The sequence below is a fragment of the Cetorhinus maximus genome, chromosome 2 (genome assembly GCF_964194155.1).
Source record: "Cetorhinus maximus chromosome 2, sCetMax3.hap1.1, whole genome shotgun sequence".
NCBI classification, from domain to species: Eukaryota; Metazoa; Chordata; class Chondrichthyes; order Lamniformes; family Cetorhinidae; genus Cetorhinus; species Cetorhinus maximus.
This window is the reverse complement of record NC_135880.1, coordinates 116,066,078-116,202,606: the sequence shown is the minus strand read 5'-3', so window position 1 is coordinate 116,202,606 and position 136,529 is coordinate 116,066,078. Positions and strand designations below refer to the sequence as shown.

The 136,529-nt window shown below is 43.6% G+C and overlaps 1 protein-coding gene across 1 annotated transcript; it reads left to right on the top strand.

The window, feature by feature from the left end:
- Positions 1-33,344: 33,344 nt before the first annotated feature.
- On the top strand, positions 33,345-126,469 carry LOC144696976 (methylglutaconyl-CoA hydratase, mitochondrial-like). Its single transcript, XM_078568711.1, has 4 exons — positions 33,345-33,841; positions 71,627-71,694; positions 73,191-73,278; positions 125,492-126,469. The coding sequence occupies exons 1-4, from the start codon at positions 33,601-33,603 to the stop codon at positions 125,584-125,586; spliced, it is 492 nt and encodes a 163-aa protein (XP_078424837.1). The 5' UTR covers positions 33,345-33,600; the 3' UTR covers positions 125,587-126,469.
- Positions 126,470-136,529: the final 10,060 nt, after the last annotated feature.

The window sequence follows — 136,529 nt, the reverse complement described above, 5'->3', positions numbered from 1 at the left end:
TGGTAACTCGAAAGAGTTTCCTGTCAACTGAAGGCATTGTGATTTTGTATTTTGGAATCCTCTTATTTGTAGGTTTAGCCACCCTCCCACTCAGTGATAGTGTTCCACTGTGAGATTCATTTTCCTGTGATGTCAACCTCAGTTGAACTAGTCTCCACACTCCTTGTGTGATGTCAGGGAGATGTATTTAAATTTTTAAAAATATTTTAGTTTCTAACCCTCTTTCCTCAAGGAACACCATTTCATGAGGGCAGCTCCTCAGTGGTAGTGGCAGGAAAAAAGACATGCAAGGGAGGAGGAGATCCCTGGGGATGTCCACATCTCAGCTGCAGCAGTGTTTGCTTCATTAGATGGCGGTGAGGGTTTCAAGTCTTCTCTCATATTGCTCTTGTTTCTAAGTGGACTCTCAGTTCCCAGAGTGAGCTCACTCACAGGGCCCCATGGACCAAAGCAAAGGTCAAGGCCTGGCAATTTATGAGGCAAGTGTGAATGCGGGACTCGTTTCTTGCCACAAGTGGGTGGACATCCCCTGAGTTGAAAGAAAATGACATTGAGGGCTAGGAGAGATGTGGCCATATTCCCTCACTAGACTTTATTCTTCCTGGAACCTGTCAGTGATTAATGTGTCATGGGCACGTCTCCTATGTCTTCCTTACTCCATGGCGTGATTACGCTCATACTGACCCTTTGCAGCCTCCTGAGGTTCTTGGGCCTCTGGGTCTTCAGCCTCCAATGAGCTCTCATCCTCCTCCAGTTCATCCACTGGCAGGGGCTCACCTCTTTGCATAGCCAGATTGTGAAGGGTGCAGAACACTGTGATGATGCGGGAAACCCTGTCGGGAGTGTATTGGAGTGAGCCACCTGAGTGATCCGAGCATTTGAAATGCATCTTCAGAAGCCCTATGGTCTTCTCTATAAGGGAGTGTGTGGAGCTTTGAGCAGCGTTGTACCTCTCCTCAGAACGACTCTGAGGGCAATGCACTGGTGTCATCAGCCAGCGTTTCAGTGGGTACCCCTTATCCCCAAGCAGCCATCCCTGCAGATGTAATGGCCCCATGAAAATCTCAGGCACCTGGGAGTGACTCAGGATGTAGGAGTCAGGGCAACTCCCAGGGTACCATGCACAAACATGCAGTATGTGCTTCTGGTGGATCACACACCAGTTGCACATTGATGGAATGATAGCCCTTATGGTTTATAAACATTAGGGCCTGCTGTCTTGGAGCCTGTATAGCCACATGGGTGCAGTCTATTGCACCCTGCACTCCTGGGAAGCCTGAGATGGCAGTGAAGCCAGTGAATCTCACAGCTTGGCTATCTTCATCCAGAACAAACCTGACATAATAATGGGCCTTCCTATAAAGGGCATCTGTGACCTCCTTTATGATTCGATGTGCTGCGGACTGAGAGATGCCACACAGGTCACCTGTTGATCCTTTGAAAGAACCAGAAGCCAAGAAATTGAGTGCAGCAGTCACCTTCAAAGCCACTGGCAGGGGATACCCGCTAACTCCACATGGCACCAGGTCTTCATAAAGTGTGCAGCATATGTGATGTACCGAACTCGGGACAAGCGCAGATGTGCATGGCATTGTCTCTCACTCATTTGTAAATAGGAGACTTTTGGACGATAAACCCTAGGTCTGATAAGCTTCCCCCCACCCCCCAGTTGTCTGGGTCTCTCCTCCTGACCCTCCTGTTCTTGCTGTAGCTCCACTTGACCATGTCCCTCCTGCTGGAGCAGCACGCGAAGTCGCCTCTCCCTCCTTCGCCTCCTCCATTGCATTAAGACCCAGACAAAGGCAGCATTGAGCCCCTGGATCCATATCTGGTTTTGCCTTCTTTCTGAAAGGAAACATTAAAGACATTCAATATTCAATTGGCAAGAAAGTGAAGCTCAGAAGATGACACGTTTGGAGACTGTAAGGGTCCATAGCTTTTCCTGCCCTACTTGCCTGGTGGCTGATGCCACCTTGTCCCTGAGACACTAGCACACACATCGAGGTGACCAAGATGGCATCGCAGATGTAACATCTTGAACCCTGCGCAGGATGCTAAAGTTTCAGTGAGATGAGTGACCCAACCTAGCTCTGTGCTCCAATCTCTGATGTGGCATATTAATGACCAATCAGTTGCTCATGGTCAATGAATAGATGCCCTTTGGTCCATTAGGAGTGTCACATCTGGTGAACACGTGACAGGCCTTCATTGATGGAATGTCATAGCTGTGCCTCCTTCACTATTGCTTGCATTCCCAAATTCTACATTCCTATGTGTTACTCTTGAGGTGAAGTGACTGTGATGTGAAGCCACTGAGTTCTGAATAGCCCTTTAACAGCGCTAATGAAGCCACTGGCTTTAAGTGGCTTTCATCGCAAGGAGCTCTTCCTCCTTTCTTTCTAAGCAGACTTCTGCTCACTCCTGAAGCAATAAGAGGTTAGCGAGCAACCCCAGAAAGGCCCCCATTGTGTTCCCTCTCACTGCCATTCCACTGCCTTCCTTCCCTGTTGCCCCCATAGTGTTCGCCCTTCCCTCTCATTGGTGTTTGTTATTATGAGTACTTATTATAATCCTAAAATTAGAACATAAACATGTGGAATTCTGGTTAAAAATATTTCTATAAATATAAGCTTTAACTAAACACTGAAGCATTTCTGCAACAAATATGGAATTGCTCAGAATGCTCCAGTACTGACTCTACAAAGTACCATGATTCCAAGGAATAATTTGAAAGCAATATGCTTTAGTGACTTGTGGGGAATTTGCAATACTATATTTTGATGGCTGAATTTGACATTCTTGAATATTACAATGTTCACACATATTTGTGTATATCACTTATTTAAAAAGAATCTAAATGTAATTAGTACATACTTCAAAAATAAGTAACTTATTTTTAATATACATTCAGATCAATCAAATGCTTTGTTGGAATTAAGATATGTTTAATAGCAGAAATAGTGATTAATTATCTGAAGAATATAGTTTGATAAAATTAGAAGTCACATAGCATTGAAAGAAACCATTCGATCACAAGTAGACCATTCAAGAAGTTATTTGTAAACAGATTAGAACAATATGCATGAACATCTTGAAGTATTTTATTTTGTAGTTTTGGTTAGGATTATTTCTTATCTTGTGCTGCATAAGCCAGCATTTTACTCACAGAAATGTAATTTGAAATATCAATGAAAAGTTCCATTATGTTTGATAAAAAAAACTTTTTTACTACTGGTACAGTAGATTGATTTAGATAATAACTGCTGTGTATTAGACCTGCAGACAAAACAAGCTACAACACAAAATAAAATTTGGAATTTCTCTGTAATCAACTGCAGGAATCACAAATACTTTGTAATTGTTAATTCTTTCGTGATCAAGACTGTTATTGTGGGTAAAGGAAATGGAGGGCACCTGCAGTTGACCATACTGAATGGGTAATCTCCCTGCAGCCAAATTCCTCTTTCATGATATAACTTGAACAAAGCTTAATAACATATTAACAGAGTGGTTATGCAACATAATTGGCTATCATCCAACAGGGTGCTTACTCTATAATATGGGCTATCCTCCAAAGAAAAATACTACTTTGTAAAAATAAATTCTATATTGTGTCCCATGTTAAGTAGTAGAGGTCTGTTTTTAATAACAAACACAAATACAATTGGCTGCCTTCAGTTTTTGACAGATTCAATCCAACTAAAAAAAGACCTGCTGAACATTAATTATGCAATGTCTATTCCATGCTGCACTTACTAAGCAGAATAAAACAAGTGCCAAGGACCAAGTATGACTGGTAGACACCAGTAGGTGCTCAAATCAATCTATTTATCACTTTGTAATCACATGTAAGTACTGTGGAGTAATTCCCTGGTGAAACACTTTTAAAATTAATTTAATTCATAATTCATTTTAATGAGGTACAGTACTTTGAAAGATACTCATACTCCCCATGAGTGTGTATCAACTTGTACAGCTCTCCAGAGGTTATTGGCAGCCTTCTTGAAACTCCACTAAATAGGGATACAACAAATATTATGTATGCGAGAATCTCAGCCCAAATATACTGCAGAAGTAGGCTAGTGATGGTGTTAATAGTTATAGAATTCATTTGATTGTTTTATGTTTAGGTTGTAATATAAATTAACCTCAAACATAGAGGGTAACTTAAAACTTCAAATTTGATCATTCTGCATGTTGACTGTGATTATTGATTCCTGATTTTCATGGCTAGAAGGCACTTAAATCTGCAATTGTAAAAGGGCATCTTTCCTAACTCTGCTAAAAAAAATCCCAGCATTGCACGCTTATCTATATCAAAGAGAGATTGATAAAATGGAGGATAAAAATGTTAACCTTAAATTAGAGGCTGCTTTGTACACCATTGTCTAGGCTGTGATATCAGATGATCTGTTTTTCTTCGCTGTACTTGAAGTAGATATGTAAGGTCAGCAACTCTGATTTAAAAATCAAAACTAGCTCCAAGTGCTGCATTTGTTATTGTTCAAGTGACACCTCTGAATTATGTTAAAGAATTGCTGTGTTAGTTTAAAATGGTTGTACACCAATTCAACTAAAACAACTTGCATTGATTTGAATTTCCAGTATGGATAAGTTCCCTCTAAGGAAATTAATATGCTCAACCTTAACATTTCAGATAATTTCACAGTATTTTTCTGAATGGCTGCTCTTGTTGAGGCTCCCAGCCATGTTTCCCCATTTGTCTCAGCTAGACAATTGTTTGATTTTTGTGATAATGATTTTTTTTAACAATTATTAGGCAAGATTATACTCTGGCCCTTTGTTTTTGACTGTTATGTGTGCATCAATTTATTATGAAAAAAATCATTAGCTGAAAACTATAAAATAGCCACAAAAGTATTCCACATATTAAGACTGTTGTTGTTCCTAGTACAGTACTATCCATGTGATTGCACACAAAACACGATTGATAATGAATGGGACCTCTATAGATTTATAAAGTTAGAAATGCAGATCGTTAGGTCTTTTTGCTTGTGAGTATAAGTTTGCCAAAAATGCATGCTGTTAACTGAATTATTTTTTATTATTAATAAGACCTCCACTTGACATGGAATTCAGAGTTGAATGCTATTTACCAAATAAAGCTCTTAGTCATTTGATAGTACAGAACTTCAATATTGCTGAAAAATGAGACATGTCAAAGCTTTTCATCTTGCACTAATCAGGACACTTCACAAGAAAACCAATATAATTTTTACTTTATAGGAAGAGAGTGCTGATTGGTTGGCAAGTGGCGTTGCCATGGAGAATGCACCACTGATGGTGACTGACAGTTAACTGCCAAGCATTATTTGAAATTTAAACCAGACAGCTTGACCCTGATTGGTCAAGGCATTGCCCCAAGGAATGAGTCAGCGAATGGCTGTCACTTATTTTGTTTAGCAGCAACAGGCTCAGTGTGTGTACATGTTCTTTCTGTCTGCAAATAATAGGGCCCTGTGTATTAATATATGTAGCTTCCAGAACATGCAAATGTACCACACTGCAAGGCTGACTGACAATCTTAAATTGGGTGTCAGCGTAATTCTTAGCACACTGAGGATTATTTAGCAAATGTTGTCCGATCACGGAATCACACCTAATGTTGGACGCTGTTCTGGGCCAATCAGCATTCTCTTCACAAACAGTATAAATGGTTGTTTTCCCCTTATATTGGTATTCTTACAAGTGTCCTGATGAGTGCAAGACAAAAAGCTTAGACATGTCTGTTTTTTCAGCAATAAATAAAATTCTTTTATTTGAAGATGACACATTAGTTAATGAGGAGGAGTAACTATTTGAGTGATGTATCTAGATGATTTACAATTTGGATCCTTCAAATTATAACACAAAATGAGTATTGTGCTGATGAGCAAAACTTCTACTATGTTCTTAAGATAAAAGCAAAAAACTGCGGGTGCTGGAAATCCAAAAAAATTAATAAATAAAAATACCTGGAAAAACTCTGCAGGTCTGACAGCATCTGCGGAGAGGAATACAGTTAATGTTTCGAGTCCGTATGACTCTTTGACAGAACTATGTTCTTGTTTGACTAACCTGATATATAACCACTCCATATTAGATGGAAAATTTTAAGAAAGCAGCCAAGAATCAAAATTATATATGACCATGACTGTTTTATTACTAGGGATCTGATTTTTAAAAAGTCCTTTTCACTCGGTCACCAAACCTCTTTTCACTGGATCATCACGATTCCAGTGAGTAAATCATTAATATTGTAATAGTAAAAAATGTACTAGATCCTTGAGAGAATCTGGTTTGTTTTATGCTGCCTAATAATCTGTCTATAAATTTCTTTCCCAAACAAAACATTAACTGAATTTTGAAAGCATTTCAAGTAAGCACATTAGCTTTGGTTACCATCACCTTTCTATTGTTACCATTTAGAAAATAGAAGTATTTTAATGTAGGGCTATGGTGATAGAGCAGTTATGTTACTGGATAAGTAATCCAGCAGGCTTGGAGTCTTCTGGACTTTGGACAATTTCAGTGTTGGGATCATTTTTGGATCCAGACCCTGTTTGCTGTAATAGTGGGACTTTAGGCGTGATCTAACAGGAGTCTGAGAATTAAGGACTGCCTCTGGGATTGTCATCCAGCTAGGGACAATGGGTAGAGGAGTCAGGAGTGCCAATCTACACTGGTACATGTTCGGGCAGCCGCCAGCCTTCACCCTTTGGCTGAAAGGAAATGCAGCTATAGTAACTGTGATACATTAGGGCCAATGCGAGGAAGGGGGGATGAGGCTAAAGGTGCTGGAAGGCTTTACTTTAACTCAAACACTCTTGTGGCACCATGAGAGACTGCTGCAAGGCAGGCCTGTGCCTGCAGAAGACTGTGGGCTTTCCATTTTCAGCAAGTAAAGGTCAGATTACATGTAAATGTTAAGTGCTGTGATTTCCTGCTGTGCACTCACCTCCTGTGAGCTGCTGAATTATGCACACTGCAGGGTCCTGGCCGCTTCTGGGAAGATTGGAAAGCCCGAGAACATCCCTATTAATTATCTCCTCAACTATGTTAATTGGCTTCCCACTGCCGCCACTCTGAAGCTGCCTCCCATAAAAGTGTGAGGAGGCGAGAACACATCGGGGAGCGTATTTTGCCATTCCCCTGTCCCTCCCTGCTCCAAACCCACTTCCAAAGTACTTGAATTCAAATCCCACTGCAGCAGCTGGGGCATTTAGATTAAATTAATTAAATAAATCTGAAATAAATTGCTATCACCAGTAACAATGACCATTAAACTACCAGATTGACATAAAAACCCATTAATGTCATTCAGGAAAGGAATTCTCCTGTCCTTACCTGGCCTGGCCTGCATGTGATGCCAGATTGACAACAATGGCCGGAATTTTCCATCCCTGTTGGCGTCTGGGGTCATGGCGGGCGTGAGCAGACAACATGGCGAGAAGGCCAAATATTGTCTGTGATCATCCGTTCCACCTGTCAATCGCGGGCTGTGTTTCCTGCCACTGCACGTCAGGAATGTCATATAAATACTGCAAATAATTATATGCCCTGCTTGCTGGAATCATCCCCTGATGGTGAATCATCCGGGCATGTCGGCGTGTTTCACAACAGCATGTATAAGGCGTGCACCAGGCGAACTGAACATCAAGGGGAACTCGGAGGTGAGTTGACACTAACCTTGCGCAGCACTATTGAGGGTCACCCATTTAACTTCAAGCATTCAGGCGAGGGCACAGGCAAGTCACTTTTTCCCAGCTAGCTGACTGTGCGGTACCGGAGCAAGGGCTGCAGTGCGGTTGGGGCAAGTTGTGGGGGGTAAGGCAGCATGGTCTGATGGTACTGCACAAGCACATGCTGGGTGGTGCTGCAGGGAGGGAAGTGGCCACGCATTAGGGAAACCTTGTATAAAGTGACCATTTCTCCGCAGCTGAGACAGTTCAGGTGCAGCCACATTGACATGCTTAGAGTCGGGCCACTAGCTTATCTGCCCACTCAAGCAACACAAAGGCCTGAAAGAGCCACCAAATGTTCCTGAACTTTTTAACCCCTCAAGCACAGACTGCAAACTAATGAGCATTTTCGTGGACTACAGAACAATTGGTCAGTTGGGAACGTTATACAATCTCCTTGCAAAAGCTTGTCATGGAGCAGTCACTGGTGGAGGGGCTCACAGACCCTTGCAATATCATCATTCAGTTTTGGATCAGTCTCCCCCGTGGTTCAAGCTAACAGTGCAGCCTTGCAGTGCGGGTTAGGAGAATGCCCGTGACTGAGCTGAGGGCACAGCATGCAGTCCAGTGGGTGAAACTGCTGCCAATCAGTCAGGTGGAGCGGGGCGGAGGTGTGTGGGGTTTCAGGCAGTCAGTGCACTAAACTCTGGCCATCCAAGTGGTGGCCAACACTCTCCAGCAAGCTTTAAAGGGCCTTCAGACTTAACCAAGAGAGGCTCTTAGTACACTCATGATAACCCATGCATTTCTCTCTTTCACCCTGCAGGAGGAATACATCAGGGGCATGGAGCCTGGTGAATTAGCTGTATGCCCTATGGCTTGCAGGGAGCGATGGAAGTTCCTGGCTGGGCAGAGGGAGGAGCAGGACACTCAAGAACAAGAGGTGGCTGGGGCTCCTGCACACAGCACTGAAGAGCCACCGTGAGCCATCACTGGTCAGCCCCTACTAGACCAGGGTCTACAGACGGTGCATGTCATTCCTTCAGGTGACTGAGGACAAGTGTTGCCATAGGCTGCACATGTTCAGGGAACTGGTTGGTCACATCTGACATTTGCTGCAGGATTTGACACCACGGGGACATGGAGGGCATCCATTTCCAGTGGCAGTGAAAGCAACCGTGGCGCTCAATATTTATGTCAGAGGCTCCTTTCAGGGCTCCACAAATGACCTTTGTGGGATCTCACAAACCTCCACACACAAATGCATCCAGGAGGTCATGGACAGCATATTCACAAAGACGCACAACTTTGTGCATTTCGCCCGGGATCAGGAAAGCCAAGAAGAAAGAGCACTGGGGTTTGCCCAGATCTCAGATTTCCCACAAGAGCAGGGTGCCATCAACTGCCCTCACACGGCGCTCAGATCTCCGTGGCAACAAGTGGTCAACTATGTCAACAGCAAGGGCTTCCACTCGCTGAATGTTCAGCAGGACCATCACAAACACATCCTACAGATCCGCGTACAATTCCAAGGGAGTGTCCACGACTCATACATTCTCAGTCGGTCACAGATCCCTGCAGTCTTCCTGTGTCCACAGAGGCTGCAGGATTGACTCCCTGGGAACAAGGGCTACCCCCAGAGAACATGGCTGATGACGGCCATGCGGCGGCCTCAGAGTGAACCATCGAGAAGATGCAATGAGGCTCATGCTGCAACTCACACTTTGGTGGAGCAAACCGTCAGGATGTTGAAAATGAGGTTCTGGTGCCTGAACTGGTATGGTGGAACCCTTCAATACAGTCCACAGAGGGTGGCATGCATCTTCGTCACCTACTGCGCCTTTCAAAACCTGGCATTGCAACCGGGTGAGGAGTTGGCGGAGATGGAGAAGATGCACGTCTCCTCCAATGAGGAGGACATCGACAGGGATGGGGCTGATGAGGTTCTCAAAGGCGAGGTGATGGCGATGACGCCATCGTGTTGTCCACTTGAGGCAGGTGCTTTTGGGAGACCCTCATAGCTGCTAGATTCATGGAGTATGATGACAACATACAGTGAGGAGACTCCATAGATCCTCTGTGAATGTTTGATTCCTGTCCGGCTGATGGCAGTGCGCATACCCTCTGTGATATGCAGCGGATGCCCATAGTCCCTACATTCCAGAAGGATGATGACGACGTGCAATGGGAACACTCCATAGGTCCTCATATAGCTTATATGAATGTCTGACCCCTGTCTGGCTGATGGCAGGTCACTTGTGCTCTGTGAACAGGGTCATATCATGGAGATGCAGTGGGGAAAATTTAACTTCTCCTGATCCTACGGCATCCTTCGTGAGTGGAACCCTTCATGACTACACTGTCACTGGACACAGATGCTGATGAGATGGGGGGTCAGCTGCACCTCAAAGATGCTGGAAGCAACAGAGAGTATGACGGAACTCTGTGCTGCCGGCCCAAGAAATCCTGGCAGCAATGATAAGTCCCATTGGGGTGCAGCATGTCTGATGTGTCTAGTGACTGTGAAAGTGTAGTAATTATAGTTTTCTTTAGTGTAAAATGTACCTTTATTGTTAGGGGAGATAACACGATCTGTACTAACCAATAGGAGAGTAGGAAGGGCTATCTCAGAGTCAGTGTAGAGCTAGAGTTGGAGTTGAAAGCACACGTTTAGTTGTTGCTAAGTATATTGTAAATAAACTTAATGTTTCCACCCAAGAAGTGTCTATCATTAATAGTACAACCTGGACACCCTACAACAAACTGGCGATAAGGATAAAACAGGATTGAACAGAAGAAATCAAGTTAAAAGGAAATTAGCACTGTACCTCACCCAGTGATTGTAAGCAGCAAGCTCCGTTAGTATTGAAGAAGTTGTCCCCTCCCAAAATTTGGGAGAATTGGTCCTTTTGAACCAGCCACAGACGATTGGCCTCAATACATAGAATACCTCATGTTCTTTTTTTCAATTGAACAAGGTTACCGGGGAAGAGAAGAGGTGAGTGATCCTCTTGAGTACTTGTGGGAGCAAAACTAACAGTCTGATTCGAAGTTTGACAGGACCCAATGCCACAGTTTCAAAGAATTTTGATGAATTGGTGAGCCTCGTGAAGGGTCACTTTCAACCCAAGCCCTCAGTCACAATGCAGAGGTTCAGGTTTAATTTGCGAAATAGAACCCGGGGTGAGACAATTGCTTGCTACCTAGCAAATTTGAAGCAGCCAATGGAACATTGTGTGTTTGATATGACTCTGAATGACATGCTCAGAGACCGTTTAGCATGTGGTGTGAAAGAGGACACTATTCAGAAAACACTATTGTCCGAAGTGAATCTGGATTTTAAGAAGGTGCTAGAGGTAGTGCTGGCCATGGAACAGACCATGGAAAGTGCAGTAAGAGATTCAAAAGCAATACAGGGTGCACAAAATGGCGCCCTCCTTCACATTTGGTGGGAAACCTCAGACAAAAGTGGCGCGAAAAAGCGAGAAGTGGGAAACAGCCCCCACTAGCTGTAGAATAAAGAAAAATAACTTTTAGCAGCAAAATCGAAGAATAATTTTAATTGAGTTGGAAACAATCAGTTTTTTAGGGATTGGCAATTTAAAAAAATCGAATGCTACTATTATCATAGAAATGGACATATGATAAGACAATGCACGGCAAGATTCAAGCAGGCTTGTCAGCAAAAGAAGAAGCCCAATGAAATCTACAATGTAGAAGAGTCTGAAACAACAAATTCAGGTAGTTACTCACTGTTCAATCTGAAAGCTGGAAAGGCAGAACCAATATTTGTCGCAATGAAAGTAAATGGCAAACCTGTTAGAATAGAAGTGGACATGGGAGATTCCACTACAGTAATTGGGAAACATACCTTCAGATATTTGAATAATGGTAAACATCAATTATGTTTAGGAAAAACAGCCGCCAAGCTAAAAACATACATGGGTGAAGCCATTCAAGTAAAATGCATAAGCAGAGTAACTGTCCATTATGGAAGCCAATCGGCAAAGCTGCCCTTGATGGTGGTAGCAGGTGGAGGGCCAAGCCTCCTGGGGCAAAATTGGTTAAAGGGGGTTGAGTTAGAATGGGCTGAAATTTTCCAGTTGAGAGCAAATGGGCTGACAGAGCTACTTAGAAAGTACACCACTGTCTTCAAGGACGAACTGGAGAAAATCCAGGGCCTGCAGGCCAAGATTCATGTGGATCTGAAAGCAACCCCTCACTTCATGAAGGCAAGACTGGTGCCATATGCCCTGCGAGAAAAAGTCAACATTGAACTGAACAGACTAGAGAAACTGGGCGTTATACTACCTGTCCAGTTCTCACAATGGGCAGCACCCATAGCCCCTGTCCTTAAACCTGACCAAAGCGTCCGAATTTGTGGAGACTACAAATAAAGTTTGTTAATAAAAGTAGCTAAGCTAGACAGGCACCCCAATCCAAAATTCGAAGACCTGTATGCCAAGCTGGCAGGAGGGACAATGAGTCATGCTTATCAATGAGGGTTGGATAATGCCTCCTGGGAATTTGTCACAATTAATACCCACAAAGTTGTACCAATATGCACGATTGCCTTTTGGTGTCTCCTCCACTTGTGCCATCTTTCAGAGAACAATGGAAACCTTACTGCAGGGACTGCCCCAAGTTTGTAGTCTATTTAGACGATATATTGGTGACAGAATGCACTGAAAAAGAGCATTTGGCATACTTAAAAGAAGTCTTAAAACATTTTTTGCAAGCTGGAGTGCGTTTAACAAAAGAAAAGTGCACGTTCCAAGCGAGGGAGGTAATCTATTTGGGTCGCTGGGTAGATTCACAGGGCCTCCACCTGGTTGAGGAGAAAGTGAGAGCCATAAGAGAAGCACCTGCGCCAAAGAATGCCTCAGAGCTCAAATCATTCATAGGAATGTTCCACAGGAACTTGTTTTACTGTTAAATTTCTTATATTCCTCACTGGTATGTGGTAGACAGATCAGAGACTGGACAAGTTGAGACCCACTCCTACCTCAGGTACGAGAACAAGTGGTTGGTCAGAGGAGCCCGTATCTGACAAAATAAAACTGAACTTCAACAGAAGACATGAAATAACCAGCCAGGATGGCATCTTATTGTGGGGAGCACAAGTGATAGTTCCTCCAAAGGGAAAGGAGCCACATTTAATTGGACTACACAATGCCCATCCAGGAATTTCCCTAATGAAGACCATAGCACGCAGCTATGTAAGGTGGCAAATAGAGTTTAGTAAAGCACTATGTGCAATGTCAGCAACTGCAAAAGTTGCCAGTGACAACTCCATTACACCCATGGGAGTGGCCAGGTAGACCATGACTATGTTGGACCTTTCCTGGGAACAATGTTTCTGCTCATTGTCAAATGCCCATTCAAAATGGTTGGACGTATATGAGGTGAAGTCACCAATGTCAGGCGCTACAATTGAGAAACTACGTCAAAGTTTTGCCTTTCATAGACTACCAGAAGTAGTCATGTCCAATAGTGGCACGGCATTTACAAGTGCTAACTTTCAATGGTTGATCATCCACAACAGTATCACTCATGTGAAAACTGCACCATGCCACCCTTCCTCAAATGGACTGGCTGAAAGGACGGTTCAAATGTTCAAGGCAGGCATAAAAAAGCTAACTGGCAATTCCTTAGCAACTAACCTAGTTTTCTTTTTCATTACAGGACTACCCCTCATACAACAACAGGTGTCCCACACCTGCGGAGTTATTGTTGAGATGCCATCTCAGGATGAGATTGAGTTTCACAATGCCAAATTTAGAGGGGAAGTTGGAAAGGAATCAGGGAAGCCAGAAAACTAGACACGACTGGCATAGTCCTGAGAGGAAATTTACTGTGGGAGAGCTGGTATATGTGAAAAACTTCGAGGAAGGACCAAAGTGGTTACCACGTGAAATAAGTGTGGTGACTGGACCTCTATCTTATCACGTGGAGGCGGAAGGCCAGATCATTCGTAAACATGTGGACCATCTAAGGAAGAGAGAGACAAATCACCAAGATTTGGTTCCATCAGTGACCATGACCGGGTCTGCTGTTGAGGATACTCAGCTCAGGACTGACATGTCTGATGTTCCTGTAAGAGTTGAGGGTACAGAACTGCAAGTGCTCACCAAAGCACCTGATGTTCAGGCAATTCCTGAAAAGGAGGTTTCTGACAAAGAATCTGAATTTGTGGAGCTGCAACGTTCCACACAGACCAGGAAACCACCTGAAAGACTGAACTTGTAAATTCCTCACCCAGTGTAAATATCATGTTGCCTTGAAAAATACGTACTTGTAAATATAATATGCATAGCCGAGTTAAAGGGAGAGAAATTTAGTAATTATTGTTTTATTTAGTGTGAAATGTACGTTTAAGAATAATACTTGTTAGGCAAGATCACATGACCTGTAGTAACCAATAAGAGAGTAGCGCAGGCTATTTCAGCAGTCAGTGTAGAGATAGAGTTGGAGTTGAAAGTACACGTGTAGTTGCTGCTGAGTATATTGTAAATAAACTGAATGTTTCCACCCCAGAAGTGTCTACAGATCATCTCTATCACTAATAGTACAACATGGCCACCCTACAACAGAAGGCATACCATCAGTTTGCTGGGAAGGTTACACAAAGCACAGGGAAGAGGCCCTGGGCTGTGCAGGAACCAAGGTTTCACATCTGAGTGACACAAACACTGCTCATCAGAACAAAAGCCACAGGCAAGGAGACATTCTTGGGAGTTTATTTACAATAGGGAACATTATGTACAAGTCATTAACACCCGTTCCGAGGCTGTGCAACTATATCTTCTTTACCTTCCTAACCCTGCCACTATATCTTGTTGCTCCCCAGACATCCACAGCAGAGTTGGAGGCAGCTGTCTGACTGCTACGCCCTGTCTGTGATGACCTTGACGGGCGTCCTCTGGAGGGCCAAGACCTGGAGGGCCCCGGCCTGCTTTCTGGGTCCTGCTGTGTGGCAGTGGCACTCTCCTGGACCTGTGGAGCTGGAGCTGCTGAGGTCACATGAAGAGGGAATTCGGGTGGGCTGGACACTCCTGGATGGCCTTGGGGTGTGCACCTGCTGATCCTCCTCCCTGTGGGTGCCCAAGTGCCCCTGGCTGACTCCTTGAGGAGAAAGGGAATCTGGATTGAGATTGAGCTGCCCCACACCGCTCTCGAATTGACACTGTTGGAGGCCAACTATGTCCTCAGCGATGGAGTTCAGCCTGTGCAGCAGTGCAGGACAAATGTCCTGGACCAAGGTCTCCATGGCGGCTGACATCTGACCAGTGTTGACCTTGGTGCGTTGGTATGCTGGCGCTATCACCTCAGCCTGAAGACAGACAGACTCCTCCACCATGCCTTGCAATCTCAGGAATGCAGCAGACATCCCTTCCTGATGTTCCCGAGTTTGCCTTTGCAGCTCCAGCAACTGAGGTATGACCAAGTCCAGATGCTTGTCATCTGACCCGGACTCAGCAGATTTCCGGCCTCCAGCAGTCCTCCAAGTGCCAGAAACCTGGTAAGTCCCTGCCGCTACCTGCTGTGGATCAGACAGTGCAATGTGCTCACCAGATTGTGACCCCAGGGCTACTCTAGAACTAGGTCCCACTCAGCTGTGTGTCTCTGCACTGGTGGAAGGTGTGGGTGAGCTCTTTGACGGGTCTTCAATGAGTGTGCCTTCAGATTCTTCTTCTGAGGTGTCTTTGGAGCTTGACTCGAGGACCTGGGTCATGGACCCCCTCGGCTGCTTCCCAGATTTTTAAAAAATATATTTGTTCATGGGATGTGGGCGTTGCAGGCTAGGCTAACATTTATTGCCCATCGCTAATTGCTCTTGTTCAGAGGGCATTTTTAAGAGTCAACCCATTGCTGTGGGCCTGGAGTCACATGTAGACCAGACAAGGTAGGGACAGCAGATTTCCTTCCCTAAAGGGTATTAGTGAACCAGGTTTTTTTTGCAACAATCGGCAGTGGTTACGTGGTCATCATCGGACTTCTGATTCCAGGTTTTCATGGGATTCAAATCTCACTATCTGTTAATGTTGGGATTCGAATCCCAGAGAATTACCTTAGGTCCCTGGAATACTAGTCCAGTGACAATACCACTGTGCCACCAACAACACCACCCCCCCCGACACCCGCCACAAGATGTGCCTGTGTGCCTGTGAAAGCAGGGAGAGGTAACTAGTGCATGGTAGGGGACTGCAGAACTGCAGAACAGGGGAAACTCACTCACAGCATGGCTTTCTGATGAACGTTGGATCCTCACTTGGTTGAGCGCCGCTAACTTCACTGTCAGCACTGGAACAGTCCTTTAAATATGGTGCCCGGATTACTGAAGGCCTGAGGTGACGGTGGGGTGGATGAATCAGAGGCTGCCCCACCAGTGACCCAGCATGTTTCCTGGGAATTATTAATGAGGTGGGACCCGCCAGAATGGGACAATATAGCATGAAGTCGCCATTTCAGCCGGCGGGAAAAAAGTTTGCTACCGCACTTGGTGCAAATCTGGGATGATTCTGCCCAATGTGGTTGACTGCCCTCTGAAATGGCCTAGCAAACCTCTTAGTTATATTCAAGAAGCAGCTCACCACCATCTTCTCAAGGACAATTAGGGATGAACTAAATATGCTGGCCTTGTCAGTGGCTCCTACTTCCCATGAATGAATAAAAGAAAAATAATTACAACGGTGTTTGTGAAAGAGAGATTGACAAAAGGCCCACCTAGATTTTCTGATATGAAATTATTCTTTTAAATATTGTTTTCACATTGTGGATGATGCTGACAAGGCCACACCTATTACAAATTCATAGGTGTCTTGAGAAGGTAGTGCTAGGCCTTCTCCTTGAACAGCTGCATGGTGCTGATGGTGCTCTCACAATGGTATTAGGTAGGGAACTCTAGGATATTGACTCAGTGACAGTGAAGGAACCACAATCTGTTCAAGATTCCACGTGACTTGCAAATAGTACTGCTCATAGGATCTGACTGCTCTTGTCCTGTTTAGGTGTGAGAGCTTGCAGTGGTGGAAGTGCTGTTGAGTTGAGACAGTACATTTTTTAGAGGATAGATACTGTAGCTACATTGCTCCAGGAATCAAAATTCAATTTAGTGGCAGGAGGAACAATCATGTGGACTGCCTTGTGCCAGACGGTTTTAAGCATCTTGAGTGCTGTTGTGGCTACACACTTCCAGGTGAGTGGTCAGTATTCCAGAGAGTCAGTGTTTTTGAAGTCATCCTGCTTTGCTCTTGTAGCTTTGAAGTATATGGCTGGTCCAGTTAAACTTCTGATGAATAATGACTCCTTGAGACATTGCTTCCTTGTCTTTAAATCCTGGCATGGTCTTACCCCTCCCTAATCTCCTCTTGCCTAACAACCCTCCAAGATATCTGTGCTCTTTCAAATCAGGCTTCTTGAGCATCTCTGGTTTTAATTGCTCCACTATTAGCAGCCATGTCTTCAGATACGAAGGCCCTAATCTCTGGAACTCTCCTCACTAAACCTCTCCACCTCTCTACATTTTTAAGACACTCCTAAAAATCTATTTCCTTGATCAAACTTTTGGCCATCTGCCCTAATATCATCTTATGCGGCTCATTGTCAAATTTTGTTTGATAATGCCCCTGTGAAATGCCCTGGTATGTTTTACTATGTTAAAGGTGCAATACAAGTTGTTATTATTGTTGATGGTGGTGCCTTTGAAGGCAATGGGAGGATAATTAGGCCTGTTCTTGTTGGAGATGATGAAAGCTTAACACCTATGTGGTATAAATGTTATCTGATACTTGGCAGTCCAAGCCTGGATACTGTCCACATTTAGCAGAAGAATGGCATAGACTGTTTCAATATTAGAGGTGTACAGCAGCCTCACTTTTGACCTCATGATAGATGGGAGGTCATTAGGGTTGTCAATTCTGGTTGGCTGTAACACTGGAGGCTTCAGCACATGACCTCACACCCCAAACTGTCCCGACCCATTCACTCCCACCATTGGCCCATCCTCCAGTCACGCTGCCTTCCCATGGAAATTGTAAAGGGAAAAGGTTCTTTTTTACCCAATTTGATTAATCTTGACAGTTAGTGAAACAGCCTTTTTTCATCGTCTCCAATATTTTTTACAACTAATATATGAAAATGTTTGAATAAAATGAAAAAAAAAAGGTAATTATTTCTTAATGTTCATCTAATTTTTTTTCTTGGCTGATGATTTACAACAGTGCGTTGGAGATTAATTTTCAATTCCTGTTGACTTCAGGCTAACATTCCCTCTAATTTCTCGTGGCTGTGCGTAGCCTGTTTGTTGCAATGCATGGTCCCTTTAAGACTGCTGCATGATGTATCTTAAAGCGAATCTTAAAGGCCCAGACTATTTATTCCTTGCACAATAAGTTGCAGACTGTTGTGTGGCCGCACATCCACTCAACTTAAAGAGAACATTGCTCCAGGTCAATTTTGGAAGGTTGGCAATCCTATCTTTGATGAAAAAGCTGAAGATGTTTAGCTTCAGAGTTCTGTCCTGAAGAACTCCTGCAGCAATGCCCCATGCAATAACGCTTGGCCTCTAACAACTACAAACATCTTCCTGTGTTTCGAGTATGATTTCAGTCACTAGAGGGTTTACTCTTTGATTCCATTGTCCTTTTTTTGAGCTTCTTGGCACCATATTCAGTCAAATGTTCATTTAATTTCTAGGATAGGTTACCTTGCCTTTCTATGGCATTCAATGATTGTGTCTATTTTTAGATTAAGGCTGTTAATGGGTCTATGGTTGAATAATTTTGGCAGGACTCAAAGTATTGGAGGACAGGCTATTGGTGATGAAATGTCACTTCATGACACTATTGATGACTTCTTCCATCACTATGCTGATGATTGAGAGGGCACTGTTAGGGACAATTTCACAATTATATTTATTCTGCTTTTATGAGTGGGACATACCTAGGCAAATTTCCACACCTAGGCAAATTTCCACACTTAGGCCGGCATTTTCTGGCACTGTTGGTGTTGGGCATCATGGCGGTTGGGGGAGTGGGGACCATATGGGGAGAAGGCTAAAAATTGGTTTTACGCCGTTGTGAAATCAGTTTGTGACCATCCGCTCCACCTGTCAAAGGTGAGCCACCTTTCCCGCTGCCGCATGTCAGGAGTGTCGTTTTAATGCATTTGTATCTAATTGTAAGCCCTGCTCACCAGAATCATCCCCCAACATCAAATTTGCTGTCCACATGGCTTCAGAACGGCGTACTTCACGACTGCCCTTAAAAGGCGTGTACCTGGTGAGCTGAACTTCCAGGGGAACTCGGAGGTGAGTGCACCTTGCACAGCGCTCGCAAGCATCGCCTGTAGGACATCAAGGAAGAGGCACCGCACATTCAGGGGGTGGGCAGGGGCGGTGATGCACTGGCAAGTCACTGTTTCCCAGCTGGCTTTCAGTGCAGGTTTGCAGGTCAGGCCAGGGAGGGTGGGGGGTGGGGGCGCGGAGGTGGGGAGGGAGGGAGGTGGGGTGGGGGTGCGGTTGGGGGCAAGGCAACACAGACTGAAGGAAATACTCAAGCACATGCTGGGGGGGTTGCAGGGGAGTGATGGAAGCGGCCACGGACTTGGAAAAGCTTGTCAAAAGTGAGCACTCTTCTGCAACTGAGACTGTTCAGCTGCAGCTCCAATGATATGCTTGGAGTCGGGCCTCTGAAGCTTTTCTGCCTACTCAAGCAATGCAAAAGCATGAAAATGTCACCAAATGCTCCAGAACTTTCACCTCTAGGGTACAGGCTGCAAAATAATGTGTGTTTTAGGTTGCAGCAGAGCAATCGGCCGACTGGGCAAGTTGTACAATCCCCTTGCAAAGGGTGGCCATGGCGCAGTCACTGGTGGAGGCGCTCACAGCTCCTTGAAATATCTTTAGTAAGATTTGGACAGATCCATTATGGTACAAGCTAACAGTGCAGCCTTGCAGTGCGGGTTACGAGAATGCCTGCGCCTGAGCTCAAAGCACATCATGCTGTCCAATGGCCGAAGCTGCCACTGAGGAGTGGAGTGAGGCAGAAGTGGGTAGGGTTTCGGACAGCCAATGAGCACACCACATACTGGCCATCCAAGTGGTAGCCAGCACACTCCTGCGTGTGTGAAGGGGCCTTCAGATTTAACCAAGAGAAGTTCTTAGTACACCGATGTTAACCTACGCATCTCTCTCTTTGATTAACAGGTGGAGACCATCAGGATTATGGAGCCTGGTGATTTAATGGTATGCCTCATGGCTTACAGAGACCAGGGAAGAAGAAGAAGAGTGCGGTGGAAGCGCCTGGCTCGGCAAAAGGAGGAGCACCTCCCTCAAGATGAAGGGGTGGCAGGGTCTGCTGTACACGCAGCTGAAGATCCACAGTGAGCCATCGCTCGTAGGCACCTCGCTAGATCCAGGGTCTATAGATGGAGCCTGTCGTTCATGCAGATGACCAAGAAGCAGTGTCGTTGAAGATTGCGCATGTCTAAGGAACTGGTCAGTCACACATGCCACCTGCTGCAGGATTTGGCACCACGGTGATGTGAAGAGCATCCACTATCAGTGGCCGCGGCACTCAATTTGTACACCATTGGCTCCTTCCAGGGCTCCACAGGTGACCTGTGTGGGATCTCGCAAGCCTCCAAGTGTATCCAGGAGATCACAGACACCACCTTCTTGAAGGCACAGAATTTTGTGCATTTCGCCTGGTTTCAGGGAAGCCAGGAAGCAAGAGTGCTGGGGTTTGAGCAGATCTCATGTTTTTCACAGATGCAGGGTGCCATCGACTGCACCCACGTGTCTCTTGATCTCCACGGCAACCAGCAGTTAACTACATCAACCACAAATGCATCCACTCACTGAATGTTCAGCTGGTGTGCGACCACCACAAATGCACCCTACAGGTCTGCGCACAATTCCCAGGGAGCACCTACACCTTACATCCTTAGAAGGTCTCAGATCCCTGACATCTTCCAAGGTTCACAGAGGCTGCAGGGTTGGCTCCTCGGGGACAAGGGCTACCCACAGAGGACATTGCTGATGATGCCTGTGTGGTAGCCTCACACTGCAGCAGACCGACAGTGTAACGAGGCTTATGCCACGATTGGGACTTTGGTGGAGCAAATGATAGGCATTTTGAAAATGAGGTTGTGGTGACTTGACAGGTCTGGTGGAGCACTCCATTACAGTCCCCAGAAGGTGTCATGCATCATCATCATTTGCTGTGTGCGATGTAACTGGGGGAGGATCTGGTTGAGGAGGAGATAGAAGAGCTGTACGTATCCTCCAATGAGGAGGACATCGAAGGGGATGATGATGATGAGGTTCTTGAAGGCAAAGATACCTGTGATGAGGCAAACGCACTGGCCATAGGAGTCGGGCGTGCTCAGAAGACCCTCATAGCTGCAAGATTCATGGAGGATGATGACGAGATGCAGTGAGGACAGTCCTGACATCCACACCTTGCACCTGTGAATGTTGGACTCCTGTGTGGCTAATGACAGCGCACATACCCTCAGTGCCAGCCTCACCTCAAAGGTGCTGAGAGCACACAGAGAGAATGACGGAACTCTATGATGTCTGCCCACGACCTTCTGGCAGTAATAACAAACACCATTGAGGTGCAGGCATCAGTAATGTGTCCAGTAAGTGTGAAGCCGGACTATCACTTTGGTCTGAAGGTTACACACTGCACAGGGAAGAGACCCTGGACTGAGACACCTGCCTTTATCTTGTGCAGGAATCAAGGTTTCACATCTGAGTGACACAAACACTGCTCATTATAATAAGGAGCTATAGACAAGGAGACATTCTTGGGAATTTATTTACAAGAGTGAACATTGAGTACAAGTGATTAATACCCATTAATACCCAGGCTATGCAACTACATCTTCTTAACCTTCCTAACCCTGCTGTTACATCTTGGTGCTCCTCGACATCCACAGCAGAGGTAACATAGCTGACTGCTACGCACTGTCTGTGATAAACTTGGCAGGTGTCCTCTGGAGGGCCAAGGCCTGGAGGGCTCGGCCTACTTTCAGGGTCCGGCTGTGTGGCAGTGGCTCCCTTATGGGCCTGTGGAGCTGGAGCTGCTGGGGTCACAGGAAGAGGGGATTTCAATGGGCCGGACATTCCTGGAGTCACCTGGCTGGATGGCCCTGGGGTGTGCACCTACTGTTCCTCCTCCCTATGGGTGCTCAAGGGCCCCTGGCTGACTCCTTGGGGAGAAGGGGGAGCTGGAGTGTGAGAGAGCTGCTCCACACCCCTCTCACATTGAGACTGTTGGAGGCCAACTATGACGACAGTGATGGAATTCAGCCCGCACAGCAGTGCAAGACCAATGTCCTGGACCAAGGTATCCAGGGAGTTGCTATCCTACCAGTACTGACCTCGATGCGTTGGCATGCTGGCGCTATCACCACAGCCTGAAGGCAGATGGATTTCTCCATTGTGCCTTGTAATCTGAGGAGTGCAGCAGACATCTCTTCCTGATATTCCCAAGTTTGCCTTTACAGCTTCAGCAACTGAGGCAGGACAGAATCCAGCTGCTCATCATCTGACTCAGACTGTGCAGATTTCTGGCCTCCAGCATCCCTCCCAGTGCCGGAAACCTAGGAAGTCCCTGCCCCCACCTGCTGTGGATCCGTCAGTGCGATGTGCTTGTAAGATTGTGACCCCCAGGCTACTCTAGAACTAGGCCCCACTGACCTGTGTGTCTCTGCACTGGTGGAAGGTATGGGTGAGCGTTATGATGGGTCTTCAATGAGGGTGGCATCAGATTCTTCTTCTGAGGTTTCTTTGGGGCTTGACTCGAGGACCTGGGTCATGGACTCCCTCAACTGCTTTTCAGACGTGCCTGCAAGAGATAACTCTGTTTTCAAAGTCTGTGAGGACCCTGATCTCAGGCATTCCTCCACAAGTCTACGACCTCTCCCTTTTGTCGTGTATCAGTTTGTCCTGCATGAGGACAGATGGGGAGAGTTCAAGCAGGATGCCTGCCAGGCCAGATGAGATAGTGCTTGGCATGTGTGGGTGGTGAGTGGTGCCATGGACAGGATGAGGACATGATCCACAGGGCAGATGAAGGTGTGTGTGAGAGAGTCAATGGTGATGTACCTTGAACTGGCAATGAGTAAGATCCCTGTGGATGTGTGATGGGGTGTGAGTATGTGACTTGAGAATGATGAGAAGAGTGACTTACTCTGGTAGAATGGAGGAGATCATTTATTTTCTTTCGGCATTGGGTGCCTGTCCTCTACTGAAGAGCGTTGACCATTGCTGCTATCCATGCTGGTTTTGTCACCTTGCTTGCTGGTCTTCGTCCAGAGTGGCGCTACAGGACTTCACGGTGTGCCTCCACTGCAACCAGTAGGTGCCTAAGGAAGACGTCGCTAAATTTGGGGCCAGGATGTTTCCCCCCTTTGGCAACTGTAAGGAACATATCTTTTTATTTCTGTCGGACTGTTGTAAAGAACATATCTTTTTTATTTTCTGTTGGACTATGGATTAGAATTACAATGGCTGCAGGTTGAAAGACATGTCCACTGGAACAGGATGAGAGATATATACAATGTTGCAGTCCTGGAACAGGGTGGTGCTGGAAAGGAGTCCTGGACCAAGGGAGCTGCCTGACAGCAGCATTTTAATTGGCTCCTGATCAGGTGACCAGGTTTTGTGCAAAGTTAGTGCAGCTGAATAGCTCCTAACCTGAAAGGAACAAGACCTAAAACCTCTTTCTCCTGTGTGTGGAAGATTCCAGTAATTCCACAATAAGCTAGCTGGCTTTTTCTCCTCATAGCTCTATAACCTGCTCTCTTTGAAAGCCCCTGTCAAGAGGCAAAGGGGAAAATCACTGTTAGATTAGTGCTCATCCAGTGAACTAAATACTGAAAGTGCTGGAAGACCACCTCGTGTCATCAATTAGAACTGGAAGGAATTTGGAAGACATTGATCAAAATCAACCCATCGCATCCTGTACCCCAGATTGCTGCTATTGAACTACTTCACCCCACCCTTAAAATCCATGTTTTGTGTGTCTTATGTGTGTGTCTGTGTGTGTGTGTGTGTGTATAGAAATTTAAGAAGGGGATAGAGTTTAAGTTATAGAGTTAGAAATTAGCAGTTCATATTTCTTTCTTTAGCCACTGGTTAACGCCAGTTTTTTCAATAAACAGTTATTTATTTATTAAGTTTACAAACCTGGTGCTCATATTCTGTTAACCTAAATTAAACAGTTAGGTGGAATTGGGGCAATCTGGTGGTTTGATCAAACTATTTCACATTTGTCGTGGCTTGGGGGAACAGTGGGGCTTGATATTACAACGCGCTACGCCTAGTAAGTCGTGACAAAGTTTGGGGGCTTGGGTCTGGGATATTTTGGAACAAAAGACAATGATGATTTGGTGTAAATTTAGTAAGTAATAAAAGCTGAAAGGAAACACTAGACTTGTGCTCTCAAAAATAAGATAGCCCTGGAAACTGCAAAAGCTTTCCTGCAAATGGAAGAAATGTCCCTGATGATTTTACAAGAGATCCCAAAAGCCAGGTTAATCAAATTGACAAGTAAATTAAGAGTAGGATAGCCAGCCAAAGCTACAAAGGCAGAGATAATCGAAGAGATGGCACAGCATTTTAAATTGGAAGGAATTCCCAAGAGACTGAGTTCTCAAAGAAGTGGTTCATTGGAATGGGCTCAAATTCAGTTGCAAATAAAAAATTTGGAACGAGAGGCAGCAGAAAAGGAAAGACAAATGGAAGTGTGAAAACTTGATCTCCAAAGGGAGTTAGAAATGGCAAAGTTAGAAAAGGAGGAAAGGGAAAAAGAGAGAGAATTCCAGCTTAGAATGCTGGCAGTTAAAAAAGAGACACCAGTCGGTGAGGCAGGACTTATTTCCAGATCAGAACCCAGTGGGGAGATGTTTAAATTTGTACAAACTCTTCCAAAATTTGAGGAAAGGGATGTTGAAGCATCCTTTATTTCATTTGAGAGGTTAGCTAAACAGATGAGCTGCTCAAAGGAAAACTGGACATTGCCCGTGCAGAGCAAGTTGACAGGTAAGGCACAAGAAATTTATGCTTCATTGTCAGATGAGGTTTCTAGGGATTGTAATCTGGCGAAAAAGGCTATTTTGAATGCTTATGAGTTGGTCCCTGAAGCATACAGACAAAAGTTTTGAAATTTAAGGAAACTGCCTGGCCAAACTTACATTGAATTTTAAAGGATTAAACAAAGTAGTTTTGACAGGTGTATATGAGCATTAGGAGTTGAAACTACATATGAAGTTCTCAGAAGGACCATTTTCTTGGAAGAATTTAAAAACTCCCTACCTTCATAATAAGAATCCATGTTGAAGACCAAAGGGTTGCAAAAGCTAGACAGGCAGCAGTAATGGCTGACGACTATGAGCTGATCCATAAAACTAAACATTTTTTCCATCATCCCCATAAATTTGAAAAGGGTAGAAAGTGGGAGAGTGAAAGGAAGGCAAGGAGCCAGGGTAAAGAATGGATGGTAATACCTTGAGATCTCCTCTCCAGATCAGGAAGGGAGGTACTGGAGGCAGAGGTGAAGCTCAAAAGGCCTAAGTGTTTCCATTGTAATAAAGTGGGACTCATTTGTTCAGAATGCTGGAAGTTGCGAGGGAAGCCCACGGGACTTATTGGAGTTCGTAAGAGTAAGTCCGAAAAGGAAACTTAAAAAGAAAATGCCACAGATCAAATTGTAGCTACAAATAAACGTCTGGAGGTAAACACTGCTGTGAATGCAGGTGAAGTGAATAAGGAAGTTGAAAGATATAAAGGGTTTTTGTCTAAAGGAAAGATAACCCTTTATTCATCAAATGATGCAGCTAAAGCCGTAACTATATTAAGGGACACAGGAGCTACTCAAACTCTTTTGCTGGAGAAGGACCTGGTTTTCCCGCCAGAGAGTTAAATGAAAGCTAAGGTATTGGTAAACGGGATAAGTGGAGAGTATATCCCAGTTCCATTGTACAAAGTGCAATTGGAGTGTGATTTGTTGTCTGGATAGGTAGTTGTAGGAGTGGTTAAGAAATTACCTGTGGATGGAGTTGATTTACTCCTGGGGAATGATTTGGCAGGAGTGAAAGGTTATAGCTTTGCTCATAATTACGGAAAGTCCGAGAGAGTTTAAAGAGATGGAGCAGTTACAAGAACAAATTCCTGGTATTTTTCTATTGTGTGTGGTGACCAGAGCAATGGCTAAACAAAGTCCATCACCAGAGGTCAAAGTAAGAGCCTGAAAGGGTGGTAGAGGCAGAAACACTCATAACATTTAAGAAGTATCTGGATGTGCTCTTGTGATGCCATGGCATACAAGGCTATGGGCCTAGTGCTGAAAAATGGGATTAGAATAGTTAGCTACTTGTTTGACTGGTGCAGACTTGATGGGCCAAAGGGCCTTTTTCTGTGCTGTAGACCTCTGTGACTCTATGACTCTAATATTACAAGCAGATGTTAGAGTAACCAAAACTTTCTTTAAGGGTGAGGATAATTCAAAGGAAATGTTTGGCAATTCATTAATTGAGGCTCAGAAAGCAGAACCAGAATTAAACAAGTTAGCACAGTCGGCTCACACTGAAGCTGAGGATGAAGGAGTTCCTGAGTGTTATTACATTAAAAATGGAGTTCTGATGAAGAAGTGGAGACATTCTAACAGACCTGTGGATGAGGAATGATGGTTGTTCATCAGGTAGTGGTACCGCCCAACTATCATAAGGAGATACTGCGAGTAGCACATGAAATCCCTAAGGCAGGACTTGTAGGAATACGGAAAGCCCATGCATCGAAAACAGGCATTTTACCTGGCCAAGACTTCATAAGGATGTAGAGCAATATTGTAAAACCTGTCATACATGTCAGGTAGTAGGTAAACCTCAACATGTAATCAAACCAGCACCTTTAATACCCATATCGGTTTTTGAAAAATTATCCTGTCAGGTATTAGTAGATTGTGTAGGACCATTACCCAAAACAAAGGCAGGACATCAGTATATCCTTACAATCATTAATATGACAACGCAATTTCCAGAAGCTATTCCTTTAAGGACAATTACAGCTAAGGGTGGTAGTGGAAAAGTTAACTGTTTTTCACTCATTATGGTCTACCAATTGAAATGCAATATGACCTAGATTCTAACTTCATGTCTAAAATTTTCCTGGACATAATCAGCAGTTTGGGTATCAAATAAATAAAGTCTACTGCCTATCACCCACAGACACAGGGAGCTTTAGAGAGATACCATCAGACTCTCAAAACCATGATTAGGACCTATTGTCATGAATACCCAAAGGATTGGGATAAAGGATTAGATTTCTTACTATTTGCTACCTGAGATTCTCCGAATGAATCTACTGGATTTAGTCCATTCGAATTGATCTATGGTCATGAAATAAGAGGTCCATTAAAAGTGATTAAGGAAAAGTTTCTAAAGCAGTAAGATGCATCCTCCATGATGGATTACGTGTCCATGTTTCTAGGAAGACTCATAGGAGCTTGTAAAGTAGCATGCGAGCACTTAAAAATTTCCCAAGCTAAAATCAAAGAATGGGCAGACAAACATGTTACAATTAGAACGTTCCAAGCAGGAGATGAAGTGTTGGTATTATTACCTTTGCAACCTGAACCCCTGAAAGCGAAATTCAATGGCCCCTACAAGTAGTTAGGAGAGTTGGTAAAGTGACTTATCTGATAGATATTCCTGAGTGTAGGAAGAAGAAACAGTTATGTCACATAAACATGTTGAAGCAATATCATGACAGGGAAGATGATGGGAAAAAAGCAAATATGCCAGGTGGTGGGAGTAGTGGAGGACGACAGAGACAATAAGGGCAAGGTAGAAGGGGGAGTAGACAGTGCCCAAAGCGAACCTCCTACAAGTCGACTAGCCAATATGACAACACTGGAACAGTTAGACACTGTGTTCTCAAATCAGAGGAAGTACTCTATAGCAAAAAAAGAAACTCGAGCATTGTTGTTGTCTCTTCAACAGTTTGAAGTTTATGTTCAACACGATAACAAAAGAAACACTAATCTACACTGACCACAATCTGCTAATGTTCATTGAAAAGTTTAAAACTTGAAATGTGAAACTGGTTAGATGGAGCCTATTGTTTCAACCTTTCAATGTAAAGATTTTTCACATTGCTGGTAAAGATAACGTGATCGCGGATGCATTGTCCTGGGTGTAAAATAATAAAATAAGTTAAAGGGGTAAGAAATGCTGAAGATTGTATAAGGGGGAGGAAGGATGAATGAAAGTTAGTCTCGTGTTTTGTTGTCCATGTGTCACATACCTTGTGATGAAATGCATTTTTGAAATGGTGTTTCATCTTTTTTAAGGGTGGAGGCATGTAAGGAACATATCTTTTTATTTCTGTTGGACTGTCGTAAAACACATTTTTTTATTTTCTGTTGGACTGTGGATTTGAATTACAATGGCTGCAGGGTGAAAGACATGTCCACTAGAACAGGATAAGAGATGTATACAATGTTGCACTCCTAGAACAGAAAGTGCCTTAAAAGACAGGAGGTTGCCAGAAAGGAGTCTTGGACCAAGGAGCTGCCCGACAACAGCATTTTAATTGGCTCCTGATCAGGAGACCAGGTTTTCTATGAAGTTAGTGCAGCTGAATAGCTCCTAACCTGAAAGGAACAAGACCTAAAACCTCTTTCTCCTGTGTGTGGAAGATTCCAGTAACTCCACAATAAGCTAGCTGACTTTTACTCCTCATATCTCTATAACCTGCTCTCTTTGAAAGCCCTTGTCAAGAGGCAAAGGGGAAAATCACTGTTCGAGACATTGAAAGACAAGTGCTCAGCCAGTGAACTAAATACTGAAAGTGCTGGAAGACCACCTTGTGTCATCAACAAGAACTGGAAGGGATTTAGAAGACATTGATCAAAATCAACCATACAAATCCTGTACTCCGGATTGGTGCTATTGAACTATTTTATCCCACCCTTTAAGTCCATGTTTTGTTTATCTTATGTGCCTTGTGTATGTGTGTGTGTATAGGGATTTAAGAAAGGGGTAGAGTTTAAGTTATAGAGTTAGAAATCAGCAGCTCATATTTCTCTCTTTAGCCACTGGTTAACGACAGTTTGTTCAATAAACAGTTATTTAGCTATTAAGTTTACAGACTTGGTGCTCATATTCTGTTAACCTAAATTAAACAGTTAGGTAGAATTGGGTCAATCTGGTGGTTTGATCAAACGTTTTCACATTTGTTGCGGTTCGAAGAACAGTGGGGCTTTATATTACAACAGACTATCTCCAGTGAGTCATGACACAGCTATGACTTTGCAGCAGCTTCCAATCTCTTAGATAGTGCTAGCTCTGTGCAGGGTCGCCCTTTGAATATGGCGCCCGGATTACTGATAGTGTGAGGTGATGGCGGGGCAGGTGAATCAGAGGCTGCCCTGCTAGTGATCTGGCATGTTTCCTGAGAATGCACTATTAATGAGGTGGGACACACTGGGAATGGGACGATATGGCGCGAAAACCCGCCATTGTGGCCGATGGGTAAAACGTCCTTTTCCCTGTCTGTTATCGCACTTAGTGCATATCTGGGATGATTCTGTCCTGAGTTGTCAGTGTCATAACTGCACTGGAATAGCTTACGTGGTGCCTAGTTGCTGTCTAGTGAAGTTAGTTGGTGTCTAGATCTTCAAAACTACAGCTAGGATCTTGTGAAGGCCACAGCTTTATGGCCATTTAATATCACCTGAAGTAAACCAATGTGATGGAACTTTGGTACCTATGATGATGGTGTTTTTGTGAGGAGGCCAAGTGGGATTATCTACTTAATACTTTTGTCTTAGATGCATGCAAACACTTAGTTTGTCACTTGTATCCACATGCTGGCTTTGCCATACTTGAGATGGAGTTGTTTGTGGTGTTTCCTCATTCTGTTAGTTGCTTGATTATTTAACAGCATTGCCATATTGCTGAGGTAGGCCTACCAAACTCTGTTCTGATCTGTTGATTGTGAGATTGCTTAGTTTTGTCCTTAGCTTACTGTTTTTGGTGTGTAGGTATCACTGTATTGCAGTTTCACTAAGCTGATGTTTCATTTAAGGGTATATCTGGTGCTGCTCCTGATGCTTCTTTTGACACTCTGAACCAAGGCTATTCTTCTAGTTTGCTGGTGTTTGATATGTGAAGATGTGGAGCCATGAAATTATAGATTTTGGTAGTATACACATCCATGGCTGCCAATAGCCTAGAGCAACCTCCTGAATGTCCAATTTAGGCTACTAGATTTGTCCTTGGTCTGTTTCACAAGGCACAGTGGTAGTGACAGACTACACAATGAAGGATACAAAGATGAGACTTGTCTTTTGAAGGTGGTTACTCCTACTAATGCTATTGTAGAAAGATACATCTGTGAGAGGTACAATGGTAAGGACAAGTAGGTTATTCCCTAATGTTAATTCCTTCTGTACTTGATGCAGACCCAGTCTGACAGCTGCACTCTTCAGGTCAGTTTACTTTGTCAGTTTAACCAGCTTGTGTCGGTGGTGGCACTATCAAGGAACACCTGGTGATGGGTATTGCAGTCTTTTGGGCAGAGTACATTCTATACTTTTGCTTTCATCAATGCTTCCTTCAACTGGTGTTCAATGTGAAAGAGTATGGATGTCAATCGAAAGATTTTATTGAGAGGATATGAAAACAATGATAGCACAAATGAGTGACAGATGCAAGACAAAAGCCAGGAATTTCCTCTGGGCTTCTCCTGCTCCATCACACTACTTCTCACAGAAAATCTGCCTACACGTGTAATGGACTTCCACCAAGGCTAGAGTGGCAGAGCGTGAGAAGTCCTGAAGAAATTGCTGGTGAAGGAGATCAGAGGGGGGAATGTACAAATGAGTGGAACAAGACATAACAGAGGAGGAAGAGATAAGGGAGGATATGTAGGGGTCATGTAAAGGCGATATGATTGGGAAGATGATGGGAGTAAAGGTTAGAAGATGAAGATGTCCTAGGCAAGAGATGCCGAAAATGGGAAAGGATGGACAATATCTCTGTGTCCCAGGGCCTTAATTGGGTAATATCCCAGACACTAAGGCCCAAATTGGACAATCTAGAGGCCCAAAGGCCTCAAGTGACTCTGAAATGAAAGAGTGAGTTGAATTCCTTCAGGGAGTCACATTCAGCTTCCTCCTGGTATCTGACTTCATTTACACTGCAGCTGCAGCATTGATGAAAAGCCAAGCTACTTCTCACTGATCCTATAGTTGAAGTGTGAATAGGCCCCTGGAGACACATTGTGCTTGATTTTTTGCCCATGCTGAGGCAGGGTCAGAGGATTCTAAAAATAGTGCCCCTGGACTGCGTGCTGATTCCCTGGCCTCAGCCAGCCAAGGCTATTGTCAAGGAGGCAGAATGTGACAGGGGGCTGGGTACACAGTGGGTAGCCAAATATATAGGGCCACTTAAGGCCAATTAAAGGTGACCAACTGGGATTTTCTAGTTAGCCTCCAGGTTCTTGCAGGCAGAATTGGGGCCAGTGCTCCTGGCAGTCCTAGGGGCCCTCCCTGCCCATGATGTTGCTGAGGACAGCTAATGGAAGGGGTCGGACATCAGAGGTAATGGTGCAGGAGTGGGGAGAAAAGCCATTGCAAGTGATCCTCTGGTTGGATAGAATGAACCAGGCAAGTGCAGTCCCACCTGGATGACAGTGGAGAGGACTTGGAGGATGGTGTGACAACCATGTGAAAGGCTGCAGATAGTCGAGAAGAACAAAGACAGATAGTTTATCATTATCACAGTTGCATAGGATGTCATTTGTTACTTTGATGAGTGCTGTTTTGACAATGTGGCGGAGCAGGAGTCTGATTGGAGGGGATCAAACATGAAGTTGTGTGAAAGGTGGACACGGATTTCGGAAGTGTCAACACTTTCAAGGACTTTGAGAAGGAAAGGGAAGTTGAAGGTGGAGTTTGCACAAAAGGCAATTAGTTTTTTTGAGGATGACAGATATATGATGCACATAGTTTGTTGATCTCAGTTGTCCCAATAATAGTTGGTTAGAAAGGGATCCATTGGATACTTCATAAAAGTGACTTGTTTGTTAAGTCTTCATGAGCTGCTCTACACCTTGTAGCATAATTAATGTTACCTCCCAAACAGATACATTTTCTGATATTTTTTTAAACCAGATTTTGATATATTTACAACATATACTTCTGGGGGAGCTGAAAACTAAGGGCCCTAAATATAAGTTATGAATAAATCCATTAAGGAATTTAGGTGAAACCTTGGGCAGAATTTAATGCAGCCAGCTGGAGTGGGCATGATGGTGAGGGAGGGAGGGGCTGGGAGAATCGGGCAGAAGTACCCACATCAGGAAAACTGTCCCTAATTTAAGGAGGACCCAATATGGGAATCCCGCCCGCTGACAGTGGGATATCAATTAGGCTCATTAATAAGCCACTTAAAGCCAATTATCCATGAGCCTGCTGGGATTTAATGGCGGCTCAGGGATTTTATGGGAGTCACACAGTTCTCCAATGTCTCCCAAAAGTTGCCTAGAAAACTGTTGGGTTTGCAGTGGCCTGCTCAGTGCCCGATCAAGGAATGACATTGCGAAGGGGTGGGGGGCTGCTGAAATTCACCACCCTAGCCTTGCATCCAGCCCCTCTTGCCAGCAACCTCCTCCCCGATTCCCATCCTGCCCACTCACCTATCTTCAGTGTTCCAGAAGTGATCCAGTGATGATATTACTGGCAGCAGCCACTGCTCCTGGTGGCGCTGCCGGCAATGTCAAAGATGCTGGCCTTAGCTGACAGCTTTCGGTGGTGGGATGTCTGCCTTCTAGGGCCTTGATTGTGTGGGAGGCCCAACACTAGCCAGCTAAGTGGCTGCATTGGGCCTCCCAGACAGAAACGACATGGGGCCCCCATTAGTTCTCCAACTGTTGGGCGAGAACTCCTGTCTTTTTTACTGGGCGAGTGGTGAGAACTTGCTACCACACACATTGGTTGAGCCCATTAGCATAAATACATTAAAGGGGAGATTAGATAAGTAGATGAGGGCTGTTTTATTATGTTAATGGCGCCATATAAATAAAGTTGTGAGATAATCGACTGGGACAACAACATAGACCTGTTGGGCCGGACAGCTGTATCTGTGCTGTAAGCTCCATGTAACGTTGGTTTTATCAAAATGACATTTCCTCCATAAGTAACATCGAAATATCCAGCATGCACCAAATAACTGGTGGAGAGACCGAAATACCCTGAAGTTGCTAATAAATAAAGCAAATCACCAGGGTCTACTGAAAAATTTCATGAAGCTGTTTCCATTGCATATCTAATAAGTGCTGGTAGTTAATGAATTAAAATATCTGGTATTCGAAATACTTTTTTTTCAGTTTTCATGCGTGGTGTACGTGTTTCCCGTAAAGAAGTGTATCATGAATTATTTGTTTTCAGCGATCATCATAGTCAGGATCACTGCAAAAGGATGAGCAGATTTTGTAACAAAATCAGAGGTGCTCAGTTACTTTTTAACAGTGCATTCTGTAAAATAAATGATCCCATTAAGGTGTATTACATAACAATAATGAATTAATACACATGTACACATATATATATATGACAAAGCATCAGTGAAATATGAGACGGCTGACATTTAATGTAACAATGTACCAGTAAATTGTACTATACCAATCCTGAAACAACTAAAAGCAAATGCTATGATGTGTGTCAGCACTGATTTCCTGGACATTGTTGCACTGTAATCATCGCCAAATTCCACCTGCCCTTCTCTCCGCGCGAGACAGAACACCGGGGATTCTGGGCAGTGTGGCAGGGTCTCTCTCTCTCTCTCTCTCTTCCCCCGCCCCTGCATGACGCAGCGAGGTCAGAGTTGACGGCTGGTTACTATGGCGGCGCTGACAGTTTTTTCCAGGCCGTGTTTCCTGTGCCCCGGAGCCGCAGCTCTGTTGACTCCTTGTTCGGCGATCCGCTACTTTGGAGCTGGGCTACGGTCCGCCTCATTTTGGAGCCGCACTGTGAATGTTGGAGTGCCGTCTGGAGCGAAAGGCTTTAGTGAAAGAGCTTCGGGGTCGGCAGCTGGGCCCGGGGCGGAGTTGCGGGTGCGTTATTTGGAGGCGGAGTCTGCAGGTAACACACGGGGTCACCTTGCTCCTGGGCCTGGGCGACATTCTCAAAAGGGTTTGGATATCATGTTCACAGTTAGAGAGATAAACCCATGTGTGCAGGCTTCACAAAAAACATTTATATCTGCAGGGAAAGTTTGCCGCCGTTTCTACTTTGGTTCAGTCTGTAATTTTCTACTTTAATTATTCACCAATCTTAATTGAGCAATTTTTTTTCTCCCAAATTTACATTTTCTCTTCACACACATTTCACTGAAAAATGATGCTTAATCACAGTGGAACAGGCACCTTACAGTACGTGACTTTAAAGTAAGATTCTGAAAATCGGGCCATGGAAGTAATTAAAATGTTTTAACGTAAACAAAAATTAACAATGAAGTAAGTGAGGAATGCTCCAATTTCTTGTTTTCAGCGAGTGTTTAAGTATCATATTTAAGATAAAAGCAAAATACTGCGGATGCTGGAAATCTTAAACAAAAACAGAAATAGCTGGAAAAACTCAGCAGGTCTGACAGCATCAGCGGAGAGGAATGCAGTTAACGTTTCGAGTCCGAATGACTCTTCATCAGTATCATATTTAGTTCCTTTATTGAAAGAAATCATAGGGATAGCGATCTTTTTTGTGACCCAGGAAGGTTTAGAATAAGCACATCTTCTGGAGATAATCCAGTTGCTGTAGTGAAAGGATTGTTTGTAGAATGTTGCATGTTTGATTAAATAAATATTAAATATTGTCAGATCAAAGTGCAAAATTTGTATTTTGTAATAATTTTTATTTGTAAACTGCCTTTAATGTGTCATAAACTTCAAGTAAATGTGTCACAAAGGTGGAAAACACCAGGGCCAGATAGGTTGTACCCCTGGTTGTTAAAAGAAGCTAGGGAGGATGTTCTGAGGATCATTTTCCAATCTTCACTAGGTACAGGCAAGGTACCAGAGGATTGGAGGTCTGAATATTGTACCCCTATTTAAAAAGGGTGCAAGGGATAGGCCAGAAAATTATAGGCTGGTCAGTCTGACTTAGGTGGTGGAAAAATTATTGGAATCAGTCCTGAGAGACAGGATAAACTCACTTAGAAAGGCACGGATTGATCAGGGATGGTCAGCATGATTTTGTTAGGGGAAGATCATGTCTTATTCACTTATGAGAATTTTTTGAGGAAGTAACAAGGATGATTGATGAGGATAGTGCAGTGGATGTTGTCTACATGGATTTTAGTAAGGCAATTGATAAGGTCCCACATGACAGACTGGTCAGAAAAGTGAGATCCCATGGGATACATGGGAAGATGGCGAGTTGGATCCAAAATTGGCTCAGTGACAGGAAAAACGGGTAATGGTTGGTGGATATTTTTGTGAGTGGAAAGCAGTTTCCAGTGGTGTTCCACAGGGCTGTGTTGAGGCCCTTGCTGTTGGTTGTATATATTAATGATTTGGACTTCAATGTGGGAGGCATGTAGTTAATAGTGAAGAGGATGGCTGTTGTCTCCAGAATGATATCAATGGTTTGGCTGAGTGGGTGGAAAAGTGGCAAATGGAATTCAATCCAGACACGTGTGAGGTAATGCATTTGGGGAGGGCAAACAAAGCAAGGGAATACAGAATAAATGGGAGGATATTGAGAGGGATTAAGCAAGTGAGAGACGTTGGAGTGCATGTCCACAGGTCCCTTAAGGTGACAGGACAGGTGGATAAGGTGGTAAAGAAAGCATATGGAATGCTTTCTTATATTGGATGAGGTATTGAATACAAAAGCAGGGATGTAATGCTGGAACTGTACAAAGTGCTGGTTAGGCCACAGCTGGAATTTTGTGTAGACTTCTGGTCACCATTTTACAGGAAGGACGTAATTTATCTGGAGAAAGTACAGAAGCAATATGCAACAATGTTGCCAGGGCTTGAAAATTGCAGCTATGCAGAAAAATTGGAAAGACTGGGACTGTTTTCCTTGGTACAGAGGAGGCTGAGGGGTGACCTAATCGAGGTGTACAAAATTATGAGGGGCCTAGATAGGGTAGACAGAAAAGATCTGTTTCCTCTAGCTGAGGGGTCAATTACCAGGGGACATAGTTGTAAGGTAGAAGTATTAGAGGGAACATGAAAAATATTTTCACCTAGGGGGTGGTGGGCATCTGGAATTCACTGCCTAAATTGGTGGTGGAGGCTGAAATGCTCAACTCATTTAAAAGGTACCTGGATATGCACCTGAAGTGCTGTAACCTGCAAGGCTACGGATCAGATGCTGGAAAGTGGGATTAAAATGAGGGGCTAGATTCTTTCTCTTTATGGCCGGCGCAGACACGATGGGCTGAATTGTCTCTTTCTGCGCCGTACTTTTTCTATATTTCTATGGTTCTTTTTCTGTTGAGAAATTTAAAAACAATTGTTGCTGACATAAACAGGTAGTAGTTATTGGAAGGAGTGTACTATTCAGGTTTGGAAGAATATTCTAAATAAATGCCCCAAATGATTGACCAATAGGTTTTGCTTAAATACGCTTTCCTTTACTTGCTTCTGTTAGGCAGTTCCTAGGGATTGAGGATGGCTTGTTTCCACTCTGGTTTTTTGAGGAACTAGAGATAGTTTAAGTAAGCTATATTTGTATTTATAGGTGTTAAGAATGAGTTTTAGCTTAAAGTTTAATTTGTGTTTCTGTATTTGTGTATCAATAAAGGAGGAACTTGAGTTTTAGTTTCACTTTAAAAGATGCCTGTATTTTAATAAGGTTTTACGACTCTTGAAGGGGAGTTAAAACAATCACGAGATAGAAAAAACTGTACTATTGCCTAGCAATGGGAGGCCCACACAGGGACAGAGAAACCAAAAGCAGTTTGAGTTCAGTTGGTGATTATGCTCTAAGGTTGAAAGGAGTTGCCAGCATAAGCAGCATAGGAGAGGGACAAATAACAATTCTCAAACTAAAGTTGTAAACAGGTGCTAGAAGAAGCTGGACAGGAGGAAGCTGCAGGAAGCAGGTTTCTGGGGGTCCTAAGAAGACCTCCTAGTCAAGGGAAAGAACAGGAATCTGGAAAAAGTCCTGTTAAGTGAAGTTAAGAGTGAGGAGAAGAGAAAAACTCCAAGCTTAAAGAGATAAAGCTGCAGGACGCAGACTTAAAGCAAACTAAGCTTGCGAGAAGCCAGAAGATCCAAGGAGACAGCCAAAGTTCTGTAATACTTTACTATGGGCATGTGAAGCAGTGGTGTTCTGTTGGCACAGCTGAGTCTGAGAGACAAGTATGTGGAAAGAAGCTTGAATGCATGTGGTGATCCAGGGGAGAAGAACACCAATAGGAGAGTTCGAAACCCTGGAGGTGGACCCTTGTGGAAGGTGTCCGAGCGAAAGTGTCAATTGGGAGAAGACTCCATAGTGGATTCTTTGAGAGTGGGGATTGGAAACCCTCGTGTGAAAGACGGAGTTCAGTGAGACTGGTTGGCTCACGTCGTGACAAACGTCTGTGGGGAGTTGATGAGAGATCCGTAGCATCTGTTTGGGGTGATGTTTGTCACTTGGTTTCAGAGTGTGGTGTGCCTGACCACAGTTCGCCTATTGGTTTATATGGACTGTGTACTTACTGTGAACATTAGAGTATTAAATAGCTTTTGTAACGTGTGTTAACCTTATGAATCTATATACATCAGTATAGTTGTGGGTGAAGGAGTATTGTAATATAGCTCATCATTTCTTGTTTAATAAATGTTTTATTCTTTTGTTAAAAGTTCATTAGCTGATTTCTGCCACTCTGTTCAGTAACCATCCTCCACGTTTCTAAACAAAAAATAAAAATTAGGATCTATCAAGCCGGGTTCCACCCTGGGATGGACTTGTCCAGTAGTAATATCAGCTGGGATCATAAAGTGGGGCTCATCCAGGACCGTCATTATAAGGTGGGATCTCTTGTGGGATTGGAAATCCTTGACTTTCGGTGGGATCTGTGAATCCTTTTAACTAGTACTTGGAGGTACTGAGGTACTAGACGTAAGAATTGGAGTTGTTGTGAGGTATATTATATAGGTTGGGATTCAAAATGGCTTTGGAAGTTGCTAAGACTTTTTTACAGGTGGAAGATGTAACTGGAACTGGTTTACAAAAATTAACCAAGAGTCAGCTAATGGAATTGGTGGATAAGCTGGAGGTAGAATTACCCATTGGTGTGAGGAAAGCAGACAAGGCGGAGGTAATAGTGCAGCATGTGGAACTGGAAGGGATACCAGAGAGACCACGTTCTCAGGGACTGAGTCAATTGAATTGGCTAAGATTCAGTTGCAACAGAAGAAACTTGAATTGGAGGTGAAAGAAAAATAAAAAGAAAGAATTGGAATTAAAAAGGTTAGAGCCAGGAGAAAGAGCATTTAAGAAGCTAGAACTGGAATTTCAGGCAAGGGAGAAGGATGAAGAGAGAGAGAAGGAACGAGAAAGAGAATAGCGGTTTAAAATGCTGGACTTTAAATAAGAGGCCTCAGATGCTGAAGAAGGTTTTGATGATGGAAAAAACCACCTCCAACCCAAAGCCTAGTAGGGAGATGTTTAAATTTGTGCAAGCTCTTCCAAGTTTGAGGAATGGGATGTAGAGGTATTCTTTATGACATTCAAAAAAGTGGCTAAGCAAATGAAGTGGCCAAAAGAAATCTGGACATTGCTCCTACAGAGTAGGTTGGTGGGTAGAGCGCATGAGGTTTATGTATCGCTGTCAGAAGAGGTTTCTGTGGATTATGATGCAGTAAAAAAGGCTATTCTTAGTACATATGAATTGGCCCCTGAGGCATACAGGCAGAAATTTCGGAATATAAGAAAACAGCCTGGGCAGACATATATTGAGTTTGAGAGGGTAAAACAAAGTAATCTTGACCGTTCGATATGGGCATTAAAGGTAGAGACAATGTGTGAGGCGCTTAGAGAATAATTCCCTTGGAAGAATTTAAAGATTCACTTCCTCCAATAGTTAGAACTCATGTCGAAGACCAGGGGGTTAGACAGGCAGCGGAGGTGGCTGATGATTAAACATTGGTCCATTAATCCAAACCCTTTTTCCGTCACCCCTACAAACTCGAGAAGGATAGAAGGTGGGAAGGTGAAAAAAAGGCAAGTAGCTAGGGAAGAGAAGGGACAGCTGGAAATTCCTCCTCAGACAAGAACAGAAGGTGCTGAGGATGGCAGTGATTTTCATAGGCCTAAGTATTTCCATTGTAACAAGGTGGGACACGCTCAGGCAGATTGCAGGAAATTAAATGGTAGACCTATTGCAGCAGTAGGAACGCTTAAAGAACCCTCAGGAAAGGTTGCATCAGAAAAGGAAATGGTTGTTAAAACTGTAGCAGTAGTACATGTAAAATGTGTTCCCTCAGAATATACAGGAAAAGGGTTCTAGATGTTTTGTCTCTAGGGAAGAAGTGTTCTCTTACTCCTCCAACAAAATAAGTAAATAGATTACATTTTTGAGAGATAATGGGGCAGATGATTGGGGTAGTGTATTGAGATGGATAGAAAACTGGTTGGCAGACAGGAAGCAAAGAGTAAGAATAAACAGGTCTTTTTCCGAATGGCAGGCAGCAACTAGTGGGGTACCTCAGGGATCGGTGCTGGGACCCCAGCTATTCACAATATATATTAATGATTTAGATGAGGGAACTAAATGTAATATCTCCAAATTTGCACATGACACAAAGCTGGATGGGAGTGTGAGCTGTGAGGAGGATGCAGAGATGCTTCCGTGTGATTTAGACAAGCTGAGTGAGTGGGCAAATGCATGGCAGATGCAGTATAATGTGGATAAATGTGAGGTTATCCACTTTGGTAGCAAAAACAGGAAGGCAGATTATTATCTGAATGGCTATAAATTGAGAGAGGGGAATGTGCAACGAGACCTGGGTGTCCTTGTACACCAGTCGCTGAAGGTAAGCATGCAGGTGTAGCAGGCGGTAAAGAAGGCAAATGGTATTTTGGCCTTTATAGCAAGAGAATTCGAGTACAAGAGCAGGGATGTCTTGCTGCAATTATACAGGGCCATGGTGAGACCACACCTGGAATATTGTGTGCAGTTTTGGTCTCCTTATCTGAGGAAGGATGTTCTTGCTATAGAGGGAGTGCAGTGAAGATTTACCAGACTGATCCCTGGGATGGCGGGACTGACATATGAGGAGAGATTGAGTTGGTTAGGATTATATTCGCTGGAGTTCAGAAGAATGAGGGGGGAATCTCAGAGAAACCTATAAAATTCTAACAGGACTAGACAGGGTAGATGCAGGAAGGATGTTCCCGACGGTGGGGGAGTCCAGAACCAGGGGTCACAGTCTGGGGATACGGGGTGGACCATTTAGGACTGGGATGAGGAGAAATTTCTTCACCCAGAAAGTGGTGAGCCTGTGGAATTCGCTACTACAGAAAGTAGTTGAGGCCAAAACATTGTATGTTTTCAGGAAGGAGTTAGATATAGCTCTTGGGGCGAAAGGGATCAAAGGATATGGGGAGAAAGCAGGAGCAGGCTATTGAGTTGGATGATCAGCCATGATAATAATGAATGGCGGAGCAGGCTCGAATGGCCTACTCCTGCTCCTGTTATTCTATGTTTCTATCAGTCAATGATGGTGGCTAATGATGCAATTTGTGTTTCGGATAGTATTATAAAGTATAAAGTATTAATAAGAGGTATTAATGGAGCTTATGAGCCTGTTTCTTTGTGTAAAACTAACTTACTTTGTAAAGTCAATGCACTTTGTAAATGGAATTGTTACGGTGGGAATTATTCCTAAATCACCTATTGAAAAGGTAGATTTTATCCTGGTAATGATTTGGCTAGTGGAGAGATTAATGTGGCAACAACGGTATTGCAGCAGACAGTTGATAATGCTGATCTTAACTAACTCCTGAAGACTACTGTGGCCAACAATGAGATGCTTATTGCTGATGATAAGCAATTGAATGAAAACCTGATTAATGTAGAAAACCAACTTTCACATATGAAAGATGAGTTTGCTAATGAAAGAAGAGAATTTGTGAGAATGATTGAGAATCAGACACAGAAAGTAGAACACTTGGCCGAGGACTTGAAATGTCTAAATGATAAACTTGTAAAAGCAAACTAAACAAGGGTCAATCTTCAGTTAAAACTTGATGAGCTTCAAACATCAGTAGTCTTTATGAAATATTGTGGAAAATGCCTGAACAAGAAAAGGACTTGTTGGTAACTCAGAATAATTGGTTGAATGTAGAATTATAAACCAAAACTAGCGAACTGTTAGAACTTTGTTGGAAAAAGAGTAATGAGATTCTTGAACTTCAATGGAAACTGGAGAAAATGAAAGAGGAGATGTGTGGGATGGAGTGTCACAGCTCTAAAGTTGCTTCTGTAAATAAAAAATTTTCACTGAATTGTGGTCTAATTGAGCGAAGAACTGATCCAAGGAACAGTGCTGATGTGTCAATTTCAGTAATGGACAGTGTGAAAACAACTAAAGTGCCTGCAGAATTGGAAATTAAGAATTGTCAACAAAAAGGACTGAAATTGGAAAATGATCTGGAAAGGTCAATGACTAGAGATACTGATTTACAAATGCTTGCTGGTGCTAATATACAAAAGGCAGCAGTTGGAATCCAGGCAAGTGGACAGTTTGCAAAAGACCATTCAAAACCTGTAGAGGAGAGGCAAGATATAGTTCGTGGATTATGCAAAAGAGTTGAAGGGCTGGAACAAACTATGAAACTCCACAGGGAGAAAATAATTGACATTGCTCAAAAAGAAGTGAAAAAGACCTGATTGAAATCGGATCGGGAGAAACAACAAGATCAATAAAAGTTTAAAGATCAAACCAAGCTTTACAAATGTACACAGATTTTATTTTATGTCGCAGATTTTATGCTGTACTGCTGCCTTCAGCCATCTATGGGACTGCTGCTTTTCTCTTGAGCAGTGGTGAAATTTCCAGTCAATTAAAGCTTTGCATTTACATTCAACCTCTTGGTTGTTTTTGTCAAACCAGTTACAATGCTTCCTGGTTGAGGGACCAAGGACTTCTTCACAGGTACTTGTTTTGGTGGACTTTAGGTTCATCCAGGCACTATGGGCACACTGTAGCTCCAGGTGGCTGCAGGTTGAGAGGTTGGCAGCGAGGTGCTGACTGAGAAAGGCCACTTCAGTGGGATTTTTGAGGCCTTTGACGTAAATTTTCTTGCATTGCTTTTGCTGCCTCTGCCTCAGGCTGATGGAGATGGTAGATCGGATAAGGTGGTGATCGATCCAGCTGTTGTCAGTACCAATCATAGCATGGGTGATATGCACATCTCTGCAATCCCTTGCTCGAACAATGACGTGGTGGAGCAGGTGCCAGTGTTTGGACTGGTGTTGCCATGAGGTCTTGTGCTTGTCTCACTGGCAGAACAAGGTGCTAGTTATGGCAAGATCATGTTCTAGACATTTCGTCAGGAGGACTTTGGAGTTTGCTTTCTCTACTCCTTCATTGCCTATCACACCCTTCCAGAGATTCATGTACTTCCCAAATCTGGCGTTAAAATCTCCGAGAAGAATCAGTTTCTTGCCTGCTGGGACTCGGGCTAAGGAATACTCAAGGTTAGTGTGGAATTCCTCCTTGTTCTCATCTGTTCCTTCAAGCGTAGGAGCGAATGCACAGATGGCAGTGACATGCTGATTCCTCATTAGGGTGAGCTGGGCGTCATGAGACAGTCACTTATCTCATAGGGGGAGTCACTGAGGTGCCAGACAAACTCATTTTTGATGATGCAGCCCACCTTGTGGAGACTTTTGTTCCTCTTTTGGAAGGCCATTCAGAAAAAGGTGTACCCGCAGTCTTGCTCCTTCAGTTGGTCTTCTCTCGCAGGTTGTGTCTCACTTAGAGTGGCAATGTCGATGTCTAGGTGCTTGATTTCCCGAGCTATGCTGGTGATGTGGCATTCGGGCTGTCACTGTTCACTTACCATCCTGTCATTGTTTACTGTCTCCAATGCCCACTGATTAGCTACTAATTATTCACATTCCCACTGCCCACTACTGATTCTCCTCAGTACTCTCATGCCCACTGTTTTCCTCTGATGCCAAATACTCCAACCTCAAATATTCATTGGTCCTGGCCACCACTCTGAATTGTCACCATCCCGTGCCCCTTTTCCAAGTGCTGTCTACTCCAGTAGTCACAAAGTTTCTCCATCTGCCAACATATTGCTTTTCCATAACATTTGTGACTCATTACATTCTTATATACCTACTAACTCAACACTTAAACCTGAGTTACTGTTCTTAGCTTCAGAAACTGCTTAACAAATGCCCACTTTCCCAGCTGCCTTCAGTGCTCCCACGCTTTCTCCTACATTTTTAGAAACTAATACCTTTCTCCCAAATAACATATTGGTTCCTTTGTTCTGAATAATGCCATAATGGTTTCATTTCTTTATGAAACATGGTGTCCTCAGAGCAATGCTACTGGAGATCAATTAGTAATGTTTAAAAACAGTACCTCTGGTACACATTTTCTGCCCGTCACACTTATGTCACACTTTGTGCCATTCAAATTTATGTGTCACATATCAAAGAAAAGCACAAAAGTCTCTCCAGGAACGCAGAATGTTGGAGCCAAAGGGCGGAACTTTCCGTGCCCGTTGGCATGGTTGTGTTTGGCGGCATGAGCGAACAATATGCTGAGAAGGCCAAAAATTGGTTTGATGATCTCGTGAAACCAGTTTGCAATTGTCCACTCCAGGCAGGTCTCTACCGACCAAACCAGCCATAAGGCTTTTCAACAGCTGCAGGGCTAGGGCTTGCTTGGGGAAGGGGGAGGCTGCAGGGTAAGGGCTGTACTGGGGATGGGGATATCCTAGGGTGTGTATGGGGGCAGAAGTTGATCTGTGCAAGTGGCCTCAAGATGGTGAAGGTTGAGAAGGCAGTCTCCAGAGGAGATGAAGACAGATGGAGATGTGAGTGCGTGTGTTAGAGAGTGAGTGGTGATGTCCCATGTGTGATAGGCTTGAGTGTGTGAGTTTAGAGTGATGAGATGGTTGCCTTCCCCTGGTAGCAGAGATGAGATCATTCACCCCCTTTCTGCATTGGATGGCCAACCTCTTCTGTGCAGCATTGGCACGGATCGCCTACCAAGCCGGAGTGGTGAGATCACTGGACCTCCTGCGGCCAGAGCTGGGGTAGAGGACATCATGCCGGGCCTCCATGGCGTCCAAAAGGCATTCCAGGGGTGCATCACTGAATTGGAGGGCTGCAATCTTCTTGCCTTTCGAGGCCATGTCTTCTGTGCAGCAGTTCTGGGCTGGAAGCACTGGGCTGGAAGTGCACGCAGCTGCACTTCAAATGTGGCACCCAGCGAGTTGAAGTGGCAAATGAGAGCCTGCCTGCCGTCGAAACAGTGTGTTTCCCGGGAGTGCATGATTAATGAGGTGGGATTGGGGCGATATGGCGTGAAAAGCCACCATTGCGGCTGGCGGGTAAAGTGTTCTTTTATCCGCCCGCTATCACACTTAGTACAGTCTGGGACGATTCTGTCCAAAGTTTCTGCCGTCTTTTAATTTACATTTTTTACAACTGAATTTTCTTTAGCAGCAATTATACTTTGTAGTCTCAAAAGGACATTTTAGATGGTATAATGTTCCTGGTGTATAAGACAAAAAAGCAATGGACCAGACTATCTGCTTGTGTATATATAGTAAAATGTATGTAATGCATGTCTGCCATGGCTCGGATCGCTGAAACCAGATATTATACATTATTATAGATGAAACACTTTTTCCTTTTAAGAAAAAGAAGAACAGTCACCTAGAGCCTTAAACGTAAGTACTTTAAAATCTACATAGTTTTCTGATTAAACAAATAAAGTTTGATTGACACAAGCTGCATTTGCTTACAGCTTTGTGGCCTTAAAAGGGACAGAGCTGTAATTTAAGAGCAATTTAAGAATAAAGCATTTCACATTACATTGTCTAATTGCCTTGTCTTAGTAAACAGTGTACCAATCTGGTTTACTATGAAAAAGTGTTTCTTTTTAAAGCAGCATTTTTTTGATGGTTCTTGGGAATAAAAGATTCATTGGATCTACATTTTACTTCAACTTTTAGTTGGTCCCAAGTACAGTTCCTTATCCAATGCGAGTAAACAGTGATCCAAATCTTTGCCTTTCTCCTAGTCCCAGTATTAGGTTCATAGTAATCAAATGGATTTTGTTAAATGAAGCATAATATTCTTACTGGCTTTCATTGCCTCTCCAGTTATTATTGCAAACCTTGTTTGTGCCTCTCCTATTAAAATGTAATAATTGTAATGAGTTTACTTTCACTAGCGGTAGTACAATTCAGTCAAATCAACAATAATATCTGAAATAAAAGCGAAACACTGCAGATGCTGGAAATCTAGACAAAAACAAAAATACCTGGAAAAACTCAGCAGATCTGACAGCATCTGAGGAGAGGAATACAGTTGATGTTTTGAGTCCGTATGACTCTTCATCAGAACTAAGGAAATAGAGAAATTAGGTGAAATATAAGCTGGTAGAGGGAGGTGGGACAGGTAGAGCTGGATAGGGGGCCAGTGATAGGTGGAGGCAAAGAAGAGATTGCCAAAGATGTCACAGACGAAAGGACAAAGGGGTGTTGATGGTTGTGATAATATCTAAGGAATGTGCTAATGGGGACATTAAGGGTAGCAAGCAGAACAAGCTAGTGGCAGAAGGCCCTAGTGGGGGGGTGGAGGGGGGGTGGGGGGGGGGTGGTGGTGAAGAGATCGAAATGGGCTGAAAAGTGGAGATAAAACAATAGATCGAAATAAATTTAAAAATAGGTGGGAAAAGAAAAATATATTTGTAAAAAATTATACATTATTGGAAAAAGGGGGATCGGAAAGTGGGTGGGGATGGAGGAGAGAGTTCATGATCTGAAATTGTTGAACTCAATATTAAGCCCGGAAGGCTGTAAAGTGCCTAGTCGGAAGATGAGGTGCCGTTCCTCCAGTTTGCGTTGAGCTTCACTGGAACATTGCAGCAGGCCAAGGACGGACATGTGGGCATGAGAGCAGGGTGTTGTGTTGAAATGGCAAGCGACAGGGAGGTCTGGGTCATGCTTGCGGACAGACTGAAGGTGTTCCGCAAAGCGGTCACCCAGTCTGCGTTTGGTCTCTCCGATGTAGAGGAGACCGTATTGGGAGCAACGAATGCAGTAGACTAAATTAAGTGAAGTGCAAGTGTTTGGGCCCTTGGACCGTGAGGAGGGGGGAAGTAAAGGGGCAGGTGTTGCCCCTTCTGCGGTTGCATGGGAAGGTGCCGTGGGAGGGGGTTGAGGTGTAGGGGGTGATGGAGGAGTAGACCAGGGTGTCCCGGAGGGAACGATCCCTGCGGAAAGCTCCCAGGGGGGTGAAGGGAGGATGTGTTTGGTGGTGGCATCATGCTGGAGTTGGCGGAAATGATGGAGGACGACCCTTTGAATGCGGAGGCTGGCGGGGTGATAAGTGAGGACAAGGGGTCCCTATCATGGTTCTGGGAGGGAGAGGAAGGTGTGAGGGTGGGTGCGCAGGAGATGGGCTGGACACGGTACACTGGGCTATGGGGAATGAGATTTATGATAAAAAGGGGGCACACTATACAGAATTATTTAAAATTAAGTTGCACTGTTTATTTTTGAAAATAAATAATTCAAAATATATTTTTTGTATTTTGTTTCAAACCCAACAATAATCGCTCCAAATGATTGAGACTTGTCTGAGCTACTGCCAACAGCAGGCAAAAACATTGGACTGGAGACTTCATAGACTCAGACTATTTACCAATTAGTCAGACACATTTGTGTTTATTATGGTCTCTTTGTTACTGATAAATTTTCTCTCAATCTTTTTCCTCTTCCCCTTCCCCTTCTCTAAAAGTGTTGATTTTACCTGTGGTAAGTTCTATGGATACTTGTCATTATTCTCTGGTACCTCACCAGTGTGGCATTATTTATGTGCAAGGCTTGTCCATGAGGATCAGCGAATATTTTGACAAGGATGTCGGAGCTGAGCTCAGCTTATCCTCAGCTAATTTCCATGCAGATACAGTTGCTGCAGGAATCACTGGATAGGGCAGAGTAGAACCCTAGCTTTTTATCCTTTCTCCATTCATTCAGGCTGGCTGGTCAATCATTAACAGTAGGAGTTCTGTGAACCTTCCTGGTTCAGGCATTGGTTGGCTAAGTCTGCCACAGAGAGTTAACTTAGTTCCATTACCAGGGCTGTCATCTTGTACCCACCTGAACCAATCCAAGGAGACCAGTCACTGTTTGATTCAGGCAACTAACCAATGCAGATGCTTTAGTCTCTTCAATCCAGTGATATGGTATTGAGCCCTGGGCATATGCTAATATGTTCTCATACAGCTGTAATCCCAAATCTGAGAGTTTCCTCATCAGCTATCCAACAAGCATCTGTTTTCTGTTCAATGAAAGCACCTACACAGCACAGTTTGCTTTTTCTCCACCATCTTGATGTTTTGGGCAAGTTGATGCACACCAGGCTTGTTAATTTATTCAGATCCCTACGTGAATAGTCTTAGCAAAGCATTTTCTCACTGTGAGGGTTGTTTCCCTTTCCAGGGCAGCCTGTTGACCAGTTGGTGCACTCAAGAGCCCTCTATCCCAGAAGCTGTATATGCTTTTTTTTTGCCACAGATTCACCTCGCATCTTATTCTGGGTCTTGCAAGTGTGTTGGAGGAAGCCATTTTATTGCAGCCCATGGAGTTCTGATCTATGAAGGAACTTGTTTAATGTGTACTGATGTTTTGTTGAGGAAAGGTGAGAAAAACCAAACTACATTTTGTCCCTTCTTAGTATTAACCTGGCAAGCTGTGTCAAAAATGAATTTAGCATTTGCCATGTTCTCCAGGTACCAATATGAATGCTAGGTGTGATGCCGGTTATATTTTTCATCACTACACTTAAAAGTACTTTCTGGAACTGAGCGTGGCCTTACTACTGTACTGGGCACTCCTACCATGTTATCGCACTGGTTACCCCATTGTTCAATATGGTACATAAGAGTGCACTTGATCCAAAGGCTATTCTAAACCAGCAGAGTATGATTTGAAAAATTATTTTGCACTATTTTGAGCAATAACTGGGATAGACACCCTGAGAGCATTTCATTCAATGTCACCCTCTGCATCATTATTGAAGGCATAATCAGCGTCAGATTGCCACTCTGAGCCCACTTACCTGCACCAAATGTCTTCTGTGCCTGACGTTCCAACTCAGGTGAGATCCAGGCAGCGCAGCTGTCTCAGAAGTCCAGCGTTGAAGTCCAGCTCCGTCAAATTGAAGGAGGACACGCCCCCCCTTTTTATGGCACTAGCTGCCATAAAGCAGGTAAATTTAAAAGTCCCTTTGAAATTGACAGGCCAGGGAGAAGGCTGAGGGGGTCGAACATCAGGAGGGGGTGGGGGGGGTTTGGACATCGGGGGGGGGCGATGGAGCAGGCCAGACATTCGGTTTTGGGGGTGAGGGGGGGGAGGGGGTGTTGGACATCGGGAGAGGGTTGTTGGTGGGGGGGGTTGGACATTGGACATTGGGAGAGGTTGGGGTCAGACATTTGGGTGGGTTGGAATTTCAGGTTTTGGGGTTGTGGGTTAGACATGGTGGGGTGGGGTCTGAGGTCAGGTCAGGGGATAAGAGTTGGGCCTGTGGGGTGGGTTGTCGGGTGAGGAGTCCCGTGCGGGTGGGGGGGAATCCCATGCCGGGTTGGCGGCTGCCAAATACCATGTTGGGGGTGGGGTTGTCCCCTGGGGTGGGGTGGGGGGGAGTCGGGGCTGTGGTGAGAGTCCTGTGGGGGGCATAGGTCTGGGTCTTTACAATAGTTACCCAGAAGTTAGAAGAGGTTTTAATTCTTCTAACTTTTTCTAGGCAGCTATTGGTATAACCCTGTTGGAACCATCCGAAGTTTGCGATTTACACCACATTTTCAGAAGGTTCCCAGTCCTGTGGAAGTGTGCACTTCTGGGCAATTGTTGTGCAAACCCTTACCTGGGAACTTCCCAGAGGGATTCAGCAGCGTATCTTTGGGGTAGCCCCCAAATTGACACTGGGGAACTTGGAGGCTACAGCCCATCAAATAGAATGAATAACAGTGGGCAACCCAGCCACACATTTTTGAGTCTCATCTGCCCTTAGATTTTTGGAATTAGAGCAGACCTCCCAGAAAAAGTGCATGATTTGGCCTTTCAGTCCTAGTAGTTTAATCATGAAGATTTTATGAGTCACTAGATTTAGAGTTTTACAAACATGTATAAAAGAAGGGTAAGCGGAGTTCCCCTGATCCTTGCAGTGTTCTGCAATCTTTTCTAAAGCTACAACCCTATCCAACACGTTTTTCATGAGAATGAAATCCTGGCTGTTCAATTCTAATCACTGTACTATCCTCCAGAGCATCTGATATGCATGCTGTGAGAATAGAAAGAGCCATTGATTTCAGCGATATTCCTTGGCAGTTTTCAAGCTCCCTAAAGTTCTTCTTTTGGTTAGAGACCACTGCTGTGTTTTGGGACACTGAAGGTATGTGTGTTTCAAACAGAATCCTATTTACCAGCTTCAAGGTTTTCCAAGATTGTTACTTTCCCCTCTTGGACCAGTATTAAGGAATTTGGCATGAGTCCTGACCACAGTAATCACCCTCTCATTAGCTGGGCAGCCAGTCCAAAACCCACTCCCTCCACCAAAGTAACTTATGAAGGCCTTCAATCTTTGGAGACTGTGAGCTATGCGACAATTTAGACAGATGGTTCCTTACAATAACCTGAGTCAAATGCCAACTTAGTTTAATATTTTGTCCAAACACCCTTGAGGGCATCCTTGTATGTTGAAGAGTACTGGACATTGCTTATTGGCAATAGACCAGAAATTTTTGTCCATGCTTAGCAATAGACTCAGCCAATGGATAATTTTTGGGTACCTTTGTCAATAAAAGGAATTCACAGATCTTAGTTAATCTTTTTAATAGCCTTTTAAGCGTTCTATCATAATCCACCTTTGCAGCTGCTCTTGATTGCTCTGAGGAGGCTGCAAGTCATTCTTTAAAGACCTACTGCTTTCACCCAACAGCCTTCCCCTTTTATTTACTATAATAGGATATTGGTTAGTGGATGAGTAACTAGCAGGGTTTAGCTTCAATTATTTTTATGACTTCTGGCAAAGGCATCATTATCTGCATAACATACTGTTTAGTCTGCCTTATCAGCAGTTAAACAGACCTGGCCCCAGACTTTGTTGCCACCAATTTCCGTCCTGGCTGGTCGCCATGGGCCAGTTGCGCAGAGCAACTCTATATTGGCAGTAACCTTCAATCTTAAAACTAACACCTTGCCCAAGACAGCTAAGAATTGGTCCTTTGATGAAACCTCTTGAGCTTTCCTGGTGACATTGAAAAATACAATTGGGTGACAAAGATGTGTCAAACTGTTAGTAACTAGACTCTTGATTGCTTGCCTCTCTAGATTCTGTTCCATCTAATTAGTGAATCCAGAAAAAGAATCAGTGAACACCATTGATAGAACTGCATGCACATCCTATGAAAATCCAGACTTGGCATATGCCACCCATGAAGAGTAATGGTAGTCGGAAAATTATTCTTGCTTGACCATTCAGAAACATACCTACAGTCTGAAGGATTGTCCGCTCATACCTTTAGAATGTATTCTAATCCCACAAGCCAAGGTGTAGGTTCCTTAAATACCACCTTTTCCTAGATAAGATTACTTGTGGATGCACAAACACCCACTGCAAGTAAGTCTTGGTTAGGGATGGAAGCCATGACTTGATCCCCAATTACATTTTATTTCATAGGCCTTCAATTGGTAATCATGGAATCTTAGTCAACAACAGCAGCAACTTGCATTTGTAAATGGCCTTTAACATTGTAAAACACTCCAAAGCCAATCACAAGAGCGTTATCAAGCAAAATTTAACACAGAGCCACATAAGGACACATTAGAGCAGATGACCAAAAGCTTGGTGGAAGAGGGATGTTTTAAGTGGTGCCTTAAGGGAGGAAAGGGAAATAGAGAAGTGGAGAGGTTTAGAAAAGGAATTCCTGAGCTTAGGGACTCGGCTGGTGAAGGTATGGCTGCCAAATGGTGGAGTGATTAAAATGAGGATATACAAGAGGTCAGATTTGGAGGAATGTTGATAACTCTGAGGGTTCGAGAGCAGGAGGAGCTTATAGCAATATGGATAGGTGAAGCCATGGAGGGCTATGAAAACCAGGATGATAATTTAAAAGTTGAGGCATTGCTTAACCAGGAGCCAATATAGGCGAGCAAACACAGGGGTCATATGTGAATGGGACTTGGTTAGCATGCAGGCAACAGAGCTTTGTATGAGCTTAAGTTTATGAAGGGCGGTAGGTGAGAGACCGGCCAGGAGTGTTTTGAAATAGTCAAGCCTAGAACTACCAAACTCTTGGATGAGGATTTCAACAACAGATGAGTTGAGGTGGGTAAGTCAGGTGATAAAGACAGCAAGTGCTGGAAATACTCAGCAGGTCTGGCAGCATCTATGGAGAGAGAAAAAGAGTTAATGTTTTGAGTCAAATATGAATCTTCTTCAGAACTTCAGAGCCATATTTGACTCAAAATATTAACTCTGTCTCTCTCTCCACAGATGCTGCCAGAGCTGCTAATTATTTCCAGCATTTTCTGTTATTTTCCCCGATTTCCGCACCTGCAGTATTTTACTTTTATTTATCTGAATTAGGTGATGTTATGGAGGTTAAAGTAGGTGGTATTAGTGATGTTGTGGATATGTGGAAGCTCATCATGGAGTCAGATATGACACTAATTTGTGAACAGTCCGACTCAATCTCAGACAGTTGTCAGGGAGAGAGTGCAGGTCTTGGCTAAGGAACAGAGTTTGTTGAGATCAAAGACAATGGGTTGAATTTTCCTGGCCCTGTGCGGATGGGCAGCAAATTAGTGCAATTAAGGCCCTACTTATGAACCATTTTGAGTTGGTGCCGGTATTTTACTGATGTTGGAGCAGCATCCCACGTTTTGTGGAGGCTGCCAGCTCATTCACAGTGGCCTCCCAGTGCCAGACCAGGGGACCATTAGAGCCAGAGACTCCATGCCCTAATGACAGGGCCGCAGGGATGAAAGAATGCAGCCCTTCTGTGAATAGGCCTGCCAAGGGGTTTCCCCTCCAACCTGATGGCCCTACCAGCTTCGGGTCTCTGTTTCATTAAATCTAAGAAGGCAGCCGAGGACCACTACCTACCTGAGCAATGCCTACCTCTCCCGGTGGGTCTGCTGGCCTGACATCGTTGTGGGTCCTCTGGGGTTGCACCCTCAGGAGCCCATCCGCCATCCTTAATAGGACAGTAATAAGCATAGAGGTGCCCAATTAGGAGACTACCTCCTGAAAGGCTGCGCTATTGGGCACACTCAAGACATAAGTAGATTTGGGACTCCCATATGAGTTTGAATTCAGGGCTCTGATCCTCTCTGAAACATCCAGCCCAATGGCTTTCGTCTTCCTAATATTCAGTTGAAAAAAATTTCCGCTCATCCAGTCCTGGATGTCAGTTAAGCAGTCTGACAATTTAGAGACAGTAGATGGGCCGAGAGAGGTGGCTGTGAGGTGTCATCAACATATATGTGGAACTTGATATGTTTTTGGATGATGTAACTCATGGCAGCATGTAGATGAGAAATAGGAGGGGGCCAAGGTTAAATATTTTGGGGGGGGCTCCGGAGGTAACAATGGGGGAGGAGGAAGAGAAGTCAATTTAGGTGATCACATGACTGGATAGATAAGAATGGATAAAAGCAAAAAACTACGGATGCTCGAAATCCAAAACAAAAACAAAAATACCTGGAAAAACTCAGCAAGTATGGCAGCATCTGCGGAGAGGAGCACAGCTAACTGGTATTTTAGATAAGAATGGATCCAGGTGATTGCAGTCCTACTCAGCTGGATGACAGAGGAGAGGCATTAGGAGAGAATGATGTGATCAACTGTGTCAATGGCTGCAGACTGATAGTCAACTATACTACCTCATCCTTCTCTAGGGTCATAGTCACATAGGATGTCATTGTGACTTTGATTGGAGCTGTTTTGGTAATGTAGTAGGATGAGAACTTGATTGGAGGGATTTGAATGTGGAGATGTGGGCAAAATGGCCACTATTTGGGAGATGAGATCACATTCAAGGACTTCGAAGTGAAAAACAATGTTGGGAGATGGGGTTTTAGTTTACAAGTTGGGACATGTCAAGGATGAGTTTTTTGTGGAGAGGGGTGATGGTGTGTTGGTGGCTGATTTGAAGTGGGGAGAAGAGCGTCTGAGGGCAGAGAGCTGTAACAATATCAGCTAGCACTGGGGCCAGGAAGGGAGTATGGGAGGTCAGCCATTTAATGAGGATAGTATTGAAGGAGCAGGAAGGGGATGTCATGGACAAGATGACCTCAATATTAAACACTGTTTCATGCATAACACCTGTCATATGTTAGCCATGGCTCAGTTGGTAGCACTCTTGTCTCTGAGTCATAAGGTTTTGGGTTCAAGTCCTACTCTAGAGTTTGAGTTCAAAAATCAAGGCTGACACGTTACTGAGGTGTACTGCACTGCTGGAGGTGCTGTCTTTCAGATGAGATGTTAAACCAAGGTTCTATCTTCTTGCTTGGATAGATGTAAAAGACTCCAAGGCACTATTTTGAAGAAGAGTAGGTGAGTTATCTCCATTGTTCTGGCCAATATTTATCCCTAAATCAACATAACAATTTGTCTGATCATTATCGCATTGCTATTTGTGGGAGTTTGCTGTGTGGAAATTGGTTGCTGCGTTTCCTACAACAGTACTTACACTTCAAAAGTACTTAATTGACTATAAGGTGCTTTGAGATGTCTGGTGGTTGTGATAAGTGCAATATAAATGTAAGGTTTTGTTAAATAGTTCCTAGGAAAGGAAAAGAAGGATTTCAGCCTTGTTGTCATCCAAGATTTGCTATTTTAGTTGGAAACGGAGAGGTTGGGTCTTTGAAGGATAGCTTTATATTTCAGTAATTGAGTAATCCTTGAAGGCAGTTGAGAGTGTCAGTCAATATTGAACCCAGATGAATGAGCTTTCTCTTATTAGTTAAGATTAGTAAGCTCAATACTTTGTATCTTTTGGTGCTGAACTTTTCCATCATAAGATGGAGTTCCTCCTCAAGTTGGCTCTTAAAGATATCCAGAATTAGGTCTCTCACTGTTGACCCAGTTGCTATCCACACCAGCCTTCTGCTAAGAGCTGAACATGTCTAGGCTGAACTTTGAAAATGCTTCCAGTTACCCCTGTAGAAATAGCAGTTCCAAGTGTCTTCACTGATGTATCAACCCTAATTTTGGCAACTTCTGCCTTTGCCCAGTTGGAGCTGTAGCTTTTGAGTGTATGTTGATTTGATGTAGCTCCTAGCAATGTTAGTAGCGGCAATGTTAGTGGTGGTGTTATCTGACTTGCCTTAAACTTGTAGTTATCTTCCCATTCACCGGTTACACAGCCTTGATTTGCTTAATTCCATAGTAGGTGTATACTGTACCCTTGAGTCCATTAGTACTTTACTAAGTGGCCCTTGTCTTGCACAGATGTAAATCTGTGGATCTGTTCTCTTGTGAATCCAAAGATATTGCTAGGGATTCTAATATCCTGCAGTCTGTTTCCTCTTCTTTATCAAAATTTTGTAATCTATTGGCAGCTTTCTGTATGGTCTAAATTGTGATCCCCATTGCTTGAAACATAGTGCAGAAAGGATAATATTATTACAATCATTGAGTGGAATCGTGTCAGATTTGCACTAAGTGAGGTAGCGGGCGGGAAAAAGAGTGTTTTACCCGCCGGCTGCAATGGAGGCTTTTCATGCCAATCCTGTCTCATTAATCATAAAGGTTTTTCGTACTATCATAACCTTCAAGGTAGGTGGAGATGCAGTTTTGGGTGGAAGTTGCTTTCCTTTTCCAAAACCTTTGCAGATAAGAACCTAAAGTGGTGAAAGGGCTTGGCGAAGCCATAGAAAGGCCTCACCCTAGTTCTGATCCCTTTATTTGAGAGAACTGAAGCTACTAGGTGGCACCGGAATATTGAGTAATGGCACACTTGTTTGCTTGTTTTTCTGCCCTTTCAGGTAGAACAGCTGCTCACAGTTGGAAAATCTAAGGATTGCTCCATGGAGCAGTCTTGCATTTTCCTCAGTGAGGACATACTGTGCACTTGAAGCTGATTAACGGTGCATGGATCCTGCAAGTTGCTGGATCTTTTGCAACAAAGTTTGCTGATTTGAAAATGGCTGCTATTAAGGACACTTCCATGAGTTAATTGAAAAAAAAGTTATTCCTGTGTTTAAACAGATTTTCGGAAATCTAGGGCAAGAAGTAAGTGTAAGTGCCAAGATATTCGACCTATCATTTCTCCTGATTATTCTAACTAAAACATGGGAGTGTATTAAAATGCAGTTTATTTTCTTTCCAACTTCCTCAAGAAAGTAATTCACTGAAGTACATGTCAGAGGCAACAAGTAGAAACAGTAGTTTTGCTTCTATAGATTTCTATTGTTGCTGGAACAGCAGAGATTATGTATATTCGGCTTGAAGTAATCAAACTGAAATATGTGGATCTGTTCTCTTGTGAACCCGAAGATATTGCTAGGGTTTCTAATATCCTGCGGTCTGTTTCCTCTTCATTATCAATATGTATTTGTAAACTATTGGCAGCTTTCTGTATGGTCTAAATTGTGATTCCCATTGCTTGAAGCATAGTGCAGAAGGGATAATATTATTACAATCATTGGGTGGAATCGCCCCAGATTTGCACCAAGAGGTAGCGAGTGGGGAAAAAGAGCATTTTACTCGCCAGCCACAATGGAGGCTTTTCATGCCATATTGTCGCAATCCTGCCCGATTCCTGGGAAATGTGCCATATCGTCCCTATCAATCCTGCATTCCTGGGAAACACGCCGTTTCGCTGGCGGGTGGCCTCTGATTCGCCCGCCATGTGGTCACCTCTCTGCTTCCTCATGCTGCGCACCGTAATTAAAGTGCAGCCGCGCACTCACCTCTCAGTGCTTCCAGCCCAGGACTGCTGCACAGAAGACATGGTCCTGAAAGGCAAGAAGACTGCAGCCCTCTGATTCAGTGACACGTCGCTGGAACGCCTACTGGATGAACTGGATGCCCACCGTGATGTCCTCTCTGGCTGCAGGAGGGGCAGCAACATCACCAGTCTGGCTTGGGAGGCTGTGGCAGCGATGGTCAATGCCAACACCCTGCAAAAGAAGACAGCCATCCAGTGCCACGAGAGGATGAATGATCATCTCTGTTCCGCCAGAGTAAGTCACTCTTCTCAACACTCCTCACACGTTCACAACCCGTCACACATCCACAGGGATCTCATTTACTGTCAGTTCAAGAGCCATCACCATTCATTCTCTCACACACACCTTCATTGTCCTCATCCCATCCATGGGATCATTCACCACCCACACATGCCAGGCATACTTATCATCTGGCCTGGCAGGCATTCTGCTTACACTCTTTCCATCTGTCTTCATGCAGGACAACTGGCACACAACAAAAGGGAGAGGTCGCAGACTGGGAAGGAATGCCTGAAATCAAGGTCCTCATGGACTTTGAAAATAGTCATTCAGCTGGTTGGTGAAGATCTGGACCATTCAAGTGCTGACAATGAGGTTGGCGGTGCTCAACTAAGTGAGGATCCAGCAGTGCGGCATCCATCAGACCAACATGCTGTGAGTGATGTGTCCTGTTTCACAGGCCACTGCCATGCACTAATTATCTCTCCTTGCTTTTGCAGGCACATCTGGGAAACAGCTGAGGGAGTCCATGAACCAGTTCCTCGACTCAAGCCCCGAAGACACGTCAGAAGAGGAATCTGCTGAAACCCTCATTAAAGACCCATCAAAGCGCTCACCCGTACCCCCCTACTAGTGCAGAGACACGCACTTTGGTGGGACCTAGCTTTAGAGCAGCCTCGGGGTCACTGAGCAGATTGCACTGCCTGATCCAGAGCAGGTGGAGGCAGGGACCTCCCAGGTTTTTGGCACTCGGAGGACTGCTGGAGACCAGAAATCTGCTGAGTCCAAGTCAGATGATGGGCCTCTGGACTCAGTCATACCTCAATTGCTGGAGCTGCAAAGGTAAGCTCAGAAACATGAAGGGATGTTCGCTGCACTCAGCTTGCAAGGCAAAAGGAGTTTGTCCATCTTCAGGATGAGATGATGGCGCGTTAGCATGCCGACACTAAAGTCAACACTGGTAGGATGGCGGATGCCATGGAGACCTTGGTTCAGGAAACCGGTCCTGAACCGCTGCGTGGGTTGAACTCCAGTGCTGACGCTATAGTTGGCTTCCAACAATGTCAACGTGAGAGGGGTGCGTGGCAGCTCGATCTCACCCCCCTTCTCTCTTTCTCCTCAAGGAGTCAGCCAGGGGCCCTCGGGCACTCATAGAGAGGAGGATCAGCAGGTGCACATCCCAGGGCCATTCACCCAGGTGACTCCCGGAGTGTGCAGCCCATCCGAATCCCCTCTTCCTGCGACCCAGGAAATCCAGCCCTCCAGGTCCAAGATGGTGCCACTGCCACACAGCAGGACCCTGGAAGCAGGCCGGGGCCCCCATCACACACAGGGCACCTCTGCTGTGGATGCTGAGGAGCACCAAGACGTAGCGCAGGGTTAGGAAGGTAAAGAAGATATAGTTGCACAGCCTGGGCACAGGTGTTAATAACTTGTACATAATGTTCCCTATTGTAAATAAACTCCCAAGAATGTCTCCTTACCTATGGCTCCATGTTCTGATGAGCAATATTCGTGTCACTCAGATGTGAAACCTTGGTTCCTGCACAAGGTAAAGGCAGGTATCTCAGTTCATGGCCTCTTCCCTGTGCTTTCTGCAACCTTCCCAGCACACTGATGGTGTGCCTTCACTGTCACTAGCCACATCAGTCATGCCTGTATCTCGAAGGAGCTTATCATTGCTGCCAGAATGCCCTGGGCCAGCTGCACAAAGTTCCGCCATTCTCTTCAAGGTGCAGCTGGTGCCCCATCTCGTCAGCATTTGTGCCCAGTGACAGTGTGGTCCTGAAGGGTTCAGCTCACAAAGGATGCCATAGGATCAGGAGAAGTTTGAGCTTCCTCGCATCTCCATGATATGACCCTGTTCATGGAGTGCAAGCGAGGTGCCATCAGCCAGACAGGAGTCAGACATTCACATAAGCTATATGAGGACCTATGGAGTGTCCCCACTGCATGTCGTCAACATCCTCCTGAATGAATGGGACTTTTGGGCATCTGCTGTGTCTCCATAACAGGAGTCTTATCACAGAGGGCATTTGCGCTGCCATTAGCCAGACAGGAGTCAAACATTCACAGATGCAATGAGAAGATCTGTGGTGTCTCGTCACTGCAGGTCGCCATCATCCTCCGCAGAGTTAGCAGCTAAGAAGGCCTCCCGAACACGCCCGCCTCATCTGGCCAGTGTGATGTTCTCATCACCGTCATCCTCGCCTTCGGGGACCTCCTCGCTCTCATCCCCATCGACGTCCTCCTCATTGGAAGAGACGTGCAGCTCCTCCATCTCCTCCTCAACCAGCCCCTCTCCCTGTTGTAGTGTCAAGTTGTGAAGGGCGCAGCAGGCGACAACGATGCGTGGCACCCTCTGTGGGCTATATTGTAGGGCTGTGTCAGACTGGTCCAGGCTCCGGAACCTCATTTTCAACATTTAGATAGCTTGCTCTACCAAAGTGTGAGTTGCAGCTCGAGCCTCATTGCACCTTCTCTATGCTTCACTCTGAGGCCGCAGCACGGAAGTCATCAGCCATGTCCTCTGGGGTTAGCCCTTGTCCCCGCAGAGCCATCCCTGCAGCCTCTGTGGACCATGTAAGATGTCAGGGATCTGAGACCTACTGAGAATGTAGGAGTTGTGGACACTTCCTTGGATCAGTGCGTAGACCTTTGGATGCGTTTGTGGTGGCCGCACGCCAGCTGTACGTTCAGCGAGTGGAAGCCCTTGTGATTGACGTAGACCGCTTGTTGCCATGGAAACCTGAGCGCCACGTAAGTAAGTCGATGGCACCCTGCACCTGTGAAAAACCTGGGATCTGGGAAAATCCCAGCGCTCTTGCATTCTGGCTTTCCTGCTCCCAGGCAAAATGCACAAAGTTGTCTGCCTTTGCGAAGGTGGCATCTGTGACTTCCTGGGTGCATTTGTGTGTGGAGGCTTGCGAAATCCCACATAAGTCACCTGTGGAGCCCTAAAAAGAGCCACTGGTGTAAAAATTGAGCACCGCGGTCACTTTCATGGCCACTGGCAGTGGATGCCCTCCATGTCCCCATGGCACCAAATCCTGCAGCAGGAGGCAGATGTGACCGACCAGTTCCCCAGACATGCGCAGCCTTCAGCAACACTTCTTTTCAGTCATCTGCAGGAAAGAAAGGCGGCCTGTATAGACCCTGGGTCTAGCTAGGCGCTGACCAGCAACGGCTCGCTGTGGCTCTTAAGCGGTGTGTGCATTAACCCCAGCCGCCCCGTCTTCCTGAGGGTGCTGCTCTTCCCTCTGTCCAGTCAGATGCCTCCCATCGCTCGTTTCTACTTCGTCTCTGCTCTCTGTAAGTCATGAGGCATAAAGCTAGGTCACCAGGCTCCATGCTTCTGATGTACTCCTCCTGCAGGATGAGAGATACGTGGGCGTGCTAAGAACCTCTCTTGGTTAAGCCTGAAGGCCCCTTAACGCATGCTGGAGAGTGCTGGTCACCACTTACGTGGTCAGAGTTTAATGCGCTGCATGGCTGCCTGATACCCCGCCCTCCGCTGCCCCACTCCACATGAGCGATTGGCAGCAGCTTTGCGCTCTGGACTGCATGTTGTGCTCTCAGCTCAGGTGCAGATATTCTCCTAACTCTCACTGCAAGGCTGCACTGTTAACTTGAACCGTTGGGGTGACAGTTCCAAACCTGAATGATGACATTGCAAGGGGCTGTGAGTGCCTCCACCAATGACTGTTCCATGGCCAATTTTAGCAAGGAGATTGTACAATGTGCCTAGTCATCCAATTTTTTTGCTGTTCACAAAAGTGCTCGTTAGTTTGCAGTCTGTGCATGAAGGGTGAAAAGCTCTGGAGCATTTGATGGCACTGTGTTGCTTGAGTGGGCAGATAAGCTAGAGGCCTGACTCCAAGCATGTCAATGTGGTTGCGCCTGAACTGTCACAGCTGTGGCAAAATGGTCACTTTATACAAGGTTTCCTTAATGTGTGGCCGCTTCCCTTCCTTCCCTCCTCCACGTGCTTTTGCACTACCATCAGCCACAGTGCAGCCCTTGCTCCCCCACAACTTGCCTCAACGGCAGCCTTTTGGCTAAGATCAAGTGCCGTGAAGGGATAGCTATAACTAGTCGAGCCCCAAACCATGGGATATGTAATACCGTTAGGGTGGCGGTGAAGGACAGTGAAGGACGAACACACATGGATCGTGCCTTCTTCATTAAGAAAATCCTTTTGGAGTTGTGTGGATTTGAAGCTGTGGAGATCTGCTTGCAGGACTTCCCCAGCGCTGGATACTTCGACGTGATCTTCAAGAATGTGGCTGTCTGCGTCAAGTTCCTGAGGGTGTTTGAGGCGAAGAGAGATCAGCTGCAGATGACGATCCTGACGGTGGAGTCACTCTTTGCTCTGCCATTGCAACGGGATCGTGTGGTGACTGTACATCTCTACAACCCCCATGTCCCTGTCACCGATGTGCTCACCTTCCTCGCCAGGTACATCGACGAGGTTGGGAGCTGCATCGAGGTTAAAGACACCTTCGGGATTTGGACAAGCCAGGTCATGGTCACACTCAAGGCGGATGGTAAGGGAGCCATCCTCCACCCTCCTTCCAGCTTCGCTATCGGGGGAAGCCATGGCTATCTTGTCTACGCTGGGCAGCCCAAACTTTGTCGCTCATGCGGCAAGTCTGGTCATGTGGCGGCCAACTGCAGCGCCATCCTCTGCAAGAATCGCAAGCAGGAAGGGCACCAGACAAAGGACTGCAAACAGACTAAGTGCTGCAGCCTGTGTGGCGAGGCAGGCCACCTCTACAAGACCTGCCCCAAACGCTGCCTCACTCATGCACAGGCAGCCAAAGCCAACGAGGGGGAAGCAGAGGAAATGCTTAGTGTTACGACTACCAAGGACACTTGCAACCCTCCAACCACCAAGGCCTCCAATGAGCATAATGGGACAAAGGAGGACACGGAGAGAGATAAGGTGAAGGAAAAGATTGAGGCAGCAGACAGCCAAACAACTGCACTGCACCCTGAACCTCCCACTCCTTAGCAGAGCGAATCAATGGAGGAGGAAGTAGCAGAAAATCATCAGGGGGAGTGGCAGCTGGTGAAGAGAGCCAAAAAGAAGAGGCTAAGAAGGGACCAAGCCATTTCCTAGATGAGTGGCAAGAGGCGTCTCCCACCTGACATGGATGACAAGGGCTCTTCGGACGAAGAAGGGCAAGGGTGGTACCTATAGAAGAAGCGACAAAGCTCTAGGGAGTTGGAGGACGAGACACCCGAGCTCCAGAACTTTGGAGACAATGAGAGCAGCGCACCCCAACTTTGCCCACAACTTGAAGAGGCCAGTGTACCCCACTCCCAGGAATCTGGGAGCAGTGAAGCGCTCAGTGCACCCCAGGTCCGGGAAGCCGGGAGCAGCAACGCCCCAGAGGAGGAGAAGATTGGAGCGACTTCTCCAACAGAGAACAATTCAAAGCTCATTCCTTGCATGAACCCCCAAATGCCACCTGAGCGGAACATCTCCAATGGGGCAGTTCAGGACAGTTTCCTCAGCCCATCCAAAGTGAGACAATTTGTGAACACTATGGGTATGCAGCAGCAGACCAAAGGTCTGGAACTCTCAAAGACAACAGGTTTGGTAAATGACAAAATGCCTTAAAAATGGCGATAAAGATTGTCTCCATAAATGTGCGTAGCAATAAATCTACTACGCGATGTGTTGTGACCTTGGGCCACCTTGCCAAGGTCAAAGCTGACCTGTTTCTGCAGGAACGTGTGATACCGCACCTCAGCTCCTACAGGCAGTGGTCACGATGGTGGCCCCATGGGCCATCGATCTGGTCGGGAGGAAATGGCATCCGCAACTGGATCCAACTGCTCTACACTAACATCAGTAGCACAGTCTCAATCAATGGGTGGGAATCAGATAGCTTTCCAATTAAATCTGGAGTCAAGCAGGGCTGCCCTCTCTCCCCTGTCCTGTTTGTGTGTTGTATAGAACCCTTTGCTGAGTCCATCAGGAAGGATCCGGACAAAAGAGGAGTGACGATCCCAGGCAGCGGAAGCACTCAGGTCAAAGCCTTCCTGTACATGGATGATGTCGCCTTCTTCTGCTCGGATTCGCTGTCGGTGCGCAGACTAATCCACATCTGCGACTAGTTCGAACTGGCCTCAGGAGCCAAGATAAATCGTGGGAAGAGTGAGGCCACGTTCTTTGGGAACTGGGCAGACCGATCCTTTGTCCCCTTCACCGTCAGGGCTGAAGGCCTGAAGGTGCTGGGGATATGGTTCGGAGGGACCGGGGCATGTGTTAGAAACTGGAAGGAGCGAGTGGCTATTGTGGAAAGAAAATTGAGCATGTGGGAGCTGCACTCCCTCTCCATTGCGGGTAAGAACCTGGTCATCAGGTGTGAGGCGCTCTTGCTGTTGCTGTACGTGGCACAGGTCTGGCCCATTCCACACTCCTGTGCAAGGGCGATCACCCGAGCCATCTTTCGCTTTATCTGGAGGTTGAAAATGGATCATGTCCACAGGGCTGCGATGTACAAGCCTCTAGATAAGGGGGGGAAAAACGTGCCCAAATTGCCCTCATCCTGATGGCCACCTTTGTGTGCGGCTGCATCAAACTGTGCGTAAACCCTCAGTACGCAAACACCAAGTGTCACTATGTGCTGAGGTTCTACCTGTCCCCGGTATTGCAAAGGACGGGTCTGGCCATGCTGCCGCGGAATGCTCCAAGTAGTTGGACCATGCCGTACCACCTGCCCCTCATCGAAAAATTTATGCAGAGAAACACCTTTGACCACAAGTCCCTCAGGCAGTGGTCGGCACGTAACGTCTTAGAGGCCCTGAGGGAAAAGGAGATGGTGGATCTTGTCGGATGGTTCCTCAAGCAGACTGTCAAACTCATTTGGCAGAATGCCTCATCGCCAGAACTTTCCAACAAGCACCAAGATGTAGCTTGGCTGGTGGTGAGAAAGGCCCTCCCCATCAGATCCTTCCAACACGCCAGTCTCACACCCTCTGCACGTTGACCTCGAGGTGGCTGCTGGGGGGGGACAAGGCCATTGTTCACGTCCTTGTGGATTGTGCCTTTGCAAAGAAGGTCTAGAGAGAGATGCAGTGGTTTCTGTCGAGGTTCATCCCGAGCAGCACGGTGACACAGGACTCTGTGCTCTACGGGCTGTTCCCAGGGACACACACCGAGACAAACGTCAACTGCAGCTGGAGGATCATCAACTCGGTGAAAGACGCTCTTTGGTCTGCCTGAAACTTGTTGATTTTCCAGTGCAAAGAGTTGTCCCCAACTGAGTGTTGCAGACTGGCACATTCTAAGGCCCAGGACTACGTGCTGAGGGACGCACTTAAAGCTTGGGGCAGCCACTGCAAAGGCCCAATGGGGAAAGGTCGCTGTCTAAGACCTTTCTGCCATAGTGCACCGAGGGGCTGGGAAAGGTATAGACCCCTTGGGCTGTACGGCTCACAATGAATGTATGCATTGAATACTGATTGTGTTATGATTGTGTTGAAGCACCTCAGAGTGCAACATGATCTATGCTGATAACTCCAATACCAATTGCACTGTCTGACTTTCTGTAATGACCATTTTGAAATGATTGTAATATTCACTAATTGTATTGAAGCACCTCGTGATCCATGTGTAAAAGTTGAATCTGATTGCACTTTTTGTGATGGCGATTTAGAAATGATTTGTAATGTTCTTCTAGATATTTTATGAATAAAGTATTTTTCCAAAAAAAAACTTGCCTCAACTGCAGTGCAGCTGCTGCCCCCACCGCCCCAAACTCGCCTCAACCGCAGTGCAGCTTGCCTCGGCACCGCACTGTCAGCCAGCTGGGAAAATGTGACTTGCCTGAACGTGCATGCCTCAACCTTGAGTTCCAACAGGCGACCCTTGCGAGCACTGCGCAACGTTACTGTGCACTCACCTCCAAGTTCCCCTCGAAGTGCAGCTTGCCAGGTGCATGCCTTATAAATGCTGTTTTGAAGGCATGCCAACATACATGGATGATCCTGCGTGGGGGGATGATTCCAGCAGCTTGGCTTATAATGATATGCAGATGTATTACACTGAAGTTCCTGACTTGTGGCAGTGGGAAACGTGGCCCGCCATTGACGGACGGAGTGGACGATTGCAAACTAGTTTCACGATGTCACAAAACTGACTTTTGGCCTTCCTGGCATATTGCTTGCTCACGCCTGCCATGATGCCCAACGCCAGCAGGCACAAAAAATTCTGCCCATTGTTTCACCTCATTACTAGCCATATTTACAAGATTTAAAAAAAATGTTGTTCAGTAAGATTACTAGTTATATCTTGAGAGCCACTATGTAAAATCACATATGCCACATTTCAAAATGTAATAATTATAATTCCAGTTTGTTAACAGTAATATTTAACCATATGATGATGAGCTTAATAATTAGTAGACTAGATATAAATGATGGGCACAATAAGTTACTGAAAATTAAACAACAGAGTGATGCCAGGATTCCATAACCCATGAACCTAGGGTAAATGATTTGTGTAGTGCTGATGTCATGAGATGGCTATTTCCTGGTAAACTGCTAGTCATGATTCATTAATTTGTTTTAAACAGAAGTACTAATGTAGTTGAGATGTGCCAGCTGTGACTTCAAGGGAAAATAGACCACATTGTATGTATATGATACACAGTACAGCATTAAATTATAATCTGTTTATTAGATTTATATTTTACCATGTTAAGATCAAAACAGTTTTGTTTTATTTTACTGAAACATTTTTAAAGGATGACTAATAATACAAATTCTTCAATGCCCACGGATTTTCAGAGTCTATCGCACTGTCGAGCTAATTTCTTTTCTTGTGATCTGAATAGTGAACTTTGTGCAGTGTATGAGTTGCAGGTTGTTTTTAATGCTCTGAGTGCAAACTGACAAGGACTGAGTGCAAAGATTACCATTCCATTACTGTAGGTGCAATAGTAATAATGTATAATCATAGAATCTTACAGCCCAGGAGATCGTTTGGCCATTGTGCCCATGCCAGATCTTTGAAGAAGCTGCCCAATTTAGTCCCACACTTCAAACTTTTCTTCATAACTCTGCTAATTAGTCCTCTTAAAGAACGTGCACAATTTCTTTTTGAAAGTACCTTTGGATTCTGATTTCCTCACCCTTTCAGGTAGTATATTCCAGACCTGAACAACCCTTTCGTTGGAGGGAAAAAAACTGTCTTCTCATGTCTTATGTAACTCTTGCCAGGTTAAATCTATGACCTCTGTTTACTGATCCACTTGTTAGAGTAAGCAGTTTCTCCCTACTTGCTCCATAAAACCCCTTACAATTTGAATACATCTACTAGGTCCCCCTTAACTACCTCTTCTCTAAGGAGAACAATCCTAGCTTCTCCAATCCTTCCAATCCCTCCATATACCTGAGGTTCCTCATCTTCTTTCTACCTTCTCCAAGACTTTGATAACTTTCCTAAAATGTGATGTCCAAAATTGTGCAATGTTCCAGCTGATGCTTAACTAGTGACTTGTAAAGGTTTAACATGACTTCTGTTGTGGACAGGAGTGAGTTAATTTAAACAGCCCTGATTTTTCCCCTCTCCACCCATCTGTAAACAGAAAGGCGTTTTGATTTGCGTTCCCCTTTATAAGTGGTGGCGTGTTTCCCAACCCCTCAGTTTTGGTGTGATCCAATTTTCTATAAATAATCCCACAGCAAGTTTGAGATTGAATTCAGCGGGTTAGTTTATTTGCATACACTCAAAACACAAGTTGCTATGTAGCCCCCTGTGCACTCATACAGTAAAGAGGGGTAGAGAAAGAGAGATTTACAAGACAAAGACCATAAAGAAAATAATTATTGCTTCATGTGTATCCAGAGTCCAGAAATCAAAGTGCAATGGTGTATTCTTTCACAGAGGTCGGCAGGTTGAAAACTGATGCTGGATAATTCACTTACAGTAGAGATGATTTCCACTGAGATATAGGTACACGAAGATGAATCCGTCTTGTAGTTGATGGTACAGAGGTTCTAGTTGAGACAATGTAGATGGGGCCAGGCATTCAAACCTGGACAGAGCCCCTTTTCTGTCCTGCAGCTTCGTGGATGGAAAATGGCAGACTGAGCTTTGCAGTCGAGCAAGACATTATAAGTGTCATTCTCCCTGTTAGAGGTTCATATCATATGACTCCCATCTCTCCACACCAGCTTTGCAAAGGACATGTATCCCTTTATCTGGGCTCCTGAGATTGTTACTGTTCCAACCATTAAGTCTTGAAGGGGAGATTGCGGGTCCTTTGTCCTTGCGGACAAGTCAGCTCCGGCTGGCCAGGCCTGGCTTATGACATGTAGATGGCCTTTGTATAGTTCACTTTGAATTTGGTCTCTGCAGGCCACAGGGGGTCGTTAGGTTCTCTTCAGAGATAACGAGGTGTCAGTTTCTGCAAAACTGCCATATTAGCTCCTATTGTTTGAGGGTCACAGCCAGACATAGCTTCAGTCATTATAAAAAGTGTCTTTGTCCAGCTTTAAAATTTTAGAAATTGGCCATATGAGTTAGTTTCCTGACACTTCCTTGTTTGTATTCAAAGCGGCACATGCTTAGCAATAACCTGCTCACTGACACCCAGTTTGGGTTCTGCCAGGACCACTCAGCTCCTGACCTCATTACAGCCTTGGTTCAAACATGGGCAAAAGAGCTGAACTCCCAAGGTGAGGTGAGAGTGACTGGTCTTGAAATCAAGGCTGCATTTGACCGAGTGTGGCATCGAGGAGCCCTAGCAAAACTGGAGTCAATGGGAATCGGGGAAAACTCTCCACTGGCTGGAGTCATACCTAGCACAAAGGAAGATGGTTGTGTTGTTGGAGGTCAGTCATCTTGGCTCCAGGACACCGCTTCAGGAGTTCCTAAGGGTAGTGCCCTCAGCCCAACCATCTTCAGCTGCTTCATCAAAGACCTTTCTTCCATCATAAGGTCAGAAGTGGGGATGCTTGCTGATGATTGCACAATGTTCAACACCATTCGTGACTCCTCAGATACTGAAGCAGTCCATGTCCAAATGAAGTAGATGGATGTAAATAGGTTGAGTGAGTGGGCAAAGATCTGGCAAATGGAGTTTAATGTGGGAAAGTGCTAAGTTGTTCACTTTGGCAGGAAGAACAAGAAAATAAAGTATTACTTCAATGGAGAATGGCTGCATAATTCTGAGGTGCAGAGGGATCTAGGTGTTCTAGTACATGAGTCACAAAAAGTTAGTATGCAGGTACAGCAAGTAATTAAGAAGGCTAATGGAACGCTATCGTTTATTCTGGGAGAGATTGGACATAAAAGTAAGGATGTTATGCTTCAGTTTTGCAAGGCATTGGTGAGATCACACCTCGAATACTGTATGCAGTTTTGGTCTCCTTATTTAAGGAAGGTTGTAAATTGGAGGTGTTTCAGAGGAAGTTTACTAGATTGATACCTGGAATGAGTGGGTAGTCTTATGAGGAAAGGTTGGACAGACTGGGCTTGTTTCCACTGGAGTTTAGAAGAGAGAGGGGCAGTTTGATTGAAGTATCCAAGATCCTGAACGGCCTTGACAAGGTGGACATCCAAAGGATGTTTCCTCTTGTGGGTGAGTCCAAAATTAGGGGGCACTGTTTTAAAATTATGGGTCGCCATTTTAGGTCAGAGATGAGAAATTTTTTCTCTCGAGGTTGTGTGACTTTTGAACTCTCTGCCTCAGAAGGTGGTGGAGGCGGGTTCATTGAATATTTTTAAGGTAGAAGTAGGTAGATTCTTTGTCATAGATTCTTGTTAGGCAAGGGAATCAAAGGTTATCGGGGGTAGGTGGGAATGTGGAAATCGAAACACAAGAAGATCAGCCATGATCTTAATGGCGGAACAGGCTGGCGGGGCCGAATGGTCTACTCCTGTTCCTATTTCTTCTGCTCTTGTGTTCTTATGTTCCTAACAGCACTGTGGGTATACCTACACCACATGGACTGCAGCGGTTCAAGAAGGCAGCTTCCCACCACCTTCTCAAGGGGATAGGCAGTAAATGCTGGCCTAGCCAGCGAAGCCCATACCCTGTCAATGAATGAAACCAAATGCAATGCTCATATTTACAAAGCTAAGTATCCCATATTTTTTCTTAGTTCCATATCAACCTGCTCTGCCACCTTCAAGGATTTGTGAATCGGCACCCCTAGGTCCCTGTACTCTTGTAGCCCCCTCAAATTAGTAACACCTTGATTGTACTGACTCTCCATGTTCTTTCTCCCAAAATGCATCACTTTATACTTATTCACGTTAAATTGTATCTGGCCATTTCACCAGTATGTCTCTATCTTCCTGAACTTTGCTATATCCTACTCACAAAACTTAGTAACATAGTAAATAGTATTGTCTGCAAACTTGAAAATTGTATTTCCTATACCCACGTCCATTTTCTTGTGATCTATAAGAAAAATAGTGGCCCAATACTGACTTCTGGGTGTCCCTGAAGTATACTTCTTTCCAGTCAGGAAAATATCCATTCATCACTACTCTTTGTCTCCTATCCCTTTAAACAGTTATGTACCAAAATTGCCATAGCCCCTTTAATCCCATGTGCATCTATTTTTCAAATAAGTCTGTTATTTGGTACTTCATGAGATGCCTTTTGAATGTACAACAACATCTACTCTACTTTCATGACTTCCATTAACTCTCTCTCTTACTTCATCAAATGACTCAAATCAGGTTCTTCAGACAGAATTTGTCTTCAACAAATCCATGTGGGATATTATTAATCTATGCTTCTTCAAGTGAGAATTAATTTTGCACTTGACAATGGTTACTAGTAGTTTTTCCCACCACTGATGTTAGACTGCATTTTCCAGGTTCCTCTCTCTCTCATTTTTCAGGGTGTAAGATTTGCAATCCTCCAGGCTTCTGGCACCATTCCCATATCCAAGGAGTATTGAAATATTGTGGTCAGAGCTTCTGCTATCTCCACCTTAGCTTCCCTCAGCAGCCTGGGCTCCATCCCATCTGGACTGAGTGATTTATTAATATTGAGTTATACAAACCTATTTAGCACCTTCTTTGTATCTATTTTTGTGCGATTGTACCAAATAAAAGATAAGGCTGAAGCATTTGCTACAATCTTCAGCCAAAAGTGCTGAGTGGATGATCAATCTTGGCCTCCTCTGGAAGTCTCCAGATCACAAATGCCAGTCTTCAGCCAATTCAATTCACTCCATATGATATCAAGAATGGCTGAAGGCACTGGATACTGCAAAGACAATGGTCCCTGACAACATTCCAGCAATAGTACTGAAGACTTGTGTCCCAGAACTTGACGCACCCTTGGTCAAGCTGTTCCAGTACAGTTACAACACTGGCATCTACCTGGCTATGTGGAAAATTGCCCAGGTATGTTCTGTACACAAAAAACAGGACAAATCCAACCTGGCCAATTACCACCCATTAGTCTACTCCTGATCATCAGTAAAGTAATGGGAAGGGTCATCAATGGTGCTATCAAGCAACACTTGTTTAGCAATAACATGCTCACTGATGCCCAGTTTGGGTTCTGCCAGGGCCACTCAGCTCCTGACCTAATTTCAGCCTTAGTTCAATCATGGACAAAAGAGCTGAACTCCCAAGGTGAGGTGAGAGTGACTGCCCTTGACATCAAAGCTGCATTTGACTGAGTGTGGCATCAAGGAGCCCTAGCAAAACTGGAGTCAATGGGAATCGGGGAAAATTCTCTGCTGGTTGGAGTCATACCTAGCACAAAGGAAAATGGTTGTGGTTGTTGGATGTCAGTCATCTCAGCTCCAGGACATCATTAAGGAGTTCCCCAGGGTAGTGTCCTCGCCCCAACCATTTTCAGCTGCTTCATCAAAGACCTTCCTTCCATCATAAGGTCAGAAGTGGGGATGTTCGCTGATGATGCTTAGTACCATTTGCGACTCCTCAGATACTGAAGCAGTACATGTCCAAATGCAGCAAGACCTGGACAATATCCAGGCTTTGGCTGACAAGCGGCAAGTAAAATTTGTGCCACACAAGTAGCAGGCAATGACCATTTCCAACAAGAGAGAATCTAACCATCGCCCTTTGACGTTCAATGGCATTACCATCACTGAGTCCTCGGCTATCAACGTCCTGGGGGTTACCATTGACCAGAAACTGAACTGGACTAGCCATATAAATCAAAAACAGAATTACCTGGAAAAACTCAGCAGGTCTGGCAGCATCGGTGGAGAAGAAAAGAGTTGACGTTTCGAGTCCTCACGACCCTTCAACAGAACTGAGCATAGTAAGGAGAGGGGTGAAATATAAGCTGGTTTAAGGTGGGGGAGGAGAGAGAGAGAAGTTGAGGCGGTGCGGGGGGGTTTGTAGGGACCAGCAAGCAGTGATAGGAGCAGATAATCAAAAGATGTCACAGACAAAAGGATCAAAGAGGTGTTGAAGGTGGTGATATTAGCTAAGAAAATGTGCTAATTAAGAATGGATGGCAGGACATTCAAGATACAGCTCTAGTGGGGGTGAGGTGGAAAGACTGACAAGGTATTAGTTGTAGATTTTAATATAATGGAAATAGGTGGGAAAAGAAAAATCTATATAAATTATTGAAAAAAAACAAAAGGGAGGGGGAAGAAATGGGGTGGCCATATAAATATTGTGGTTACAAGAGCAGGACAGAGGCTAGGAATCCTGCTATGAGTAACTCACCTCCTGACTCCCCAAAGCCTGTTCACCATCTACAAGGCAGAAGTCAGGAGTGTGATGGAATATTCCCCACTTGCCCGGATGTGCAGCTCCCACAACACCGAAGAAGCTTGACACCGTCTACGACAAAGCAGCCCACTTGATTGGTACCCTTTTCACAAACATTCACTCCCTCCACCACTGACGCACAGTGTGTACCATCTACAAGATGCACTGCAGAAATTCACCAAGGCTTCTTTGACAGCACCTTCCAAACCCATGACCATTACTATCTAGAAGGACAAGGCTCCTTCTGATAGGAACACCACCACCTGCAAGTTCCCCTCCAAGTCACTCACCATCCTGACTTGGAAATATATTGGCGTTCCTTCACTGTTGCTGGGTCAAAATCCTGGAACTCCCTTCCTAACAGCACTGTGGGTGTACCTACACCACATGGACTGCAGCGGTTCAAGAAGGCAGCTCACCACCACCTTCTCAAGGGCAATTAGGGATGGGCAATAAATGCTGGTCCAGCCGCGAAGTCCACATCCTGTGAATGAATTTTTAAAAATCTGATATCTCTACGCTTCCCTCGTCTATTGTGACATTAACTTCATCCTCATCTTTAGTGAAAACAGATGCAACGTACTCATTCAGTACCTCAGGTCGCTTGACAAGAAGGTTTCATTGTTTGTCTGTAATCGCCCCACCGTTCCTTTAAATATCCTTAGGATTTATTCTATTTTATATATTTTTTTGAACTTCTACAACTCTAATTAGAAATCTTTTGACAGAATTTTCAACTCTGTTTATTTTAACAGGAATTGTTGTATTAGGAATAAATAGACCACTGTCCAAAAATGCAATCAGCAAAAACCTTGTGGAAATGGTAAGCACGAGTATGCGTATAAGTCTGTAATTTATAGTTGATTATATAGTATAGGCACGATTATATATTTATATAAATTAATTAGAAAACTATAGGACTAGAGGAGATCTAATGTTATTTCTATATTTAAAAAGGGAAAGCAAGTCCAGGGAACTATAGACCAGTTAGCTCAAAGCTGGTGGCAGGGAAGATAATGAAATCTTTACTCAAACATGTAATAGAAAGACAGCTGGAAGTTGAAAATATAATGAAGAATAGTTCACATGGATTTCAAAGGGGAAGTCATGCATAACCAACTTGATAGAATTCTGTGAAGAAGTGACAGAGAGAGTCAGTGAGGGCACTGGAGTAGATGTAATATATTTGGATTTTCAAAAGGTCTTTGATACGGTACTGCATAGTAGACTCTTGACTAAAATGAGAGCCTGTGGAGTCAGGGGACAAATAGTGGAATGGATAGCAAGGTGGCTGCAAAACAGAAAGCTGAGAGTTGGGCTTAAATGTCACTACTGAGACTGGTGGAAGACGGGAAATGGTATTCCACGAACCTATGCTGTGACTGCTGCTGTTCACCATTTACAATGTGGACTTGGGGATCAGAAGAACAATTAAAAAAATTTCCGATGACACCAGATTAGGGGTTTATAGGTAATACTGAGGAAGACGGTGACAAAATCCAAAGTGACATGAATAAACTTGCAAAACGGGCTTGTAAATGACAAATTAAAATTTTGGTATAGCTAAGTGAGATGGGGCATTTTGGTAGGAGGAATAAGGAGGCACCATACTCCTTGGGAAATAAAAGTCTAAATGGGGTAGAAGAGCTAGGGATCTAGGGAACACATGCAGAAATCATTAAAAGTAGCAATGCGAGTTAACAAGGCCATCATAAGTCCAAACAAAGCACTGGTATTTCTAGAGGAATAAAATTGAAAAGCAGAGAAATCATTTTAAATGCTACAAAAAGGATATAGAGTTACTAGCAAATAGGACTTACAAGGATGATTCTAGAACTGAGAGGTTATAACCATCAGGAAAGAGTGAACATCCTGGCGCTCTTTTATCTAGGAAAAAATAAGGCTGAGAGGTGATGTAATATAGGTCTTTGAAATTATGAAGTGCTTTGTTAGGCTAGACATAGGGAAATGTTTCCACTTGAGGACATATCCAAAACTAGAGGCCATAATTATAAGGTAGTCACCTAATAAATTCAGAAAAAACCTTTTTACTCAGAAATTGGTTAGAATGTGGAACTTGCTGCTATATAGAGTTGAGGCAAATAGCATAGATGTTTTTAAGGGGATATGAGATAAGCACATGAGGGTGAAAGGAATGGCAGGATTTGCAGATAGAGTGGGAGGATGTTTGTGTGTAGCATAAATGCCTGAAGAGAAAAGTTGGGCTGATTGACCTATTTCTATGCTAATAAAATCTATTCTTTTGATATTGTTATGAGGAATTTTTCAACTTGTATTTTAATATTTTCTTTTGTTTAGATGACGGAAGCCATAGAAAAAATGAAATGTGATAAAAATGTTCGAACAGTTATACTGCGCAGTGAGGTACCAGGAATATTTTGTGCAGGTTTGTGATTAGCATTGACTTTCATATATGCTTGAACAAATTGTTTCCAGATTAGAACTAATCTTTGTTCTGACCCAAAAGTAATTCAGATTTAGTTTTGGAAAGGGAAAAAAAACCTAATTGTTTAGCTAAAATAGCCATGTGGTTTTATTCAGCAACACTCAAAAGTGCCATTTGCTATGTGTACAATCCACAAATAAGACAGCATAAATGTTATTTCTACCTTGGAATATTTACTTTAATCTTAAAGTATAATTTTAAAAATATGAATGTTTGTGATAACACTTTCAGAATCAATTCTGCTGTTGGTGGCACTTTATTCTTGTGATTTTAAGGTGTAGAAAATCTCTCAGATTCTCAGAAAAGTATGCAGAAAAACTCTGATTATTCAGTGACTCCTTTATCAAAGAGTTTTGCCAACTGTTAAACAACTCAAAGCAAAGCCTTCTTCCATCTGATTCTTGGAAATTTCATCAATGAGAGCAAAATCAAAATGCTAGTAAAATTCAAAAATTCTAAACAAGTTTTAAGGACATACACATAGTAACTTGGCAAAACTTGATTTGTAGAAGTTGTTCTAAGCATGTTAGACAAAGGGCAGAATCATGGAAGCTAGAATTGGGAGTCAGGAATTTCCCCAATGTTGCAATCCTGCCTCTATTCCACTAGTGCTGGCAGGTAGAATTTTCATATCCTGGAGGGCAGGATGGCCTGGAACTTGGTCTGAGACAAAGACAGAGTTGAGCCAATGACAAGGTGACCAGGTTAAAAGGCCCGCCTTCACTCCTAGAGACTTTGACCCAGTCCTTGAGATCTGTGTAATGTGCCCCTCACCCTCACCCCCCACTCTCCCTCCCCCGGCCCCACCATCCTCTGTCACTAGCGTTCCCTCTAATTTTTCTTTGTACTGGGTGGGCTAAAATTCCTCTGAGAACTATATCTGAGAACTATATTTTTGTCCATGGGTAGTTTATATTATATTTTGAAAGTCACTGAGCTTTCCTGAAGGAACAGCCTGTCTATTTCAATGTGTGAAATAAACACATTCCATTGCATGGGCCTTGTATCTAGGTACAAGTGTTAATTAGCTGTCCTTGAGAGTCCAACTGGAACTAAATGGACAGTTTGAAGCACAACTGTTTACACCCCAACATTCTCAACACATTTTCTGGGGCTTTGGAGACTCTCAGTCTCCACTATTAACACACAGGCTGCTGCCATTGTCTTCAAGTGAAAATACCTTGCATCTTCTTCCCAGTAAAATAATCTAAGCCTTCCTTTGATCTCAAACAATTAAGCCACCCAGGCCTATTCAGGCAGACTTCAGAACAGGTCATATGACCCTCTTCATTTTATCTTAAATTAAAGACGCAGACCCAAAAATAACAATCTTATAAACCTGATAATTGTGACAAAACATAGATATAACTCAGTTTATCGCATATCATGATGAACTGTAAATATTTATTATTATTAATTTTTATTAATCTTTTATACTCCCCCTGCCTCCAATCCATGGTTCACACCTCCACTCTTGATGGTGTTATTTAAAAAGGCTTCTAAAATGTGGCTGCCTGAATGAAGAGAAGGTCTGTGATAGGGTGGAAGGCAGGAGAGGTTGAATGAGAAAAAGGTTGGTGGTGAAAGGCCCAAAGGGAGTGGTTATGGGACAAGTAGCGAAACAAAAAATATGTCCACAGGAAATGTGAATGGCAGAATCGTGAGCAGCTGGTGTCCAGAAGTAAAAAGAGAGAAAAACAAAACCAGCAAAGATAAAGGAAGCAAAATGGGGCAGAGGCTATGGTCTGAAATTGTTGAATTCGCTGTGGAGTCCAGAAGGTTGTAAGGTACCTGATCAAAAAATTAGGTGCTGTGCCTCGGACTTACATTAAGCTTCATTGGAACGCTGCAGGAGGCTAAAGACAGAGAGGTCATGGTGGGAGTAAAGTGGAGGATTAAAATGGCAGGTGTCTGGAACCTCAGAGTCATAATTGCAGACTGGACAGAGGTGTTCTGCAAAGCAATCATCCAATCTGCCTTTGATCTTCCCTGTGTAGAGGAGACTGCATCGTGAGCAGCTAATACTGTATACTAAATTGAAGGAAGTATACGCATATTGCTGTTTCATCTAGAAGGAGTGTTTGGTGCCTTGGATGGTGAGAAGGGAGGAGGTAAAAGGTTGAATCTCCTGCTTGCATGTTTAGGTGCCATCAGAAGGGGAGGGATATTGGGGGCGGCTGAGGAGTTGATCAGGGAGAGAAGGGTTCTTACGGAATGCAGAAATGGGAAGGGAGAGGATACTGTTTTTGATAATGGCATCATGCTGGAGGTGACAGAAATGGATTTAGATTGTTTACTTATAGATCTCTGTTGGAGGAACTGCATTTGACCGCCATCTATGAAGGGGAGAAAAAAAAGTGAACTTTCAGCAGATTACTGTTCAGTAAGTTCTGTTGAAAAGTGTGCACATGTCGACAGTATCATGAGAATGTGGTACTGAGATGTGACCATTATTATCTTGTTATCTTGTGATAACTGATAAAGATTTAAGAATTTGTTGTTTTGCAGGTGTCCTGCATAATGGATAACTAATGATAGAACTACATTATTATTGGTTTTCTTAGTTATACTGCTAACACTGGCAGTAATAAACATTGTGAATTTTGGGTCCTGCTTGTGTGTACAGCAGCTTGTTTAATAATTGTTACTGTGCTGGAGGTAAGGAAAACAAATTTTAAAAAGGCAATTGCTACAACAGAGAAGTAAAATCAGATAACAAGAGAATATATGCTGTAGTATGTAAAGAAAAGCTTCTCATGATTGGAGTAGACTGGATCTGTCACCATCTATGTTCGTAATTTTGAAACAATGCTGTTGTTTAAACTGTTAAGCTGCCACATTGTTAGCGTTTCCTTTTGACGTTTTTTTGCTGAAAACAAAAAAGCTGACAGAATTAGGGATCTTAGTAACATTGGGACTTTGGCATTATGATTTTCCTTAAGTGCCTGGGAATTAATGTATGTTCCTGGTTGAAATACTGCATGAACAATTTAGTTGTGTACTTCCTCGTCTTCCGATAACTGGTAGACTTTCAGTCTGAAGGGTGTATTGTGTTGCAAAGAGCTCTGGGCACTGGGTAAAATAATTAAATTCAGGATGTTGGGACTCACCCTTTGACTTAATGTATTATGTTTCCTGAAATGCAGTTCTAAATTATATTGCATCTTATACCTTCCCTTTACTTACTTCTATCAGTCTAATACAATCATGCACCAATGTGTAATTGAGTTTCTATGCCACCTGATGTTAGTTGACTTTCTCCATGGGAAGACATTGCACCTCTCTAGATAACTGTGGAGCTTGTAGCCCATGTATCTGGAAACAGAACCACTAACAAGATAGTCCCCATAGCTTTTGGTGTGCTCACTGGTAATATATTGAGGTGACACACGAAAGATTGTCAAGAGAATAACAGACTAAATAAAAGAAAGAGCTTGTATTTACAGAGCCCCTTTCATGTCCTCGGTGCCTCAAAGTGCTTCAGAGCTTTTTTTTAAGAATTTTGTCACTCTAGATAAAAGGACCAGCCGTACAGCAAGATTCCACAAACAGCACTCAAATAAATGACCAATTAATCTGTTTTGGCATTGTTGGTTGAGGGATAAATGTTAGGTCACTGTAGAAATTCCCTGCTCTTGGAAAAGTGCAATAGAACTTTTAATATCAAACTAAGCAACCATATAGAACCATAAGACGCAGGAGCAGAAGTAGGCCATTCGGTGCATCAAGTTTGCTCCGCCATTGAGGGTGATAATCCTCAACTCCACTTTCCTGCTTTTTCTCCATAACCCTTGATTCCCTTACTGATTAAAAATCTGTCTATCTCAGCCTTGAATATACTTAACGACCCAGCCTCTACAGCCCTCTGTAGTAAAGAATTCCACAGATTCAGAGAAGAAATTTCTCTTCATCTCTGTCTTAAACTTGCGCCCCCTTATTCTGAGATTATGCCCTCTGGCCCTACACTCTCCCACAAGGGGAAACAACCTTTCAGCATCTAACCTGTCAAGCCCCCTAAGAATCTCATGTTTCAATAAGGTCACCTCTCATTCTTCTAAACTCCAATGAATACAGGCGCAACCTACTCAACCTCCCCTCATAATAAAATCCCTCCATATCTGGGATCAATCTAGTGAACCTTATCTGGACTGCCTCCAATGTCAGTATATCTTTCCTTAGATAAGGGGACCAAAACTGTTCACAGTATTCCAGGTGTATAGTTTTAGCAAGACTCGTCTATTTTTATACTCCATTCCCTTTGAAATAAAGGCGAACATTCCATTTGCCTTCCCTATTACCAGTTGAACTTGCATGTTAGCTTTTTGGTATTCATGCACGAGGACTCCTAAATCCCTCTGCTGCAGCTTTCTGCAGTCTTTCTCCATTTAAATAATATTCAGCTCTTCTATTCTTCCTGCCAAAGTGCATAACCTCACATTTCCCACATTATATTCCATCTGCCAAGTTTTTGCCCACTCACTTTGCCTGTCTATATCCCCCTGTAGACTCTTTGTGTCATCCTCAACGCTTGCCTTCCCACCTATTTTTCTGTCATCTGCAAACTTGGCAATAGTACATTCACTTCCCTCATCCAAGTCATTAATATATATTGAATTATTGTGGCCCCAGCACTGATCCATGTGGCACTCCACTAACTACAGGTTGCCACCCTGAAAATGCACCCCTTATCCCAACTCTGCTTCTATTAGTTAACCAATCCTCTGTCCATACTAATATACTACCCCCAACATTATGGGCTCTTACCTTATTAAGTAGCCTTAGTGTGCGGCACCTTATCGAATGCCTTTTGGAAATCCAAATATATTACACCTGCTGGTTCCCTTTTATCTATCCTGCTTGTTACCTCCTCAAAGAATTCTAATAAATTTGTCAGGCACTATTTCCCCTTCATGAAGCCATGCTGACTCTGCTTGATTAGATTATGCATTTCTAAATGCTGTACTATTGCATTCTTTATAATAGACTCTAACATTTCCCCAATGACGGTTGTTAAGCTAACTGGCCTATAATTACCTGTTTTTTGTCTCCCTCCCTTTTTGAATAAGGGTATCACATTGGCAGTTTTCCAATCCTCTGGGACTTTTCCAGAATCTAAGGGTTCTTGGAAGATTACTACCAGTAATCCACTATCTCTGTAGCCACTTCCTTTAATATCCTAAGATGCAACCATCAAGCCCAGGGGACTTATCAGCCTTTAGCCCCAGTAGTTTCCCTAGTAGTTTTTCGATAGCGATAAGTTTTTCCCCCTTTCACCCTATTTGCATGTTTTTTCTTTCAATTTGATACTATCCTTAACTTCCTTGGTTAAACTTGGTTGGTGTATCCCTTTCCTAGAATCCTTCTTTCTCACCGGGACTTATCTTTGTTGTGAGTCATGAAATATTTTCTTAATTTCTCCACCCACCTCCCCCCCCCCCCCTCCCCCACCAAAACTTTTGCCTCTTGATTATTTAATGTTTTTGGAATGCTATTAGTATCTTCTATCATGAAAGCTATTCAACTATTCTAGTTATTCAACTCCTCTGCCATTTCCTGGTCCCTCATTATTATTTCCCCAGCCTCAATCTCTAAGGGGCCAATGTTCACTTTGGCCTCTCTCTTCCTTTATATATATTTAAAGAAGCTCTTACTGTCCGTTTTTATATTACTTGCTAGCTTACCCTCAAAGTTTATTTTCTTCTTATTTATTTTTTTTGGTCACCTTTTGTTGGCTTTTAAAACTTTCCCAATCCTCTGGCTCACCGCTAATCTTTGCCACGTTGCATGTTTTTTCTTTCAATTTGATACTATCCTTAACTTCCTTGGATAAACTTGGTTGGTGTATCCCTTTCCTAGAATCCTTCTTTCTTACCGGGACTTATCTTTGTTGTGAGTCATGAAATATTTTCTTAAACATCTGCCATTGTTCATCAACCATTTTTTCTGCTAAATTCCTTTCCCAGTCCACTCCAGCCAACTCTGCCCTCATGTCTTTGTAATTACCCTTATTTAAGTTTAGCACAGCTGTTTCCGATCCAAGTTTCTCACTCTCAAACTGAATGCCAAATTCTACCATGTTATGATCACTGTTTCCTAGGGGACCTTTTACTCTGAGACCATTTATTAAACCTGCCTCATTTCACGTTACCAGATCCAAAATAGCCTGATCTCTGGTTGGATCCACAACATATTGTTCTAGGAAACTCCCAAATCCACTCTATGAATTCTTGCTTGTGTCTACCTCTGCCAATTTGATTTTCCCAATCTACATGAAGATTAAAGTCACCCATGATTAATGTACTGCCTTTTTTACATGCCCTCATTATCTCCTGATTTATTCTCTGTCCTACATATAGCTACTGTTAAGAGGCCTATAGCCTACTCCCACCAGTGTCTTCTTCCACTTTTATTTCCTGCCTCCAACCATTTGGATTCTACATCTTCTGATCAAAGATCATTTCTTCCTATTGTACTTATCCTATCTCGCACTAACAAAGCTACCCCACCACCCTTTCCTTCCTGCCTGTCCTTTCGAAAAGCCACATACCCCTGAATATTTAGTTCCCAGCTTTGATCTCCTTGAAAGCATGTCTTAGTAATGGCTTTAAGATCATACCAATTAACCTCTATTTGTGCCGTTAATTCATTTATTTTGTTCCGAATACTGCGTGCATTTAAGTAAAGAACCATTCATTTTGCCTTTTTACCATTTTTTCCCCCTTTCACCCTATTTGCTGCTTTTTTTTTACGATATTACACTCTGTCCCTTCCTGTCACACTCTGGGTATCATTACCTAAATAGCTGCCCTGAAATGCTGCCACATCCTTTTGCTTTGTAAGCCGACGTATCCCCTTAGTTTAATGCAATGCTTCCCAAATATTTTGCCAATGTGACCGGATTTTAAAACTTGAAAATTAACATGACCACAGGTCAGAAATGTAGTGCTGCCGGAACCAGGACTCCCAAGGAGAGGCTAGGTGCAAAGCCTGAGAGTGAGACGCGGTGGAGCCCTGGGTCGGGAATGGGTGTGGTGGGGGGTGGAAGGGAAAAGGCTAACTGCCGTGTGTGCCTGTGTAACTGAGGGAGGGTATGGGAGAAGGAGTGCGACAGGGAGTGGGGGAACAAAGAGTCCGTGTGGGAGTTTGAGAGAGGGAAAGCGCACGTGGGTGTGTGAAGGAGAGGGAGAGAGCACGTGAGAGAGGGAGAGCGCACGTGAGAGAGGGAGAGCGCAAGTGAGAGAGGGAGAGCGCAAGTGAGAGAGGGAGAGCGCAAGTGAGAGAGGGAGAGCGCAAGTGAGAGAGGGAGAGCGCAAGTGAGAGAGGGAGAGCGCGAGTGAGAGAGGGAGAGCGCGAGTGAGAGAGGGAGAGCGCGAGTGAGAGAGGGAGAGCGCGAGTGAGAGAGGGAGAGCGCGAGTGAGAGAGGGAGAGCGCGAGTGAGAGAGGGAGAGCGCGAGTGAGAGAGGGAGAGCGCGAGTGAGAGAGGGAGAGCGCGAGTGAGAGAGGGAGAGCGCGAGGGAGAGTGCAAGTGAGAGAGGGAGAGTGCAAGTGAGAGAGGGAGAGTGCAAGTGAGAGAGGGAGAGTGCAAGTGAGAGAGGGAGAGTGCAAGTGAGAGAGGGAGAGTGCAAGTGAGAGAGGGAGAGTGCAAGTGAGAGAGGGAGAGTGCAAGTGAGAGAGGGAGAGTGCAAGTGAGAGAGGGAGAGTGCGCGTGAGAGAGGGAGAGTGCGCTTGAGAGAGGGAGAGAGCGCATGTGAGAGAGAGAGAGCGCGTGAGAGAGAGAGCGCGTGAGAGAGAGAGTGAGAGCGCGTGAGAGAGAGAGTGAGAGCGCGTGAGAGAGAGAGTGAGAGCGCGTGAGAGAGAGAGAGAGAGCGCGTGAGAGAGAGAGCGCCTGAGAGAGAGAGAATGCGCCTGAGAGAGAGAGCGCCTGAGACAGAGTGCGCCTGAGAGAGAGAGAGGAGTGAATGCGCGTGAGAGAGAGAGTGCGTGAGAGAGAGTACACGCGTGAGAGAGAGAGAGAAAGTGCGCACGAGAGAAAGCGTGCGCGAGAGAGAGTGCGCGAGAGGGTGTGCACGTGAGAGAGAGAGTGAGTGTGTGCATGAGAGTGTGTGCATGAGAGTGTGTGCGCGTGAGAGAGTGTGTGCGCGTGAGAGAGTGTGTGCGCGTGAGAGAGTGCGTGCGCCTGAGAGAGTGCGTGCGCGCGAGAGAGTGCGTGCGCGCGAGAGAGTGCGTGCGCGCGAGAGAGTGCGTGCGCGCGAGAGAGTGCGTGCGCGCGAGAGAGTGCGTGCGCGCGAGAGAGTGCGTGCGCGCGAGAGAGTGCGTGCGCGCGAGAGAGTGCGTGCGCGCGAGAGAGTGCGTGCGCGCGAGAGAGTGCGTGCGCGAGAGAGTGCGTGCGCGTGAGAGAGTGCGTGCGCGTGAGAGAGTGCGTGCGCGTGAGAGAGCGAACCCGCGTGAGAGAGCGAACCCGCGTGAGAGAGCGAACCCGCGTGAGGGTGAGCGCGCGCGTGAGGGTGAGCGCGCGCGTGAGGGTGAGCGCGCGCGAGAGAGAGAGAGAGGGAGCCCGCGCGAGAGAGAGTGCGTACAAGAGAGAGGGGAGTGAATGCGTGAGGGAGAGAGAGTGCACTGGAGAGAGAGTGCACGTGAGAGCGAGAGTGCGTGTGCGAGAAAGAGAGAGAGAGTGCGTGCAAGAGGGAGAGAGTGTGCGCGTGTGTGTGAGAGCGTGCGCGCACATATGTGTGTGTGAGAGGGAGTACGCACGTGTGTGTATGGAGGGCTGGGGTTGTGTGTGTGAGGGGGCATGCGTGTGTGTGTGTAAGGGGGCATGCATGTGCGTGTGAGGGGGTGCGTATGGTGAGGGCGAAACTTCTGATTTTTGGAAGCCAGTCCATCATGTCAATTTCACTCATGGCTGCACTGCTGCTGGGGTGGGGTGGAGGGGTGGGGGTTGGGGTTTGGGGAGTGGGAATGGGTTTGTTGTGGGGTGGCGGAGGGAGATTGGGGGAGGGAGTTGTAAAGGGGAGGGAGTGGGGGTGTTTGGGAGGTTGTTGGAAGGAGGAATGAGAAAGAGGTTGGTGGCAGTGGGGCCTCGAATATTTTTCACTCAAAAAGCATAGTTTCACTGACTTCTGGGGACTCAAATGATTAGCACATAAGAAAACAACTTAATAGTAGATTTAGAAATTAATTGGCCAACACATTTTCTTAGAACTCTGGCACCACAAAATTTGGCACTACAACCCTGTCCCAGGTGCTAAGAAAAATAAAATAGCAAATAAAGCAGCATAGTAACATCCAGTATATAATTATTTAAGACTGTGGATTAGTGTGATACCTTACATAAATATGAAAATCTGTTTTCAAAGTACTTTGTAAAAATGTTGTTATTTTAAGTACTCGTAGGTTTCAGCTAAGTTCTCCATATTCCCTTTTGACACAAGGCTCAGTCAGGTTCCTCTTGCCTGCACCCCCCACCCACGCACTGTGATCAATTCATCTCCCCACTCCCCCCCGCCCCCACACACACGTCAGCCAGCCAGCTGGGAGTCGCGGCAGCTCTGACAGTCTGAGCCCCAGCACAAGCCCTTGTGCAGATGATTTACCAACCCCTTGCCCTGTTGTGCCTACCAGCTACTGCCTATGAAGAATTTCATATTTTCCTAACATTTTTTAATTAAATGTTGTTCACTCCCCCACACTCCACTGGAGTAAACTAGGGAGGAAAACTGTGTAATTGTTGCTGCCTCTTTTTTGATTGGATCACATAATAAATAACAACCATCCCACCTCACACCCTCTGTCACCACCCAGATGCATACATTAAGACTCCTCCTCAGGTTCCCGTTAAATTTTTCAGATCAGTTGGTTTGTTAATCCACCTTCCTATTTCTTAGTGTACATCAGATTCCAGTATGGACCAAGGAACAGGAACTTCTTAGTTAATGAGTCCTCTGCATGCAACATCTTTAAATGGTCTTGCGAAGAAGAAAAACATTCCCTGGAACCAGGCTGGTAGTGCTAAGATTGACGCAGTAAAAAGATTCAGTGGGAGAAAGATGAAGTTGAAGAGGAGAAAATCAATTACTCGTGCATCAAACTTGTTCATAATGTTGGCACAGGCAGAAGTCTCCAAGTTGTGAGCAGGGCAAGGACAGAACCATAAGTACATAAGAAATAGAAGCAGGAGTAGACCATTTGGCCCCTCAAGCCTACCCTGCCATTCAATAAGATTATGGCTGATCTGCCCCAGGCCTCAACTCATATTTCGTGCCAGCTCCTCATAGCCCTCAACTCCCCGATATTTTAAAAATCTGTTTACCTCCTCTTTAAATACTTTCAATGATCTAGCCACCACAACTGTCTGGGGTAGAGAATTCTAGATATTCACTACCCTCTGAGAGAAGAAATTCCTTCGCATCTCAGTTTTAAATGAGTGTCCTTTTATTCTGTAACAATGTCCCCTAGTTCGAGGTTCCCCAACTAGTGGAAACATTTTCTCAACATCTACCCTGTCAAGTCCCCTCAGAATCTTGTACGTTTCAATAAGATCACCCCTCATTCTTCTAAACTCTAATGAATAAAGCCTAACCTGTTTAGCCATTCTTGATAAGTCAACCCCTTCATCTCAGGAATCAGCCTAGTGAATCTCTTTTGAACTGCCTCCAATGCCAGTATATCCTTTCTTAAATATGGGGACCAAAACTGCACACACTACTCTAGATGTGGCCTCATCAACACCCTGTAGAGTTATAACAAGACTTCCCTATTTTTAAACTCCAACCCCCTGGCAATACAGGCCAAAATTCCATTTGCCTTCTTAATTACTTGCTGCACTTGCATGCTAACTTTTTGTGTTTCATACACAAGAACACTGAGATCCCTCTGTGCTGCACGTTTTTGGAGTCTCTCTCCATTTAAATAATAGTCTGCCTTTTGATTCATCCTACCAAAGTGCGTGACCTCCCACTTTCTTACAGGAAACTCCATCTGCCAAGTTTTTGCCCACTCACTCAATCTATCCATACCCCCTTTCAGATTCCTTATGTCCTCATCACAACATGCCTTCCCACCTATTTTTGTATCGTCAGCAAATTTGGATACATTACCCTCAGCCCCCTCCTCCAATATAGATAGTAAATAATTGAGGCCCTAGGACTGATCCTTGTGGCACTCCACTAGTTACGTCTTTCCAACCTGAAAAAGACCCATTAATCCCGACTCTCTTCTGTCTTCCAATCCTCAATCCATGCTAATATATTACCCCTAATAACGTGAGCTCCTATCTTGTGCAATAGCCTTTTATTTGGCACCTGAATGAATGCTTCCTGGAAATCCAAATACACTACATTTATAGGTTCCCCTTTATCAACTCTGCTTGTTGTATCCTCAAAGAGCTCTAGCAAATTTGTCAGACATGATTTCCCTTTCACAAAACCATGTTGACTCAGTTGGATTGTGTTAAGCTTTTCTAAATGTCCTGCTTTTCTTCCTTAATAATGGACTCTAGCATTTTCCCAATGACAGATGTTAGGTTGACTGGCCTATAGTTTCCTGCTTTTTGTCTCCCTCCCTTCTTGAACAGGGTCATCACATTAGTGGTTTTTCAATCTGCTGGGACCCTCCCAGAATCCAGTGAGTTCTGGAATATTTCGACCAATGCCTCCACTATCTCTGTTGCCACTTCCTTTCAAACCCTTGGATGCAGGCCATCAGGTTCTGGTGACTTGTCTGCCTTTAGTCCCGTTAGTTTGTCAAATACTTTGCCCCTGTGATAAAGACTATTACAAGATCTTTCCTCCCATTAGTTTCTGCTTATCTGATATATTAGGGATGTTTATAGTGTCCTCTACTGTGAAGACTGATGCAAAATATTGGTTTAAATTATCTGCCATTTCCCTCTTCCCCGTTATCAATTCTCCAGTCGCATCCTCCAAGGGTCCCACGCTCACTTTAGCTACACTCTTTTTATATGCCCATAGAAGTTCTTGCTGTTTGTTTTTATATTTCTTGCCAATTTATTTTCATCATCAATTTTCTCCCTCTTTATTAGCTTTTTAGTCATCCACTACTGGTTCCTAAAAAAATTCCCAATCCTCTGCCCTACCACTAGTTCTCACTGCTTTGTATGCCTTAGTTTTTGATTGGATACTCTTCTTGACCGCCTTTGTTAACCATTGCTGGTTCATCCTTCTCGAGTCTCCTTTTTGACCAGGATAAATTTTTGCTGGACATTATGAAACGTCTGCTTAAATGTCTGCCACTGCTCATCCACTGACCTTCCCCTTAGTCTATTTTCCCAGCCCGCTTTAGACAGCTCTTTCTTCATACCTCTGTAATTGCCCTTATTTGAGTTGAGGACACTGATTTGAAACCCAAGTTGCTCGCCCTAAGACTGAATTTGAAATTCTACCATGTTGTGATTGCTAACCCCTAGAAGATTCTTAACTACGATACCTCTTATTAATCCAACTCATTATACATCACTAGATCTAAAATAGCCTGTTCCCGGGTAGGTTCTGCAACATATTGCTCTAAGAAACAATCCCTGATGCACTCTACAAATTTGTCTTCCATGTTACCCCTGCCAATCTGATTTTTCCAGTCAATATGTAGATTAAAATCACCCATGACAATTGTAGCGCCCTTCTTACACGCCTCTATTATTTCCCGATTTATACTTTGTCCTACAGTGAGGTACCTCTTCAGGGGGCCTATGGATGACTCCTACCCATGACTTCTTCCCCTTAGTTTTCCTTATTTCCAACCAATCTGATTCCACATAATGATCTATTGCATCTATATCACTACTCACCTCCGCACTGATAGCTTCCTTTATTAACAAAGCTACCCAGCTCCTTTTCCTTTTTGCCTATTTTACCGGCTGCCATTTGGGCCTCAGTGTGGGGCATAGTCTTGGAGGAGGGGGAGCTCATGACCTCATCTGCTGTCTCTGTAACTCCATTTAGGGTAGTTAGCCACAGTTTGGGATCCGCTGGTTTAATGTCTCAGATAATTGACAGCACTCTTGACTCCTGTCTCTGAACAACTTTGAAGTGCCATGAAATAGGGCTTGAGCTGATAAGCTTTTGACTCTCAATGCTGCCACTAAAATAAGCTGACTCTTAACCTTAATAAGGTGTGCATGAATGTTTTTACTTTACTTAATTCTTTTGGTGTAGCATATGACAGAGCTATGAGACTCAGTTGAAATTTAAGAATGTTACTTTAATGATGTAATCTAGGGCATTTGTTTTAAGATATCCCAGGAAGTGAATAAAAGGTGGACAGTTGGTGAGCCTTTGGTTTATGAGGTGAATTTCCATACATCCCTAGCAAAAGTTCTTCTTGAGCTCTCTGCCCAAAGACAGGCCCTTGGTGATCATTCACCAAACCATGGCAAAGTGCTGTGATTTTTTTACTACGGGTAGGGCAGGGAGGCAGGCCCTGAGCCTACCTCAGCTGGAACAGGGATTGAACCTTGAGCTATTGATGGTAATCTGATCCACACGCCAGCCATCAAGCCAACTGAGCTCATTGGACTACCAGTAAATGCTTTTGAAGGAGGAATAGATAATCCTGGTGTTGGATGTAAACACGTTAGCTGATAGTTCTTGAACCATCCAGTGCTTCAGTGTTCTATTGAACGCTTTCATGATCCAGGTTTGTATCCACAATTTTCCAACAGCATTTCCCATAACAATCTCAAATGAGTTTTCATTGGAGGAATGTGCTGTAGAGAAGATAGATATTTCCTCACAAGAAAGAAGATTCAGGAAAGTTTAGACAATGACAGAACCTTGATCTAAGAAGCGAGATGTCTTCTTACTTGCCAGTGCATGTACTACCATGTGTGTTTAGGTTAGACTGAGTATATAAATAATCTGTATAGAGAAGAAATAATTTATTACACAAGGAAGAGAACTATGTGATTTTTGCTGTAGGGGCCTGTACACTAGAAATGTGTGAGATATTTTGGAAACTGTCATTTGGAATAAATTTTGGGGAAAAATGTGCTGTGCACAGTGAAATGCTCCAATTAAAAACTATCAGGTTGCTGTGATCTAGGGCACTTGTTTTAAGATGTCCCATTAAATTAAAGAGGAAATTGTACTCAATGTCTGAGGTAACAACCACAGATATTTCAAAATAAATACTGGTTTTCAGAAACTGGCCATTCAGTTTCTCTCCGAGTTGCAATACAGTATTAAACTTTGGCTATCATTCAATACCAATCCACTCAGCACCGGTTAAAGGAGGCTAGTATATAGGCCTCTAAATACTGGGTTGACATCTAGCAGGGTACTTGCATCCAGATGGAATGATCACTGACTCAGTCTTGAATTCTCACTTCTGAGTCGGAAGGGTTCAGTTTGGACCCCACTGCAAACAAATCTGGCACCTAGGGACCAGAGTGCCGCGAATTTGAATACTGACCAAACATCTTCAGATTAAGCAGGGTCAGAGGGTTGGGAGATAATTGGCAGAGGGGAGGGTGAAGGAAAGGTGCACGGACAGTAGTTCAGCTTTGGGAAGTAATTTTGTGCTGTGGGAGCACTGATTTTCCAAATAATCTCTTATTTTTCAACAAAGGAGCAGGAACTGAATTTTCAAACAATGAAGAAGTTCCAACATGTTAAAAGCTACAAGAAGTCTAATGTATTATTTTTAATAGACTTCATTTTTTAAAACAATGTAGAGTTTTTTTATTCCTTCATGGGATGTGGGTGTTGCTGGCTAGGTTATACATTTATTGCCCATCCCTAATTGCCCTTGAGAAGTTGGTAGTGAGCTGCCTTCTTGAACCACTGCAGTTCATGTGGTGTAGGTGTTGCCACAAGGCTGTTAGGAAGTCAGCCCCAGTGACTGAAGGAATGGCAATATAGTTCCAAGTCAGGGCGGTGTGTAGCTTGGAGGGGAACTTGCAAGTGGTGGTATTCGCATGCTTCTGCTGCCCTTGTCCTTGTAGGTGGCAGAGGTCGTGCGTTTGGAAGGTGCTGTCGAAGGAGCCTTGGTGAGTTACTGCAGCGCATCTTATAGATTGTACACACTGCCACCGTGCGTCGGTGGTGACCCTAACCCCCTGACTACCCCAGACCCCTCTGACCTCCCCCCTACTACCCCCCTGTCCCAACTAACTGCCCTGACCCCCTATCCGTGCGTTCCCCCCCCCGACTACAGACTCCTGAACCTCCGACCCACCCTACTCCCTCACCTATTTAATTGCCACCCTACCCTCTTATCCACTTCCCTGCCACCCTGCTCCCTCATCCACTTACCTTCTCTCCGTAGCTTCTCAAAGTGACTTTGCAACATTTAAACTTACTGGAATTCTGTAGCCATAAAAACGGGACATGGGGTTGGTTTCCCTGATGCTTCTGCACTATGAAGAAAGACTCTGAGAACAGGTATGCTCCACGTTTCTGAGGAGGCCCCAGTTCAGAAGTGCAGCTGAGAAATGTGGAGCTCTGGTGCAAGGTATTGCCACTCTGCAGAAGATTCAGCCCTATGTTTTCAGAACTTTTAATTTGTTGGAGATTTAATCCCTTTTATATGAGCCATAGAAAGTCAAATAAAGTTTTTTGTTCTCTGTGCAACATCATGTCAAAATTAGTGAATGGACTTTTGTTGGATAATATACCAGCCTTCATTTTGAGAATAAATATTCAGGCACCATTAAAAAAAAAATACCCTCATACAGAAGAAAGACCCCATATGCACAAAAAGCCAAGATCATGCTACTCTTTTTCATAAACCATCCCCTTGTCTATCCTCTCCTCTTTCTCCATACTCATCCAACCTCTCTGGCCCCCATCCTTCCCCTCCCCAGAAGGATGGTCCTTTTGCCCTTCTCCTTTCATTTTTTTTCTCAGTGTTTAATTTTATTCAGTGTTTACTTTTATTCCTATAACTTTAATGTTCGATGAAGTAAATTCAAAACTAATTGGTGAGTAACTCTAATGCATTCCTCCCATAAAATAAATGAAGGCACATTTTTTTTCCCTCTTGGTTATCAGTCACTTTTTTCCACAGAGGGTTAAAACCCTGTCTTCCTTGCTGGTTTCTTTGAAAGCAGTTTTTTTTGTTGTGCAGTCGTCTGTGGTGGGTGTTTATTTGTTCTGCAAAAATTTGCATTAGCTTGTCCCTCAATAGACTAAAGTAGTCTAAAAGCAGAAATGCAATTTTAATAACATCACAGGTTGGTTATCATGTAGTTGCATCAATTCTACAAATTCTGAGTTGAACTTTTTCTTAGATTTAACTTGTTCTCTGTCACCGTTAATTAAACATACAACACAAGTTTAGAGTTATGACCTTGCCATTAACTTCTTTTCAATAACCTACCTTGCTCTTTTCTTTTGTCTGCTGTTTAAATTTTTGATGACTGAAACTCAACTTTTGTACTCAAATATTGAAAGGCTTTAGTTATGAGGATAATTTCAAGAAAGGTGCATTCTTTTCCCTAGAACAGAGAATGCTAAGAGGAGATATAATTCATAATTATGGTGAGTCTTAATAGGAAAAGCATTTGGAGAGTCTTAATAGGAAAAGCATTAGCAGAAGGATTACTGCGGTTCCAGTCCCACCAACATTTTACAAGGCAACTAGATGCTGGCAATAAATGTTGGGAGAACAAAATTAATCAAACTGCCCTGTAGTGTTAAAGCAAAATATCGGAAATCTTAAATAAAAGCAAAAAAATGTTGGAAACACTGCCGGGCAGGCAGCATCTGTAGAGAGAGAAAGAGTTAACATTTCAGGTCGATGACCTTTAGTCATAATGTTTTGTCCTGTAATACTCCCTGCAATTAAATACTATAAAAAGATTCAGTCTTCAGCTTGGCATTGCAGGCTTCTCAAATTTGGTGCTGTGGTATGAGTCAATCAGCTCCTGCTGCCACTTTCGTAGGTTTCAAAACCTGAGCACCAAACCAATAATGCAGTTGACTGGAACCCAAATGTTGGGTTTTAGACTTAACCCAAAGAGAAGCATAGAGTATAAAGATCCTTTCTGATCTTCCTATTTGGCACACTGTTCAGTACCATTCACAACTGCTCAGGTACTAAGATAAAAACAAAAAACTGCGGATGCTGGAAATCCAAAACATTCTGTTGAAGGGTCATGAGGACTCGAAACGTCAACTCTTTTCTTCTCCGCCAATGCTGCCAGACCTGCTGAGTTTTTCCAGGTAATTCTGTTTTTGCTCAGATACTAAAGCAGTCTCTGCCCATAGGCAGCAAGACCTGGACAACATTCAGGCTTGGGCCTGAATTGGAACTATATTGCCGTTCTTTCACTGTTGCTGGGTCAAAATCCTGGAACTCCCTCCCTAATAGCATTGTGGGCGTACCTGCACCAGATGGACTGCATGGATTCAAGAAAGAGGCTTGCCACCATCTTCTCAAGGGCAATTAGGGATAGGTAACAAATGCTGGCCTTGCCAGTGGCACCCACATCCCATGAAAGAATTAAGAAAAACTGCTTTTTATGTCATCTTACTTGGTGTCCTATTCACTTGCTTTTTGACTTTGTAGCTACAGTAAACAATCCAATCTTGCACATTATAGTTAGTTTTAGAAGAAAATATCTAAAATTTGATTAACTGTTTTAAAATTTTACCTCTATGCTTTATGTGTAGCTTTGTGTTATAACTCTCTGCTGTCATTCTAAAGCAGCACATCCTCTGACTTGCTGTCTTCAGCAGCACTGGAGATTGACCAGTGTTACGTTAAAGGTTTTGTGTTACTGTGTACTTTCTGTATCTCATTTGCCCTGAAATATTCTGTTGGCAACACTTATAAAATAACATATTGCCTGATGTACAATGAGCAATGCCATGAACTGCCCAGTTTTCTTTTATAAGGGAACTCAACAAGAAGTACATCCCAGGCTTATTTTTATTACTAAAGTTGGCACTAGAGTGATGATGTAATATTATTCTTTGACAAGTATGTTAACCTCAAAATCTTCATGGAGCTTGATTTTTTTCTGATTCTGTAGTAGTTTTTCTATGCAGCAAGGTGTAGTAACCTTTTATTAGGTGACATGAGCCTTAAAAGTATGATCAGATTGCTATTTTCAAATTAACATGAGTAAGCTTCTTTATAGGTGATGTGTTGGGCCCATTTAACACACCAGAGATTATACATGGCATTATTAATAGATGCAGTTTTGTTTCTAGATTTATAATCAATATTTGGGTTCATAATATGGTTTTCAATTCAAACTGTTAAGTTTAAAACAAATGTTGACACTGTGCCACCATTTGTTATTGTAAGACTATTTGGAGGAGTATTAACAAAACAATTTGTAAGGAAAGTTTGCAGAAATTTTCTGAAAATGTTTATACAATTGTATGCACTTTGAAAGTAACGAAGGAAAATTAACACTCTACAGTTTGTTGCTGATGTACACAACTTCATCTTTTGGATAATTTGATTATGTTTCTTTTATGTGTGATCCTGCTGATTGTGTTGGTTAATTGTTTTTATAGTGTACTCATTGTAATCAAAACTTTCCAAGGAAACCTGCAGTGATGTGACAGCCAAGCTGTTTCCTGATTCAATGAATTGATATTTATAACAATGTGACAACACCAGTTAAGTAGTATTTTCCTGAAAACTGTATTACAACAATTATGTCACAAACCTTGTATTGTTCTGTGCAGTTTGATCAACTTGAAATAGAAAAAAAGAGGTTTTATTTGAAACGTGAAACATTTTTAAAGAAAAATGAACACTGAGGCTCCAATGGTTCACTCAGTAAACAGAACGTGTGATACTGAGCCATATAAACCAGAAAGGTCTCGGTTTTGATCCCCACGGTTAATTTAGTTGATATTAGTTGAAGCAGCAGTAGATCACTGCAAGTGGCCTGAGTACCTTATGGGAGGGAAAAATTGACCACAGTTCCTGCTCCTGATTGCTATACATTGAACCCTGCTGGCAAATACACTTTTGTGAATGCTAGGTAAGAAAACATGTGAAGCTGCCCACTGACTAATAACCTGCTGACACACCCTGCATAAATGAAGAATACCCACCTTGATGAGGTACTAGATGACTATTGGTGCTTTTGGAAGCATACACTTGAGAAGCTTTTCCACCTGTTCCTTGATGTTTTACTCCCAGCACCATGGAGGCAATATACCAGGTGAGACCCCAGATAAAATTGTAAAATGGGCTGTTTATAAACCTGGCTATAGAATCTCCCATGACTGCGCTTGATTTCCATTGTTACATTACTGTGTTGCTCAGGGTGATGAAAGAGTGTTGCATCTAGCATTGTAAACCTTTGGTGCTGGAGCAATAGATTCCTACCCTGGCAGTGAAGAGCTGAGAGAGCTAGCCTGTGACAATTAAGACAGCCATTGCAGTGAGCATGGAGGCTCAAGGAGCTATTTTAGGTACAGATATAGGTGGTCATGTTGAATGATTCTGTGAACAATAGTTGACACAAGTCAGTTGATCCTGAGGATGGGCAGAGGCGCTGGTGTCGTGCTATTGCGCTGAACTAGTAATCCTCAGACCCAGGGTAATGTTTAAATCCCGCCACAGCAGATGACGGTATTGAATTCAATAAAAGGAATTAAAAGTCTATTGATGACCATAGAATCATTGTCGATTGTTGTTAAAACCCATCTGGTTAACTAATGTCCTTACCTGGCCTGGCCTACATGTGACTCCAGACCCACAGCATGTTGTGCTTAAATGCCCTCTTAAATGGCCTAGCAAGCCACTCAGTTGTAACAAAAAAGGAATGAAACTGGGCGGATGACCCAGCATCGACCTAGGCACCTGTCGACCCTGCAAAGTCCTCCTTAATAATATCTGGGGGTTAATGCCAAAATTGGGAGAGCTGCATCACAGACTAGTCAAGCAACAGCCTAACATAGGGGGACTTCATGAGACTGACATGGAGGACTTCAATGTCCATCACCAAGAGTGGCTCGGTAGCACTACTACTGACCGAGCTGGCCGAGTCCTAAATGATATAGCTAGACTGGGTCTGTGGCAGGTGGTGAACAAGAGGGAAAAACATACTTGACCTCATCCTCGCCAACCTGCTTGCCGCAGATGCATCTGTCCATGACAATATCGGAAAACCACCGCACAGTTGTTTTGGAGACGAAGTCCCGCCTTCACATTGAGGATACCTTCCATCATGTTGTGTGGCACTACCACCGTGCTAAATGGGATAGATTTCGAACAGATCTAGCAATTCAAGACTGGGCATCCATGAGGCGCTGTGGGCCATCAGCAGCAGCAGAACTGTACTTGAACCCAGCATATCCCCCATTCTACCATTACCATCAAGCCAGGGGATCAACCCTGGTTCAGTGAAAAGTGCAGGAAGGCATGCCAGGAGCAGCACCAGGCATACCTAAAATTGAGGTGCCAACCTGGTGAAGTTATAACACAGGACTACTTGCATGCCAAACGACATAGGCAACAAGTGATATACTGGGCTCAATGATCCCACAACCAACGGATCAGATCTAAGCCATGCAGTCCTGCCACATCCAGTCGTGAATGGTGGTGTACAATTAAACAACTCACTGGAGGAGGAGGCCCCACAAACATCCCCATCCTCAGTGATGGAAGAGCCCAGCACATCAGTGCAAAAGATAAGGCTGAATTTGCTACAATCTTCAGCCAGAAGTGCCACATGGATGGTCCATCTTGGCCTTCTCCGGAGGTCCCCAGTATCACAGATGCCAGTCTTCAGCCAATTCAATTCACTCCACATGATATCAAGAAATGGTTGAAGGCACTAGATACAGTGAAGGCTATTGGCCCTGACAATATTCCGGCAGGAGTACTGAAAACCTGTGCCCCAGAACTTGCTGCGCCCCTAGCCAAGCCCCTTCAGTGCAGCTACAACAGTGGCATTTACCCAGCTACGTGGAAAATTGCCCGGGTATGCCCTGTACGCAAAAAGCACGTCCAATCCAACCCGGCCAATTATCGCCCCATCAATCTGCTCTCAATCATTAGTAAAGTAATGGAAGCAGTCATCAACGATGCTATCAAGCGGCACTTGCTTAGCCGTAACCTGCCCACTGATGCCCAGTTTGGGTTCCGCCAGGGCCACTCAGCTCCTGACCTCACTACAGCCTTAGCTCAAACAGGAGTGTGATGGAATACTCCCCACTTGCTTGGTTGAGTGCAGCTCCCACAACGCTCAAGAAGCTTGACACCGTCCAGGACAAAGCAACCTGCTTGATTGGCACCAGACCCACAAACATTCACTCCCTCCACCATCTACAGTAGCAGCAGCGTATGCCATCTACAAGATGCACTAGGAATTCCCCAACGCTCCTTCGCCAGTCCAAACCCACGACCACTACCATCGAGAAGGACAAGGACAGCAGATACATGGGAACACCACCACCTGGAAGTTTCCCTCCAAGTCACTCACCATTCTGACTTAGAAATATATCGCTCTTCCTTCACCGTTGCTGGGTCAAAACCCTGGAACTCTCTGCCTAAGAGCACTGTGGGTGTACCTACACCACATGGACTGCCGCGGCTCAAGGAGGCAGCTCACCACCACCATTTCAAGGGAAACTAGGGATGGGCAATAAATGCTGACCCAGGAAGTGAAGCCCACCTCCTGTGAATGAATGGAAAAAAAAACTTCTTGGAATCATGACCTAGACAGATACATTTTAGGCTCGCAGAGACAGTTTAACAGGTTAGGCTCTTACAATGCTTTATTTCAAACTAATGTTATTTCAGGGAAAAAGTACTGAAAGCCAATGTGAAATGTCATAAAAGTTGGCCAAAATTATGTTGTCAGAAAGTTGCAGCAAACTGCTGCAAGTTATATTTGTCAACTTGAGTTCTAGTCTGGTTTGTTTACATCAGATGTAAGATACTATCATACAAAAAAATCATATGAAAGAGTCATGGTCGAAAAAGCAAACTTAATTTAGATGAACGTTACTATTTCTGGTAATTGCAAAAAGAACTGCAGTTGATAAATTATTAAAAACTTCTATGCGGTTGCAACTAAGGGACTGCACAGGCTATGATGCTGCTGCAATGTTATACAATTTAGATAGATGGTTTGAGCGTGGTTAGAGCTTAAATGGTGAAAAAAGAACTTATTGTTAATTTGCATTCCGGCTATCGTTTGCCTTACTTTGCTACCATTTGCAAAGTCGAAAGACATGTTGGCTTCCTCACCTATAACAACCTGCATTTATAGAGTGCCTTTAATGTAGAACGTGTTCCCTGGCACTCCTGTGGCCTACTCAGCTAAAGCTGAAAGTCAACCCAAATAAAGGAGGTATTTAGGGGGACTGGTGAAAAACATGGTCAAAGAAGTGAGTCATGAAGGAGGTACAGAGGTTTAAGGAGAGGCCTGGCCATAATGACTGGAGAGCTCATTACGCAGCTGTGATTGATAGGGCCAAGGGGAGTGTTTATGTGCAAGGGCCAGAATTGCCTTCTGTGGGTATCCCTTATCGCCGAGGAGCCAACCCTCTAAGCGCAGAGCTCCTTTAAATATCTCTGGCACCTGGGAGTAACTCAGAATGTACGAGTTGTAAGAGCTCCCTGGATATCTAGCATAAACATGCTGGATCTGCTTTGTATAGTCATAGATTGTCTGTACATTTAGAGAGTGAAATCCGTTTCTATTTGTGAATCGCATGGCTGCTGCCTGGGAGCTCTCAAGGTCACGTGCAGTCAGTGGCACCCTGCACTTGTGGGAAGCCTGAGATCACAGCGATTCCCACAGCTATGGCAGCCTGGCTGCTTCATCCATGTGGAACTGTATGTAATGGTGAGCTTTACTGAAAAGGGCCTCTGTCACCTCTCATACATTTGTATGTTGCCAATTGTGAGATTCAGCAAAGGGTCCCTAGTGGAGTCCTGGAAGCAAAAAAGTTCAAGCCGGCTGTAGCCTTCAGACCATCAGCATTGGATGCCTTCCAAGTCTGTGTGGTGTTCATTTCCTCATGGAGAATGGGATAAATATGAGTGAAGACGCCTGCAGCACTGTTTTTCGCTCATCTCCATGTATGAGGTGCATCTTCTGTAGATCCTTTGTTGCTTCAATTGTCTTTGTGGATTTGGCACCTCTTTGTCAGCATTTGGAACTTCCTGGGGTCCAGCTGGCTCTTTTTCGTCAGGGCGATGGTCTTCCTTGAGCTGTGCCAATCGGCACTGGGATCTTCTCCTTATTCTAATCAAGCCAATCAGGAAGGTAGTTGCCTGCAGCCTGTATTCTCCACTCTGGCTTCTATCTGTGAACGCAAACAATTGAGCAATCAGTGGTCGTGCCCCTTGAATGGTCTTCCTTCATATACAAGGCACGAATGCAGCCTGTAAATATAGTCTTGCCCTCCGTCTGTACTTAGCATTCCAAGGCCATCCCTTGCAGGATGATATCATTCTAGGGTGTGACAGGTGGCTGATCCTTCCACTCCGACGTGATTGCGCATTCACAATATGTGTCTTAATTCGGGTCAAAAGACCCAAGTCCTAGGAACCACATTCAGCCTTGTGTTGGTTGACCTCCAGTGGCCTTTTCAACAACTATGGATACCCAGTCCTTGCACAGATGCCCTGACTGCAAGCATGATGCTTTGAATGCCATGACTAATTCACTAGGAACATTGAGGCTTGAAGGGCACATTCTGCCTCTGCGCAGCAGATGTGGCCAGTGATTTTTGACCCCTGCATCCATTCTGATATGCCTCTGAAAGGCTGTGTTGCCTGCCTGCTACCAGGGCTTGGGACCTCTACTCAGGGCTGGAGAGGAACTTGCAGTGTGAGGGGGATCTGGTTGTCGTGGTCCATATAAGTACCAATGACATAGGCAGAACTAGGAAAGAGGTTCTGCAAAGAAAGTATGAGGAGCTAGGTACTAAATTGAAAAGCAGAACCTCAAAGGTTGTAGCCTCTGGATTATTCCATGAGCCGTGTGTAAATTGGCATAGGCTACATAAAATTAGAGAGATAAATATGTGGCTCAAAGACTGGTGTGGGAGAAGTCGGTTCCAGTTTGTGGGGCACTGGCACCAGTACTGGGGAAAGTGGAGCTATACCATTGGGACAGTCTGCACCTGAACTGTGCTGGGACCAGTGTTCTTGCGAATCGTATAGCTAGGGAAGTAGAGAGGGTTTGAAACTAAATAGTGGGAACAAGGGATCAAATGTGGAAAGATGTGGTATATCAAAGAGTAGAGACAAGGTAAGAGAGGAAAATAGTAATATGGGAAATGAGGGTGGGAGAATGGCAAGGAGGGACAGAGAAAAAAAGCCTAAGAATGCACCAAGAATCAAGACTGGGTGTCACAAAGATGACAAAAAGGCAAAACTGAAGATTCTGTATCTGAATGCATGTAGCGTTCGTAACAAAGTAAATGAATTGATAGTGCACATTGAAGTCAATAAATATGATCTGATAGCCATTACAGAGATATGGCTACAGAATGAAAAGGATTGGGTTCTGAATATTGAAGGAATATGACCTTCAAGAATAATAGGGAGCTAAGTAAAGGTGGAGATGTAGCACTGGTAATCAAGGATAGCATTTGTGCAACAGTTAGAGATGACCTTGATTCAGGAGATCAGGATGTAGGATAATAGAGGCAAGAAGTCACTATTGCAAGTGGTCTACAGGCTGGCTAACAGTAACCACAATGTAGGAGAAAGTATACAAGATGAAATATTGGGTGCTTGTGTTAAAGGGACAGCAGTAATCATGGCTTACTTCAACCTACGTATAAACTGGAAAAATCAGATTGGCATTGCATGAGGAGTGCATAGAATGCTTTTGAGATAGTTTCTCAGAGTGGCATGTTCTGGAACCAACCAGAGAGCATGTTATATTAGATGTGGTATTGTGTAATGTGACAGGATTAATTAATGGCCTCGGAGTGAAAGCACCACTAGGTTGCAGCAATCACAATATGATTAAATTTTGTATCTTGTATAAAAAGCAGAAGAGTGGGTCTAAGACTAGTATTTTAAACTTAAATAAGGGCAACTATTTGGGCATGAAAGCTGACTAGCTGAAGTGATCTGGGATACTAGTCTAGGGGATAGATCAATGGAGAAGCAGTGGCAGACATTTAAGGGGATATTTCAGAATGCTCAGAGTAAGTATATTCCCACTCTAAAGAAAAATTCTAAGGGGAGGGCTCACCATCCATGGTTAACTAAATAAAGTAAGGAAAGCATCAAACATAAGGAAAAAGCACATAATTGCGCGAAGAGGAGTGGCAGGTCAGATGATTGGTCAGAATATAAAAAACGGCAGAGAATGACTAAAAGGTTAATCAGGAGATAGAAATTAGAAGAAGTTAGCTAGAAATGTAAAAACAGATAGCAAGAGTTTCTGCAGGTATTTAAACAGAAAAAGAGTAAGCAAAGTGAGTATTGGTCCTCTAGAGAGTAAGAATGGGGAGTTAATAGTAGATAATAAGGAAATGGCGGATGAAATGAACAAATATTTTGCTTCTGTGTTCACTGTAGAGGATTCAAAAAACATTCCAGTAATAGCTGTAAAACGGGAGGTGGAAGAGAGAGGAACTTAGTGAAATTACAATTACTAGGAAAGTGGCGCTGACAAACTGATGGAGCTGCAGGCTGATGAGTCTCCAGATCCTGATGGACTTAATCCTAGGGTCTTAAATGAGATGGCTAATGAGGTAGATTCTGGAAAGGTTCCTTCAGACTAGAAAGTAGCAAATATAACCCCTCTATTCAGGAAGGGAGGGAGGCAGAAAACAGCAAACTATAGACCATAGCTTGAAGTCTGTCGTGGGAAGGTATTCGAGTCAATCAGAGGTTATAGCTGGGCACTCAGAAAAACGCAAGGTAATTGGGAAGAGTCAGCATGGTTTTGTGAAAGGGAAATCGTGTTTAACCAATTTATTCGAGCCCTTTGAAGGAGTGACATGTGCTGTGGTTAAAGGGAAGACTGTAGACGTACTCTGCTTGGATTTTGAGAAGGCATTTGATAAGGTGCCACATCAAAGGTTATTGTGGAAAATAAAAGCTCAGGGTGGAGGGGGTAACATATTAGCCTGGATAAAGGATTGGCTGGCTGGCAGAAAATGGAGAGTATGCATAAAAAGGTCTTTTTCTGATGGCAGAATGTGACTAGTGGGGTCCCACAGAGGTCTGTGCTGGGGCCTCAACATTTTTCAATTTACACCAATGACTTAGATGAGGGGAGCAAAGGCATGGTAGTTAAATTTGCAGCTGACACAAAGATAGGTAGGAAAGTTTGTTGTGAAGAAGACATAAGGAGTTTGCAGATGGATATAGATAAGTTGAGTGAGTGGGCAAAAATCTGGCAGATGTAGTATAATGTGGGAAAATGTGAAGCTGTTCGCTTTGGCAGGAAGAATAAAAAAGCAGAGTATTACTTAAACAGAGAACGGCTGCATAATTCTGAGGTGCAGAATTAGGTATTCTCATGCATGAGTAACAAAAAGCTAATATGCAGGTACAGCATATAATCAAGAAGGCTGATGGGATGCTGTTCTTTATTACGAGAGGAATTGAACATAAAATAAGAATTTTATGCTTCAGTTATACAGGGCATTGGTGAGACCGCTTCTCGAAATCTGTGTGCGGTTTTGGTCTACTTATTTAAGGAAGGATGCAAATACATTGGAGGTGGTTCAGAGGAGGTTTACTAGATTGATACCTGGAATGAGTAGGTTGTCTTATGAGGATAGGTTGGACAGGCTGGGCTTGTTTCCACTGGAGTTTAGAAGAGTGAGGGGTGACTTGATTGAAGTATACAAGATCCTGAATGGTCTGGACAAGGTGAACAAGGAAAGGCTGTTTCCTCTTGTGGGTGAGTCCAGAGCTGGGGGGCACTGTTTTAAAATTAGGGGTCACCCTTATGGGACAGAGATGAGGAGAATTTTTTTTCTCTCAGGGGGTTGTGCAACTTTGGAACACTCTGCCTCAGAAAGTATGGAAGTGGGGTCACTGAATATTTTTAAGGCAGAGGTAGATAGATCCTAGTTAGGCAAGGGAATCAAAGGTTATTGGGAGTAGATGGCAATGTGGAATTTGAAACACAAACAGATCAGCCATGACCTTATTGAATGGCGGAGCAGGCTTGAGGGGCCGAATGGCCTACCTCTCCTATTTCATACGTTCGTATGAAAGGATCAAATGCCAATTAAGATCAAATGCCAGTTAAGAGCATATGCACAGCAGCACCTAAACTCAATAGACTCTCGCCTAAACATGCATCAATCGTAATGGTGCCAAGCTTATTCATTGTGAATGAGACCCTCTAGTGTATCACACAGCTGAGCCATGCTCTCCATGTTTTCAGCTATACAGTTGTAGGGTGCCGCTTCAATTGGCTGTGCTGAATTCTTCCCACTCACTTTGAGACCCCTCCCCAAGTGATTGTTTTCAAGTGTTATTTTCTAACTGTGTCATTGGAAGCTGAACTGAAAAATGGTGCTGCTTACATTCCTGTGGGTAACTAACTTCCAACCTACCCCTATCATCCACTAGACACTCCCATCCTCACTGCATCCAAACTCCCTTTCCTCCTATCACTCTCCAGCCTCCCCCTGCTACCCTTGAGCCCCAATATTGATATTCCTGTCCTCCTGCTGAATCCCTTAATGTTGATATACCCATGCCCCATGTCAACCTGACCCCTCTCCTCGAGGCATACGTACCCTTACTTTCCAGGACCCCCCCCATAAGACCATACGAGACCACCCCAGACTTTTCAATACCCAACTTACAGGCTGCAGATGCCTCCCCTGACTGTGACTTTGCCATCTGCCTCACAGTATCATGCCTCAAACCCCAAAGACCAAAATCATTAGGTGACTGACCATGCCCTGGAATCCATGGTGTGCACAAATGAACTGCAAAAATATGCAAGTACAGCAAATAATTAGGAAAGCTCATAGAATGTTATCTTTTATTGCGAGGGGAATTTAATACAAAAGTAGGGAGGTTCAGTTATACAGGGCATTGGTGAGACCACATCTGGAGTACTGTGTACAGTATTGGTCTCCTTATTTAAGAAATTTGTAAATGTATTGGAAGCAGTTCGGAGAAGGTTTGCTGAACTAATACCTGGATTGGATGGGTTGTCTTATGAGGAAAGGTTGGACAGACTAGGCTTGAATCCGCTGGAGTTTAGAAGAGTAAGAGGCGACTTGATTGAAACGTATAAGATCCTGAGGGGTCTTGACAGGGTCGATGTGAAGAGAATGTTTCTTCTTGTGGGAGAATCTAGTACTAGGGGCCACTGTTTAAAAATAAGGGATCACCTATTTAGGACAGAGATGAGGAGAATTTTTTCCCCTGGAGGGTTGAGAGTCTTTGGAACTCTGCTTCCACCGCCTTTTGAGGAAGAGAGTCTTTGAATATTGTTAAGGCAGAGCTGGATAGACCCTTGATAAGCAAGGGGGTGAAAGGCTATCGGGGGGAGGCGGGAATATGGAGTTGAGGTTACAGTCAGATCAGCGCGATCTTATTGAATGGCAGAGTAGGTTCGAAGGGCAGATTAGCCTACCCCTGCTCCTAATTCATATATGTTCGCATGACTGTCACTGCCCAGAGAGGCCTTCCCCTGCCCAAGAATGGGACCAAGACATATGTGCCATGCAGAGCCCTCTAACATGGTCAGTACAGCCTCAGGACAGTCTCTTTAATATGACCCCGACAGCATGGCCTCAGCTTCAGGACAGCCTCTTCAATACTACCCCAACAGCAGGGCCTCAGTCCCAGGACAGTCTCTGACTCCTGCTTGGACAGTCTTCTGACCCTTGCCCCAGGACAAACTTTCACTACTCCACTCTGCTCCTTGTTCCCACACCCCTCTCTTGCCTCTATCTTTCCCCTTCCCTCTTGTGTTCCACCACCCCCCCACTCCTGCCTCTGTCTCTCGCCTTTCCCTCCCGTGTTCCATCCTCATCCCCCCCCCTCTCCTGCTTCTGTTGTCCCCCTTCACTCCTGTGTTCCACCAACACCCCACGTCTGCCTCTGTCTTCCCCTTTCCCTCTTGTGTTCCACCCACCAGTGAGTTGGCCTTTTATTGAGCATTCATGAGATGGAAATGATTGCAAATGTGGTACCCGACACAGATCAGAAGGAAAGTCGACCTACCTTTAAGCTGCTATCAAAGTCAGGAGGACAGCATTCCAAAATTAATTCCCACTAGCGGAAACCGACTTTTCCCATCATGCCAAATTTAGTGCCCACACCTGCCATGATTTCTGCTGCTGGCAGCAGCGGAAAACACGTCCCAGATTTGCACTGAGTGTGGTAGTGGGCGTGAAAAACAACATTTTACCTGCCAGTCGCAATGGCAGATTTTCGCTTCGTATCGACAGCTTCCTGGGTCATTAATTAGGACCTCCTGCAACCACAGGAAACATGCCACCTTGCTGGTGGGTGGCCTCTGAATCACCCGTCACGGCATTACCTCACAATTTCCTCACTCCAGGGGCCATATCTAAATTGCAGCCGGCACACAGTTCTCAATGCTTCCAGCCCAGGATTGCTCCAGTGAAGACATGGCCCTGAAAGCCAAGGAGGGTTCAGAGGCCTGCCGTGATGTCCTGCGTTCTGCTGTGGCTGCAGGAGGTCCAACAATCTCACCATTCTGGCTTTGGAGGCGGTGGCAGCGGTGGTCAGTGCCAGTGCTGCACAAAAGAGGTTGGCCATCCAGTGCAGAAAGAAGATGAATGATCTCATCTGTGCCGCCAGGGTAAGGCAACCATCTCATTATTCTAAACTCAAGTACTCACAAGGCCATCACACATTCACTGGCATCTCACTCACTGCGAGCTCAGGGACATCACCATTCACTTTTTCACACACACCCTCACATCTCCACCTGGCCTCATCTCCTCTGGAGACTGCCTCTTCAGCCCTCGCCATCTTGAGGCCACTTGCAAGACCAATATGTGCCCCCACACATATCCTGGGATAGCCCCCACCTTCCCTACTACAACCCTAACCATGCAGCCGTTGAAAAGTCTTCCCCGCCTTATGGCTGGTCTGGTAGGTAGAGACCTGCCCATGAGCCCCCTAAAGATGATGTGGTGCTCCCTGCGAAGCCTGGTGCTGATGACCATGAATGCTGCCAGAAGTAAGGTAGGCAAACAAACCACGAAGTACCAAGCAAAATACAGCTCGCGAGGTGCACACCGCTTATGTACTGTTGTGAAACACGTCAGCGTGGGTTCCTCGATGAACCAGTGTGGGGGATGATTCCGGCAAGCAGGGCTTATAATGAGGTTATTAAAATTAGGTTCCCGACGTGCGGAGGTGGGAAATGCAGCCTGCCATTGATGGGTGGAGCGGATGATTGCAAACTGATTTCACATCAGCGTAAAACTGACTTTTGCCCTTCTTGTCATATTGTCCGCTCACACCCGCCGTCAATGGGACCGGAAGATTCCACCCAAAGTTTTAATTGCATTTTTTTCCCCTGTCAATTTCTGCCCCAAGGATGCATGCAATGCTGCACCTTTCTCTTTCCTACCACCAACGCCCCCCCAACCAACCCCAACTCCCCACCGCAATAACAATGCTCAAGATGCAATCAAACCGGCATGGGTATCTGTCTGATTTATTTAAATTAAATTAAAATATATAACCCTCCCTGACCCTCGCTCTCTACCTGAGTCAAGAACACAGGTCAGTGGAGATCATGATTTCTGCTCCGTTGCACTAAAAGAATTTATTAGCATGGATTTTGTGGTCAGTAGTAAAGCTGCGGAGCTCACTGTTGACATAGATGAAAGCAGCCTACAAAGATTTAGCGATCTCTGTGGTGTGAATTTCCCTGTCCCAACATTAGTTTAAATCTCGTGCCAGGTCAAGGGAAATCTCCAGACATCCAACAATAATGATGTCATCAAGCAGGCAATTACATGGAAGTATTTTCAGACAGGAAGCAAAATGCACTGATTTTCTTTCATTTTTGATTAAATTTTACAGAACTGATGAAAAGTCATCAATCTGAAATGTTAACCCTGTTTCTCTCTTCACAGATGCTGCCTGGCCTGCTGAGTATTTTGAGTATTTTCTGTTTTTATTTCAGGTTTCCTGCATCTGCAGTATTTTGCTTTTAAATCAAAGATGTTCAGTTGTTAGGATTCATGCAATTGATACATCTAGGCAACTGATGTGGATGACAGCTGTTGTGTAAACTGGATCCTAGTGCTAAAATGTTGGAATGACTTTCTATCTGTTGCTTTTTGCTTCAGGAAATGACCCAGATTAATTTTCATGTTTTTAATTCTTTCATGGATGTGGGTGTTGCTGGCAATGTCAGCATTTGTTGCCCATCCCTAATTGCTCTTGAACTGAATGATTTGCTAAGCCAATTCAGAGGGCAGTTGGAGTTGAAGTACAAGTTAGTCATGATCTAGTTGAATTATGGAATATGTTCGAGGAGGACAAAATTATGGGTGTCCCATTTAAGACTGAGATGGGGAGATTTTTTTTCTCTTGGAGAAATGTGGAATTCTCTTCCCTAGGGTGCAGTGGAGACTGCATCACAGGAACATAAGAAATAGGAGCAGGAGTAGGCCATTTGACCCCTCAGGCTTGCTCCGCCATTCAACTAGATCATGGCTGATCTACCTCAATGCCGTTTTCTCACATTATCCCCATATCCTTTGATATTTTTAATAACTAGAAATCTATTGATTTTTATATTTTATATTCTGAATATATTCAAGGCTGAGTTGGGTAGATTTTTGACCGACAAGGGAGTCAACGGTTATGGGGGCAGACAGCAAAGTGGAGTTGAAGCCACAATCAGAACAGCCATGATCTTATTGATTGGCGAGCAGGCTCAAAGGGCCGAATAGCCTATTTTAGCTCCTAATTCTTGTGTTGTATGAGTCAACCATTGCTGTGGGTCTGAAGTCACATATAGACCAGATTAGATAAGAATGACAGATTTCCTTCCCTAAAGGGCATTCATGAACCAGATGAATTTTTACAATAATCGATGATAGTTCCCATGGTCACTATTACTGAGACTAGCTTTAGATCATAGATTTATTCATTTAATTAAAATTCCACTAACTGCCATGGTGGGATTTGAACCCATATCCCTAGAGCATTAGCCTGGGCCTCTGGATTGTGACATTACCACTCTGCCACCATCACCCCTAATGTGTGATGTATATCGGGTGGGCTTTGGGTAGGATCTCTGCTTTGTCACCCATAGATATCACAAGGTTGTCCGATTAATTTTTGTGATCTGCCCTTGTTTAAGCATTGTGCTGCATCAGTGGCGACGTATTATGTGACTGAAGTGCTAGATACACATATTGCACTGATTTTATGTTGATTGGGTGGATGCGTGCCCGACCCGATCGGGTGTGAAATTGCACAAGATGATGTTGGGTGGGCACCCCGATGCCATTGCGCATTTGTGCGATATTTCGCTCGGTGGGCAGGCGCAAGAGTCGGAAGCACGCCTGCCAACAAATAAGAGGGCAATTAAGCCCATTAACGGTGCAATTGTCTGCTATTTTTTGTCACCTGTCCAACCTTACGGTTGGCGGAAGGGTGAATCGGCCAGGCAGCCTTTACATCTTTCATGAAATCTCATCCAAGGGCGGGATGAGGTTTCCGTTATGAAATAAAAATCTGTGGGTAGCATTTTTATCATCTATATTTTCAGGTGCCTGATTGTGATTCTTGGACATTTTATTCCTGCTTTTAAAAATCTTTATTGGAACATTTTCGGGTCTGCAGCTCTCTGTCTTCAGGGAGCCTTCTCTCAGCGCTCGCCCACGCCCAGGTTGACATCATTGCTCACCCTCCTCCTGCCCCCACCCCAGCAGCACTGAGCTTTTCAGCGCGCGGTTCACGCTGGCTGGCTGTTAGTTGGCCAGCCAACATGAAATCGTGGTCGGGAGCCGATTGCGGTCGGAAGTCTGTTTCTCAGCCGATCCTGGGCCCGCTAATCGCACCAGCTCATCGAGCTAAAAATTCAGGCCATTGTGCTTTATGTTTAATCACCATTTTCTTCTACCTTTTAACATGTTTAACATGAGAGCACAACACACACTCATTTGATTATGTTGGCTGCCTTGTCTCCTCTAATGAAAAAAACTTCCCATGGGATGATTTTTCTTGTTGTCAGTGGCACATTAAAAAGCACTAGTGTAAAGTTATCGATTTTATTGGTGAAGTGGCCAGTGCCAAATAGCTAATTAAAATGCCTTTATGCCAACAGTTCAGAAAAAGAGTTTCTAATTTGGTAATGCAGTGTGGCTGTAAGCAACTGTTGGACCTGTTGACTTTCTCAAAATATTCAGTACAAATCTGCTCAGCCATTTGAAGTATTAGCATGCAAAACTTAACAAATTTAATCAGATGCATATTATTTCTCCCTCCCTTGTTTTGGGGAAAATTATATATTTTTGTATAGATACAATTTTGAAGTTATCCACCTTCATGACTGACAGCCTTTTCACCCATGCAGTCAATTTATTTGGATTTGACAAGTAGCTACCTTTCAGAAGTGGACATAATACCTTGTCGAGCACCTTGTGTCATAGGAAATAATGATTAGTGAGGGAAAGAATTAGACATCTCTTTAGTCACTTGTTGAGCTTTGCTGTTCACAAAGATAAAGTAAAGCCCACAGACATCTGTATCTAGGTCATTGTTTACTAAATATAAAACTGAGAATGTAAAAACAAAATATAATTAATTAAATATTCCATATGTATGAATATATTTTTTTGTCAAAGTTCCTTGACTCAGCTTGTACAGGAGGCATCAAATTGTGCACTTTAAGAAGTACTTTTGTGTGGGTGTTTCTGGTTGAAATAATTTGTATTTTGTTTTATTTCTTTGAACTTGTTTCACTTGGGTGTTTTCTCAGTATGATTAAAAATAAACTAACTTTTGAAACATATATTTATAACCACTATTATTTTTTTCTGCTGATGCTGCTGGTATCCATGCACTGCTTTCTTCACAGCTAGCCCAGTCTGTTGTTGCAGGGTTCTAATATAGAACTGTAATTTGTGCTTAAAAAGTGTAATTGTATTCATCAAAACCCATTGTTTTTTTTAAATCAGAATCAGAAAAAAATGATTATAATATCTTGTTTCTCTTTATTTTTCTTTGCTGAAGATTTTTCTTTAAATGTGCTAATTTCAAGGACTTCCTAACTTGGAAGTTACTCAACCTGTTGATGTAACATAGCTGAAATAACATAGTTAGATAGCCATTAACACAAGATACTTGAGTAACAGAACACAGCCCTGAATTTCCTTGGGCTTTCTATCACAGCATAGCTATACCATTTTTTGGCAGTGTGGGGGAGACTCCGTTTACACAAGTAAATTGGGTTTGTGCCACACTTTTAATCAGTTACAGTGGCAGCATATCTGAGGAAGTATATCTCTTTTATTCCCTTATATTATTTAGCTAATTCAAGCTGGTTTCTCCAAGTATGTCATCAGTAATTGCTATTTTTTAAAAAAATGTATAAGTATCAAAGCAAATCTTCAGTTTTTTAAAGGTTTTTATTGAAGTTAATGAAATTTTGCATTTCTTAGTTCTTGGCACATTACAGAGTATGTGCTACATCTAAATTTAATAAAATCTTAGAATACAGTTCATTTTATTATTGTTAGGCACTGAAGTTTGATGCTGTTTTAATGATACAAAAGTCTTGGGGCATGCAAGGAAGGTCAGTCAGGAGGCTCACCGAGATACACATTTAGGCAGTCTTTCAGGATGCTGATGCAGGAAATGGAAGGTTGCCATCCTTTTGATTAATTGATAATTCATATGCAACTTGTGCCATCCTTTTGTTAAGAATAGCAAGTGCCTTAGGGTTACTTTGTCCAAATATTTGGTATGGGGGTGTTGTGTTGTGTTGATTCAGTGAGATATACTTTCTTATCACTAAAAATAAGAATTTGGTAAGTTTACACACTGAGTTGTCCTATTGGGATCAGCCACATAGACATGGAGCATAGTCTAGAGGATTAGTGAGGCTAACTTGTTCCATAATTAGGCTGTGAGATTCATCTGGAAGGATAAATGCAGGAACTTGAGTGGGTGTCTTCACAGGGACAAGAACATGTTTGTTCTTTTAATAATGGACAAATGAGTCCTCCCTTGAGTCAGCTGGTGGGTCAAGGCATTCATGTACTCCTTGAGTTAACTGGACAGTGCCCAGCAGCTACTTCTGCATAATAATAATGTCTTCAGCTATGGTACCCCAAATTTCAGTTATGTTATATTATTACCAAGGCTGAGACATTGCCAGAAGTGGTGACATGTCTACTGTGTCTCCTTCTATCTCTTCGTGCCCAAGCCCCTTTAATGTTTGGAGAGGGAAAAGTATTGTTCAAACTTTAAATGGGTATTCATATTATTAGTACAATATAAAAAGATGAGCTTTAAATGTTAGTCTTTCTGTTTCAAGGCTAAGTGAGGATACAAAATAATTTCTTCTCACTGTGATGTAAAATATGTTTAAATCTAAATAACACTAGATCGAACTGTGATTATTTAAGTCAGAAGTCTTTTCCCTTTTTACCATAAACTATGATAATGTCGGATATCTTCTTACAACACAAGTGCAGGCTTTCTAAATACCTTCTCAATATATTTAACCAATGAACATGATGTAGCTGCCAACCCATAACTGTCCAAATATGGAGGCTATGTGCATTTTGGCATGTGTTCTGGAACTTGATTAATTTAATACAACCATAATTATCTATTTTGCATATGTACAGTCTCTTTTTTACCACTGCAGAGCACAATCTTAATAACCACCAAGGAGTAGGTGAATGGAAACACTATCACCTCCAAGTTCCTTTCTGAGTCACACCTGTGGTGAGCACATATAGTTCCACAATCATTGTGGAACTCCTAGCTAATAACACGGTGGGAGCACCTTCATACATTTTGCAGTGTTTGATGAAGAAAAACTACTGCCGCCGTCTCAAAGGCAACTAGAGTTGTTGATAAGTGCCAGCCACGCTGCATCCAGAGAATGAATGAATGTTTTCAAAGAAAATGTGCTCATAAAACTATATACTTTTTACTTCTTGAAATAATAGTACTTTTCCTTCTAATCAGAAAAATAATTTAGCAATATTGGGTACTCTGATTTGAGCTGTTCACTCGACAGTCTGCACACTCACTACTTATTTAATCTGCACAAGCAGATGCAAAAGTATGTTTTCCAAAATTCACTCATAACTGTTGCTTATCAGATGCCAATTTTGTGATTCCAACATTCCAATAATTGCGGTGAAGCCAAAATGTAGACCTTCTGATTTCCCAAAAGCCGTATGTGCACTGTTGTTTGTACATAAGTACAAAGCATAGAAGTATTCTTATTGGGCTGCTATATTTGTTAGTATTACACTTTCTGTTCTTCTTTCGTATTTTAACATTTCCTTTTTCCATAAGTACTGTTTCAAGTATAATGATAGATTTCTGGGGAGTTATTTGAATAAGTGATAAAGTTGATGGGTCTAGAATAAATTGGAACATAAAAATGTTACAAATTACAGACTTTCCTTTCAATTTTTGGCCTGTTTATAGTTATTAACGTTTTTGCAATGTAGCTACTTATATTTGTTGTCTACCATGTTTAAGCTGGAACAGGGTAGGCTAACGGAATGGTATGTAGTCAGAAGATGAGTATGAGAGATTGTTAAAGATTCAGGGAATTTGAACCAATTAAGTGCATGGCCTAAGGGATAGTAGTTCAATTAATTGGATAAATGCAATGTTCTGCGTATGTTAATAGGGAATATGCACCAATGAAAAAAATGACTACTACAAAGTGGGAAAAGATTTGCGTTTTATTGATCATTCATTCAAACGTTTCTAGGCAATGTGAAATGTTATCAACAAGGTCACCAATAATTCACATTGATGACATTTGATATTAAATTAAACCAGATTATTATAACTTTGTACTGATGAAGCTACATTTGAAATAGTGGGTGATCATTCAACTTCAGTGTGGGTGTGATAGTGGGGGTATTGGATTGAAAGCTCACTATTTATTCCAGTGTCAATGTAAATGAAAATTTGGCAAGGCAAATAACAGGAAAATAATCCAAAACTGTATGTTCTATGCACATTTAGACAAGCTACCTTTTAAAAAGACTGAGATGAGGAGAAATTTCTTCACCCAGAAAGTGGTGAGCCTGTGGAATTTGCTACCACAGAAAGTAGTTGAGGCCAAAACATTGTATGTTTTCAAGAAGGAGTTAGATATAGCTCTTGGGGCGAAAGGGATCAAAGGATATGGGGAGAAAGCAGGAGCAGGCTGTTGAGTTGGATGATCAGCCATGATCATAATGAATGATGAAGTAGGCTCAAAGGGCCGAATGGCCTACTCCTGCTCCTATTTTCTATGTTTCTAAGACATTGGCTGGGATTTTCTGGTCCTGCCCATGGTGGAAATTGGCATGGCCCAGACCAGAAAGTTTGGAGGGCAGCCAAAAGTCCATTGACTTTGAAAATCTTGCCTATTGATTGGACTTTACTTTTGGGGACAGCGGTATGTACCATCTACAAGATGCACTGCAAGAACTCACCAAGGTTCCTTACAGCCTTCAAAACCCACGACCACCGCCATCCAGAAGGACAAGGGCAACGGACACCCCATGGGAATGCCACCACCTGGAAGTTTCCCTGCAAGCCACTCACCATCCTGACTTTGAACTATATCGCCGTTCCTTCACTGTCACTCAGTCAAAATCCTGGAACTCCCTCCCTAACAGCACTGTGGGTAGACCTATAACATGGACTACAGCAGTTCAAGAAAGCAGCTCACCACCATCTTCTCAAGGTCAATTGGTTATGTGCAATAAACTCTGGCCTAGCCAGCAACATCCACATCCTATGAATAAATAAAAAAAACACTGCCACATCATACTTCATCTGTCACCTTGTTGCCCACTCACTTAATCTGTCCATATCCCTTTGAAGTCTTTTTTGTGTCCACCTCACAGCCTGCATTCCCACTTGACTTTGTATCGTCAGCAAATTTAGATACGTTAATCACTTCGACAAAGTGACAGGGAGTAATATAGATTGTAAAATAGTTGAGGCCCCAGCACAGATCTCTGCGGCACTCCACTAGCTACAGTCTGCCAACTTGAGAATGCTCTATTTATCCCTCCTCTTTTCTTTCCCTCAGTTAACCAACCCACTTTCTATGTTAATATATTACCCCCAGCTCCATTAGCCGTTATCTTGTGTATTGACCTTTTATGTGGCACCTTATCGAATGTGTTTTGGAGGTCCAAGTATATGGTTTCCCTTTATCTACCCTACTAGTCATTAAACTCTAATAAATTTGTCATAACTATTTCCCTTCCATAAATCTGTGTTGACTTTGTCTGCTTTTATTTCAGATTTCTAGCACCTGTAGTATTTTGCTTTTGGCTTTTCTGAACATACTATTATTTTCTCAGTGCATTGTTAAGACTTCCTTAATAATAGATGCTAGCACTTTCCCGATGACTGATGTCAGGATATCATAAGAACATAAGAACTAAGAGCAGGAGTAGGTAATTCAGCCCCTTGAGCCTGCCCCGCCATTCAATACGATCATGGCTGATCTCATTTCCGCCTCAACTCCAATTTCTCACCTTCTCCCCATAACCTTTCAACCTGTTAATAATTAAAAATCTCTCTATTTCCTCCTTAAATTTATTCAGCATCCTGGCATCCACTGCACTCTGAGGTAGTGAATTCCACAGATTCACAACCCTTTGAGAAAAGTAATTCCTTTTCGCCTCTGGTTTAAATCTACCACCCCTTAGCCTAAAACTATGACCTCTCATTCTAGAATGCCTCACAAGGGGAAACATCTGCTCCACGTCTACTTTGTCTATCCCCTTTAACATCTTATATACCTCAATTAGATCTCCTCTCATCCTTCTAAACTCTAGCGAGTATAGGCCTAAACTGCTCAATCTCTCCTCATAAGACAAGCCCTGCATCTCTGGAATCAATCTAGTGAACCTCCTCTGAACCGCCTCCAATGCAACTACATCCTTCCTCAAGTAAGGGGACCAAAACTGTGCACAGTACTCCAGGTGCAGTCTCACCAATGCCTTGTACAGTTGCAACAACACTTCCCTATTTTTATACTCTATTCCTTTAGCAATAAATGCCAAAATTCCATTTGCTTTCCTTATTACCTGCTGTACCTGCATACTAGCTTTCAGCGATTTATGCACGAATTCTGAAGCTTCTCTCCATTTAAATAATAAGTCGCCTTTTTATTCTTCCGATCAAAATGGATAACCTCACACTTATCCACGTTAAATTCCATCTGCCAAATTTTGGCCCATTCACCTAACCTGCCCATATCCATTTATAAATTTCTTATTTCTTCCTTGCAACTTACTTTCCCACCTATTTTGGTGTCATCTGCAAATTTAGCTATAGTACCTTCTATCCCTGAATCCAAGTCATTAACATAGATTGTAAATAGTTGGGGCCCAAGGACCGAACCCTGTGCCACCCCACTAGTTGCAGCTTGCCATCCAGAAAAAGACCCATTTATCCCGACTCTCTGCTTTCTGTGGGTTAGCCAATCCTCTATCCAAGCTAATATATTACCCCTAACTCCGTGTGATCTTATCTTGTGTATTAATCTTTTGTGCGGCACCTTACCAAAGGCCTCTGGAAGTCCAGATATACTACATCTACAGGATCCCCATTATCCACTTTGCTTGTCACATCTTCAAAGAACTCTAGCAAACTAGTCAAACACGATTTACTCTTCATAAAGCCACGCTGACTCTGATGGATTGCATTTTGACTTTCCAAATGCCCCATTACTACTTCCTTAATAATGGATTCCAACAATTTCCCAACAACAGACTTTAAACTAACCGGTCTATAGTTTCCTACTCCCCGTCCCCTGTTTGAATAAGGGTGTTTATATTAGCATTTTCCCAATCCACTGGAACCTTTCCAGAATCCAGGGAATTTTGGAATATTACAGCCAATGCATCCATTATCTCTGCTGCCGCTTCCTTTAAGACCCTGGGATGTAGGCCATCAGGTCCTGGGGACTTGTCACCCTTTAATCCCAATAGTTTGCTCAGTACTTTTTCTCTAGTGATGGTGATTGTTCTAAGTTTCTCCTTCTCTCTACCCTCTGCACTACCTGTTACTATTGGGGTGGTACTAGTGTCCTCCACTATGAAAACTGAGGCAAAACATTGATTAAGCATCTCTGCCATTTCTGCGTTCCCCACTATTAACTCCCCAGTCTCATCCTCCAAGGGACCAACATTCACTTTAGCTACTCTCTTTCCTTTTATACACTTGTAGAAGGTTTTGCCATCAGTTTTTACATTTTGCGCTCATTTTCTTTCATAAGTTACTTTTGCTCTTTTTATTATTTTTTAGTAACCCTTTGTTGACCTTTAAAAGTTTCCCAATCTTCCAGCCTGCCACTGACCGTTGCAATCTGGTATGCCTTAGTTTTTGCCTTTAAGTTATCTTTAACTTCCTTGCTTAGCCAGAGATGCCCCCCCCCCCCGCCTTACTATCTTTCTTCCTCTGGAATATATTTTACTTGGGAGGAATTGAATACCTCCTTAAATTTATGCCACTGTTCATTAACTGTCCTACCTTGTAGTCTTCCTGCCCAGTCCACTAGGGCCAAATCTGCCCTAATGCCTAGTAGTTACCTTTGTTTAACTCCAGAATACTAGTGTGGGACTCAAGTTTCTCGCTCTCAAACTGAACTTGAAATTCTAGCAAGCTATGATCACTCTTCCCTAGAGGATCCTTTACTATGAGATCATTAAGTAATCCCATCTCATTACACAAAACCAAATCCAGAATAGCCTGCTCCCTGGTTGGTTCCACAACATATTGCTCCAAGAAACAATCTCTGATACACTCTATGAACTCACCCTCGAGGCTACCCTTGTCAATTTGATTAGTCCAGTCTACATGCATATTAAAATCACCCATGATTATTGCCGTGCCTTTCTTACATGCTCCCAGTATTTCCTGGTTTATGCTGTGCCCTACTGCTGAACTTCTGTTTGGGGACCTATAGATTACTCCCACCAGGGACTTCTTTCCCTTGCTATTTCTTATTTCTACCCAGACTGACTCTACGTCTTGCTCTCCAGTGGCTATATCATTTCTCACTATAGCACTGATGATCTCCTTTACCATCAAAGCCACACCACTGCCTTTTCCTTCCTGCCTATCCTTCCAAAACACTGAGTACCCTTGGATATTCAACTCCCAAACCTGTTCTCCCTGTAACCACGTCTCAGTAATAGCCACCAAATCATACCTATTTATCTCTATTTGCGCTGTTAACTCATTAGTCTTATTCCAAATGCTGCGCGCATTCAGACACAAAGCCTTTAAGTTTGCCCTATTGTCAATTTTCCCTACTCTTATATGAATCTTTGGTGCAATATGGCATTCACACGCACTGCCCCTTGCTTTCACTTTTTGGTAGCTATCAGCCTCGTCACTAACCTGCACTCTTACCCTCTCCTTAAACTTTGATTTTTCATATTTCCAAGCAGCTGAACCCTACCCCCCACTATTTAGTTTAAAGCTTTATGTACAACCCTAGTTATGCGATTCTGGGTCCCAGCGTGATTCAAGTGGAGCCTGACCGAATGGAATAGCTCCCCCTTTCCCCAGTACTGGCGCCAATGTCCCATGAATTCGAACCCATTTCTCCCACACCAATCTTTGAGGCACATATTTACCTCTTTAATCTTATTGACCCTGTGCCAATTAGCTCATGGCTCAGGTAGTAATCCGGAGATTATTACCTTTTTGGTTCTGCTTTTTAATTTAGCTTCTAGCTGCTCGTATTGCCTCAGCAGAACCCCTTTCCTCATTCTACCTATATCATTGATACCTACGTGGACCACGACAGCTGGATCTTTCCCCTTCTACTCCAAGTTCCTCTGCAGCCCAGATGAGATATCCTTAACCCTGGCACCAGGTAGGCAACGCAGCCTTTGGGACTCTCGATCCTGGCTACAGAGAACAGTATCTATTCCCCTAACTATACTATCCCCGATTACAACTACATTTCTCTTTTCTCCCCCCATCTGACCTGTACTTACCTGTTTTCTCTCTCCTTTCTTGAATAGTGGTGTTACATTCTGCTGGGAGTTTTGGAAAATCATAGCCAGCACATCCACTATCTCTGTAGCTATCTCTTTTAGAGCCCTAGGATGTAGGCCTTCAGGATCTGGAGATTTGTCAGATTTTAGTCCCTTGAGGTTCTACAGTACTTTTTCTCTGCTGATATTAACTGCCTTAATTTCCTCATTCTTTTTAGCCCTAGGTTACCCTTTATTTTAGGTATGTAACATGTGTCTTCTATGGTGAGGACAGACAAAATATTTGTTCAATGTCTTTGCCATTTCTCATTTCCTGTGATAATTTCTTCAGTCTCTGCTTCTAAGAGACCAACATTACTTTAGCTACCCTGTTCCTTTTTATACACTTGTGAAAATTCTTACAATCTATTTTTATATTCTCATTACTCTCATTTACTCTCATTATTTTTTTTCCATTTTTATCAACTTTTTGGTGGCCCTTTGCTGGTCCCTACTATTCTTTGCAAGATTATAAGCCTCTTCTTTTAACCTAGTATTTCTTTAACCCCCTTAGTAAGTCACAGATGGATCTTTCATGCTGAGTTTTTGTTTTTCAATGGAATGTAGCATCTGTTGAACATTTTGGATTGTTTCTTTAATATTTCCCACTGTTTATTTACTGCCGTACCGTATACTCTATTTCTCCAATCAACCTTAACCAGCTCTCACCTAATACTTATGTAATTGGCTTTGTTTCAGTTTAAAATTCTTGTTAAGTGATTTGAGTATGTCATTTTCAGACTTAATATGTAATTCAATTGTATTATTATCATAATCTCATAGTAAAAGATCCGCTGGGAAAAAACAAATTAGCCCTGCCTCATTGCACATTACTAGATCTAAAATAGTTTTATTCCTTGTTGGTTCCACAACGTGTTGCTCCAGGAAGCTGTCACAAAAACGTTATACAAACTCTTCTTCTAGACCACCTTTGCCAGTTTGATTGGTCCAGTCTAAGTGAAGATTAAAGTCATCCACAATTATTACGTTGCCTTTGTTTCAAGCTTTAATAATTTATTGTTTAATGCTTTGCCCAATTATATAATTACTGTTATGGGGGGGCCTATAAACTACTCTCAAGAGCGTTTTCTCACTTGTGCTAATCCTAATTTCCACCATATTCACAGAATCGCAGTGCAGAAGAGGCCCTTCGGCCCATTGAGTCTGCACCGACGCGTGAGAAACACCTGACCTACTTACCTAATCCCATTTACCAGCACTTGGCCCATAGCCTTGAATGGTATGACGTGCCAAGTGCTCATCCAGGTACTTTTTAAAGGATGTGAGACAACCTGCCTCCACCACCCTCCCAGGCAATGCATTCCAGACCGTCACCACCCTTTGGGTAAAAAAGTTTTTCCTCACACCCCCCTAAACCTCCTGCCCCTCACCTTGAACTTATACCCACTTGTGACTGACCCCTCAACTAAGGGGAACAGCTGCCCCCTCTCCACCCTGTCCATGCCCCTCATAATCGTGTACACCTCGATCAGGTCGCCCCTCAGTCTTCTCTGCTCCAACAAAAACAACCCAAGTCTATCCAACCTCTCTTCATAACTTAAATGTTTCATCCCAGGCAACATCCTGGTGAATATCCTCTGCACCCCCTTCAGTGCAATCACATCCTTCCTATAATGTGGCGACCAGAACTGCACACAGTACTCCAGCTGTGGCCTCACTAAGGTTCTATACAACTCCAACATGATCTTTCTACTTTTGTAATCTATGCCTCGATTGATAAAGGCAAGTGTCCCATATGCCTTTTTCACCACCCCACTAACATGCCCCTCCGTCTTCAGAGATCTATGGACACACAAGCCAAGGTCCCTTTGTTCCTCAGAACTTCCGAGTGTCATGCCGTTTATTGAATACTTCCTTGTCAAATTACTCCTTCCAAAGTGTATCGCCTCACACTTTTTAGGGTTAAATTCCATCTGCCACTTATCTGCCCATTTGACCATCCTGTCTATATCTTCCTGCAGCCCAAGACACTCAACCTCACTGTTAACCACCCGGCCAATCTTTGTGTCATCCGCAAACTTACTAATCCTACACCCCACATAGGCCAGAAATTTCCAGTCGGTGATTTGGGGCCGGGGCCTGCTCGCCGACGGGAAAATGATGCGGGATGACGTCAGGAGGAACTCCCGACGTCATCCCGGTTCATTTAAATATTGAGGAAGGCGGTCGGACAGTGAAATCAGCTGTCCCCCCGCCGACCTGTCAATGACCAATTAAGACCATTGACAGGCTAATTAAGATCATTAAAGATCCCGCACTGGCGGGATGAGGTTTCATATCCGTTTTTAAAAAGTTTAATAATGTTTATGTCCTTTTTATTAACATGTCCCATCTCGTGTGACATTGTCACATGAGGGGACATGTTAATAATTTTCATATTTTTCTATTTTTAATGTTTTTTACACTGTCAGTTGTCTCCCTGAGACAGCACTTAGTCTCAGGGAGCAGTGTACTCTTTTGCGCGCATGCGCGAAAGTGCGCACTTTGACAGATGGGGAAACCCTCCACCCCCCGCACAGGAAGTGCATAGCGCTTCCTGTCGGGCAGGCCGCTTGGCAGGTCTTAACTGGCCCGCCCACTTAAAATGGTGGCGGGCCCCGTTTCGGCGGCGGAGTTCGGCTGCCCGGCTGTCGCCGAGCCGGTGGGGCCCGCCCGCCCATCAAGGTAAGAATTCTGACCATAATCATCTATGTCATTTATATAAATGACAAATAATAGGGGACCGAGCACAGATCCCTGTGGTACGTCACTGGACACTGGCTTCCAGTCACTAAAGCATCCTTCTGTCATCACCCTCTGCCTCCTACAACTAAGCCAATTTTGAATCCACCTTATCAAATCACCCTGTATCCCATGTGCATTTGCCTTCTTTATAAATCTCCCATGTGGGACCTTGTCAAAGGCTTTGCTGAAATCCATATAAACTACATCAACTGCACTACCCTCATCTACACACCTGGTCACCTCCTCAAAAAATTCAATCAAATTTGTTAGGCATGAGCTCCCTCTGACAAAGCCATGCTGACTATCCCTGATCAAACCTTGTCTCTCCAAGTGGAGATAGATACTCTTCTTCAGAAATTTCTCCAATAGTTTCCCTACCACTGACGTGAGACTCACTGGCCTGTAGTTCCCTGGCTTATCTCTACAACCCTTCTTAAATAGCGGAACCACATTTGCTGTTCTCCAGTCCTCTGGCACCTCCCCCGTGGCCAGAGTGGAATTAAAAATTTGGGTCAGAGCCCCTGCGATCTCCTCCCTTGCCTCCCTCAGCAGTTTGGGACATAAATCATCCGGACCTGGAGATTTGTCCACTTTTAAGCCTGCCAACACCTCCAATACCTTGTCACTCCCTATATCAATTTGCTCAAGAACCTCGCAGTCTCTCTCCCCGAGTTCGATACCTTCATCATCATTCTCTTGGGTGAAGACTGATGTGAAGTATTCATTCAACACTCTAGCGATGTCCCCTGGCTCCACCCATAAATTGCCCCCTTGGTCCCTTATGGGCCCTACTCTTTCTCTGGTTATCCTCTTCCCATTGATATACTTATAGAATATCTTGGGATTTTCCCTACTTTTACCAACCAGAACTTCCTCATATCCCATTGTGCCATGGTCAGTTTGCTCATCTACCCTTCAACCTTGTTCCCATCCACACAGGTAGCAAGCACCTTGTAATTGTTGGTCAGAGACAGAGGCTGAGGCACCTCCATCACTACATGCTGGGTCCCATTACCTGTCTGGCTGACAGTCACAGCCTTCTAACCCTACTATTGATCAATTTGTTCTACAAACCTAAGGGGTGTGACTGCCTCCTGGACCAAAGTGTCTAGGTAACTCTTCCCCTCCTTTATGCCCCGTAACATCTGCGGCTCAGAATACTCTGGACTGAAGTTGTTGAAGCTGCAGACACCGCAGATATGGTTGTCCTGGACTGCTATGCATTTCACATTATTGAACTTTTATCACATTCATTACATCTCTTTGTACAGTATGTACAGTATAATACTGATTTTTCTCAAACATCTACTGCCAAGTATTATAAAATTAAAATTTGGAATTTTTCTTAATTTTAATATTGGAAATGTTTTTCTGTGCATGATGTATCAAACTGTTCGTCATTCTATTATACTCGAATTACCTGTTGCAAATTGTTGCAGGTGATTTATATTAGTGTAGTACCATATTATGCTACAGAAATTTGAGTTGATTTGTTTCCTAAGCTGGCAAAATAGTAACAAACGATTATGACAAAGCTCTAAAAAATGGTTAGTAATTCCATGTTGGAGTATCTAAGATTCCTCTTATCATTTAAATCTACAAGGATCTAAATGTATGAGCCGAGGGTGCATTACTATATGGGGAGGCACTTAATGTATTGGATAAGGCATTGTGTAATAAAATGCAGTGGAATTTAGCACCTCACTTTATCATATAGGACAGGTTGTAAAAAATATATACTAAATTTATAAGCAACCAGCTGCAATAAACAATATCCTTAGGGGAAGGAGGCACATTTGAGCAAGTTGAAAATAACAACTAATCCTAATCATGTTGTGTCCAACTCTCTCTCAAAAAGAGGAAATGATATCAGATTGAAAAAACAATCCTGCTAATGTGTTGAATTGTTTAGCTTCAATTATTGCTATCCATGCCAGCCTCTGCCATAATAATCCTGTTTTTATTTTTTATAGTGTGCTTTCTGCTTAAGCATTGTGTGATGATGTAGTTTCTGGCAAAAGCAAATTGTCCTAATATATTCTAGATTTGAATGTAAAGATTGATACAGCATTTGGAATGGCAAAACCAACATCTCGAATACATCATGGTCCATCTATAAACTTTTCAAAGCAATGGTAGCTGTAGTAGTAAAAGGAATGAATCAGTCCAAGCTCTGTGGTGCAGTGTATTACCTGTGAAATGTCAGTGACTTGCACATGGGTTCATTGCCAGTGAAAAAATATTAAAATTGCTTGTGTGATACTCATCCTGGCTCTGTGATTGCTAGGATTTGCAGTTACTGAGCCGATATCATTGGAACACTTTATATTTTAATTCTCAATCCTAGTTAGAAGTAAATGAGTGAAACATTTTGATTCTGATTTTTGGTAATCGCAGCTTTAAGGTTTCTACAGCGCAAATCTTGTTCTTTCTCTACATTTTAAATCTATCGGTATGTATTTCATGGTGATTCATTTATTGAACCATATTTTCCACTTTTCTTAATTTAGTACAAATGAGCATAGATCTGCATTATAGTGATGCTAAATGCAGATATAAAAATGTACTGTGGCAAACAACGCTGGTATATTTTTGGTGCAATCTGTCACAGTCTTCTCTGTTGTTACTCTGCCTAGCTGCACTTGCCCTCTTACAGATAAATAATGGGTCATTGGCATTTGATACATATAAAATACTGTATGAGACATCAGGGAGTGGGTTGAAAGACTGCAATTTGATTGGTGTGTTCAAATAGACACAAATGGTGACAGCTGAGCTGAATTGATTTGTGAACGCTATTTAAATCATGAGTAAAAGCAAAATAATGTGGATGCTGGACATCTGAAATAAAAACAGTGCTGGAAAATCTCAGCAGATCTGGCAGCATCTGTGGAGCAGCGTTAACTCTTCTTTCGAACTGTTCTGAAGTTCTGTTCTGTTCTGCCCAGTCTCTTTGCCTCTTCCTAATTATCTTCGCTCTCCTCAGTTCTTCATGCCTTACTTTTTCTGTGCAGCTGATCCTTTCTATTTTCCTCCAAGCCCATGCTTTAAAGCAATTTAGCAAGTGGGCCTCTTTCCGTAAGCTCCAAGCCTCACATTTGCACAAAACAAAACTCCAAATCAACCTCTTTACAAGTCGCCTTTTGAGTTCTTTATTCAGCTTTCTCTTCTTACTAAATACAGCCTTTCCCATTGTTATCCTTGACCTTATTTCTTGTTGCACCTTCCATCTGCTGATATTATGCTTCCTAAATACTTGAATATTTGCACCTTTTCTAGTTCCTTTTCTTCTATGAATATTTCTTGGTGATTTCTTGTATCACGCAGTAATATAAGCTGAATAGTTTCTTTATTATAACTAAGACAAAAAACAAACAAAAAAATTCACATAGGGCGGAATCGCCCCAGATTTGCACAGAGTGCGGCAGCGGGTGTGAAAAGTGTCGTTTTACCCGTTGGCCACAATGGCGAGTTTTCGCGCCATCGTGCCTCATTAATTATGCAGCCACAGGAAACATGCTGTCTCACGGGCAGGCGGCCCCTGATTTTCCCGCCATGCCATTATGTCACCGCTTCCTCATGCAGGGTACTGCATTTTAACTGCAGCTGCACGCACACTTCTCAATATTGCAGCCCAGGACTGCTCCGGTGAAGTCATGGCCCTAAAAGCCAAGAAGAGTGCAGCCCCCCGATTCAGTAACACACTCCTGAGATGTCTTCTGGATGCCATGGAGGCCCGCCATGATGTCCTCTACTCACGCCCTGGCCGCAGGTGGTCCATCAGTCTCACCACTCCATCTTGGGAGGTGGTGGCAGAGGTGGATAGTGCCAATGCTGCACACAAGATGTTGGCCATCCAGTGTAGAAAACGGAGGAATGATCTCATCTGTGCTGCCAGAGTAAGGCGACCATCTCATCACTCTAAACTCATACACTCACAAGGCCACCGCACATTCACTGGCATCTCACTCACTGCCAGCTCAAGGGGCATCACCATTCACTCTGACACACACTCTCACATTCTACATCTGGCCCAATTTCATCTAGAGACTGTCTCCTCAGCTCTCACCATCTTGAGGCCACTTGAACAGATCAACATGTGCCCCCACACACACCTTCCCCAGTATAGCCCTCACCCTGCAGCCTCTTCCCTCGCCTGAGTCCACTTCTCCCCCATCCCCAAGCAAGTCCTAGCCCTGCAGCCATTGAAAAGCCACCCCCACCTTATGGCTGGTCTGGTAGGTAGAGATCTGCCTATGAACTCCCCTAAAAGTGATGTGGTGCTGCCGGCGAAGCCTGGCGCTGAGGACCACGAGCGCTGCTGGAAGCAAAGCAGGCAAACAAACTTCGAAGTCCTGAGCGAAGTGCAGCTTGCCAGGTGCACATTGTTTATGTACAGTTTATGAAACAAGTCGGTGTTAGCGTGGGGGGGTGATTCTGGTGAGCAGGGCTTATAATGTGATGCTAAAGCATTGAAATTAGGTTGCTGATGTGCGGCGAAGGGAAACGCGGCCCACCATTGAAGGGCGGGGTGGATGATGACCAACCAGTTTAAAGATGGCGTGAAACAGATTTTTGACTGTCTTCCATATTGTTGTTTCCCCTGCGCCCCCCACCCCCCCACCACCCGCCATGGCGATCAACTCCAACGGGGCCAGAAAATTCCAGCCATAGTTGACTTTGTTTGCAAGGCTGATTCAGTTGTGATTTTATTGATGTTCATAACTTACTGAAGTTTCACTCTTGTGGTTTATAAGTTCATCAGAGCTGCTCAGAGTTCACTACAAGCATTTATTACCTTATATAATTAGGCTGATGAAACTAGCATACTTAGTCGGAGATGAATTTACAATATACAGTGTAATTATTAACAAAATTAATTATTGTCTTCTCGTATATATATATATATATATATATATATATATGTACCAAATAAAAAACATGTTTTGTTACGACATGGTAAAAGAAAATTCAGCTACCTCTATATTGCTTTACAAATTAAATGGAATTTCTATCCACTAAAGATACTAAATGTTCGCATTTGTGCAAGCTTAATATAATTGCACAACAGGTGTTAGTTATGAGGAAAGACTTTTCATAGGAGCAGAAAAGATGAAGAGATCTGATTGTTGCTCAAAATTATGAGGGGCTTTAAGATAAATTGGGAAAAATAAGTAAATTACATTAAATAAATAGCTTGGAAGTTCTCTTTTAGATGAAAATTGTAGGCTTATGACTGAGTGGAACTGTTGATGCATTATAATATTACATTTAAAAAAAAAATTAGGTACAGTATTACCAATTCTAGACATAACTACAGCAATTTCGAGCACTGATATGAAAAGAAGGAAGCAGTGATTGATGGAACCATTCCTTCTGCCCTTAATTGGGAAATGCCATAACCAAGCATATAACCAAGTGTGGTGCATTATCTTCTAAGGGAAATATTGACAGTGAGCAGAAGCTGTTATTTTACAGCTTTTGTTGCCTCAACTGGCAGAAATGTATTTTGAAAGTGCAACAGACCCCTGGCAATGAGTGTAGAATTACATAAGGGAGAAGCAGAAAATTATCACAGCAATGGATAATTCAACTGGAATTTAAATTGAACATGACTCTTTATTGTTAATTGATTTAAAAAAGGACTGATGGTGATTGTGCTTTGTTTAAAGTTAATATTTGGGAAACAGGTAAGCTGCTCTGATATTTTTAATTTCTAATTTCCTGGGTCAATATTTATTACATAGACTTTACAGCATAGAAACTGACTCTTCAGCCCAACAGGACTGGCAGAAAACAAAGAACAATGGTCGATGGGTGATTTTGTGATTGGAAGGATCTTTCCTGTAGAATTCTGCCAGACTCAGTGCTAAGTCCCTTGCCTTTCATGGTACAGATCAATGATTTAGATTTAAACGTGGTGGGGAAGGCGCTGATTAAGAAGTTTGCAGATGATACAAATATCGACTGTGTGGTTAAGTGAGGAAGAAAGATTTAGACTGTGGGAAGACATCTAGGACTCCTCAAGTGGGAAGAATAATGGCAAATGGAATTCACCCAGAGAGTTTGAGGTAATGCAGGGGCAAGGGAATGCAGAATAAATAAGACACTGAGAAGCCGGGAGGAGCAGAGGGGCCTTGGTGTGCATGTCCACAGATTCCTGAAGATAGCAGGACAGGCAGATAAGGTGGTTAAAAAGACATTAAGGATACTTTCACGCTTTTCACAACCACTGGAAGTCTCCAAAGTCTTCACAATCAGTCAAATATTTTTGAAGTGTGGTCTGCATAAAACACTAGTTAGGCCACAGCTAAAGAACTGCATATAGTTCTGGTCACCATATTATAGGAAGGATGTGATTGCACTAGACAGTGTACAGAGGAGATTTATGAGGATGTTGCCAGGACTGAAGAATTTTAACCATGAGGAAAGGTTGGATAGGCTGTGGTTGTTTAGAACTGAGGAGGCTGAGAGGAAATCTAATTGAGGTGTATAAAATTTTGAGTGTCCTAGATGGTGTGGTATGAAGGATTATTTCTCATAGCAGAGGTTAGTAATCAGGGAGCATAGAATTAAAGTAATTGGTAGAAGGATTAGAGGGCAGTTGAGAAATATTTTTATCTAGAGAGTGGTGGGATTCTGGAACTTGCTGCCTGAAAGGGTGGTAGAGACAGAAACCCTCATCTCATTTAAAAGATACTTGCATACGCACTTAGAAGCGTTATGAAATACACGACAATGGCCAAGAGCTGGTAAGTGGGATTAAATTGGATAACACTTCTTCAGTCAGCATAGACACAACGGACTGTATGACCTCCTGCGTTGTAAATTTCTATGATTCTGTGGTCATAAATATTCTATCTTTTGTCACTGATTAGAATATCTTAAATACAATTGGTGATTAACATGACCAGTTTAAATTAGTTACGCTTTGTACAAATTTGCCATTTCCTTGTTCTAATCTGTAATTGGGTCCTTCAGATACTCTGTTTTGGTTGTATATTCTGGCTTGGAATTTCTTCTAGGCTTCCCGCCAGACAGTTTTCCACAATTTTCATTTGAATGGATGCTAAAGTGCAGACTGGGGGCTCAGAAATGTAAACTTTGGTCTTATTGACGTATGCATCATGTTTTACTTAAATTATGCTTCTAGATACAGATACTAAACTGTTAGATTTACAGTGAATCAGCTGCGATATCTTAGCTTTGCAATCATTTTTGCTAAGGACCTGCTGTTCAAATTAAGAGTGTTTCATTTATTGCAGGTGCTGATTTGAAAGAAAGAGCAAAAATGCAACCTAGTGAAGTTGGCCCATTTGTTTCCAAAGCAAGAAGTTTAATTAATGAGCTCGGTAAGTAATGATCTAAGATTAATAATAAGCCATTGCTATAGTGAACATAAAATATTTGGAACTATACCTTGCTTATATTGAACTTGTACTGATAAAGCAACTGGCTAAAAACAGTGGCCAGCTTTTGCAGAGTCTTTATGTATTTTATAATGCTTTTGTTCACTTCAGCAGTTAGTAAATTGAATTTAGTTGCATAAACAAATGCAGTCAATATGGAATAACTTTCAAGTTAAATTAAGACTAAAAAAAGTTGCTTTATTTTGTATTGAGAAGAATGAGTTTGGAATGAATGATGACCTTTCTAGTCTTAATGAAATTTACCTGTGAGGGATGCAAAAACTGGTTATAACAAAATGTTTAGGGAGGAAGCCATAAGAAAAATGTATGTAGAATTGGGTAGAATATGGGTATGGGAGTGCAATGGAAATGTTACCGGATTAGTAATTTCCACTTGCCTGAACATGTGCAGCTCCAGCAAATTCAAGATGCAGGACAATGTAGTCTGTTTGACCAACATCCCATCTACCACTACCACTGTAACCTTTCACTCCCTCCACCACCAACACAACATAGCACTGCAGCAACTCATCAAGACTTCTTCGACAGTCACTCCCAAGCCTGTAACCTCTACCACCTAAGAGGACAAGGACAGCAGGGGCATGGGAATTCTCCATCTCCAAGTTGCACGTTATCCTGATTTAGAAATATATTGCTGTTCCTCCATTGTTGCAGGACCAATCCAGGAGCTCTCTATCTAGCACTGTGTGAGTGCCTTCACTACTCAGACCACAGCAGTTCAAGAAGGCAGCTCACCACTGCCATCTTCCTGAGGGCAACTAGGGATGGGCAATAAATACTGAATAAGCCAGTGGCTCTTATGTCCCATGAATGAATAAATAAAAAAAATAAATACAGAGGCCTGAACTAATAATCTAGAGAAATGAATCCAAATACCATCATTGCAGATTGTGAATGACCTCAGTTGTATCAAACTGCTGCAATGAAGTATAATAAGAATAAAACTGGATGAACCACTCCACTTCCTCCTAGGCATTGGATTGGGACACAACAAAGGCACATCCTGAGAATTAATACATTTTAAAATATATATAATTCTACTTCTATGGCTTTAAGTCTAGCCAAAATTGATTGGACGAAAGGCTCTCTTCTGCTGTTAATATTTTAACTACAGATAGTTTGGACAGGTTCAAACAAGGTTTGCCACAGTTAGGTAGTCTTATTCAAATGAGTCATAAAGAATATGTTTAAGCCTACACTGATGCTGTAAGAGTATGCATCTGAGTTGATTTTTAAGATGCTCAATTTTTAAAAAATTCTTTCCTGGGATGTGAGCGTCACTGGCAAGGACAGCATTTGTTACTCATCCCTAATTGCCCTTGAGAAGGTGGTGATGAGCTGCCTTTTTGAAATGCTGCAGTTCATCTGGTCTAGGTGCACTCACAGTGCTGTTAGGAAGGGAGTTCCAAGATTTTGACCCAGCAGCAATGAAGGAACAGCAATATAGTTCCAAGTCAGGATGGTGTGTGACTTGGAGGGGATTATGGAGAGGAAATAATGAATATTTAGGGTCTAATGATGACCAAAAAGTTTAGAAAATAATGAGTTGCAAAAACAAAGATTAACTGGGTTATAGAGTGGAATGGTCTGCTCCGGGCCTAAGTTCAGTGGCGGGACTGGGAAGCGAGAGTGTTTACTGCTGTGGAACTCAGCAGGAAATCACGTGATGCTGGGCTTATTAATTATGCAGCTGGGGTTTTCCTGATGTTCCATATGGCGGAGGGGCAGGATCTCACACGCCCTGCCGTTGTATCCGGGCACCCTTTTTAGAAGGCATCCAAATAGCTACTGTTACCTCGCTCTTTACAACGGATCAGGACGTGGAACGCAGAAGCCAAGGAGCACAGGCCCCCAGATTCAGCGATACATCGCTGGAAGTACTGCTGAATGCAGTGGAAGAAAGGAGGGACATCCTTTACCCAAAGGATAGGAGGAGGAGGTCCACCATCTCATCACCCCTGCATGGGAGGCAGTCACCATGGTGGTGAGTGCCAACACCACTCACAAGAGGACTGCCCTGCAGTGCAGAAAAAGGATGAATGATCTCATCTGCGCCACCAGGGTAAGTAAACTCTGTATTCACCATACTCACCTCACTGAATGGGATCTGACATGGGCCTCAGTGGCAAGACCACCACCTGCACTGCCCATGCATAAAAGTGAGTCTTAGCATGCTGTGGTGATGCCTCATTGCCCCACTGCAGTTCATGTAGTCTTCAGGTAGGGAGGCGACTGCAGATCTCTGACCTTGCCACACAGAGCTCAAATTTTGAGGGAGGGGGTTGGCGTAGAGGACAATAGCATTTGTTGCTAATGCCATGCCGCTGTTGGCCTTGTCCTTCAAGCTGCAGGAGCATGCAGCTTTGGAGGGTGCTGCGGAAGAACCCTTGTGGATTAGTTGCAGTGCATTTTTCACATGGCACACATTTGCCAGTGGGTTTGTAGTAAAGATTGGTAACATGCAAAAAACCTCCTGCACCCCAATTATTCTCAAAGCATCTTTTCTCCTTGTATAGGACAAGTTAACGCACAACAGGCATGAGAGAGATGCCGTTTGAAGAGTGGGTTTCTGAGCTGGCACGGGAGCATCGAGACCATGAATGTGGAGATGGCAAGGCTGGCCTCCCCCAGCAATCCAGAGGAGTGAGGAGGGTTATAATAATATTGCACCTGTTGAGCCATTACAGCAGTTACCTGCACCCTCCACCAACCCAGAGACACACACCTAGGTGGGTACTAGGACTAGTTCAGGCAGGGCCTCACATTCTGGAGGTCACTTCATGGACATGGGTTCGCAGCAGGAGGAGATAGGAACAGCCAAGGTCACCGGCCCTCGGAGGACTGCTGGGGAACAGGTCTCTGCGAAGTTTGAGTCAAATGACGAGCCTCAGGACGCGGTGAAGAGGCAGGGAACATCAGGCAGAGGTGTTGTAGGTCTTGCAGCATTTGGACATGGACTGCTTAAGGTTCTGAGGAGTATCTGGATTGCTATTGCTGGTAGAGTGAGGAAAAATGTCTTTATGCAGAAAGTTCATGGAGTGCTTTGCCAAAATGGAGTAGTCAAGACTGAGACCATTGCATCTCTTGAGGGAACCTTGGATAAATATTTTAAGCGGTAGAAGAGGCAAGGTTTAGTGGGGAGAGTAGGGCAGTTACATTAGTTTTGAATTGGTCTAGCCAAGAGCCATCTGAGGCACAAAAAACTGAGTGGCTGTCTCCTATCATATAAACTTCTATGGTTCTATGGATAAATGTATGAATGAGTAACAGGTGATTGTTAGCGAGAAGAAGGTGGTACAAACCCTGATTTTCTCAAAATTCTTCAGCTTCACCATGGCCACCTTCTGCTATGTTCTCTGCTACTATATGGTCTGCTCATACTAACTGAAGAGTCTGAACTGAGGGAAGGCCTCTCTGTTTTGGGTCTATTCTCTCCTGTTTAAACCTTCCTTTGCCAAAAAGCAGAATTGCTGGATGCTTAGAGTGCAAAGATGGATCAAACCAAATTGTTAACCTGCTGAGCAGTTAATGTGTGTATAAATGGCTATTCATCATATAGGTTCAATAAACAACTTATGAGTTGTTGTTGTTGCTGTTGTAGACTTGTTTTGTTGTGGCAACTTTTAGCAAATGATAAGGTGAAGCAGCTGCAATGTGAAGTGGCAGCAATGAAGTGTCATCTGTTTCAGTATGAGCATGTAAATGGCACTTGGATAGAGCATTTTTGTTTGGCCTTAACTTGCAGCATCAGTCAGGATGTAACAGAGTGAGAGGAAATCTTTAATTTCCTGCATACTTTACTCAAAATATTGTAATGTTGGCTAGCCTTATCTTGGCAGTCTTCTGGAAGTTATTAATCTTTTTCCTCAAATGCCTCCATGTCATCTGTATTTTGAATGCTGCAATTGTCCCAACAGACAATTTTTGCCAAGTCACCAGCATATTTCCTTTAAGGGTTGGTCTTGGGATGCCAATAAAGAAATTTCCTTTGTTGCACTTCATTTCATAGGCCTCTAAAATATGTAAAGGAGAATGGAGCTAATTCACTTCTTTCTAGATACATTTGTCTTTCTCTGTCTCTTTAAAAGCAACTGCAATTTACAAGAGCTGTAGCTGTGCATCACTTACTTCTAACAGCAAACTCACCAAAGGCACAGTCCTGGTCTGGAGTTTGCCATGGATATATAATTAACTTGATTTTGGCAAATATTTTGCTTTCCTTTCAGAGGTCATGCTGCTTCAGTTCCAAGAGCAGAAATTTTACCTTAACTAGACTTGCTAGCTTGATAGGAAAATGCCACCCATATTTACTCATCAGTGCTAATGGCAAGTTCAAAATAAATTTGTTTCAAAATTATTGTAGTCATTTTGGATCTTATTTAATCATGTTCACTTTTGATAGACCAAGTCAGAACATTTATAAATTTGGTGATAATTGCCAAGATAGTTTTAACATTAGTGCACTTGGAATATTCTGAGTTAGTATTTTTTAACTTTTTCTTAAATGAGAAAAATACTAATGGTTGAATTTCTTAGTTTTGTTTGTTGTCCAATATACTATTTTGACTCAAAATTGAGACTGAGAATTTTGGTGACTGTAGGCTATGTACCACAAATCTGAGTCCTTTCTGTCAATTGTTTAAATTAAGCATAAGGATAAACAGATGGAGGACATTCATTAGTTGAGAATATGTGAAGAGTCATTTGGCAAAGATCGCCACATAGGTCCAAACAGCGAGCAGTTGTTCAGCCTCACTGCCTGCCTCTCTTCCGCGGCTACATCCGCACCCAGTTGTCCCCGGAGAGGGAGTATGCACTGTCCACCAGTACACTTGAGGCCTTCCATGACCAGTGGGTGCTGGGAGTGCTGGAATGCATCATCACCCCTAGAAGTGTTATTCTAATTTGTTAGAATAACATAAAAGTGCCCCCTTCCAAGGGATTGATCATTTATTTTTCATGAGTTTCTCAAAAAGAGTATAGAAACACTTATTTGCACGGTTGAGGAGCTATGTACATTTATATTTGCGAATAAATCTAAACTGAGTAAAGATTGACTTCTGGGCCCCTCCTTCACCAAATAGTTATGAGAAGTTTAACATTTTCTGCAAATCTTAGGAGGATAAAATGTTGCTTGTTTTAAATGACAAATTTTAACAGGTAGTATTTATTTTATGCTACTGTTGAATCAAAATGTGTTTACCTATACCGATGTACGGCACATGCAATTTTTATTTATTTTCCCTAAGTAAAACTGTGCATTGTAAACAGATGCAATAAGAAAGTTAATGCATAAGCATGATTATGATTTGTAGACCTGCCAATACAGTGATAGAGAAATATAACAAGTTATTTTTTCCCCTTCCTTTTCAAGATGTGTGTCTTACGTAGTTGTTTTGAGCCGTATGCATATGCAAACAATTTTTCTTGGTCATCTCCCTTCTTTTTGACAAAAGCACAATTTAAACATTAGCTTTTCTAAAATATCTTTTCAAAAAAATTAGACAAATAGACAGGCAGCATGATTTGTGGGGAGAATTCCAGACGACAAGATGCAGCAAAACTGCAAGAATGGTGACCTCTGGCAGAGCTGAAAGAGAAAGCATAAGCACTAATTCAGGGTTAAAGGAGCATGCTAGGATATGCAGTTGGAGAAACTTGTATAGGTCAGGAGGATTGATGTTCTGGAGGAGTTTAAAGCTAATGCCAAGGGCCTTGAAATTGCTATGCTATGCGATGGGAAGCCAGTGCAACTTGGCCAGAACAGAAGTAATGAGAGTTTGCAACTTTGTATGGGGGAGGACAGCAGAGATTTGGATTAATTGAAGTTCGGCCTCACCATCTCCACCATTCACAGTTAGATGGGAGCATTATCACTACAAGGACTGCAGTGACTCAAGAAGCTACTCCACCATCATTTCATCAAGAAAATTAGGGATGGGCAATAAATGTGATTTTGATGTAATTGCCTGGGCTTGCTTTATCCTGTATTTTTTGTAGATAGGGCATAACTGAGTAATCTTCCATATTTCCAGATAGATGTCAGTGTCAAAGCTGAAGCAGGTTGACTAAGGAAGCACTTAGCTCAGGTCTTCAGTTTTGGTGATGTCGTTGGGGCCTATAGCTGTTCCTTTGTAGTGCCTCCAATCAATTCTTAATGCCACATGGAATGAACCAGATTGGTTGAACATTTGGTGGGGGTGGGAACTCAGGAGGTAGCTGAGCAAGATCATCCACGAGCACTTCTGGCTGAAGACACTTAGAAACACGTCAACCTTGTTTCTGGCACTCGTGCTGGACTCCATGATTGAGGATGAGGATGAGGAGCCGTCTCCCTGTGTAGCAGCCATACTAGATTCAATTAAAGCACATGGGTTCGGGGATAATATACTGGCATGGATTGCAAATTGGTTGACAGACAACAGAGAATGAGAATAAATGGATCCTTTTCTGGATGGCAGGCAGTGACTAGTGGTGTACTGCAGGGATCAGTGCTTGGCCCTAGCTATTCACGATATATATTAATGACTTGGATGAGGAAACCAAATGCAATATTTCTAAGTTTGCTGGCGACACAAAACTGGGCGGGGTTGTGAGGAGGATGCAAGGAGGCTTCAGGGTGATTTAGACAAGTGTGTGTGGACAAACACATGGCAGATGCAGCATAACTTGGATAAATGTGAAGATATACGCTTTGGTGTGAAAAACAGAAAGGCAGAGTATTATTTAAATGGTGATATATTGGGAAATGTGGATGCACATGGGGATCTGGGTGCCCTTGTACACCAGTCAATGAAAGTAAATAGGCAGGTGCAGCAAGCAATTAAGAAGGCAAATGCTATGTTAGCCTTCATTGCAAGAGGATTTGAGTTCAGAAGTAGGGATGTCTTACTGCAGTTGTACAAGACCTTGGTGAGACCACACCTGGAGTATTGCGTGCAGTTTTGGACTCCCTACCTAAGAAAGGATACACTTGCCATAGAGGGAGCTTAGCGAAGGTTCACTAGGCTGATACCGGGGATACCGGGGATGTCGTATGAGGTGAGATTGGTTCGACTGGGCCTGCATTCACTAGAGATAAAATTCTAACAGGGCTAGACAGACTAGATGCAGGAAGGATGTTTCCCCTGGTTGGGGAGCCTAGAACCAGGGGCTACAGTCTCGGGATACGGGGCAGGCCATTTAGGACTGAGATGAGGAAAGATTTCTTCACTCAGGATGGTCAACCTGTGGAATTGCTACCACAGAAGGCTGTGGAGGCCGGGTCACTGAGTATATTCAAGAAAGAAATTGATAATTTTTTGGCTATTAGAGGCATCAAGGGGTATGGAGAGAAAGCGGGAATATGGCGTTGAGATCGAGGATCAGCCATGATCATATTGAATGGTGGAGCAGGCTCGAAGGGCCGAATGGCCTATTCCTGCTCCTAGTTTCTATGTTTCTATATCTGATTCCAAGATACATCTAGTGCTGTTCCTGACATGCCGTTCTACATTCTGCAAACCAACCCTGGTTTCATGCAGACTTGATGGTTGTCAGACCGAGGGAGTGCCAGTTCATGACTGCCTGCCTCCAAACACCCTGCTGCTATGCTTTCTCTTTTCATTGTCCGTCACCTCCGTCTCATACGCTCTGCCTTCTCATGCCAATTAGAAAGCAAACAGATTTTTCCTTACTAGACTCAATGATTCTTGACTCTCAGTTAAATAACCCTTTCCCCCATTCCCAATTTAAATGCCCCTGTAACGTTTTTCCTGGGTTGGTCATAGCAGTATTATGGAAGTTAATCTTCTGTTTTTTGAGCTTCCAGTTGGTGAACCCTGTACCCCCATGATGTAACCATGCATTTAAATGTGCATGGCCTACTCTGCACTGTGGCTTTTAAGAAAGATAAAAACATGAGAAATTACAAGTTAATTGAAAATGAGTTGATAACAGAAAATAAAACATTTTCTTTGAAGTTAATGCTTCCCCCTCATGAATGAAAAATTGATGTGGCTCCATTGAGGTGTGATTGTATTGGTTCATGGATTTCTGCTGGAGTCATCAGTAAAACACCCACAAATTGGTGGATGACCCAAAAATATAGGAATTCGGATGAGCCAAGCTGGTTTCCTTTTTTTAATGGTGGCGTTTGAGGGAAGAATACAGGTTAGGATACTGTGCGGAGTCTGCCCTTCTTCAATTGCCATGAGATCTTTTACATCGACCTGAACAGGTAGATGGAACTCAATTTGTCAGTTTCATTTGGAAGACTCCATGTTTAACAAGACAAGCATTCCCTTACTACTCTACAGATGTATCAGCTTGGTCTATTGCTCGAGTCCTGGAAGGAAGTTGAAACTGCAACTTTCTGATTTGGGGGTGAGAGTTAAACTATTAAGGTGGTCGGACCCTTAACTTAGTGTAGGGAAGATTGTCTCCAAAAAATAAGTGGAAAAGTAAAGCACTAGTTTTGTGTTAACTTTATTTGGTGTCTTTTTGTGCTGATAGAGATATGGATGATGTCTGGCAAATAGTTTTCCATTTTGGATACCAAGATCCAAAGCATATCTAGGTGAGATGTAGTGCAGCCAGCTGTTTTGTAGTCTCACTTGCTGCTCTTTCCCCACAGCACTGCAGTACATCCAATTCCCTTTTGAAGGCTACCATTGAATCTGTATCCATCAGACAGTGCCTTCCAAACCCTAAACACCAATGTGAAAAAGTTTTTCTTCATGTTGCCTTCGGCTCTTTTGCCAATCACTTTAAATTTGTGCACAATCATTAGTGACCCTTTAGCTATTGGGAACAGTTTATTTTTCTTTACTCTATCTAAAAAGTCATGAATTTAAACACCTCTATCAGTCTCCTCCTAGCCTTCTCTGCTCCAAGGAAGCCAACCTCAGCTTCTCCAGTCTGTCCACCTAACTGCACTCCCTCATTCCTAAGACTATTATAGTAAATCTCTTTTTTATCCTTTCCAAAGCCTTCATGTCCTTCCTAAGGTGTGGTTCCCAGAATTGGACGTATTACTACAGCTGGGGCCAAAAGAGAAATGTTTAGCATTGCTTGCTCGCTTTGCACTCTATGGGGGCAGTTTTCTCAGACAAGGGCAGGTGGGTTTGCACGCATGCAGGGAGTAAAACCCCCGAAAAGTAACGTTGGGTTGGGATCCCGACATCCTCCTGCCCACTTCCAGATTTTAACAGGGTGGGATTGAAGGTGAGTAGGGAATCAACTTGGATTTGTAAGGTAAGTAACTATGGTACTTAAGCCAATTAAAAATTGTTTTATCCTTCTATTTTGGATTTCACAACTATGACATCCGTTCCCTGACATGTCACAGCTTGCTAGGGTCACTGAAGTGAGTTCAGAGTAGCAAGAACTTCTCCATGAAACTGAAGAGCTCCAGCCATGTCCTGGTGAGAAATTGCTGTTCAAACACTTCTTCTCTGAGAGAGTGCTGTGAATGCTTGACAGATGATTGTCAACTTCTTGGAAGGCACTTCACATGTCTTGCACTTCACTCACTTACAGTTGCACTTATGTACTTCTAGCCTTCACCGTGGCATGGGAACAGCTTATGCAGCTGCAGCTTGCACCTTTGATGAGGGATAAGAGGAGAAGCAGCACCAGTAGTAGCACAAACTGCCTTCTTAGCTGCATGCCTCTCCACAAGGCAGACCTAGCTGGAATGAAGACAAGACCCCTCCCATACTGGGTCAATAGGCAGAGGATCAACTCTCCTAACATGTCTGAACAGCGGTGGCTCAGGCTCTCACAGCAGGTCACTGTTGACACTTGAAATCCCCTGGAACAATATATCCTTCCCAGCAGAGCAGGTGAGCATGCATTGCCAGTGGCTGACAAGGTGCATGTCAATGGAGGGCTGTCTGCTGAACCCCCCTCCCCAATTTTCATAATTGGCTTCGAAATTGTGAGTCGGGCCATTTCCCTATGTCACTTTCTCAAGATCTGATTGAACGTGCACGCATGTGATGTTTTTACCCCAGGGAGTTGGGGGTGGTCTAGAGTCGGAACTGCCTCCTCATGATGCTGGCTCAAGGTGGGAATGGAGCTGGGCAGACGCCTTTTGCTGCTCAGCCAATTTCATAACCAGGTCACAAGATTGCTTTTAATTCCATGATTTTTAACATTAGCTAACAGTCCCTTCTGATTCCTTCTGGAGTTCCATATGAATAACATGTCCATTACTTTGGTAACCTTTTCAAAGAATTCTATCAGATTCATCTGGCATGACTGATTTTTCACAGAACCATGCTAACTGTCTTTGATCAGCTGAAAATTTGCAGGTTGTTCGGTCACTATCCCAACCATAAACTCCAGCCAATTCGTCTCAGTCCCAGGACATCACTACAGAGGTTCTACAGGGTAGCGTCACAGGTCCAAGCATCTTCAGCTGCTTCATCAATTCCCTTCCCTCCATCATAAGGTCAGAAGTGTGGATGTTCACTGATGATTGCACAGTGTTCATTCTATTTGCAATTTCTCTGATAATGAAGCAGTCAATGCCGGCATTCAGCAAGACCTGGACATCATTCAAACTTAGGTTGAAAAATGACAAGTAACATACATGCCACACAAATTCCAGGCAATGGCCATGTCCTTTAAGAGAGAATCTAACCATCCATTGCTGAATCCCTCACTATTAACACCCTGAGTATTGCCATTTAGTAGAAACTGAATTGGACCTGCCATATAAATACTGGGGCTACAAGAGTAGGTCAGAGGCTTGTAATTTTGAGGCAGTAACTCACCTTCTGGCTCCCTCAAGCTTGTCCACCATCTACAAGGTATAGGTCTGGAGTGTGATGGAATACTCTCCACTTGCCTGGATGAGTTGCGAGTCCAGCAATACTCGAGACACGCG

What these genes read in the sequence shown, in the direction of transcription:
- LOC144696976 (XM_078568711.1), top strand. Translation starts at nt 33,601, where the DNA reads ATGGCGGCGCTGACAGTTTTTTCCAGGCCGTGTTTCCTGTGCCCCGGA. An exon ending in TTTGGAGGCGGAGTCTGCAG is followed by an intron (nt 33,842 to 71,626) that starts GTAACACACGGG and finishes TTATTTTAACAG; the next exon opens with GAATTGTTGTATTAGGAATA. An exon ending in ACCAGGAATATTTTGTGCAG is followed by an intron (nt 73,279 to 125,491) that starts GTTTGTGATTAG and finishes CATTTATTGCAG; the next exon opens with GTGCTGATTTGAAAGAAAGA.